The sequence below is a fragment of the Ovis canadensis genome, chromosome 4 (assembly GCF_042477335.2).
Source record: "Ovis canadensis isolate MfBH-ARS-UI-01 breed Bighorn chromosome 4, ARS-UI_OviCan_v2, whole genome shotgun sequence".
Classification (NCBI taxonomy): Eukaryota; Metazoa; Chordata; class Mammalia; order Artiodactyla; family Bovidae; genus Ovis; species Ovis canadensis.
This window is the reverse complement of record NC_091248.1, coordinates 85,535,929-85,680,107: the sequence shown is the minus strand read 5'-3', so window position 1 is coordinate 85,680,107 and position 144,179 is coordinate 85,535,929. Positions and strand designations below refer to the sequence as shown.

Below are 144,179 nucleotides of genomic sequence, written 5' to 3'. Positions count from 1 at the left end.
ACCATCACCATTCGACTTTCTGTTTCTATGAACCTCAGTACTTTAGAACCTTGTGTAAGTAGAATCATATAATATTTGTCTTTCTGTGACCAGATTATTTCACATAGTATCATGTCCTCAAGGCTCATCTGTGTTGTAGCATGTGACAGATTTTCTTTTCAAGGCATAATATCACACATGAAGGAACAATGTTCTACTGTATGTATATATATTTTCTTTTTCCATTTTTCTGTCAATGGACCCTGGGGTTGCCTCCACCTCTTGGCTATTGTGAATAATGCTACTATTAACACGGGTGTACAGATTTCTCCTGTGACCCTATTTTCAATTCTTTTGGACAAATACCCAGAAGTGGGCTTGTTGATCACATGGTAGTTCCATTTTTATTTTTTTGAGGAATCCCAATGCTATTTTCCCTGATTAAATTCCTGATTCCTCTCTTTCCCTTATTTCCATTTCCCATCAGTCACCCAGTGTTGTGAATTTTATTGCTTATTATTATCAGAAAAGTGATGCTTTTATGCCAGGGTGACATGCTCTGTCTTTCACACACGCTAATGGACAAAGTTTAGATGGAACCAGGTTTGGGGCTGAGGCGAGGTGAGCAAAGAACTCAGATGCAAAAATTTTAAGAGAGTGGTCAGAAAACTCAGTCATTAGGACAAATAAAACTTCAGTAATACTTTTTTTAAAAAATCAAATTCATTGCCAAAAAATCCATTATGAACAAATGCCAAAATTTCAGATAAAGAAGTACCTTGCAGAGTCATACTGGGGCTTGAGGCAAAAGGAAAACCCTGTAACATTGATCCTATCTTTGCTTGAAATTTTGTGTTAAAATATTGTCTATCTTTGTAGCCAAGACAAGTTCCTCACTTCCTTCACCCTAGTCCTGGCCCTGACTGGGATGCTTGTCAATTGTTTTGGATAATTATCCCAGACTTGCTTTTACGTTTAGAAAATGCTGAGGACAGTGAGCTGTGTTTTGTTTATCACACCACCTTTGCCACTTTTCATGCTCCTCTTTTAAGTACGACTGAAGTATGCTTCAGTCGTACTTAACCATTGGGAGCTCCCTAAATATTCTTTGTTTTTCATAGCTCTATCTTGCACATACATTAAGCCTGCTGGTTGGAATGCCCTTCTCCCACGTAATAAATTCCTAGTCATTCATCTGAGCCAGCTGAACAATCACCTCCTCTGTGAGCCATCTTTCACATCCCCAGTTTGAATTTGCTAATGACTTCCTCCTTCTGCTTATATTACAGCACCAAGCACATTCCACTGTTACTATTTATTTATTGGTGCTTAAGGAGAACAAATGTTTGTTTTCAGTTGATTCCAGGATACCATTAGGGAGAGAATTGTCGTTACATCTTCTTTGAGGACACAAGCCATTTTTACTCAGATATTAAAGGCAGGGTGGCTCCATGATGTTGGAGGATTTGGGGGTAGACACGTTTTTTGTCCCAGTGGACTGTGAGTTCCCTGAGGGCAGAGACCATGCCTTTTTCACCCTCAGTACTGAGTAGGCATCTGGTGGGCTTTCAATAGCATTTGAATGGAACTGGCACTCAGTGTGCTAACACTGTTTATATCAGCCTAACCCTGCTGGTTGGTGGTGGTAGATGTTGGTCAATGGAACAAAAGGAATAAAACATTGCTATTAAGAGCTGTTTGAAAGGTAAATCCTTAAAACACAATAAAAACCTAAGAACTATGTGGAAAAATAGCCAAATGTAAGCTTAGTGATAGAAATAGTTAGTGGTGAGATATATGAACTCTGCAGCAGAGAAACTGGTCTGAAAGCCAAAGAGCTAAGAGGCTGGTTAAGGAGAAGCTGCCAGTCTGCGCTGGCTCCCCCGATAGGAGCAGAGTTCACTTGAGGTGAAAGGCTTTGAGGGCATAGGAAAGTAACCTCCAGACTGTTACTGCCCTGCTTTCAGTGGAATTCTTAGGATCAGAACCTATTCCTTGGAGGAAAAAAAGAAGTTAGAAGGGCTATTTCCCCTCTTTTCCTGAGAAGCCACCGACAAGAAAAACAGGAAGGAGGGAATGGAATGAGGGGGGAAGGACCGGAGGGAGAAAAAAGTTAGTTAGCTGATTAAAGCTCCTTGCAAATATGCTAATGATAGACCTCCTGGAGGGAAACTAATGGGTACTTCCTTCTAAGAGTTTTTATCTATGAAAAACTTTTTAGAAGGATATACCTGGTCAGTCTAGGATGGCTTGTGATAAGCACAGCTGGAGCCTATGGATTTATGGGCTCCTTGGAAAGTGACATGCAAACTATGTAACTATATGAGTAGAAGACTGAGATGTTTCATAAGCCAAGCTGTTTCTGTTTTAGTGATGACAGCATGCATTGCTTAAAGGCATCATATGTTAAATCTGGGCCAGAGAAAAACTTAACTTGGCAAAAAAAGACCCAGAGAGCAGCTTTCATAGACCACGATCTCTAGGATTTATCTGTATTTCAAAATTATCTGTATTCTTGAAATTATTAGTAACTCTTTTTACTGGGCAAGATCTCTAACTCCTATGAATCTGATTTGATAAGCTGACCCTTTGTGTTATTTCATCTTAAATGTCTAACTCATACACAGTTTATATTTTCTTTATTCCTGTTGTTTTTTAGAAATATTGCTTTAAGTGAGATGATATTTATAAAGTCCTTAGTGCCTGATATGTAGTAGAGCACTCAGTAGCTATTAGTTTATCCTTTTCATTCTCCAGAAGTCTGAGCTTGTCTTATTATGCTGATGGCATTTAGGGTAGAATGGAAAGATGGGACAAATATTAAAGCTCAAGATGAAAGGCCTGTTGAATATTTCTGCAGCCTTCCTTCCCTTTTTGGAGGCTTTTCCTTCAGGAGCTCGTCTCTGGTCCAGATGGGAGACGATGGAGCTTAGGGTGAAAGCCATGGTGAAAACAGAACAATTCATAAAACATTTTGAGGGTGCTGCTCTTGGGGATCCTTAACTGTAAAATAAAGGAAAGAATCACAGATGCCTCCTGGGTGTGTATAGTCAGAAAAAACTATTCATGATTTGATACTTTAGGTATCTGATTGCATTTGCCTGCTGAATGCTTCTCTATTCCTAACTCCTAGACTGGAGGGATGACCTGGACTCTCTTCCTGCTCCCGGCACAGTAGGGGTGGGGCACTGCCAATGCTGTCTTTTGACCCTCTTTTACTATGCATCCATTCAGTTCATTCAGCCAATATTGATTAAGCACTTTCTCCATAGATAACACTGTCTTAGGTCCTGGAACTATAGCAGCGGGGGAATAACAGCATCAAATATTCAATCTGCTGGGAAAGTCTCTGCTCTGTGGAGTCATTCCGCATGCTTCCCCTCTCCCCCACCTTAGGCTCTCCAACCTCCCATCTCTGCTGTAAAGGTACCTTTGTGTCATCTGTCTACCCATCCACCTTCCCACCCAATGGCCCCCACCCCCACCCCTCCTCAATCCTCACTCCACATGGTGCAGAGCCTTGGCAATGCTTACACAAGCACTCGCTGCGATTCCTCCCCCACCTCCAGCTGTGGACACTGGGCTCTGCTGAGTCTTCCCAATCAGGCCTGGCAAACCAAAGGTCAGTCTCCCTGCAGATGAGGTGGGGTTGGGCTTTCTTCAGTCACAAACTAGGGATGGGCTGAGAGACTGCCAGATGCATGATACTGGATGCTTGGGACTGGTGCAATGAGACGACCCAGAGGGATGGTATGGGGAGGGAGGAGGGAGAGGGGTTCAGGATGGGGAATGCATGTATAACTGTGGCGGATTCATGTTGATGTATGGCAAAACCAATACAAGATTGTAAAATAATTAACCTCCAATTAAAATAAATAAATTTATACTAAAAAAAAAAAAGAATCACCATGAGTCTACTGCAACCAGTGGTATGTTTCTAAAATGCCTTTATACCCGAGTCCTTAAGAAACCGTCCTCCTCATTATCTCCTGCATCGCATCAGAGCAGTGATTGGTACTGATCAGACCTCAACAGTTGTCTGTCCCCTCCCAGACACTTGCTCCTCTCCTCTCCTCATTCTCAGTATGAACAAACCACTTATACTTGCACAAGACTTTACAAGTGAAAATGTGCTTTACCTATGTGACAAGATCTCCTTTCAATTTTAACCAACCCTGGGGAAACAGGCAGCACAGATGTCACTGTGCCATCTGAACAGGTCAGTGGCGTGTCTCAGGCCACAGAGCCTATCAGGCTGGTGCTATTTTGACTGTGTCACACTACCCTTTTGCCCAAAGCTTTTTTTTTTCTTTACCCTTTTGCCCAAAGCTTTTGGTTCTGTCAATTTTTGTTTTATATATTTCAATGCCAAGTTATCAAGTGCATATAAACATAGGGTTATTTTTTTAATATTCATATATTTTCAGTATGATGGTACATATCAAATTACTATAGTAAGTATATTCTATGAATTACCTTATTAAAGTGATGTAACATTTTAATTTTAAAATTCTAATATTTTACAATATGCTAAAAAATTACACTCTTTGCCTCTCCTTGAACTTCCAATGAGGGATTATATATCAATCTAAAATATTTCATTACCAATAACTAAAGCTCTTCTTTTTTTTCTGAGTATCATTCTATTCACAGTGAGGGAAGAAGAGACTGGGATAAACTGAGAGAATTGCATGGAAATATATACATTACTGGGCTTCCCTGGTAGCTCAGCTGGTAAAGAATCCACCTGCAGTGCAGGAGACACCAGTTTGATTCCTGGGTCAGAAGGTTCCCCTGGAGAAGGGAGAGGCTACCAACTCCAGTATTCTTGAGCTTCTCTTGAGTGGCTGAGACAGTAAAGAATCCGCCTGCAACTTGGGAGACCTGGGTTCAATCCCTGGGTTGGGAAGATCCCCTGGAGAAGGGAATGGCTACCCACTCCAGTATTCTTGCCTGGAGAATCCCAAAGGCTACCCCATGTAAGCTGGTGGGTTACAGTCACTGGGGTCGCAAAAAGTCGGACACAACTTTTTGACTAAGCACAGCCCAGCACATATGCATTACCATATGTAAAATAGCAACTGAGAATTTGCTGTGTGACTCAGGCAGCTCAACCCAGTGCTCTGTGACAACCTAGGGGTGGGTTAGGGGCAGGAGATGGGAGGGGGCTCAGGAGGGAAGGGACATATGTATACCTGTGGCTGATTTGTGGTGATGTGTGGCAGAGGCCAACATCTTTGATAATTATTAGTTGCTCAAAAACTTTTTAAAGAGCATGTTCTTAGTAATCCCCATGTCTCTATTAATATACACATATATGCTGTATGAATATGGAAAATGCCCATAATCTAAATGTAGGTGGTCCACACTTGCTTTTCTCAAAGATATGCTCCTAGAAACTGATAAAGTGGATTCAAGTTTCCCTTAGCAAAATGTCATCTCTCAGAATCATGCTAACTGATGAACCGGAATGAAAAGAATCACAGATTATAATCAGAGTGTGTTGGAAAAGCAGTGCTCTGTCAACTAGAATCTTCTAAAGAAGTTTGACTTACCATTTGAAATGGTAAAAACATGGACTTTTAGAATTAGAAGGAAAATGTGAGGTCATTTAATGCAGCTCATTTACTTTGCAGAGGATGATTTGAGACTCAGGGAGCGGGAGTGAATTCCACAAGGTGATATGGATGAGTCTAGGAAGGGACTAGACCAGAAAGAAGCTTCTGGTTCCTGCCTGGTGCTCTTTCCACCCACTCTACTCACCTCCCTTTTAAGAACCCTAATTCCCCCTGGAGAAGGAAATGGCAACCCACTCCAGTACTCTTGCCTAGAAAATCCCATGAACGGAAGAGCCTGGTAGGCTGTAGTCCATGGGGTTCTTAAAAAAAAAAAGAACCCTAATTCCATGCACAAGGAGTATTCCAAGAACCCCAGTGTGTGAGAAGAGGAGTCTTTTTTCTCTCATTTCAACTCCTGTTTTTTTTTCAAAACTTGAGACATAAATTATGTACAGAGGTTGTAAGTGAACAGCTTGAGTTTTGATAAATGTATATACCTTTAAAAACATATCTAGGAGTGGAACTGATGAATAATAGGATAAATGTATATTTATTTTCATAAAAAGCAGCCAAACAGGTTTTCAGAGTGGCTGTACTATATAACATCCTACAAGGAGTTTATGAGGGTCTCAGTTTGTCCATATCCTCAGCAACACTTGTATGCTCAGTCTCAAATTTTAACAGTTCTAGTGGATGTGAGGTACTGTCTCATTATGGTTTTAATTTATATTTCCCCGATGATTAATGATGTTGTGCATTTTTTATGACCAATGTATTACTAAGGGAACCTGTGCTGTGATTAGCTGTTCATTCGTGTTTGAATCTTTGTGACCGCATGGACTGTGGCCCACCAGGCTGCTCTATCCACGGAGATTCTCCAGGCAAGAATACTAGTGTGGGCTGCCATTCCCTTCTCCAAGCGATCTTCCCCACCCAGGGATTGAACCAGGGTCTCCTGCATTGCAGGTAGATTCTTTACCATTTGCACCACCAGGGAAGCCCAAGGGTACCTAGGATACATTACAAATTCAACCAAGTGAATAAACAAGCTAAAGAGTGATGCTTTTGTTAATTTTCTTAAAGTTAAGTATTTCTGCAGGAGAATTCAGATATTCTGGTTTTCTTTCATGAATCTCCAGGCAAGGTTTAACTGATAATTTATTTTCTTTCGATGAATCTACTGTCTTAGTTTTTTAGTGCCCTAACAAATTGCTACAAACTTGGTGGCTTTACACAGATTTACTTTATAATTCTGGAGGTTAAAAGTCCAGAATGGGTCTCACTAGGCTAAAATCAAGACCGCAGCAGGGCTACATTCCTGCAGGTTTCCAGAGGTTGCCCGCATTCCTTGGCTGGTGGCCCCTCCCACCTTCAAAGCAGCAATGGCAGGCTGAGCCTCTCCCACCTCACATCATTCTGCTCTGCTCCAACGGTCCCATCTCCTTCTCTGACCCTGACCCTGCCACTTCCCAATTTTATTAATAAGGGTCTCGTGCTGACATTGGGCCCACCTGGGTAATCCAGGAGCTCTTCTCACTCAACGTCCTTAACTCCGTCACCTCTGCAGAGTCCCTCTCATCATGTAAGGTGACATATTTATGGTTTCTGAGGATTAGGATACAGACAATTTGGGGGGGGGGCCATTATTATTCTGTGAACTGCACTTACTTGGCAAGGTTGTTGGGAGAATTAAAAATAAAGATATATAAATTATAGGGGTCATGGAGACTGTTCAGTGATGAAAGCTGACGTTAAAAGACACGCAAACAGGAAAAGATGCTCAGTATCACTAATTATTTGAGAAATGCAAATCAAAACTACAATGAGTCATGTGGATATATGGCAAAACCAATACAATATTGTAAAGTAATCAGCCTCCAATTAAAATAAATAAATTTATATTAAAAAATAAAAATAGAAAAAAAACCTCCAATGAGGTATTACCTTACACCAGTCAGAATGGCCATCATTAAGTCTACAAATAATAAATGCTGGAGAGGGTGCAGAGAAAAGGGATCCCTTTTATACACTGTTGGTAGGAATATAAATTAGTGTAGCCGCAGTATGGAAGCTCCTTAAAAAACTAAACCTAGAATTACCATATGATCCAGCAATCCCACTCCTGGGATTCAGAGAAAACTCTAATATATTATTAGAAAACTCTCATATATTCAGAGAAAACTCTAATTCAAAAGGAGATATGCACCCCAGTGTTCATAGCAGCACTGTTTACCACAGTCAAGAAACGGGAGCAGCCTAAATGTCCACTGACAGATGAATGGGTAAAAAAGCTGTGGTATATATATACTATAGAATATTACTCTGCCATAAAAAAGAATGAAATAATGCCATTTGCAGCAACATGGATGAACCAAGAGACTAGCATATTAAGTGAAGTAAGTCAAAGAAAAACAAATATCATATGATATTACTTAAATGTGAAGTCTTAAAAAATGATACAAATGAGCTTATTTACAAAACACAAATAGACATAGAAAACAAACTTATGTTACCAAAGAGCATACAGGGAGTGGGGTGATAAATTAGGTGTTTGAGATTTACATATACACACTACTATACATAAAATAGATAACCAATGAAGATACCTGGTAATATTCAATATCTTGTAATAACCCATAATGGAAAAGAATCTGAAAAAGAATATACATATATATTTATAACTGAATCACTTTGCTATACTCCTGAAGCTAATACAACATTGTAAATTATACTTAAATTTAAAAAAAATTATTTGAAAAAAAGAAAAAAGTTATAATTTTAAATTTAAAAAATACAAGTCTAGCACACAAGGTCTAAAGTTCAACAGTTTCTGTGCTCTTTCAGTTTCTCCTTGGAAGGATTTAGAGAAGAGTGGTCTCTTGAATCTTATTCTTTTGCCAGTCTATTCTCTACTCTGTTTACGGCAGTAAGGTAACCTTGGCCAGAGAAAAGAGGTACAGATGGGTGGTTAGCAGTGGTCTAGAGGAAGGAGAGAAAAATGATGAAACTAGTTTACTTTGGGGATGATAAAGAGCATTCAAGGATATGACAAGCATTCATGGTTTACAAAGTGTTTTCCCAGGTCAGAGTCCTGGGAGCAGAATTGACCATGATGATAGCAACAAAACAGCATTCCTCTGGCTTAAACTTAGCCTGCAGCATTGCAGGACCCCTAACACTCACCCCCGGCCCCGAAAGAACCTTCTGGTTCCAGCCGAGACCCAGGGCAACATACCCCTGCTGCAGATGGGTTCCTAATCGCTGCTCCCCAGCAGTGGACCCCACCTCTGCTCCCCAACACATGGAACCTTCCTTCCCCCTCTGCTGATGTGCTGGCAGCCTCAGAGAAGCCTGGGACACTAGGGCCAAGTCCAGAGCCAGGCCACTGTCAGGCCCATGCACAGCTAAACTCCAGACTGCCACGTCTATCTGTTCCGGGTCTCAGGACTGGAGTACACTTTTACTGCCACCACCCACATGCCAGTTCTGCAGGACTGTGTGGTTTTGTTTTCCACTGAAGTCACCACGCCTCACTATGGTCCCTTCCTCCACTTCCTCCCACCACACTGTGAGAGGCTCAAGGACACTGTTCTGGTCCTTGTTTACGTGCACGTCTATTGCAACAGCATTCCAGCAGATGGCAGTCTAGAGACTGGAGGAAGGGGTGCCTTTGCTGCTGGAGCTGCTAAGTCACTTCAGTCGTGTCTGACTCTGTGCGACCCCATAAACGGCAGCCCACTAGGCTCCTCTGTCCCTGGGATTCTCCAGGCAAGAACACTGGAGTGGGTTGCCATTTCCTTCTCCAAGTAATTCACAAAAAGCTGCCCTAAAGACTAGCATTGAGGTTCAAGAGGGAGGGGACATATGTACACCTATGGCTAATTCATGCTGATGTATGGCAGAAATCAAACCAATGTTGTAAAGCAATCATCAGTCAATTTAAATAAATATATATATATAAGAGACCAGCAGCAGCATCCCTGCCATGGTGGGACCTTGAGACTTTAGTATCCCTCTCCTGGTACACGTGAGGTGGATTCAATCCTGTGCTCTCAACTGCTGATACCATCCTCAACACAAAGGAAAGAGAGAGTAAGTGCTAGCCTTGATCAGCACAGAGACACTCAGTATGACCCCCACCCAGGCAAAAGCAGAGAAGTGCCCCTGTTGAGCTGCCCAGCAGGGGTGGAGAGATGGGGGGTTTGGGTAGTACCATCCCATCCCTCCTTTCGATCCCTGGCACCTTTCCTGGAGAAAGTGTCTCTCCCTGGAACGCAGGAAGGATGAAGACTCCCACTCTCCCTTTCTGCCCCACCCCCAGCTGCTCCCCTTCAGAAGGTCCCAGGTTGGTTTCATTTTCCCAGGTAGTAGATGTTTCTCCTTTTCTGGCTCAATGACTCCTTGAGGCATTGCAAACAAGGGGGTGCCTATACAGTCCTTGATGAGTGACATGCAAGTTTCCACCGGTGGCCTTGAATGCGCTCAAACTAGAACGGTGAGGCATGAGCAAGCTCAGGCTGCCTGTTCTTATAAAATGAGCCACATCGAGAAGAGAGTGTGAAATATTCAACAGCACAGCCTGGAACACTCTGATGGTTTACATACCAGTCCCTCCCTGCCCCGGGAAGCAGGGGATGCGCAGTATGGTATGGCTGGAAGTCACAGACCCTCGGGCATCGAGGGAAGAGCCAGGGTGTCGCTACAGAGAACAAGCTGTCAGTCACCTATTACATTAATTAGTAACTTTACGGATCAGTGGAAGGGGTGACGCTAGAGAAAGAGATGGTTTCTGTGAAGGACCAGTCTGTGTAGGGAATGAGCTAGTTAGTGACTGACAAAGAAGTTAATGGTGAAATTAGTGGTAAAACTAATGAGAAACTGGCCATGAGCGGGAACTCCGCAGCATCAGCAAAGGGATCCCTGCAATGGAAAATCCTTCCAGACCTTTGACCTTTCTTCCCAGGGCTGTGAGGAGATGACGTGTGCACTTCTGCACACACGGGCATGCATACACATGCTCAGCGGAAGTGGGGCTCTTAGGAGATTCTGTACATCATTGTCAGAGAGCAGTTTCAGGAAGATGCCTGTGTTGTCTATTTCTTAACTTTTTCTCTGAAATGGAGCAAGTCTCGGTTATCCCATTGCTTTCCAACCTCTGCTTTCTGGAAAGATTAACAGTGTTATAGAGAAGAATCTGTTTGTCATTAAGTCATGTCCAACTCTTACAACCCTATGGATGGTAGCCTGCCAGGCTCCTCTGTCCATGGGATTCTCCAAGAAAGAATACTGGAGTGAGTTGCCATTTCCTTCTTCAGGGGATCTTCCCAACCCAGGAATCGAAGCCGGGTCTCCTGCATTACAGGCAGGCAGATACTTTACCAACTGAGATACGAGGGAAGCCCACAGGGGAGAGTAGAAGTATTTAATTATTTACAGAGTTCTTTGCCTTCACTTTCATTTGTTTTTCTCCACAGCACCCTGGTACTGACGGCTTCAGATGGGATAATGTATAGGAAAGAGTTGAAAGTAAGAAAGTCGGAGGATATTATTATAATGATTATCATATAATTATCATAATGATATAACGATAAACTTTGACTTTCTGTACTTTAAACTCTTTCCTATACATTATCCCATCTGAAGCCATCAGTACCAGGGTGCTGTGGAGAAAAACAAATGAAAGCGACGGCAAAGAACTCTGTAAATAATTAAATACCAATCATTCATCCTGGCAGTGTGCTAAAGGAAAATAGCCTTGGGCAATTTTCAGGGCTTTCTCCATAAATAAGCCACTATAAAATCTATTAACATCAGTCCTGTTTTTAAATTGTTGTTCTGTCTTTTAAAAATGTTGCTGTGCTAAACTGTAAGGAGCAGAGCCAAGGTTTCAAAACAAGTGGCTAGAGAGGGCTTAGAACAGTCTCCTTAGGCAGGAACAAAGAGTACAGCAATCACATTTAATTGCACCAACCCCTCACAAAGTCAGTGTATGACACTGGCTTTTTCCCTGACCTTTTAGTCAGTATGCAGAGTCATGCTTCTCCTGGGGAGACCTTCCTCCCGCCCTGCCAACCTCATGCCATCTCACGCTCCCTGGCAGGAAACTATACCCAAGAGATTTTTTCCCTATCCTTTTTAACAGCAGGGATAATTAGCACATAATCTAAAACATAAAAAGGCACCTACGTTTTGACTTGTTTTCCAAAAGAAAGAAGCTAGGTATAGCAGTTAATTTTGTTGCTTGCCTTCTGTCTATGAGCTAATAGTACCTTACAAATTTGCAGGTTAGTGGTAGTAGATTGCACTTTTTATCACTTTGATGTCTAGCTTATTTAATCATGCTTTAAAAAAAACAACTAATGATTCTGTCTCCACCCTCAAGAAATGTCAAATCTTTTGGTAGGAAATGGGCCAAGTCTTGAGTCTGAGCTGAAAGAAAAAGATTCCCTCTATGTCAACTCCAAGACCCATAGATCAGGGTGGAGGGATGATTCCTCAAGACATCTGGGGATAAAGCCACCTTGGCTCTAAGGGGTATCTTGGGGAAAATTACTTCCTTTCTGCATGCTTACACCCAAAGAGCTATGCCACCAAAGGGTTATAGTGCTGGCCCGGGACCTCTAGAGTGAGCCAACGGACAGAGATTTCCTTCTTGGAGTGACTCAGGACCCAAGGCATGATGGCAAACCAGTGATGGAGAGTATATCACTGACTTCAAGTCATCAAAACCTCTTACTTGGGTGGCCAGAGGTCCTGTCAGATGTGAATGGGTGCTATAAAGAGAATTAAAGCAGGGGGTGGATAGGGGGAAATGCCATCTTAAATACGTGAGCCAGGCCATGAAGGGAGAAGAGAATTCTCAGCAGAAGGGGTGACTAGTGAAAGTCTCCATGATGGTTCCTGGAACTGTTAGGAAACCACTCTGACTAGAGTGAGGTGAGTGGATTAGAGAGTCATGGAGGATAAAGTAGGAGAAATAACCAGAAGCCAGGCAGGTAAGATCTAGACTAGCCATGGTAAGACATTTGGAGGTCATTTTCAGTGAAATAGAAGCCATTGAAGTGTTTTGAGCAGGGGAGCAACCTGATCTGATTAATTTTGTTAAAAGTTCCCTCTGCCAGCCACGGATTGTATGTGAAGAATGGATTATGCGTGGAGTTGAGAGAGTCAATTCCTAGGCAGGCTGATTAGAAGTCTGGGGTCCCCAAGGAGAAGAAAGGGGTCGGGGGCTCTCAAAGCAGAGATAGGGGTCTGGAATTCTCAAGGAGCAGAAAAGGACAAATATCTTTATTTTTCTCTACATTCCTTAGTCTTAGTCACATAAAACATTTTTTTCTTTAAGCCCGGAACTGATGATCACACAACAAACAACTCAGTTTAAACTCTGTACTAAGGATTATATAACAGCAAGGTATCTTGCTTAAGGACAGTTTCTCCTTCCTGAAAACCTTCTGGCTAATCCTATTATCTTAAAATGTAATTTATGGGAGTGGGTCTAGTAAGATATTCACAACCTTGAGATATTCTTTTGATTTATTGTAATAACTAATTTAAAAAGTATATATCTCCCTTGCTTAGACTACCAAGGGGGGCACTCTCCATCCCCCTTCTGATGTCTATGTCAGGAACTTTCTATCCCTTTTCATACTTTAATAAAGTTCTGCTACACAAAAGCTCTTGAATGATCAAGCATGGTCCCTGGTTCCTGGTCCTGAAGCTAAGTCTTCTTCTTCAGAGATCACGAATCTGACACCGTTCACCGTAAGCTACTGGTGTGCTGAGCAAGGTCAGAGCAGGGGGGTCAGTATCATCAATGAAATGGTAGTGATGTGAATTGTAGAAGTGTGATCGTGAAGATGGTGAGAAAGGATCTGTTCAAATACATTTTGAAGGCAAAGCCAAAAGAAGTTGTTGGATTGGATTTGACGATGAAATCTGGGAGAGGAGAGTCTAGGATTTCTCTAGTATTTGGCTTGAGTGACTGGCCAGCAAAGACACTGGATGAAATGGGTCAGACTGGAGAAACAGGTTTTGGAGGGAAAGTAAAAGTTAGGTTGTTGGTATGTCAAGCTTGAGACACTTGTCAGACGATGAAGAGGAGGTGTCAAACAGGAGCTGGACAAGGAGGCTGGAGTTGAGGGGAGAGGTCAGGGAGTCGATGCTAATCTGAGAGTCATAGTGTAGAGATGGTATCCAAAGCCACAGGGCTGGAATGAGATCCCCAAGGGAGTGGGCATAACCAAAGGAGACGTCCAAACCCAGCCCTGGAGAATAATCCAGTGACAGACCCTGGGGTGAGGATTCGGCAGGGAGGTGGGAGGTAAGTCAGAAGAGAGCACCGAGACGAGAGGGTTTCAGCTGAACTAGGTTGAATCAACCGAGGCAATGACAGTCAAGATGGATGAAGACGGCGAACCAACTGGCCATTAAAACTGGCGACATGGAAAAAAGAATGTTTGTCAGGGGACAGGGTGGGAATAAAAGACTGATGAGAAAGGAAACAGGAGAGGTAGAGACGGTGAGTACAGTCAACTCATGAATTTTTCTGTGAATGGGAATAGAGAAATCAGGCAGAAACTGGAGGTGATGTAGGGTCCAAGGAGGATTTTTTTTTAAATGGGAGCTATTGAAGCATGTTTATTTGTTAGTGGCAATGGTTCAGTAGAAAAGAAAGAAAAACGCACAGAGGTCCAAACTAATCCCCGCACCCCCCCCCCCCCGCAAATAGTCTAGTTTCTCAAAGCTCTTATATTCCAGACGTGTGCTCCCCATTCTTGCCCACCTGCTTCGCCAAAGTCTGTAATATAAACCGGTAAGGGTCCCAGCTTCGCAGCACGTAGATGAAACAGCAAGCCCTATATGTACTAACATATCCAAGTTTCTCTTGTAAATTATGACCTTATTATATCATGATGTTTTGCAACAGTATTTTACATTTAAGTTTTGTGTACGTTCTTATTAAAAAACGAAAACAACAGGAAAATGACAAAGCCATGGGATCTTAAGAGTAGGACACAACTGACTGCACGAACTGGTGGGTGACTTGGATTTCAATAGCGACACCTAGTGGCGATAAGTAGCACTAGCTGAAAAGAATTTAATTCCTGCCTGAGCCAATTTTCCGTTCTTTTCTTCCTCAGGCGACAGCAGCTAGATTGACATTTTCTATTGAACAAACATCCCTAAAAGGCCTTCGAGTCATCTGAGGGTGGGAGTTCCCAGAGAAGGCAAAAAGTCATTTTCCTGTTGGGCAGGATGGGGGCTCAGAGTCATAATCTAATTTTAGTAAAAGGGATACATTATTTATTCATCCTCTGAGCATTAATCCTCTTTGGGTAATTTAGGGTGCTGGGTTCTCCCCTGACTTGAATTTTCTGAAGGGCAGCTTGAGCAGTTGCAAACAATTCTCTTGCTATGTAAACTGGGAGGAGGACCAGAAGGAACTCTGGCCAACAGAGGGTCTCTCACCTTACGACTTTGAACTACAGAATAAAGGCCATAGTAGGTGTTCACATCCGATGAATGTTAGTTAATTCTTAACGTATAACCTCTCCCAAGACCCCTAATGGAGCACAACACTCAATTTTAAATATAACTTTGAAATTTCATCTTTTCTGCCAATAGCTGATACTACAAAAGCTCCTCAAGAATCTGCGATTCTCCAGATGGGACAACTCATGCAGGCCCATCAGCGTCACAATCCATCATATTCTCAGTCCCTATTTTAAATAATGAAAAGGGTAAACCGTGCAAATAGATGGAAACAAAAAGATAAAGAGAGAAAGGCACACAACTGAAAAAAATGTTCCTACACTGAAGTATTAACCATAATAATATCATGAAAGGTTATCACACATAATGGAAATATTACAGGGATTAGAAGACAACTAAAATTCATGGGCTGGACTTGCAAATCAACATCCCAGTTGCATTCTGAGGCAAATAAAACATGAAGCACAGTGCTGGTAACCCTCTAAAGTGGCAGTACTTTGGTTTTCAACTTCTTTGTGAAAACTGAATTCTTCCCATCTTATTCTAAGCTGGTGCGTATTTTGGTATTAGCTTTACTCTTGCCTTTGTTTAGTGTCTAGGGGAAATTTTATGCTTGGTTGGAAACTGTGCATTGTTTATACTCTAGAGGATGCCCCTCTGGGGGTTACCAGATTCTGATTCTATGGGAGTTGTTTTGTTACTCTGTAAATTGTAGGTTATTGATGGCAATGCAAGATAATTCCTGTCTGAAGGAAAGTGAAAGCATTAGTCGCTCAGTCATGTTCAGCTCTTTACTACTCCACGGACTCCTCTGTCCGTGGAATTCTCCAGGCAAGAATACTAGAGTGGGTAGCCATTCCTGCCTCCAGGGGATCTTCCCAACCAAGGGATAGAAACTGTCTCCTGCATTGCAGGTGGATTCTTTACCGTCTGAGCCATCAGGGAAGCCCAATTATTGTCTATAGACATGCAAATTCTGTCCTGTCTGGTGGAGGTTTAAGTGACCACCTTCTCCCTCCACGATACAGGCCGATGTTGCCTCTGTTTTGTACATTCATTTCAACATTCCTGATCTAGAAATATATTTTCAACGTCTCCCTTAAACTGTCAGCTCCTTACCAGTTTCCTCATTAGGAAAATCTTTAGTACATTTTCACTTTTATTTTTGTATGTATGTCATACTTTGATCATGACTCTTGCTCATGAATTATACTCCGCAAATATATAATAGGGATTGCAAGTTCTATAAAGGCTATGTAATAGTATAGGAAAATGTTTATGATAATGAAATAAGAGGATGGGTGCTTTTCTTTTCAAAATTCTCTTTCCCAGTTAAACCCCCCAAAATGAGAAAGATTAAAATTTGCAACAAGTAAGTGAGTGCTTCATAACATCTTTTCAGCTTAAGTTCTTTAGAACTCTTCTTTTCCCTGTGAGATATTATATACCAAAGAATGAACTTAAAAATTAAGGAGTATGCACTTACTCTATGCTTTACACCGTCCTTGGTGCAATGATGAATGCATAAGATGGGGTCCTTGGCCCAAATAAGTTTAATATGGAAACCTATTAGCTCAAAGGTGGCTTCTCCAAGTTTGAGTAACAAGGAATGATTTCCATGTGGAGAAAAGGTGTCAGAATTTCAGAGCCCCCACTTCGCCCATCTACTTCCTGATTCATCCTCCCCTACCAGAGATTCCTAGCTTCACCCCACACTGACTTGAGGAAGGGGACCTCCCTGATCTGTCTCTAATACTCTGTCACAATCATGGATGTGATTTGTCCCTTAATTCCTGATAAGCCTAGTGAGATCTAGCCGTAGCAAACACAGACACAAATATACAACTAGATTGGACATAAAAGTATAAGGTAGCAAAGAGGACACAATACCGCTGTTATCTCTTAAAACAATTGCAAGTCTGGGGGCTCCCAAGACTACCGTCAGTTCCACCAGGATTTATAGAACTCACCAAACACTGTGATAGTCACTGTGATAGTTTGTTTGTTTGTTTTTTAAAATTAAAAAAAAAAGGATAGAGATTTAAATCAGCAAAGAAAAGAGACAGGTGGCAGAGGCCAGAAAAATTGTTCTCTCTCAGCGGAGCTGTGGATGGTGCTAACTTTCCTGGCAACGATGTGTGACAATATGCATGGAGGGTGGACAATACGCCAACCAGGGCAGCTCACGGTTATTACTAGGACGCAGTCACATGAATGTAGCTGACTGCCCAAGTGGCTGACCTTTAGTCTCCAGCCCCTCTGGAGGTGTAACAGACACTGCATGGCCTGGAGCCCTCACCAGAAATCACAGTGTTAAGACTATCTGATGTGATCCAAGACTCTCAGGGAAACAGAAACCCTCTCATCAAGCAGCATATTCCCAGAACCTAGAAATCAGGAGCTCAGGGCAAAGGCCAGACCTCTGTGGGTCAGGTTAGCTCTGTCCATGTACACAGGCAGAGAAGCTCATCGTCCTTCACCGAGCAGGAACTCTTCTGAGCTGTTAATAGGAAAATGAGTCCAGACAGAGACACAAATCCCCTTCTATCACCATGAAAGCTTGACTTGTCCTTCTAGGCAGGAGCCTAAAGTTCTACCTCCTTCCGAGAAGGCCCATCCCCCTGTAGTGGAAACTTGATTCACTGCCTTGAATGCACTACTCTAAGAATTCAGCAGAACAGTGCATATGACATTGCTCCCATGTTCACTGAAAGAATTCATGCACATGAGAAGAAAACACATTTTGTTCAGCGTATGATGGGAACCAAGAGTACCTGTGACTGTGGGTCCGTGGCTCCCAGCCCTAAAGAAACCCTTTCTCTGCTTCTGTTCACTCCACCTTGTCCTAGCTCCCATCCCTCTGTTTGTTGGGCTTACAAATGTTCAGGCTGTTGAACAGCATTTCCACAGATAATGAATGGCCTGAGCTGAGTCACTGCAGTGGACTCAGTGCCCAGGGTGACTCTGGCATGGAAAATACAGGCCAAGAAATGACCGGCGTTTTCTTTGGTGTGAGGCCTGAGGCCCTGCACTTGTGACCCCAAGAACTGTTATAACCTTTCTGATGTTACCAGGATCTTAGAGAATCTGCCTACTATCTCTTTATTATTCATCACCTTTTTCATGGGGGCCTTGCTTGTACAGTCCATCAAGACTTAAAAATTTTTTTAATATTTAAAAAATTACTAAATAGTAATTATAATTAAAGGTAACAGCTAATTAATAATTTATAGTTAAATACAAAATTTTAAAGTTAAATTGATTATAAAAGATAAGATTTGCTCATTTTAAGTGAAACAACCCAAATATATAAAAACATATATTAATCTCCAGTTTTTCTCCATTTTTACACCTGAGGTAATCAGAGGTAATAGTTGATATATATATGAATATGTGCAAATATGTATAGGTTATTTTGTGGTTTGATATTTACAAATGTAGGCTCATAGCATACATGCTGCTCAGCAATTTGCTTTTTTCACATAATAATATATATCTCCAGGTCAATGGGTATATTTGTTAGGATATAAGCTTGGCTGCTATATGGAAGATTCATAAAATACTGAAACTTAAGTGAGACAGAAGTTTCTATATCAGGAATGGTTATTTTTACGTTTCAGCTTGACTGGGCCAAGGGATACCCAGATAGCTGGTAAAACATTATTTCTGGACATGTCTCTGTGAGTATTTCCAGGAAAGATTAGCGCCGCCAAAGGGTGAACTGAGTGAAATAGATGGCCACCCCCAGTGTGGGTGGGCGTCGCCCCATCTGTTGGAGCCCAGATGCTCACAGTCCCCACTCCTGCTGGCCTGCCTGCCCTCTCCCAGCCTGCACCTACAGCCCCATGGGGAGTTCTCTAGGATAAACTGACAGAGAAGGAGAAAACTTAGGCCTGGCTTACAGCTCTGTGCCTGATATGCAGGTACACCCCAGAGTGAATGGCCTTTCTGGGACGTCCCCGAGGGAGAGTGATGAGGGAAAGTGCTCTCAGTGTGCAGAATTTCAGACAGGGCACCTAGCTGTTCACTTCACTTAGAAGGAAAAATGGCCAGACGTGTGATCATACACCAGTTTATGGGCTGTGGCCAATGGCTCGGCAGGATGGTCACGGACTAGTCAACTTGAAGATATAGCAACAGGTATTATCTAGAGCAGAGGGAAAGGACTTAAAAAAACACCCACACCCCCCAAACAGAGACTCAGGAACCTGTGAGGCGCCATCAAAAGGTTGGATGTACATGCAATTGGAAATCCAAGAGAAGAGGAGGAGAAAACAGCACAGAAAAAAACTTAGAAAAGTAAATGGCTAAAAACTTCATAGACTTGGTGAAAGACATAAATTTAGAGATTCATTCAATAACCTTAGCCAACCCAAAACAGGATAAAAATTTTAAAGCTGCCTAAACACTTCATAATCAAATTGCCAAAAAGAGGAAGGAGAAAGTGAGGAAGAGGGAGGGGGCAGGGGATGAGAAGAGGAAGAAGGAGGAGGGGAAGGAGGAGGAGAAAGGGAGGGAAATCAAGATCGAAATTTTTAAAGCAGTTATAGATAAATGGCACATGACATCGTGGGAATCATCATGAAATTCTCGTTAGAAACCACAAAGATATTCTCATCAGAAAACATAGACAATGAAACAATATATTCAAAATGATGAAAGAAAAAAAACCTGACTACCTAGAATTTTATATCCTGAAAAAAAGTCCAGAATGAAAGTGAAATAAAAAACATTCTCAGAGGAAAAAAACTAATGGAATTTGTCTCCTGCAAGCCTGCTCTGAAAGAAATATCAAAGGAAGTCCTTCAGGCTGAAGGGGAAATATACCAGAAGGAAATCTGTGTCTGTGGAGTGAAGGAAAAGCAATAGGCGGTAACTGTTAATATAAAATATATGTAAATATGAAATATTTTTCCCTCCTGAGTTCTTTAAAACACTAAATAAACTAATAAATCCATTTTAAATATGAATACATACACAAGTTAAAAGCAAAGGATGGATGAAAAGCACTGTAGATTTCAGAACAAGGAATACTACCAAGAACAGAAATGATATTACATAATGCTGAAAGGTTAATTGACAGAATTGTAATTGTGTGTGTACCTAATAAAAGAGCTTCAAATTGTGTGAAGCAAAGACCGCTGGAATTGCGAGAAGAAAGAGACAAATCCACAACTATAATTGATTTCAACACTCCTTTCAATAACTGATAGAATAAGTAGACAGAAGCTAATAAAAAAATGGAAGACCTAAAAGACACTATCAGCCAGCTGAACCTAACTTTCATTTGTAGAACTCTACCCCAACCCCAGCGGTACACGCACATGAAACATTCACCAAGGTAAAACACTTTCTGAGCCCTCAAACAAGTATTAACACAATTGAAAGAACTGGAATCGTACAAAGTATGCTCCCAAACCATAATGGAACTAAACTAAAAATCAGTAACAGAAAGCTAGGTTGAAATCCTAGCTTTCTGTTGATAGGTTGATTATGCCAAAGCCTTTGACTGTGTGGATCACAAGAAACTGTGGAAAATTCTTCAAGAGGTGGGAATACCAGACCACCTGACCTGCCTCCTGAGAAATTTGTTTTCAGGTCAAGAAGCAACAGTTAGAACCAGACATGGAACAACAGACTGGTTCCAAATCAGGTAAGGAGTACGTCAAGGCTGTATATTGTCACCCTGCTTATTTAACTCATATGCAGAGTACATCATGAGAAGTGCTGGGCTGGATGAAGCACAAGCTGGAATCAAGATTGCCAGGAGAACTATCAATAACCTCAGATATGCAGATGACACCACCCTTATGGCAGACAGTGAAGAAGAACTAAAGAGCCTTTTGCTGCAAGTTAAAGAGGAGAGTGAAAAAGCTGGCTTAAAACTCAACATTCAAAAAACGAAGATCATGGCATCTGGTTCCATCACTTCATGGCAAATAGATGGGGAAACAGCAGAAACAGTGACAGACTTTATTTTGGGGGCTCCAAAATCACTGCAGGTGGTAACTGCAGCCATGAAATTAAAAGACGCTTACTCCTTGGAAGAAAAGCTATGACCAACCTAGACAGCATATTAAAAAGCAGAGACATTACTTTGCAAACAAAGGTCCATCTAGTCAAAGCTATGGTTTTTCCAGTAGTCATATGGATGTGTGAGATGGACCACAGAGAAAGTTGAGTGCCGAAGAATTGATGCTTTTCAACTGTGGTGTTGGAGAAGACTCTTGAGAGTCCCATAAACAGCAAGGAGATCCAACCAGTCCATCCTAAAGGAGATCAGTCCTGAATATTCATTGGAGGGACTGATGCTGAAGCTGAAAGTCCAATACGCTGGCCACCTGATGTGAAAAACTGACTCCTTGGAAAAGACCCTGATGCTGAGAAAGATTGAACGCAGGAAGAGAAGGGGATGACAGAGGATGAGATGGTTGGATGGCATCACCTACTTGATGAACATGAGTCTGAGCAAGCTCCAGGAGCTGGTGATGGACAGGAAAGCCTGGCATGCTGCAGTCCATGGAGTTGCAAAGAGTCAGACATGACTGAGTGACTAAACTGAACTGAGGTTGAAATCCAAATATTTGTTAATTCAAATTTAATAAGTATTGCCTGAGTGTTTCCCAAAAGATTTTAGCAAAGCAAAGTCCCATATATAAGAGTGTTTCCTGGAGACAACTTCTTTCTTCAGAGGTGGTCTGGAGGACAAATGAGATTCATGAATGATCTCTTTGGTACAAAGACCTTAGAAAGGAAGTATTAATATGTATACACAATAGAAACAGCAGGGGAATTGGAGCTAACCAGTTGTGTGACATTAAGGAAAACACTCAGCCTCTGTTAAGTTTCACTACCCCTTACCTGTAGCCAAAAGTCACTCCTAAAGTCTCCAGAGTCTGACTATTGGGCTTCTAATCTAGCCACCATCACTGACTAATAGGTGATCTTGGGCAAATTAACTAACCTCCTTGTGCTTCAGTTTCATCACCTGTATAGTAACAGCAACGATGATTTAGGTCCTAGTTTTCCTGGGACAGCCCTAGCTCATGTTTGTTGTTCTGCTATAATTATTAACAGTGTCCTAGTTTGGGTGATAAATTATATGCCCACCCTGATAAATAGTGCTAAATATCTTTGAAAGTTGTTGAGAGGATTAAGTCAGTTCATATGTATAAAGCTCTAGAATGGCGCTAGGCAGTCAGGCTCATATCTATCCTTTCAGTATGTCTGAGTGCTTGCTACAGTCCAGATGTTTTCCTAGGTGCTAGGGTTTGATGGGGAACAGAACAAAAACACACTCGGAGTCTGACATAGTGGTTAAGTGCATGGGCTCCGATGCTAGACTCCTAGAACATGAACCCTGGCTCTAGTCTCTATTAGCTGTGTGATCCTGAGCAAGCAATTTTAGTCCACACCTGTCAAATGAGTTGTTAGGAAGAGTGAATAGGTTAATATTTGCAGAACAGTGTAGACCAATAGCATTCATAGTAAATGCTATATGAATATTTGTTAGATAAATAAAGACAACTAACGTTCCAGATGTTAGGAATGTTAAGTACTTTGGTATATGAGATACGTATATGCACTTAAACTGGAGACTTACCTTTTTGAACTAAAGTTGTTCATTCACTGGTTTAAAAAAAAAAAAAAAAAGCAAGACTTCTCCAAGGGTGAATCAATGGTTCCTTCGTTTCTAGAGACAGAGACTTCCAGGAACTTTTAGGTTACAATTTTTTCTAACTTAAAAAAATACATGTATAGTCCCATCACATTCTCACAACAATCACAGAAAGTAGATATTATTAATAGGATTTGTATAGGGAAACTGAGATTCAAAGACTTGCCAAGGTCCCAAAGCTTTGTGTCTTTTTGATCAAGTCTCTAGCAAAGTTTTAAGGGGAATTTAAGTGTTTGCTCAAGGATAGTGATCATGCTTCATTTGCTAGATCAGGCCAGAACCAGTTCAAATAACACATTGTCAAAGCCAATATTCCATTATCGGAGACAGAACAAGGTTTTACTGTAGAGGTAAAACCTTGATGCGAACACAGGCAGTTGAGCTCCAGAGACCAGTGACAGGAAGAGAAGAGACCCTGAAATCAATGGATGCTGTGCCTACAGCAGTCAGCTCTTACCTTCCCTGGCATGGGATGGTGCACTCTCCCTAGGATGTCACCTGCAGCCTAGCTGTATCTAATACTGTGTTTAAAGACCCTCCCACCCACAACTCCCAGGCTTCAAACCATTTGATTCCACCCATCACTGTTTCCAACATTTGTAAACACAGCAGCACTTTGTTTTCTATCTAGAGACTCCAAACATTTCCAACAGTTAATGCATGTGGGTCTAATTCAGGCTTTGCCAAACAAAACCCGATGATCAAAAAAAAAAAACCCAATGATCATGACAAGTTTTATATGGCATAATATATGTGCACCGATGCACTTCCCAGTGCTTCTTGCCTTGCCCTCAACCTCTTGAAGTGTGCAAAGTGTGCCTGTTAAAGATCATAATACGAGCACCTTTTACTCTGAGTGCCTTTTCCCCTGGAGCCTTGAAAGTGCTCTCTACTAATGGCCTATATAAGGATCTTCTTGAGACTGGAGATAGCCACTTGGGCTTTAAATCTACTGGCATCAGATTTAAACATTTTTGTCCGTTTTTAACATTCCTAATGTCTTCAGAAAGTGAAAGTGAAAGTGAAGTCGTGTCCGACTCTTTGCGACTGCATGGACTGTAGCCCAGCAGGCTCCTCCGTCCATGGGATTCTCCAGGCAAGAGTACTGGAAAGGGACCCTGAAAAATGTGGAAGCAGCACTTTGCAGGAAACCACCCTCAGTAGGAAACCCCTTGTTACCTTAGCAACTAAATTAACTAATTTCTAAACAAGGCACCGCCAGGCTCTACTCATCTCTGGTCCAAGCACACACACAATGCCTTGCCTAACTTGTTGGTTCTTTCCATAGATCAACGAAGTAGAGATGAAGAATAAGTAACTAACAGATGATCAGACCTCTTCTCTCGCTTCCCCTTCGGTAATCTCATGAACAAACTGTGTGACCAAACTATGAACAAACTGTGTGACCAAACTATGAACAAGAGAGAACTTAGAGCAAGGACACAAAAAGTCGATGAGCCTGCATGCAGTGGAGGATGGTGGTGACACTGAGCCCCCATTTCGACGATTAACTTGAGTTACTTCCCTTCTTCCCTTTAAAGCTTTCATGACCGAGCAGAATCTTAGAAGGAGGTGTTGGGGGAACACTGAGTGCCCCAGCTCCCCAGATTGCCAGCATTCTGTTTAAAGGCACCTTTCCTTTCTGTCAACATCTGTGAATATTGATTTTGTAAGTGGTGAGTTGATTCATTCTATAACAAATGGACCACTTTTACCCTTTCTTCTGTGCCCTAGGGAAGTCCTGATTTAGAAGATGCCCCTCTAACTCCAGCTTAAGCGGCAATTGTTGATGACATAACTGACTGCGGGCTGATATTTAATATCCTGAAGCAGGCCACAAGACTTTGACCCATCTCAGTCTCCCCTGGATGAATGCGTTCTTTCACAGACCCAAAAGAAGAAGAGTAAAGAGAGGAGATTGAAGACCTCAGAATTGTAAAAGGGAAGAAGAATCATGGATTCTTTTCTCTTTAAACATTAATCATTTAAAATGTGCAATTTTAAGGCTGCATTGATCTTCTTGACAGTCCTAGGAAAACTTTCGTTCCATTCTTAATTCTGTTTCTGGACTTCCTTCCAGCTATCAGCTAAAGCCAGAGCTGAAATCCCACTGAGAATTTTGTGCACTGCTAGAAATCCTATGCTTCACTCAGTGGACAGTTCTGAATTAATTGTTAATCTGCTGGTGGCTGTTACTTTTTTTTTTTTAACAGATTGTGACTTTATAACGCTTGAAAAGCCAGGCAAAACCACTTATGAGAGAAGGAGAAGAATAAGAAAACAAAAAATCTGAGAAAATGTGATTTCTCCCTTGAAGCCCTTCTGTCTTTATGCCATGGAGAATAGTTGAACCATCAAAAAATCCATTTATAATTAGTGTTAGTGAAACAAGGAGCTTGGGGGAATAAACTGAACAAAGGCAAGAATGGCAAATCTTGATACATTTTGCAAAAGGGAAGACTCAGGATTTTTAAAAGTTTAAATACAACTTGTCATTTATATGCTGCTGTACTCATGTGGTTCTATCTAAGGTAATTTTTAAAACAAATATTACAAGGATAAAATCCTTTTAAAAAAGAAAAATATATATATATTTTTAGGAATGCCCTTTTTTTCTGGAAATCGACTACATGTCACTAGTCTTTATCATGCTGATTAATGTCTGATCAGTGAGACAAATTCAAGGGTGAGATATTCAGTGTTGTCAGTCAACTGGCCACAATAGTATTTTCCAGGAGATTCAGTTCTTACTGTCCCCTGATGTTGCTGCCAAGGAGAAAATCCTACTATCTCTGTGCTTTGCCAGGAGCAGAGAGAGCCCACGAAGAGTATTAGCAGAGCAGAGACTGGAGTTATATGCATGGAAGAGGTTTGATGGAGAGGTGGGAGCTCCTAACCTCACGGAAACCTCCTCTGACTAGAGTTGTCTTCCTCCTCTAGCTTCAGAACACCAGAGATGCAATTTGGTTTTCCCTTTTGCAGTAAGACCCATCCAATCGGCCACAAGGTACTTGTTCTGCATCTATTGGTCAAATGCAGGGCAATTAGTCCATTTAGTGGTTCTAAAAATACTGTCATCTAAGGCTGTGTTAATAGAATATGTAAGACAGCAAGATACATAGGACAGGTGGAAGCTTCTAGGGCTTCTTGGCATTTAGGAGCAGAGGAATAAGTCAGGCAATCCTTAATAATCAGGTTTTCATTGTATCACTCTGTACTATTTACAACATTATTTGTGTGTGTGTGTGTGTGTGTGTGTGTGTGTGTGTGTGTGCTGGCTTGCTGTGGCAGTACATATATGAAATAACTTACCAGTATCGTATTAATTGGGAGGCAGGCTTGTCTGGTGGAGAAAACATAGCTTTGGAGTAAAGCAGCGCTGTGTTTTAACTCTGGTGCTTCTACTCAGCAACTCTGGAGTCTAGGGAGCTGAATGAACACTCTGCCCCTGTAACCCCCATCCTGCACTGGTAAGTAGGGGTGATATCCAGCTATGAACAGTGAAAGGGATACCATATTCAAGTTCCTAATAGAGTAGGTCGTGTGAGGAACATACTTTGAGAACCAGAGACCTATTGACTATTACCATCTTTCTATAGTTATTCTTCTTAACACAATCTTCTTTTGACATAAACTTTCCATGCATACGTTTTGGTCTTATTTATCTATCTTTACCAGGATTTTAAAATTACTTCCTAGACAAAATCTCCTGTCTTGAGTTATTAATGCTTTATTTTTTCTGAGTCTAATTTTTAGTCATTGTAAAGTTAACTTGGTGTAGCAATGCAATTGATCTTTGTAGATTTCTCTTATATTCTGCAGTCAACTGGCAGATTACTTTTTTTTGGATTACTTTATTTTGCCATTTTATTTGTTGACTTTCCTGAATATATGAATAACAGTGTAATGAATACGTTAGCCAAAAAGCAAGTACAATCAGAATACAACTCTATTCTTTCCCTCCACTACTTGCAAAAATTCCTTGCCCCTGAACAAAATCTTACAGTGTGTCTCATAATGTCTCTGGTCAGTATTCAGTTCAGTTCAGTTGCTCAGTCGTGTCCGACTCTGCGACCCCATGAATCGCAGCACGCCAGGCCTCCCTGTCCATCACTAACTCCCGGAGTTCACTCAGACTCACGTCCATCGAGTCGGTGATGCCATCCAGCCATCTCATCCTCTGTCGTCCCCTTCTCCTCCTGCCCCCAATCCCTCCCAGCATCAGAGTCTTTTCCAATGAGTCAACTCTTCATATGAGGTGGCCAAAGTACTGGAGTTTCAGCTTTAGCATCATTCCCTCTAAAGAAATCCCAGGGCTGATCTCCTTCAGAATGGACTGGTTGGATCTCCTTCAGAATGGACTGGTTGGATCTCCTTGCAGTCCAAGGGACTCTCAAGAGTCTTCTCCAACACCACAGTTCAAAAGCATCAATTCTTCAACGCTCAGCTTTCTTCACAGTCCAACTCTCACATCTATACATGACCACAGGAAAAACAATAGCCTTGAGTAGACGGACCTTAGTCAGCAAAGTAATGTCTCTGCTTTTGAATATGTTATCTAGGTTGGTCATAACTTTTCTTCCAAGGAGTAAGCGTCTTTTAATTTCATGGCTGCAGTCACCATCTGCAGTGATTTTGGAGCCCCCCAAAATAAAGTCTAACACTGTTTCTACTGTTTCCCCATCTATTTCCCATGAAGTGATGGGACCAGGTGCCTTGATCTTTGTTTTCTGAATGTTGAGCTTTAAGCCAGCTTTTTTACTCTCCACTTTCACTTCCATCAAGAAGCTTTTTAGTTCCTCTTCACTTTCTGCCATAAGGGTGGTGTCATTTATCTGGTCAGTCGTAGGTGGGTGTTTATTAAAAATCCTTAACAACTGTTCTGATTGGGCCCAAAACCGATCAGATCTCATTCTGACCCAGTAACTGAAGCGGGCTCCTGGAAAAGACCTGCTGGGATAAATGTTACCTCTTCCGTTTCTGCTTCTTGGACCATAGAGCTCAGAAGTAGGGTCAAGGCAGCTGAGTGTATGTGTGTGTTTGTGTGTGTGTGAGAGAGAGAGATGGCTCAGGCTGGGGCATTTATCATCTGGTACAGAGAAGAAGGCGGTGCTAGTGGTAAAGAATGTCCCTGCCAATGCAGGAGGCGTAAGAGATGAGGGTTGGGAAGATCCCCTGGAGGAGGGCACGGCAACCCACTTTAGTCTTCTTGCCTGGAGAATCCCATGGACAGAGGAGCCTTGTGGGCTACAGTCCATGGCTCAAAGAGCAGGACACGACTGAAGCGACTTAGGACGCACCCACGCACAGAAGTAATACGTATAGGACGCACCCACGCACAGAAGTAGTACTATGTATTTGGATGATTGCACTGGCTCATGATCAACCTTGTTCTTAGGTAAAATAAAAAAATCTTGCCGTGTCTAGTGCCAAGTCACTCATTAAAATTTTGTCATATATTACTCAAAATGTTAAAGCTTATTTAATATTAAGCTTTAATTTAATATTAAGCTTATTTAATATAAAGTCTTTTCTCTACCCCAGACTGTGGAAGGAAGGGCAGATGAGCTTCTCTTTCCTTGTCTGTACTTTCTGTCCCTCCCTCCCTGTCACCAGGATGGCCCTGGCAACTTCATAGTTCACAGGGTAGGGGGTCAGGAAGGCGACTGATGACAGCCAGGATAGGTGGGACTTCACAGGCACAGATATAACCTGCAACTGGTATCTTTAATGGTGGCGGTATGTCATAAATGTAGACAGCTACTGCATTACACTTTTAAGACTGTTAATCAGCCTGCATGTTAACTGGGGCTCTGGTTCTAAGGATTTAGTAGGCTGGATCAAATGTCGATACTGCCATCACGTGGCCACAGAATGTAATGCAACGCTTTACTTGGGCGAGCTGGGTAATAGTCTAAGTTCTTAAAAAAAAAAAAAAAAAAAAAGCCCTTGAAAAAGATGGTTGAGGCAGCACACATATAACTTTTAAAAATAGTTTGGTTTAAAAAAAATAAAGAGAGAAATAGGAGTATCTAAAATGTGTGTGTATTTAAAATGATTTTCAATGATCAAACCACATCACCAAGAAATATAAAGCATTATAGTAAAAAAGAAGAAAACAGAATCCCTCCACCCAAAAACAAATATGGTTAAAACATTGGTTAAAAATTTTCTTCTAGCATTTCTCCCATAACAACCATAATAATTACTAGGTGCCATTTAGTTAGCTCATATGCCAAACTCTTTTCTAAATGCTTTAAAAAATGTTCTTTCAATAGATGAAGGAATAAAGAAAATGTGGTATATACTACATACAATGGAATATTATCCAGCCTCAACAAGGTAAGAAATTCTGACGTAAGTGACAGCTATATGAACTTTGGAAACATTATGCTAAGTGAAATCAACCAGACAAAACAGTCCAAATGTTGAATGATTCCGCTTACATGAGATACCTGGAACAGGCCAATTCACAGAAACAGAAAGTAGAGCAGAGCGGCTGCTGCCAGGGGCCAGGAAAAGGGGAGAACGGGGTGTTATTGCTTAATAAGGGTTTTGTTTGGAATAATTTAAAACTTTAGGAAATGGACGGTAGCGTCGACTGCACAATATTGGGAATGTACATAAAGCCACTCAATTGTACATTTAAAAACAGTTAAAGTAGTACATTTTATGTTGTGTGTATTTTACCACAAGAACCTATTCTCATTCAATTCTGCTTTGATTCTGTAAGATGCGTTACACAAATAGTAGATGAATTTGAACCCAGGAAATCTGATTTTAGGACCTACGTTCTTTGCCCATATTCTTAAAAAGAAAGAGAACAGTATAATGAACTTTCACATCTGAACCCTGTTTCAACAGTTATCTGCTTATGGCCAACCTCGTTTCATCTGTTCCCTCACCTCCTCCCTGCCTAGCTCTAGGATATTTTGATGCAACTCTTAGATATCATGTCATTTAATCTGTAAATACTTCAGTATATAGCTCTAAAGGGAAAGGAAGAGTAGTTCAGTTGTGTTCAACTCTTTGCGACCCCTGGACTATACAGTCCATGGAATTCTCCAGGCCAGAATACTAAAGTGGGTAGCCTTTCCCTTCTCCAGGGGATCTTTCCAACCCACAGATCGAACCCACGTCTCCCGCACGGCTCTAAAAGGATAAGTTTTAAAAATACTGTAACACTTTAAAAAATCTAATGTTTTCTTAAATCATCAAGTATTCTGTTACTAATCACCCTTCCCCAGTTGTCTTATAAATTATATTTGAATTAGGACCCCAATAAAAAACCTACAAGCTGCAAGAGGTTGACGTTTCTGTCTTCCAACAAAAAGCTCCCCCTCCATCTTTAGCTGTTGTTCTCAGAGGTTTTTTTGTTTTGTTTTGTTTTATGATGTGTATCATATGTTCTACGGACTTTCGCAAAGTTCAGATTTTGCTCATTGCCTCTTTTGGAATGTTTCTTTGTCCTGTGTATTTCCTATAGACTGGTGGAACCCGGAGGCTTCACTAGTTTCAGGATCTGCTGTTTTGGTAAGAAATCAAAGGTGGTGCTCTGTCCTCTCCTTAGGAGGCACAGAGTACCCAGATGTCTGTGGCATTTTCTGTGATGTTAACCATCATCGGTAATTATTGATGGGTCTCCCAGGTCCATTAATTCAGCAAGGATTGGGAAATGATGACATCCCCTCTTCATGTATTAGCTGGAATGCTTGTACAAAGAAAAGCTTTCCTTCAGTTTTTTTTGTTTGTTTGTTTTGTTATCAAGGTACATACAGTGTATACAGGAAGGGCTGGATAGAATATTTGGTAATTTCTCTTTATTTACCATTTTTCAAAATTCTGTGTCAGTTTCCTAACAGTGGGGCTTCCCTGGTGGCTCAGATGGTAAAGAATCTGCCTTCTATGTGGGAGACCTGGGTTCAGTCCCTGGGTTGGGAGGATCCCCTGGAGGAGGGCATGGCAACCCACACCAGTATTCTTGTCTGGAGAATTCTGTGTTCAGAGGAGCCTGGCTGGGTGCAATCCATGGGGTCACAAAGAGTTGGAGATGACTTTCATATTTCATATTTCCTAGCAGTGAGTATTGTTTGTCTTAATATCATTTTGAACTCATGATTTAAGCAAATTATTGTGTTTCAGGGAATTCCCTGGTGGTCCAGTGGCTGAGAATCCGCTCTCCTGATGCAGGGGGCTGGGGTTCAATCCCTGGTCAGGGAACTATATCCCACATGGCACAACTAAAGATCCCTCATGCTGCAACTAAGACTCAGCACAGCCAAATAAATAAACATTAAAAAAAAACCCCATATTTGATATGTTTCAACTGTTCTAGTTACTATAATAAGCAGAATAATGCTTCCCAAAGTTGCTCACGTCCTAATACCAGGAATCTGTGAGCATTTTACATACATGGCAAAGAGGAATTAAGGCAGCAAATGGAATCAAGTTCACTAACCCATTGACCTTAAAATAGGGAGATATCCTGGATGACCTGGGTGGCCCCAGGTCCTCCCCCGGGTCCCTACAATTAGAAGAGGGAGGCAAAAAGAAAAGGTCATAGAGATGAGATGTGAAAACTCTACCATTGCTGGATCTGAAGACAGAGGGACAAGGTCATGAGCCAAGGAAGGCAGGCAGTCTCCAGAAACTGGAAAGGCAAGGAAACAGATTTTCCCCTAGAGCTTCCAGAAAGGAATGCCTTCCTGCTGACATCCCGGTTTTGGCTCAGCGAGCCCAGTGTGGGCTTTTAACCTACATAACTGCATCTTCCGTTGGTGTTAAGCTGCTCACTTGTGGTAATTTGTTAAGCAACAACAGAGAACTAACACAGTTCTTATCCTTATTGAAACCCATATTGATCCATCTGTGGCTGGTGTTATCCTTTGCAAATTGGCTTCTGACTCCTTGAATCTTCTTGCTTTCTGGTGTGATAAGATGTCACAGGCCCCCCTACTCGTAGAATTTGGCTTCTACCTCAACTTCTCTTGTTCTCTTTACTGTAATTTCTGAGTGTAAATAGGAAAATCCAGCACTTAACATTTTTTTCTTCTCTGCACACTTTACTCCTTTCTCTTCAAAAATGCGTTCCCTATGATATCACTACAGAATCCTGTTCCATTTCCTGCTGGAGTCTTCCTTCCTAACCCCCTAAAGCTGTCCTCAGGCCTCATTTCTTCTTTCTCCACAGTCCTCCACAGTATTCTACCTATGCAATAATTGCCCCATGCCAAGGGCTCCGAAAGATGTATTTCTCTCCCTTATATCTGCTGGTACCAGTACAGGACTTCATCTCTAAGTGCTTGTTAACTTTTATTCCCACTGTCTCAAAACTCTTACTGATAATGACTATTTCTGTTAAATAGTCTACTTAGATTCAAACTCTGGGGGCTATTTAAAAATCTTCTCTGTCCTGTGACCCTCCTAAAATAAGAAATATAACCAATATTATATTGGTGGCAGTTTACTATTTTTACTTTTGTTTTGCTATAATAAATTTTTAAAGTTGGTTTTGCCCTTAAGTGTGCCTCCGTGGACACAGAGCCCCGTGAGAAGCCAAGTAATCATCAGAGGTTATTTGTGAGCACAGAGCTAGAGCTCGGGGGTAACGTGATTTGAAGAGTTAATGTCCCCAACTAAGATGCTGTGATGCACGGGCCTTCTCATGGGACTGCAATTCCTGAAGTCTTTGTTAAGGCTCCCTCTTTCCTGAGGAAGCTTAGGTGGTCCCTGCCAACCTTATTTCTATGCCCCTGTACCTGAAAACAGTCTTTTGATTTCTTTAGAAATATTGCTATCTTAAAACTGATGGCAGATAATCTTATAGGTACATAAAGTCACAAAATTAAATGAGATAGGTATCTCTATCTCTCTAGAGTTAGAGTTACCCAGGAGAGTAGCTATGTCTCTGCTTTAACATTTTGTATGAGTAATATTTAAGAAATTTTAAGAAATATTACTTGAGAACAATTTGTGTGCATGCTGTGATGCCAGATGTGGGCCTGAGTGGCCTGTGTGTCACTGTGGAGCTTAGCGCCCTCTTGTGTTCACAACAAAGCCAAGCATAGCTGGCTCTATGGTTTTTCAAGTTTATTTTTAACTGCATCTTGATGTCTGAATTTGGCTCCCAGTTTCAAAAAGTATCTGGCATCCTGAGAATCATATTACAGAGAGCCAGCTCTAGGAAAAACCAAGAACATAAAATTCTTTATATCCCTTACTTTCTCTTTCTTTTCATCTCTTTTATTTTCTCTTTCATTAGATTCCCTACTCTATCCAACACTTTCTTTTCCCCCATTTTTTTCTCTCTAGAGCTCCTTGATCGTATCTGAGACTATAACTTACTATTAAATAATCTAAATTTAAATTTGTGTAATTTTTATGATTCCAAGAAATATTTTAATACATTAGACATCAAAATATGTTGCTTAGATGGATAGATGGAACCAAACAGAACTCAATTACACCAGAGAAATGAAAATAAAAACCACAATGAGATATCATTTCACAGGAGTCCAAATGGCTATCAACAAAAAGTCTACAAAAAAAAAAATGCTGGAGCGGGTATGGAGAAAAGGGAACAGTAAATTGGTGCAGCCACTATGGAAAACAGTATGGGGACTCCTAAGAAAACTAAAAACAGAGTTGCCATATGACCCAGCAACCCCACTCCTGTGTATATATTCACTCAAGATTATAATCTGAAAAAGATAGCAGCACTGTTTATAATAGCCAAGACATGGAAACAACCTCAATGTCCATTGACAGATGAATAGACAAAGATGTATACACACACACACACACACACACACACACACGATGGAATATTACTCAGCCACAAGAAAACAAGGAAATAATGCTATTTGTAGCAACATGGATGGACCTAGAGATTATCATATTAACTAAAGTAACTGAAGACAGAGAAAAGACAAATATGACATTATATGACTAATTGGTGGAATCTTAAAAAAAGATATGAATGAACTTATTTACAAAACAGAAATAGATTTACAGACATAGAAAATAATCTTACGGTTACCAAGGGGAAGAGGGAGAGGATAAATTTGGAGTTCGGGATTAAAAGATACACACTTAAAAAAAAACAACAAGGATAAAAGATACACTCTACTATGTATAAAATAGATAAACAAGTAATAGACAAAAAAAAATAGACAACAAACAACAATAGCTACACTATAGCACAAGTCAGTATCTTGTAATAACCTCTAATGGAGAAGAATCTGAAAAAGAATATATTGTATATATTATAGAATGTATTATATATGATCACATTGCTGTATACCTGAAACTAACACAACATTGTAAGTCAACTGTACTTCAATTAAAACATTCTTTTAAGGTGTCAAAGCTCTAGACTCCATTGGGAAAAATGTTTTCCCTCAGAAATGAGTTAGGTTTTTAATAAAAGGAATGAAACTGATTGTGGAGAGAGAGACAGACTCAGACTCTTCCAGAATCTCAAAACGGCAATGATAGCTACAAATCGAAGAATAGGACGTATATAGCCGAGCTCAATGTTAAGACCCTAACAGTTATCCAGGATACACTAAACAAGACGATCATTTGTTTTGAACGTTAAGGCTCTTTACAGACATGCCAGTTACAGGGTCTGTCAGGCCAATTAACTATTTCCAAGGCCAAGTACCTTCCTGAGATACCCAAGCTCACTGAAATGGGCCATCTGTCGGTTGTTTTTGTACTAAGAGAAGGCCTCTGATTAGGACAGAGGTGGGCAACTGGAAACCTCTGAAGTGGCTTAGTTTACAAAGCTCTGTCTATCAGGGACAAGTAATAGAGCCAGTTGGATTTTCTCCCTCAGGTGTTGAATGGGAAAGAGTTAGTTGGTTGATGACAGGTGTAGACAAGACATTAAAAAGAAGCAAAGTCCAAAAGAGGAGTTATATGAATAACAGCATATTAGTTAAAGATCCATCAGCTTCTGCTGAAAAAACAAATGTTAATCTGGTCCCTAAAGTTGGTTTAGATTGTGAAAGGAGCTACTCTCGGAAGCGAAAGTAATACCAGCCTCCCTCTTTGCAATGAATTTTTTTCCAATAAACCCCCATTATCTGATAGGGTGTGAGATCTCTGGTTCACGCAATAAAAGGAAATTAGCAGCAGTGTGGGGAATAAGTTAAAGGAGAAAGTCTCTGCTATCGTAGAACCTGAATGGTAGTTGGGAAGATCATGTATATTAATACATAGACTATTGATTAGTTTTTTACTACTGTGCTCAATCACTCAGTTGTGTCTGACTCTTTGCAAGCCCATGGACTCTGGCCTGCCAGGTTCCTCTGTCCATGGGATTTCCCAGACAAGAATACTGGAGTGGGTTGCCATTTCCTATCTTACTGCTGAGTAGTGTAGTAAGGTACCAGGGATGCTGCTGCTGCTGCTAAGTCGCTTCAGTCGTGTCCGACCCTGTGCGACCCCATAGACGGCAGCCCACCAGGCTCCCCCGTCCCTGGGATTCTCCAGGCAAAAATACTGGAGTGGGTTGCCATTTCCTTTTTCAATGCATGAAAGTGAAAAGTGAAAGTGAAGTTGCTCAGTCGTGTCCATCTCAGCGACCCCATGGCCTACCTCCTACCAGGCTCCTCCGCCCATGGGATTCTCCAGGCAACAGTATTGGAGTGGGTTGCCAGTAAATAAAACATAGACCCTGTCCTCCAGGGGCTGAGAGACTCCAGTGGGAAATGGACTGTGCAAAGGGGATGTCCAACATGCAAAGGGAATGGGGAAGGAGTTGAAGATGCTTCTAAAGTCCACTTACTGCTTTCTATTAGAAAAGAATATTGTACAATGTTTCTGTTTATGTAGAGAAAGCTCAGTTAATATAACTCATGGCCTCTCTCAATTCCCTTACCCCTTCTTCTGGGGAAGTTTAATCTTAAGAAGAATTAAAATGGGCATGTGTGGAATAAATCTTTTCTTCTTCCCTTTGGGATCTAGAAGCCCCAAAACAGACACTCTAACTCTGCCTACAAGTGGTACTTAAGTGCCTAACTTTGAGGTTCAGTGAGTAGGTCCACTTGGCTCTTAATCTAAGCTTCCCAATTTCATTTTATCAGCAAATACGGTGATATTTGATTTCCCATCCACCTTGTTCTTTTGTGTTTCATTTTGTTCAGTTCCTGTGTGGGGAAGAGAAATTACTATTTGCAGCTTCCTGGAGGCAACAATGCTCACATGGAGGTCTTTAGGACCTCATAAAGTCCTGCAACCGCTGTTATTTAGAGTATTGGTGGAACTGGACCGAGGTCAAAACTGGTCAGAAGTGTGGCTGAAGGTCTGGAATGAAAAAAAATGAGCTGGGCCAATTGTATTATGTAATGAAAGCAAAAAAAAAAAAAAAATTTCCAGGTGGTAGCAGGACAGAAGGACATGCGGAGGAGAGCTGAAGCCCAATAATGGTAGTGCCTTAGCATCATGAATCCCAAAGCTCAAACATCTTTTAGCTCAAGTCACAGTGAATCTCAGCCTCATTCTTAGACTTTCCTGAAGTTCTTTGGGGATTTTGGGAGACAGTTCTCCATGGGTCTCTCATGTTTTTACTTATTCTGTGATCCAAAGCAATGTTCTAGGGGACAGACAGCCTTGGAAGACACTGTGCCCCTCTGAAGCAAACGGCAGGTTTGTTACTGACCAGTAAAATAAAGACAGTATCTCCCAAGGGGGCAAAGGTTAGGCAGCTTTGGCTCATAATAAAAGATTTGGGTTCCCTGTGTCCTGGCTCCTCCATGCAATGTAACCCACTGCCTGTGAAGGTATTATCCAACCCTCTTGGGGATGCCCTGTGGGAACCGGGGATTCGGCAACTGACACAACAATGCTGAGTCTCCAGCTTCTGCTACTGCAATTAATAAACTATGTTTTGCCTCTAATCTGGAGGTCTAATGTCTTTTTCCAGCATCCATGAAATAGCAGTAGGCTGACCTGTTAGCTTGCAAGTAGGGTAAAATCTCTGACTCTTCACTATTGACAGTATTTTCTTATAAAAAGAAAATAAGCCTTCGAAAATTCCCTTTTCTGAGATATCTTGATAAAGTCTCCTTTCCTTGCCAGGAGCCCTGACTAGAACATGTTTAAAGCAAATCATTCTAGCAAACTGAATGGGAAAAATACTTTCAAAGGAGATAATATCCAAAATATATTAAAAAAAAAACAAAACAACCCTGGAGAAGGAAATGGCAACCCACTCCATGGGATTCCATGGAGAATCCCATGGACAGAGGAGCCTGGCAGGCTACAGTCCATGGGGTTACAAGAGTCAGACGCAATTTAAGAGATTAAACCACCAGAGAAAAACTACCCTCAATTTGGCAGCAAGTGACAACTGTCCTTAAGATTTCTTTTTTTTCCCCCTGATAGAAAAAGAAAATACTTGGAAAATGAAAGTAATAAATTTTCTATTCAAATGTTAAAAAAAAAAAAACCCACACAACTCAATAGCTAAAAAATACACAGTCCATATACAGTTGACCCTTGCATATTATGGATTTGAACTACAGGGATTCACTGATATGTGTTTCTTAATAGTATTTTTTAATAGCAAATACTACAGTACTACTCAATCCATAGTAGGTTGATTCCAGGATTGCAAAACTGTGGATACGGAAGAACCGTGACTAAGAGAGCAAACTAGAAGCGACACGCAGATTTTGAGAAGCTTGGAGGGCCAGCGCCCCTAACTGCTACTTTGTTCAAAGGTCAACTGTAGTTTTCTTTTTAGAGACCACAAGGTATGTTAGAGCCTCCAAGCTTCATTGGGTGTTCTCAGTCACTAACTAGCTCTTAGGTATAGTATTCTTATATTATGAGACTCTAAAAATCTCTTGTGTTTCATTGCATTTTAACTGCTGTCAAGGTGATGGCCTATCCAGAACTGTCCACACTTTAACCAGGGGCCCACAGGTGCTTACAATGATTAGGTGGGATTGAGGTTAGAAATTGTTTGTGGAAAAAGACATACAGATGGCCAAGAGTCACAGGAAAAGATGGATGACTGCGTGAGTGAGAAAATCAAACAAGCAGTGAAGCTGAGTGAGAGTAAAGAAATCATGAGATAGATGGTGGAGAAGAGTCATGACTATTGTGATCACAATACCCATCACAGAAATGAGGACTTGGTATCTTCACATTGTTTCTTCCTCTGCGTGCCCTGTGTGTATTTGTATATCGGACTAATTTTCTTCTTTCATGTCCTTTCCCCCTCTGTTACATACTGGATGTGTTCATGATGACACATTGTTCACATTAGTCCACAGGTTACAGAATAACCAGAGAGGATTTTCAGTTTCTAGAGAAGGAATAGGGTCCATCCAGGAATTCTGTCTTATAGATGGATGAGTTTTTTGACACTTCTGGAGAAGTCAGTGTATTTGAGTTGTGCATTGTGGTAGAAAAGAGCTTTTAAAAGGGGAGGAGTTGTTAAAGTTGCAAAAAGGAAATATGTTTTTCAACCCACATCTGAATATTCCCTCTCTGTTTGGGTCTCCGTCTTCATCAGAGGCTAGAATGTCCTCAGCATTGCTTGCAGCAGGGGCATAGGCTTGTGACCCAAGCTCTGTCATTTAGATGCTTTTGTGCCAGAATTCGGCACAAGGACCAGTGACAGCAGCGGGAGGAATCACCTTAATTAAATGCGATCAGGCTGGTACTCGATGAAGGAGCAAGTCTAGTTTCTAGAATCGGTAGTGATAACTGCCCAAGGAGTACATGCAGCACACTTTACACTGCCCAGGCTCAGGAATGACTTTGGGGTGGTGTCCTCATGGAACCAGGTTTGTAGAATAACTTTTGACCATTTTGCATGACCCTGGTCAACTCCCAGCCTGATTCTCAGAGACTGTGTAAGCTATTTTGCACCCCTTAATAAATGTATTTTCTGCTTAAAAAAAAAAAAAAAGAAAGAAAGAAAAGAAACTTGTTTGTGGCATCAGACCCTGATAGTTACAGGTCAGGAGGTAGAGCTGTATGACAAAGAGTAAGGGCTTTGGAGTCAGAGATCTGTTTTTGAATCTTAGTTCTATTGCTCACTGATGAGGAATTCAATGTCCCTCAACTTCTTTCCTAATAAACACAATGTAGTCAACAATTACCACTCTCCCCTCCAGCTGCCCATCCCCCGCCCTCCCTTGCAAAAGATTGTTGTGTTAATTAAATGAGACCAGGCATAGAACATCATTGAGCGACTGAACTGAACTGAGGCATAGAAAATGCGTTTTTCATGAGCTTCAGAGCTATAAAAAGCTACCATTATTGTTTTTTTAATAAGGATCTTTGACCCTGCTTATCAAAGTTGACACAAAATAACTCATTTAGAATTCAGAGGAGAGAATACAACCTACAAGAGTGCTTTCCAGGCTTGTATTTGGGGGATAAATTGAAAAACAGAACGCAATATACCTGGGAATGTAAAAATGAGCCTTCTTTCATGACTGACTTGGAGCTGGCATAACACTTACTCCAGAATTATCAAAAAGGAGCAAGGAGCTAGCCACAAAATAGAATCATAGAATTTAGAAAGCAGGCAATCCTGACTTTCAGAAAAACTAAGAAAGCCCAAGTATTATTCACTCTGACCTGGGATGCAGAATGAGTCTAGTTTGAGGGTTAGGACATAAACAGGACCAAGATGCTGTTTAGCTTGTGAGGAAAGAAAGAAAGTCATCCCTCTAGTATTAAAGCAGAGCTCAGATACCAGGCAGGGCTTCCCAGGTAGCATTAGTGGTAAAAAACCTGCCTGCCCAGGCAGGAGACATAAGAGATGTGTATTCAATCCCTGGGTCGGGAAGATCCCTTGGAGGAGGAAATGGCTATCCACTCTGGTATTTTCTCTGCCTGTAGAATCCCAGAGGAGCCTGGTGGATTACAGTCCATAGGGTCACAAAGAGTCAGACATGACTGAAGCGACTTAGCATGCATGCAGATACCAAGCAATTGCTTTGCTTGCAGGTCCAGGGTAAAAAAGGTGAGGGGAGCAGTCCAGGAGCCCTGATATCCACCTGTCTCTTGTGTGGGGGCCTAAGATGAAGTTGCCTGCAACTCCTCTTGGAAGATAATGTAGAAGAAATTAGAAGTTGATAAGACAAAATCTTGGAGAAGAGAGAACTGCAGGGAGAGGTGACCAGCTCTGTTAGCTGCACAGAGCTAACCGTGTGCAAAAGCCTAAGAACCAAAAGGGCTTGGAGGACCTCTGCTCAAAGGCAGAGAAAAGTCTCAGGGAGGAATAAATGAAAAGTAGAAGCTTGAAAGGTGAAGGTCTCAGTTAGGAGGAAGGGGCAAAGTCTGTGCCCAACACCTAGCCCTTAAGGCATCTACCAAGTTTTCAAGTTGAACAAGGCAGGAGTCTAGGAAAGCTAAGCAGAAAGACTCTGAAGAACAGACTCAAGTTTGCATCTGTCTTGCACTGCTGAGGAGACCAGGGTAGAAGTCAAGATTCACCTTGGGATGAGTCCAGTCAACTCCCCAGGCACTGCTGAGAGATATGATTTTACATATGTTAGGTCTGAAGGGCCTGTATGGGTTTCCCATTGTCATTGCCACAAAGTGTATTGTCTTGCAGTTCTGGGCCATCAAAAGTCTGAAATGGGTCTCAGTGGGCTAAAATCAAGGTGTTGGAAGGGCTAGTTCCTTCTAGAGATTCAAAAGGGGAGTCCTGTCCTTGTCTCTTCTGTCTTCCAGAGGCTACTGGCAGTCTTGGTTGCGCCCACATCACTCCACTCTCTGCTTCCAAGGCCACATTGCCTCCTTTGATGCATCAAGTCTACCTGAACAATCCAGGATAAACTCTCCATTTCAACATCCTTAACTTCATCATATTTTAAAACTCGCTTTTGTCGTAGGTATGAGGGATCGGCTCATGGACATGTTAGGCAGTTAGAACAGGGAAAAGGAGTCCAAAATGGCGGTGGGTAAAGACAAGGAAGGGAAAAACCCATGAAAATAGAACAGAAGAAGGTCAAAGGAAGGTCCGAGGACTAGAGTGAGGACTTCAGGTAGAACAGCACTTCTGGCTAAGCCCAAGTTGCATAGGGCAGGCCCAGGGGGAAGAAAAAAACATAAAAAGAGGAGCCAAAGGGCCTCCCTCTCTCTCCCGCCACCACCCCGCGCGCTGAGGCGTTCTTCTCTTCGTGTCTTTGGATCCTTCTCTTCGTGTCTTTGGATTGACGGGCCCTCACACCTTGAAGATGGATTTTCCTGCTATCTTCTAAATAAAATAGAGCTGTCACGCTGATTTGTCTAACAGCTATAACACGGTCTGTTCAAGACCTGAGAGCTATAACACAGTCTGTCCAAGACCCGAGAGCTGTGACATGCCGAGGGGGCTTTAATGTCCATCACTCCAATTCTGGAAATAAAAGCAAAAATAAACAAATGGGATCTAATTAAAATTAAAAGCTTCTGCACAACAAAGGAAAATATAAGCAAGGTGAAAAGACAGCCTTCTAAATGGGAGAAAATAATAGCAAATGAAACAACTGACAAACAACTAATCTCTAAGGTCCGTCACTCCAAATCTTTGTTGTGATGAGGCAGAAACCGAGGCGCACACACTCGCCTGACGTCTATGGTGCCGTGACTCGGGTTTAACCTGGCTGAAACAAACTCCGAGCGGAAGAGGCCGAGCACAGCGGGAGCCCAACTCAGCGAAGCTCCCGCGGTAGAAGCTGAACGCAAAGAAAACCCAGCTCAGGGGAAGGCCCATCATGCTGGAAACCGGGACAGCGAAAAAACGAATTGAACAGAAAGCTCACGCGGCTCAGTCTCAGATTCCAGACCTCCGGTTAAGGTAGGAGGTCCTCGCTCCTATGGCTGGAGGGACATGCCTAACAAAATCTTAATTCCTTTACAATCTCTCGTTTCTTGTTTCCTTGAACCCCACCCCCCACTCTCCGTGAACAGGCGGGCGGCAGTGGATGCAACTGAGGGACTCTGGAGAGGCTACTCTTTGGTACGTCCCAAAGGCACTATCTGGAGAAGGCAATGGCACCCCACTCCAGTACTCTTGCCTGGAAAATCCCATGGACAGAGGAACCTGGTAGGCTGCAGTCCATGCGGTAGCTTAGAGTCGGACACGACTGAGTGACTTCACTTTCACGCATTGGAGAAGGAAATGGCAACCCACTCCAGTGTTCTTGCCTGGAGAATCCCAGGGACAGGGGAGCCTGCTGGGCTGCCATCTATGGGGTTGCACAGAGTCAGATACGACTGATGCGACTTAGCAGCAGCAGCAAAGGCACTATCTGCTGGGCCCCAGTAGCTGTTATCCAAGCTGGTGGGGGTTCTTCTGTCCTTACGCTTCTTCTGTCCTTAGCACAGGTCAGAAATTTAGCAGGTTTTCCAGCAGGCTATGAAGGGGGTTCCATGGCATGTTTTTCCCACTGCTTTTTCCTCCTGTCCTTCAGCTCTATCCCGGGCCTCCAGCCCGGCCAAAAAGTAAGAGGTGAATTTGTTAAGATTCAGAGAGAAGCCATGCTTCAGGGTGTGGGCCATTGCCGAGGGCAAGGGCTGGGGCCATGGAATTAGGCCCGGCTAGGTTTTGCAAGTGGGGTTAATTCATATGCTAATGAGTGGGAGGATCATCCCAGCCATAGGGGAACCACCCACTCCTCCCTCTTTTGACAGTGCCCTAGAGCTGCTGGCACCTCTGGGTGTGTCTGTTGGTTTAGAGATTGGGGATTAAGGTTTACTTGAATTTGGCTTGTCATCTTGGACCCAATTAATTTTAGTTGGTTTACTTTATGCCCTTGTGCTATGTCATTCTTTCAAAGGTTGTGCTCTGCTCCATTCCCTCCTGTTTCATGCTCCTTTCCTCAGCCCCATCTGGGCCCACAATGTTGCCTCTACAATCTTTTGGAGAGACAACCAGAAAATAGCTGGCCTTGGGAGGAAAATACTATATAATATCCAACCCCCTAATCCTATCTAGCACTGGTCATGTTGGAGATCTTGGGGATGCCCAAACTCCAATCTGGGGGTCCCAGGAGGTCAACCTGCCTAGGGATCTGGTCCTCGAAAGGTTGTCACGCCTCAACCTGCTCGGGGATCCGCCAGTCCCAGGGGTCCCAGGAGGTTGTCACACCTCGACCTGCCCAGGGACCCAATTCTCGGGAGGCCCGTCATGCCTCAACCTGCCTGGGGATTCGATCTCCTAGAGGCTGTCACGCCTCAGCCTGCCTGGGGATCTGCACCCTGACCTGGGGACACCTGGCTCTCAGGTTGCAACAGTTCTGGGTAGGATAAGCTTCAGAAAGACTCACCCCTAAGGAAGTCCACCCATGGAAACAGAAGGAAGCCTATTACTTGTGCGACTGTGCCCAGTCTCAACAATAACTCAGGAGCCCAATGACAACCCCATTGCCTTTCTGGAAAGGCTAAAAGAGGCCCTCCAAAAGTTTACCAATCTGGACTTAGACTCTTATGAGGGACAGGTGATTTTAAAGGACAAATTCTTGTCCCAATGTGCATCAGATATCAGAATTAAGTTACAACAGCTACAGCAGCAGTACTCTGCTGCCTTTTTAGATGAGATGATCCAGACAGCCACCAATTCCTTTTATAACAGAACAGGAGAAGGAGGCCAAGGCCCAAGAGAGGGAGAGAAAAAAAGAGACAAGCCATGCCTAGATGCTGGCCGCCCTCCAGAGAAGCCCTATGGCAAACCCCCAAGTCCTTGAAGGACAAGGCAAATGCCTAATCTGTAGACAGGCGGGGCATTGGGCCAAAGAGTGTCCAAACTGTGACAAGTCTCCTAGTCTCTTGCCACAAATGCCATCAACTGGGACACTGGGCGGCACTCTGCCCTTGGGACCCAAGAGTCTCAAGGTCAAATGCTAAGCCTTCCCTAACGATGGTTCAAGAGGACTGAAGATGGTTCAAGAGGCCCACTCCAGCCAGTCTGCCGGTCACAGATAACCATCACGGGGCTGGAGCCAAGGGTGCAACTGGATGTGGCAGGTAGGTCCGAGAATTTCTTGGTTGACACATGGGCTACCTACTCTGTCTTGATCTCCTACTCTGGAGCCGTCTCTTCCCAAACCTGTACTATTTTGGGTGCTACAGGAAAAGCAACTACTAAAAGATTCACCCAAGCACTTCTTTGTTGCTGGGATGGACAAATATTTTCCCACCAGTTTCTGGTGGTCCCTGAGGGTCCGACTCCCTTATCGGGAAGAGATATACTCACTAAATTGGGGGCCACCCTTGTGATGGGAAGTTTTTCAGCCCCTAGAGCTCTACAGCTCCTGGTTACTACTGAAGAACCCATTATACCTTCTCCAATAGAGAGGGACCAAAAACTATGGGAAGACAAAATTAACCCCTGGGACCTGGGAATTCCTGGACAAGCCCACCAAGCTGAACTGGTCATCATTGTCCTCTGAGATCCCACTCGGTTTCCTAACCGGAAACAATATCCCCTCAAAAGAGAGGCTCAGGAGGGACTACAGCCTTTAATAAATAAATTCCTTGTTTGTTGGCTATTGGTCCCCACCAATTCGCCATGTAACACCCCAATCCTCTCAGTAAAGAAAAAGGATGGAACCCGGCAATGGTTCAAGATCTCCAGATCATAAAGGAAGCGGTGGTCCCCCTCCAACGCACAGTACCCAATCCCTAAGTAATCTTGGGAGAAATCTCACCCAGTGCCATGTGGTTTAGTCTCAAAGATGCATTTTTTTTGCATGCCAGTGGCTAAAGAATCCCAATATCTTTTTGCCTTTGAGTGGGAGGCCCCAGGAGAAAAACACCAACAGATGACTTGGACAGTATTACCTCAGGGGTTCAGAGATAGCCCCCACCTGTTTGGACAGGCCCTTAGCCAGGATCTCCTAGATCTGGACCTGGGACCTAATGGGAAAATATTACAATATGTAGATGACCTACTAATCTGCTCTCCAGATGAGGAAAATGCCCAACAACATGCAATTCAGGTTCTAAAGTTTTTGGCATATAGGGGATATAAATTCTCCCGTGCTAAGGCACAGATGGTTGAGACAAAAGTCACTTAACCTGGGAGTTCAGATTACACACGAGTCTAGGAGGCTGTCCTCTGATCGGTACAAGGAATCTTCCAGTTGCCCTCCCCCATGACTCGAAAACAATTGAGAGCTTTCCTGGAGCTAACTGGGTATTGTAGAATCTGGATACCCAGCTATGGTCTAATTGCCCAGCCCTTATATGAAAGCTTAAAGGGACGAGATGATTCAATCCCACTGATGTGGGGAACTCCTCAAAAGAAGGCAGAGGCTACACTAAAACAGGCCTTAACTCAGCCACTTGCCTTGGGTTGCCAGACCCAGAAAAAGCGTTCCAACTTTATGTCCGTGAAAGAGAGGGAATAGCCTTGGAAGTGTTAACTCAAAGGTTGGGATCTGAGCCCCAGCCTGTAGCTTACTTATCCAAGAGTAAGATCCAACCTCTCAAGGCTGGCCCCCCCTACCTTCGAAATCTTGCAGCTATTGCAATCATGATAGAAGATGCTTTAAAACTCTCCTTTGGAGGCAAACTAACTATTTTTACCAGCTGCCAAGAAAAACAACTCCTAAATGGGAGAGGCCATTTATGGATGTCGATCAAAGAATCCTCAGATATCAAGTAATGCTGATGGAAAATCCAGGCCTCACTATATCCCCCTTTGAGGTTCTTAACCCAGCCAACCTTCCTGCCTACCCCCGAGGACACTGTCCACTTTCATTGTTGTCTAGAAACCTTGGACCACTGGACAAAACCCCGAGAGGGATTGTCAGAAGATCCTCTGACCAATCCTGAGGAAATCTGGTACACTGATGGAAGCAGCTTTGTCTTGGATGGAAAAAGAAGAGCCAGGTATGCAGTAGTCTCCAATTTTGAGACCATAGAGGCTAAGCCTCTGCCACCAGGTACTTCAGCCCAATTAGCTGAGCTCATAGCCCTGGCTCGAGCTTTAGAGCTGGGAAAAGGAAAAAGAGTAGCCATTTACACTGACTCCAAGTATGCCTTTCTGGTGCTACATGCACATGCTGCTGTTTGGAAAGAAAGAGGCCACTTGACCACCCGAGGGTCCCCAATCAAATATGGTGATCAAATTCTTCGACTCTTGGAGGCAGTCCATCTGCCCACTGAGGTTTCAGTCTCCCACTGTAAAGGACACCAAAAAAGGAGCACAGAAGTGGCACAAGGAAACCAAGCAGCTGATCAGGCAGCTAAGAGAGCAGCATTACAGAACCATGCATGACCTAATAGGGGTTGCCACCTTAGTTCCACAAACTAATTTGCCAGAAACTCCTTCATATACTGAAGGTGAGACTCTTAAAGCTAAGAGTGAGGGCTTTCAAGAAGATCATATGGGGTGGTTCCAAAAGGAGGGACTCCTTTTTCTGCCTGGGAACCTCCAATGGAAGTTGGTTAACTCCTTACATGCCACCACTCATTTAGAGGAAAAGGCCCTCCAAAGATTACTAGAAAGGTCCTTTGGAAGAACAGGCCTCCAAACAACTGTAAGGCAAGTGGTCTCCTCTTGTCCCACTTGCCAGTTAAACAACCCCCAGGGAGCTCGAAGACCCCAGCTGGCCCAGCCTGTCCAATGACGTGGGACCAACCCAGGAGAGGACTGGCAGATGGACTTCACCCAGATGTCAGTTTCTCAAGGGTATAAATACCTATTAGTCATGATAGATACATTCACAGGATGGATTGAAGGCTTTCCCACCAGGACTGAGAAGGCTGAGGAGGTGGTAAAAAACTGCTCCATGAAATCATTCCAAGATTTGGTCTGCCCAGGTCATTACAAAGTGACAATGGGACATCATTTACTTTTAAGGTCACAGCTGAGCAACTGAACTGAACTGAACTGAAGGGGTCTCTAAAGCACTGGGCATTACTTATTATCTCCATTGTGCCTGGAGGCCTCAATCTTTGAGAAAAGTAGAAAGGGCCAATCAATTCTTAAAATCAGCGATAAAAAAGATAACCCAGGAGACCTCCCTGGTATGGAAGGAGGCTTTACCGACAGCTCTCCTCCGCACCCGCATTGCCCCTAAGGAACAGGTTGGTCTTAGTCCTTATGAGATGCTCTATGGGAGACCTTTTGTTTATGTCAATGACCTCTTCCTAGATCCAGAGGCTCAGACCCTCCAGTCTTGTGCCATGGCCGTTGGGCAATTCCAACAGGATATACGCTTGCGGGGTATGAACCAGGACCCAAAAGATTCTAAGGAGTCACCACTATATGCTCCAGGGACTCAAGTCCTAATTAAAGTCTGGAAAGATGGGTCCCCAAAAGCTCAACTCCAGCGCACATGGAAGGGCCCCTACCCTGTAATACTTTCTATCCCCCCGGCAGTCAAGGTACCAGGACATGACTCCTGGATTCACTGCTCATGAGTCAAGCCATGGAAGAAAACAGGACACTCAATACACCTGTGAGTCCCCGGGAGATCTCAACTACCTATTCAGGACTACCAACGAGTGCCATTCTAATGAACACTCCCAAAATCTGGTTTCTGGGGATAAGATTTCTCTGGATAGCTCTAAAGAGCCAACAGCTTGGCAGAGATTGTACTCCAAAACAGGCAAGAGATAGATACTCTGATCCCTGAATAAGGAGGGACTTGAGCCATCCTGGCGATGTGAATTTGGAATTGGCTAAAGCGCCTACTAGTCCTTGTTATGCCATTTTGGGCTGCTTATGATTGCTCCATGTATTATCAATTGTCTAACCTGTTTTGTCTCTGACCAGGTCAACAATTATAACATGCAGCGCCAGTTCAACAAAGGTATTACAGCCGACCACAGAAGATATCACTCACCCTTAGATGGACATGGCTCTAAGGACTCTGAGGCTTGAGACTAGCAAGAGGGGGAGGCCCAATACCGCTCACTGTCCCAGTTCAGCAGAAAGTAGCCAGAAAGACCTCGCGCAGAATCGGGCCTCCCGTCTCTTGAGCGGGGTATGTTAGGTAGTTAGAATAGGGAAAAGGAGTCTAAGATGGCGGTGGCTAAAAGGAAAGGAAGGGAAAAGCCCACGAAAATAGAACAGAGGAAGGTCAAAGGAAGGTCTGAGGACCGCAGTGAGGACTTCAGGTAGAACAGCACTCCTGACTAAGCCCAATTTGCATAGGGCAGGCCCAGGGGGAAGAAAAAACATAAAAAGAGGAGCCAAAGGGCCCCCCCTCTGCCCCCGCTGCCGCACAATGGGGCGCTCTTCTCTTCGTGTCCTCGCGTGCCCTCACATCTCAAAGATGGATTTTCCTGCTATCCTCTAAGTAAAATAGAGCTGTAACACTGATTTGTCTAAGAGCTATAACACGGTCTGTCTGATACCCGAGAGCTGTGACACGCCGAGGGGCTTTAATGTCCGTCACTCCAAACCTTTGTTGTGACGAGACAAAAACCGAGGCGCACACGCTCGCCTGACAGACACATTTGGAGGAGGCCCTTATTCACCATGTGTGTGGGCAGGGGGACAGAACCCAGATAAAGATAAAAAGCAGTTGAGTGTGTAACTTTTGAGCTCAAGAGGTATTTGGATTATAGTTATAGTTGTGAAGTCACTGGCATAACTGTGCTAAATTGAGTCACCTCCTATAGATATCTCTGATATATGTGTCCCTATAGTAATGGTTAAAGGATTTCCCTGGTGGCTCAGACGGTAAAGCGTCTGTCTACAATGCGGGAGACCTGGGTTCCATCCCTGGGTCGGGAAGATCCCCTGGAGAAGGAAATGGCAATCCACTCCAGTACTATTGCCTGGAAAATCCCATGGACAGAAAGAGCCTACCAGGCTCCTGCAGTCCATGGGGTCGCAAAGAGTCGGACACAACTGAGCCACTTCACTTATAGTAATGGTTGCTCTAATTGTTTTTCAGGAACATGGAGCTGGTCTTACCCAAATTAAACCAGTCAAGACCATGGATTGAGTGACTGTTCGATAGATGAACTTTTGACATCAGAGGGCCAAAAACGTCACCCTCAGATCATGTTGCTGCTGCTGCTGCTGCTGCTGCTGCTGCTGCTAAGTCGCTTCAGTCGTGTTCGACTCTGTGCGACCCCAGAGACGGCAGCCACTAGGCTCCTCCGTCCCTGGGATTCTCCAGGCAAGAATACTGGAGTGGGTTGCCATTTCCTTCTCCAATGCATGAAAGTGAAAAGTGAAAGTGAAGTCGTCTAGTCGTGTCCGACTCCTAGTGACCCCATGGACTGCAGCCTACCAGGCTCCTCCGTCCATGGGGTTTTCCAGGCAAGAGTACTGGAGTGGGGTGCCATTGCCTTCTCTGCAGATCAGGTTAATGACACCATTTTCTGAACATACATCCCATGAAGCAGCATGTAACTCAGATACATCTGTGCAGAACCCCAATTACTTTACCTTTTTCTTCAGTCATCTTTCCCTACACCTCAGACCACCCTGCTTCCTTATCCCACAAGTATCTTGAGCCCCTCACCTTCATGAAAGTGGATTTAAGACTTGTTCTCTTGTCTCTGTGCTTGGCTGCCTTGTGTATAAACCCTTTCTCTGCTGCATACCTTGGCGTCTCAGGATTTGGCTTACTGTGAGTCAGGCAAATGAACCTGGTATGGTAATATAAGGGATGGACGTATCAGCTAGGATTAGAATCAGCTGCATGTAACAAAAACTGAAACAACAGTGGCTTAAATAAGAAGTTTATTAAATTGTTCAAGAAGTCTGAATTAGTGTGACAGCTTCACCAGTACTCTAGAACTTCCAGCTGTCTTTCTGCTCTGCCATCCTCAGGAGCATGGCTCCATCCTCAATGATGCAAGCCTGAGATGGCTGCCAGCAGTTGTGCAATCCCATCCAGGTTCCAGGCAGGAAGAAGGGACAAAAGGGGAAGTTCTAGCTGAGTCAGCTCTTCCCAGAAGTCCCACTCAACTCACTTTTACTTGATCCACTGACCACACCTAGGCAAGTGGGACAGTGTAGCCTTTTATAGGTCCATTACCACTCTAAAAAATAAGGTTCTGTTACTAACAGTGAAGAGGAAAATGTGTATCAAGTAGGCAAACCGTAGTTTCTTCCAGAGTGGACAAAAAGAAACCTACAAATGAAGTTAAGAAAGAATGGTCAGTGTAATAGGAGAGGAACCAAAAGTAGGGAGCCTGTGGCTGTGGCCTGACTCAGTTTCATTACTGGTAATTGGTCTGCTCATATTTTCTATCCATATTTCCTCTTGACTCAGTCTTGGAAATTTGTGTGTTTCTAGCAGTTTATCCATTTCTTCTCCATTGTCCATTTTGTTGGTGTATAGTTCACAGTAATCTCTTAACGATCCTTTGTATTTCTGTGCTGTCAGTTGAAAGAGGCTTCATCTTTCATTCTTGATGTTATTTGGGCCCTCTCTTTTACTTGATGAGTCTGGCTACAGGTTTATCGAGTTTGCTTATCTTTTCAAAGGACCAACTCTTAGTTTCATTTCTTTCTTTTTAAAAATTTTTTTGACTGCGCTGGGTTCTGGTTGTTGCATGTGGGCTTTCTCTAGTTGCAGCCAGCCAGGCTACTTTTTCTTGCGGTGCTTGGGCTTCTTATCGCAGGGACTTCTCTCATTGTGGCACACAGGCTTAGTTGCTCCGTGGCATGTGGAATCTTCTTGGACCAGGTAATCAAACCTGTGTCCCCTGCATTGGCACGTGGATTCTTATCCACTGTACCACCAGGGAGGTCCTCTTTTCTTTCCTTTAGTCTCTATTTCATTATTTCTGCTCTGATCTTAGTATTCTTTCCTTCTACTAACTTTGTGTGTGCTTAATCATGTCTCTTTGCAACTCTTTGGACTGTAGCCCGCGAGGCTCTTCTGTCCATGGGGTTTTTCAGGCAAGAATATTGCAGTGGGTTGCCATTCCTTCTCCAGGGGATCTTCCTGACCCAGGGATCGAAACTTTGTCTCCTGTGTCTCCTGCATTGCAGGAGGATTTTTTACCTGATGAGCCATGAGAGAAGCCCAGTTTTGGGTCTTGTTTGTTTTCCTTTCTCTAGTTCCTTTTGGTGTAAATTTAGGTTATTTGTAAGCATTGGTTCTTTAACTATTTTTCCTCCCTTAATATTATTATGTGCATACCGAAAAATTTAGTCTCTTAACCTTGTCTGATTTAGAAAGTTAAAAATCTATCTGATAGATCCCTTCTCAGTCTCTAACCTGTGTACATAGCACACAGTGTTTGCATGTGTTTGTTTGACTAGCATGCTGATATTAAAAAAATTATTTATGTACTTTATTCATTTATTTTTGGCTACATTGGGTCTTTTTTGCTGCACATGGGCTTTTCTTTAGTTGTGCTGGTGGGGGCTACTCTCAAGTTGCTGGCTTAGTGCAGTGGTTTCTCTTGTTGCAGAGCTGGTTATGTTATGTGGGCTCACTGTTTGCAGAGCACAGGCTCAGCAGTTGTGATGCGTGGGCGCAGCTGCCCATGGCATGTGGGATCCTCATGGACCAGGGATCGAACCTGTGTCCTCTGCATTGGCAGGCGGACTCTCAACTACTGGATCACCAGGAAAGTCCATATTTTCTTATATCACACATGCTCCATCCAAGAATTATATGAGGTGCTGGTTTCCAGAACCTATATTCAATAGCCATGTAAATACTGAATATTGCTTAAGACAAGTTAGCAACCATTGTGAGGCAAGAACCTTGCAGACGGACCCTGCTGTCACCTGGATTAAGTCTCCAGATAAATCTTTCTGGAACAGGGAACAGTGGTGGGCTGGGGCCAGCCTCCTACACACTTTCTACTCTAACTGCCTCTAATGCATGCTATGTCCATACTGATTTGTCTCCTTTTTTGTTGAGATTACCCTCAAAGGTTCAGGAGAAGTTGGCGAGGGCTGGCATAATCCTTGTATTAAAAACTATGTTTTTGTTAGGTTACTGTAAAAGTTAGACATACTTAGACAATGAATGTATGAAAATTAGGTGCCCATTTAACCTTCTGACCAAATGTCTCAGACCCCCCTCAAAATAGCTGCCAAGGTAAATAGCTCTCCATTTACTTTGGGGGTTGTACTTCACTGATTCTTGGTCCTGGCCACTAATAGAGAATGAGACATCACCTAATGAGTGAGTTATTGGAATTTTGGGCCTGAATCACAGATATAAATCACTAATTCCCAGTACTTCTCTCCCACTAAATCACTTCAGTTAAAAAGGTCATCCCAATGTGTCCTATCCCTTCCATGCAATCTGCCCAACTGCTAATTTGACAAATTGCCCTATCCAGCCAGTTCAAAATTAGTTAACTTTAAGGGTTTACTGAATGCATGGCAACACACCAGTGTTCTCTTGTTTATTCCTCACAACAACCCTAAGGATTAATATAATTAATGTCAGTTCACAGTTGAGGAAATTAAAGGCACAGAAGAGTTAATGTGTCTTAAGATTCTGCTAGGAAGCATTATCAGAGAAATCAGAACTCTTGGGCTGTCTTCTTCCACCATTCATCAATAAAAGTAAGAAATTCTTGTCTTACTGACAAAATGGTATGCCCCAATTTATACCATAGGCAGGTGACTTAAAAGAAAATTAATTTTGCCTGTCATCCCCAAACTGGAAAGACTTGTTATCTCTTGGTCCAGATTTATGACCCCTGTCCAATTCAGGTAGGGATAGCCACAATTTCATTAAACTTACAAACTGAGTAAGAAAAGCCATAATTTCCAGAACTTGGGCAATCTTTTTTCTGTTGGAGTGTGGCTCCCAATGCAAAGTTCCTGCACCTCAATGAAAATCAGTGTTTCTTTTACTTTCTATGGGAGAGGACAAAGGGGCTGGGAATGGGTGTTAGATCAACCATGCTAGAGCATCTGTAGTATCTGGAATTGTTTTGATGTAATTGAACATTCCAAATCATAGCTGAATTAAGAACAACATTGTTGAAGACAGGGATGGGGGGTGACCAAACCCTTCCTTGTATTCAAGAAGTAAATTCCTATCTGAAATAGGAGGCAAGGTCATCTGCTGTGAGAGCAGGGAGCTGGGTGAGATAAGAAGCCTGAGGACCTTCTAAATTAACAAGATGCAGAGAGAACAGATATAGGGTTTCTGATGGTTTAGTTGAATCAGATATGTTTACAGGTGTATTGAGCCACAGAACTGTGTGATTTTCTCAACCAGTACTCAGATGCATGTGGAAACTAGGGACAGTGTGGAAGAACAAGGAGACTCCACTTGTTGAGGACTGCAGAAGCACGGAGACAGAGAAAGCTGTCTTTAATAACAAAAGGAAGTGTGGGAGTTCCATAAAGAGGCTGATAGAGATGACTAAACGACATTTTCGAAGGCATCATGAGAAGGCAGTGTCAGTACATGTGATACTACCAAGGTAATGTACCCGGGTCTCTGACCTTTGGAAGTAACAACCTGTTTACTTAGCTATAACATAGGGACAATTCTCCCGATGAGTTAGTGAGGATGAATACACCCTAACTATAAAGCAATTTGGTGATAGTTGGATGAGCATTTAGGCAATGTCACGCTGACGTGGGTTACTAACAGACGGTTACAGCTTTATGAGCATAAAGATTTTAGGATGCCTAAATATTTTGTTCCATGAATATGTGAAATTTGAATGAGGGAGGTAAAAAAAGTAAGAGCAGTCAAGGGTTATCAAATTCCTAGAGTTGTCAGGACCACTTGAGAACAGAAAGCTAGGAACGACAATTAGGTAATTACTAACCTTGGAAGCAGTAATTTTCCAATAGGTGACTTTGAGGGAATTTGATGAAGATATAGTTTTTCAATGCTTACCAGTTAAAGAGTTTTCACAGATGCCACTCAGTGAATGGTTATAGCAAGGCTTATGAAGTAGAGATTAGTCCTTCTCCAGATGGCAAAAGAATGCAGTTATGCAAAGCTCTAAACCAGAGGCCGAGAACTTTCCTGTGAAGCATGTCAGTATTTTGGGCTTTGTGGGCCATTCGGTCTCTCTTGCAACTACTCAACTCTGATGTTGCAGCACAAAAGCAGCCCTAGATAAGACAAGTGAATACAGTGGCCATGTGCCAATAGTTTTATTTACAAAAAGCTTCGGGACTGCTTACTAACTCCCACTCTGAACACAATTTTTCCACTCCCAAAACCCACCATTCTTCATTACAACACAAATAAAATGAACTAGTCCAACGGTTGTTCTTCAGAGGATGCTGTTCAAGCTACACACACATATTTAGTGGTATCAATGTGGAACACAGGCACAACTCTAATGAGTAAAGAAAAAGAAAACTGGAAGCAGCTCATTAATATTTCTGGTAAAATGGAGTTAGACTAAGGCCAAACTATGGTCAGAATAGCTTGGTTGTGGTTTCAGCTGTCACTCATCTAGATTTTTTTTTCCATTATAGACAATATTTACTGGCAGATGTTGAGTACAAGAAAAATGGTAACAAATCCAGAGGGGCTACAAAAGAAGGCAAGGCGTTCTCCCCTCCCCTAATTAGGAGGACTCTGTAATCAGGTCAGTGGGGCAAGAGCATGTGATTTTGGCCACTCTGGGCCCAGCACTCCTCAAAGCTCCCAGGCAGGACAACTCCTTTCAACATGTGGAAAGAAAGCAACACTCTAGAAATGGTATGGGCTGTGTCCCAGTCCAGATACTTGCCCCTGCCCACAGCATACCTCAAAAACCTTCACAGCTCAGTGTAGGGGTGTTAAAGAACTGGGCCAAGTCTACCCCTCTCCAAACACAGGTATCTGCCATATGCCTCAGTTCCCTTCCTCTCAGTGACCTGCAAGGTTGGACTACTAGGTCCTGCTAGGGGCCCAGCTCAACCAAGTGAGTAGTTTCCATAGTTCCCTGAGCCTAGTTAATCTCACCTCTCATCTGTTCAGTTGGAATCAAAGAATCTCTGAGATCTCTTCCAGTTCCAATACTGAGACCTCTACTATGACTAAAATAGCCAACTTAACCAAAGCTTGAGCAAGTCAATCTCTTGCTGTTTTGAAAAACTGTCAATGATGTATCACTTACCACACATTGGCCTCATCATTATGTATGTGTTATAACAAGACTACTAGTCAAGTTTCTAAAATCCTGGACATGTTTACCTTTTGAGAAGAAATAGAATGTACCTGTTTAGCTTTCTGAATGAACCAAGAAAGCCTGGGGTTACGACCAGTTTCCAAATAACTCAATCTCCAAATAAGATAACCTGGAATCCAAGTGTTACTAAACAAATGAAAATCTAACGTTTTGTATTATACTTCTGAGTATGTGAACACCATGACAATGGTCTGGGGAACAAAAAGAAATGCAGCCAAAGAAGATCAGTGTGTATTTCTGCACTGAAAAGTGTTAGTTGCTCAGTCATGTCTGACTCTTTGACACCCCATGGACTGCCAGGCTCCTCTGTTCATGGAATTCTTCAGGCAAAAATATGGCAATGGGCTACCATTTCCTTCTCCAGGGGATCTTCCCGACCCAGGGATTGAATCCGGGTCTCCTGCGTTGCAGGCAGATGCTTTACCGTCTGAGCCACCAGGGAAGCCCTGAATTAACTATAGGAACTTATAACTAGAGGCCCTTATTGAATAGAACTGGCCTAGAACACAATTCTCTGCCAACGCCGGCCTTAGTTGACTTAGGAAGCATAGAAATCAGCCAATTTCCTGGTCTCCATGTGTTCCCACACTGGTGCAGAACTCTTTTAGAAGCTAACTGCTACATTGACCTGGATACCACCTGAATTATAGCAGGCTTCTGCTTCCCAAATTGTTTTTGCCCATGTTTTCAGACTATCTTCTTCGCTTTTTCACATTTCTCCAAAGACTGAAAATAAGATTCACAAGTTACACAGTGCTCTATCAGGCCTTACAGACCTAAACAAACATCCCCATCACTTTTGACAAGGCCTTCTCCCAGTTCCCTTACTGTCACAGAAATGGCTCTCACCACTGGTACAGACTTACTTCCCCCACTGAGAATTTCTCTCAGTATTCTTTATGGCTTAGTTCAAGTTCACCATTCCATTAAATTTCTAGGGACTACACTAAACATGTATGGCACAAACTGTGTATGAATAATTTAGCACAGAAACTATAACCATACACTGTATATACCCTAACACTATGATCAGAAAGTCTTTCTGCATTTGGCATAAATGTTGTAGTGCTCATTCTGGCCAGAGAAACTGAGTGGATGACTGAGGTGGTGTGCTAGGGCAGGCTGTCCTAGAAGACCAAGTAGACACAATCTACTACTATGACTAGTAACAATGCTGCCTGTTTGGGCTACTGTATTTTTCAACCATTTTGGTATGCCATTAAATCAAGTTTAAAAAATCATGATCTGTGACTTTGTTTTTTAATTCTTAAGCCTTATATCAGACAGTTTACAAATTTGAGCTAATGATATAGCCCCTCTAATCCTGCTGAGTTGGCAAAAGCACAATTACCAATCACCATATACAAGTAGTTCTACAGTTGTGTTTCTGAATTCCTGTTTAGGACAACCCTGAATTATAACTTAGTCTGACTTTGTGAAGAATTAACAAGCAAAGTTTGTTAACATATCTTGTCACAGGGAATTTAAAAAGCATCTGATCTTAAAGATCATCTACAAAATGTGAGGTGCTAAATACTCTTTATTTGATGCTATACATAAACCACACTAAAATGCCTTTCATTAAGTAAAAGGCTAAATTTTAGATAGAGAATTTTAATTAAATTGGCATAGTTTATAAAACCAAACAGATAAAGTGGACTTTGTCAGTGTATTTTCAATCCTTGCCTTAACAGGCTAATGAACACAACTTGAAACACGTGTGAATCCTCCTCTGTTCTGTGAGACAGTGAAGGGACCTTTTCAGTATTTAAATATATTAATATAACCAGTTATAGAAATCTAAATATAAAACAGATCTCTTATAGGTTTTGAGAAGGAATGCACCAGCTCCCTAAAAAGTTTCATATTCCTTATTCAAGTTCAATCATCTCTTTAGAATGGGAAAAGTGATAGTACTTGTTGAACCGGAATTACTATCAAAATTAAAAAAGCTGACCATATTTGTTTAGCCACAGACCAATCTTATTTAAATCAGGACTGTCCAACAGAATTATTCCATCAGCCATTCATGATCTGAATTCTAGTGTATGAGATCAATTTAAATATGGTACACATAAAAAGTCATGAGACACTTCTGTTTCATAATAAATAAGGCAGTGGCCAACTATTACTCATTGGTAGCTTTTTTGAGATAAGCTATCAAGTCCTCCCTCTCTCCCTTCTTCTTAATGCCAGCAAAGATCATCTTGGTTCCAGGGATGTACTTCTTGGGATTCTCCAAGTACTCCATCAGCGTCTCCTCTCCCCAGGTGATACCTAAACAAGGAAGGATATATTGTTGAGCATGTCATACTCCTGAAACAGTGTTTACCATAGGTTACATTCATACAGTTTGTGCTTGGGTTAGTTCACAATTCCCCCCTTACCTTTGTTTTTGTTGGCATCTGTGTAAGAGAATCCAGGAGCCTGACCTGTCTTTCGTCCAAACAGACCATGGAGGTTTGGCCCAGTCTTGTGCTTCCCTCCCTTTTCCACAGTATGGCACTGGGCACACTTCTGAACAAAAATCTTCTTGCCTTTCTCAACATCACCCATTTTTAAATCTAAAAATGAAAGATTCAGATTAGTAATATTTTCTCCAAGTAAAAGTACAGTAGATTCCAATCATCAACCCCAGTCTCTGACACCAAACTTAAATAACAGGTTGAATTTTGTCTTACTTAGTTCACTTGCAACAGATTCTTTAATATCAAAAACACTATCTGTAAGAACTTCCTTGAAAAACACACTTCTGAATATCTCTGCATGCTCAGTCACTAAGTGTGTCTGATTCTTCATGACCCCATGGACTGTAGCCCACCAGGCTCCTCTAGCCATGGGGTTTTTCCAGGCAAGAATACTAGAGTGGGTTTTTTCCTCCTCCAGGGGAGCTTTCTGATTTAGGGATTGAACCCACCTCTCCGGTGTCTCCTGCACTGGCAGGCAGATTCTTTACCACTGAACCACCTGGGAAGCCCCTCTGTGTGTATACGTACCAACTAAAACTTGGCACTTGCCATCAGCCTATACAAGGATTAAGGCACAAGCCGCTGCAGTCACTGACCCTCAACACATTCTGAAAGGATTTCAGGGTGGAGCAGGAATGAGGCACTCTGGGCTCTGAGTAAACTGGCAAAACTGGCCTTCAGATAGATCTTTTCAGGTTAAGATTTTATGAGCCCAATTCTTCCATCTCTTTATTTCTAGAAAAGCACTACAATCCTTAACGGTGGTACCTGTTCCTGCTGACTAGCAGCAAACCTCTGGTAAAAGTCGGTTTGACTGCATAGTACTCCCATTCATGAAAATCATATACGATACTGACATTCCCCCCCTACCTCTTCAGAGCAGTTTCTCATCTTCTAGGACATACTCTTCGTTTTGCCCCAAAGAAAACTTAACTCACAACTCTCATGTTGTGCATTTTTTTTTCCAGTTGACATTAAGTGATGAAAGGTTAGAGGTCAGGAAAGCAAAGCGGGAATCTAATTCAAAGCCATTTCAAAAGATGAGACCAAGGTCACGCAAAGTCACAAATCCAATTAAGTTGAACTGCGATATTAAATCCAAGCGACCAAAATTCCAACTTTTAAGGCCTCATTATTCGTTCATATAATTTAAAGCCACTGCTCTCTGAAGAGAAGACAAAATACACTTTTACAAAAAGAGAAATCTTTCTTGATTCAGTCCGTTCAGGTCACTCTAAATTGCTCTGCTGTTGGGTAGGAGGTCAGCAGCCGGCTTTGCGGTCACCCAGGGACCCCCATCATCCAGCTCTGGGATCCCCGGAAGTGACCACGAGGTCATCCATCCAGGCTTGTTTCAAGGAGACCGTGATGAAACCTACCCCCTCGGACGTTCCTCAGCAGGTTAAGGAGGGAAGCGACAGGTGGTCAAGAAATGACTTATTGGAGGAGCAATCGTTTCTGCTCCTTTGGAAGGAGGACGTGAAGCGCTGCGCTCCATCCCCGCACTCCCGCCCTACCTCGGAGGAAGTCTTGTCTACCATTGCCCCAGCTCAGCAGTCCCTATAACTGAGAACCGGCGTCTTGGTAAGAATCGCTACCAAGCCGCCTCCGAGTTTTCAGAACCTTGACAGACCCTACTACCTAGTTGGGGTCTCAAGCCGTAGCCCACCCGGTTCTGGCCCGGCGCAGTCTAGCTGGTCACCACTCCCTGCCAGCTCCCTCGCCCCCGCGCGTGGGCCTCAGTCCACCCACGCGGCCCCCATGCAGGCGCACGCATTCATGGCTCAGTGTCCCGCCTGCTGCGGCCTCCGCGCCCGGCGCTCACCGTTCTTTTTCTGTGCGCGACCGAGAAGTTCCCGCTCAGAAGCCGAACGTCCCGCTTTCTAAGCCCAAGGACACGCCGGTACGTGCCTAAGTACCGGTGTTGGTGCAACCAAACTGGCTCCGCCCTCCGGTCCCCTGACGTGCGTCCCGGCGACCGGATACGCAGTGACGAAGCCGCGCCTCATTGGCTCGGGTCTCCAGGGCTGAGTCCAGACTCTGGGCGCGCGCATGCCGACTAGCGTGCTTGGGGGGGGGTACCGTGTTGAGTGCCCTTCCTCTCCCGGCCTTTCCTTCCTGGCAATTACGACAGGCCGTTAAGAGGTACGACACCGAGATTGTGCCGGAAGGGGCTGTCAGAAGTCCTGGCCTTGGTGTGCTTGCGTGTGCCGGGGAGGGTGGAGCGGAGTCGAGCGGCGGATCGATAGCGTTATCTTCTTGTAAGGTAACCAGTCTCGTGCTGGTTGACGTAATGCTCTTTGAGCAGTATGTTTTGTCTGCTCGGAGGGAAACGATCGACTTGGACAGAGCAGAGGTCTCTTGGCTGTCATCCCTTCAGCTGGAGACCTTTACCCAGACTCGGTCGTATTTCCGCCGCTGGCGCCAGCTGCACCCAACAGAAATAGCCCGCAACCAGGAAGAGTCGGACACGAGCTCCTGACCTTGTTCTTGTTTCGCCTACCCACTGTAATTTTAAGTTATCTTGTCCAAATCGCCCCTTGATGGAGCAGCTGCTGCAGTTGAGGCAGAGACTGGGTTATAGTTCTGGCCCCTCACATGCTGGCTTCTTTCTTTACCACGTGCTTTTCTACACGTGCTTCTCGCGTTTGTGTGCAAAAAGAGCAAGGGGTGTGTGCGACCAGCATCCAGAAACATTTTTACATGGCTAGCGAATCTTTAACTCTGTAGAGGATTTCCATTCCATCTAACCTAGGTGAAGCTGATGTGGTTGGAGTCGTTAGAAATGCAAGGGACTTCTGGCGGTCCAGAAGTTGACTCCGCGCTTCCAACGCCGGGAATGAGGTTGGATCCCTGTGGGGAGGACTAAAATCCTACATGCCTGCGCAGCAAAGCCAAAACCAACCAAACAAAAAAACCCCAAGTTTGATCACTACAGCTTCCAGTAATCATACTTTTCCTCCACCGCAAGCTCTCATTCAAGACATGCTCAGTTTTGTCACTGGGAAATTTCTCGACTCCTGTCCTTCAAATTCGGCCCCCAAGTTTGAATTTTTCCTCCTTACCCATATTCTGTCAGACTGTGCTGTATTCATTCAGTCAAGTATTTATTGAATACATACAATTTGCCAGGCACTGTCTAGGACGGTGGAGTAAATCAGTGAGGACTTTTTCTCTGGCGGAGCTAATGTTCTAGCATCCTTCCTCCTCCCTCCAATTAAGCAATAGATTGTTGTTTAGTCGCTCAGGTGCGTGGGACTCTTTTGGGACCACATGGACTGTAGCCTGCCAGGCATCTCTGTCCTTGGGATTTCTCAGGCAAGAATACTGGAGTGGGTTGCCATTTCCTCCTCCAGGGTATCTTCCCCACCCTTTCATTGAAGATTCTCTACCACTGAGCTATCTGGGAAGCCCCAAGGAATAGATAGTAGTAGGTTAACCTACTGAGCCTGAAGTTGCTCAGATGGTAAAGCGTCTGCCTGCAGTGCGGGAGACCCGGGTTCGATCTCTGCGTTGGGAAGATCCCCTGGAGAAGGAGATGGCAATCCACTCCAGCACTCTTGCCTGGAAAATCCCATGGACGGAGGAGCCTGATAGGCTACAGTCCACGGGGTCGCAAAGAGTCAGACACGACTGAGTGGCTTCACTTCACTTCACTTCAGGTTAACCTAGATTATTACCTCAGACCCCTCTTAAACCACTGGTCCTATAATTTCTTCTCCAGATCATCTGTCTCCTTATACGAATAGATTGTTTTCTGTGTCCTGATTTCCCATTTTCCTGTCTCTAATCTCACACAGTGCTGCCACAGAAGTGTGCGTAAAACAGAAGTCACAGCACTTGAATGTTCAAGACCTTTTGTGGCTTTTGGAGTGGACCAAGATAGTGTTTTAACTGTAATACTGAAGTAGGCTCATTTGACTAGCTATCCAAGTTTTTGAAAAACCGAGCTCAGTTAACACCTTGCAAATTCAGTCCATACGTTTGAAGCCAAGTCCTAATGTTGCAACCCATATCTCTTCAAGGAATACTTAGGCCTTAAATAGGTATTTGCCCTAATTCAAATCTGTGTTTGTGGTATCAGAAGTTACTAGTCTTTGTTCAGCTGACTGATGGGGAGTAGCAACAATGTGCTGGTACTGCAGGCCATGCAGAATTAGCAATACATCAAGTGGCCTAGTGAATTGATTGACATTTCAAATTTATTTCTATGAGGGGGAGAATAGAAAATCAGAAATCCTTAACACCTTTCCCTAAGGAAATTGGGGATAAAGACTCTTGTTATTGAAAGTAGTAGGAAAATGAGACAGCAAACAAGAGCAAAAATGAACACTTGGCACATTCCTGTAGTAGATACTATAGCATTTGTGCTTAATATCCATGTATTCAGGTTCTAAAGAGATTCATAGTGCTTACCATGTATTCAAGTTACCAGAGAGAATTAGTTGAGAACAGTACTATTCTACAAGTTGCCCAGTTCCATATTTGTATATCTATCTCCATCTTTTCCTATTGTAGTGGCTGGTAAGGGGTATAACTATTATAAAACAAATGCCTTAGAATTCTCCTTCCAGCAGCACAATGGGTGATATATTTTTTTAAATGTTCATGATAAGAAAAAATCTAGTAAAATACCACCCTGTCAAACCAAAACATCTAATGAGGTTGCAAGAAAATGAGGGAAAAGAAGTCTAGTTGGAAGCAGGGGTGAGGCAGGCAGCAAGAACTGAAAACTGTGATAAGCATACGTTGACTCTAGAGACACCTTGTGGAAGACTGCTGAAGTGAAAGAGCCTTAGGCTTTAGGAACATCTCTGGTGGCTCAGCATCTGGTGGCTCCTTCAATGGAGAAGTTGTGGGTTCGATCCCTGGGTTGGGAAGATCCTCTGGAGAAGGAAGTGGCAACCCACTCCAGTATTGTTGCCTGGGAAATCCCATGGACAGAGGACCCTGGCAGGCTACAGTCCGGGTTGTAAAAGATTTAGACACGACGTACCCACTAAACAACTGCAGAATGGAAGTAAAGCTCATACAAAAGACGAGTAGTGGAGTAGGGAGGGGTCTCAGTTGGCTGAGACCCCTGCATAATGCTGAAGCATTTCAATCTAAAGGATAAAATAGTCTGCTCATTAGCAAAGGGAAGAACCAAATTAATCTTGTCTGGTTTGGTCTTGGGTACTGGATGGGAGGAAAAGTATCCTCTGATAATTCATAACCACAGGTCTGCCCACATGGAGGTTTAAGGTTTGATTTATTTTATTACCTGCACAGTCTAAGGAACCTCTAGCAGAAAAATGAACAAAGTATTTGTAGATAGGTGATGTGTTCTGGTGTCTGGCAAAAACAAACTCAGATCTCCAGAGAAATATCTCAATCAACCCAGGTTCCATGTTTAAGAAATGCTGTGCATGAAGATAATAATGAAAACCAACAAAGAGCAAAATTACAGTCACAAAAGGCCACAGGTGCTGGAATTACTAGATACTGTTGGAGAAGCAAAAACCTTACTGAAAAAGAGAGACCTCACATCACTATGGAAAGAAAGCAAACACATTTATTACTGAATAAGCACAATATAAAATAGCTATATATATGTAATCTAGAAGAAACTACCAAATCAAAATAAGACCTCACACAATTTATACAGCTAAACTAATAATCCTTTTATCTCATGCTGCTTTTAGCTAGCATATAAGATGAGGCTTTAGGATCAGTGAAAGAAAGTGAAGTCGCTCAGTCGTGTCCAACTCTTTGCGACCCCATGGACTGTAGCCTACCAGGCTCCCCTGTCCATGGGATTTTCCAAGCAACAGTACTGGAGTGGATTGCCATTTCCTTCTCCAGGGGATCTTCCCGACCCAGGGATCGAACTCGGGTCTCCCTCATTGTAGACAGACGCTTAACCGTCTGAGCCACCAGGGAAGTCAGTGCCCTATTTTCCATTTGGCAGCACAGTGGTCACTTATTATTTGGATTAACGGTAACCTGTTTTCCGCAGGAGGACTTGACATCACCGTTTGTGGCCAGATCCTTCTTAGTTAAGTTTTTATTTTTTCACATTATTTCACCCTAAGTTCACTTGGGAATTTGTGGTAGTCATTTGTTTAATGAGTTGTCCTCATCCAAAGGAAAAATAAGACTTATTTTCCTGAGAGGTATATGGTTACACCTGCATTGAGCTCCCAAGGTGAAGCTGTATCTACCTAGTTGTTTACCTGTTTTGAGAGACCTATTTACATTCCAAATGGTTAGTGTGAGGGTTTAGGCGGTTTAGATTTTCCTCCTTCCTCTTAGAAGGTTAGTCACTTCAGTCGAGTCTGATTCTTGGCACCCTGGATTGTAGCCTGCCAGGCACAGTCCATGGAATTCTTCAGGCAAGAATACAGAAGTGGGTTGCCATTTCCTTCTCCACTTTTTCCTTTTTAAACAGAGAAATTTTATTTACCTTTAAAATATAAAATGTGAAATGATATTTGAAAACATTTAGATAAAGAAGGAAACAAAAACATGTGAAACAAACAAGGGACTATCAGTAATAATGTGGCAGATTTTAAAACGAGACAAAAATAAATTCTGCAAAAGAAAAAGTCACTGAAATAAACTTCATATATAGGGTAAGCTTTATACAGAATTCAAGGACAAGAAAGACTAAGCCATAGCTAGAACTAAAGGAAAGGATAATGCCTACTGTGATTCTGAGAGGACAGGCTGGGAAATGGAATGAGGAGGAACATAGCATGTGAGTTCTTGGTATTTTAGTGACTGTATTATAGATTAATTGATTTTAAAAAATATATTAAAAAAGTATATGGGCTTCCCCGGTGCCTCAGTGGTAAAGAATCCATCTGCAATGCAGGAGATGCAGGAGACTTGGGTTTGATCCTTGGGTCTGGAAGATCCCCTGGAGGAGGGCATGGCAACCCATTCCAGTATTTGTGCTTGAAAAATCCCATGGACAGCCTGGCAGGCTACAGTCCATGGGGGTTGCAATGAGTCAGACATGACTGAAGCGACTAACCACACACACACACACACACACACACACACACACACACACACACACACACACACACACACACACACACACACACACACACACACACACACACACACACACACACACACACACACACACACACACACACACACTAAGTAAATATGGCCAGTCGTCCTGCATTAAAAACTCAAAAGATGAGCCACAGAGTGCATTTTAAAAGCATGTTTAAAAAAAAAGGTACAAATGAAAGAATTAATGAAATGGAAGGTAGATACAAAGAAATTACTAAATGTAATTTAGAGAACAAATGGTAGAATACATAAAAGGGAAACTAGAGAAGTTAAGACATAAGAAAGATAGTCTAAGGAGGTCTGTTTAGAGTTTCAGAAGACTAAAATACAGAAAATTAGGGAGGCCTGTGTTTGAAAATATAAATCTGAGAATTTTCCAAAACTGATGTAAGACATGAGTCTCAGATTCAGGAAGCACATGAATGCAAACAGGATAAACAAAATCAGCATTAAGACCTGGTGATGGAACATTAGAACCCTCTAGACAAAAAGTATTTAAAATAGATGTAAAAGAGAGATTATCTACTTAAGAAAATTACAAATAGATATATATCACATCTCTCAGTAGCAACAATGGAAACCAGAAGTCAGTAGAGTAACTGAAGAATAAACTCTTTTAGAGTCACTGTCCAATCGCCCCCCCACTCCCGCCCCCACCACCTCGACTTCTTTGCCTTGTTGTTCAGTTGCTAAGTCATGTCTGACTCTTCGTGATCCCATGGACTGTATAGCCCACCAGGCTCCTCAGTCCATGAGATTTACCAGGCAAGAATACTGGAGTGGGGTACCCTTTCCTTCTCCAGGGGATCTTCCCGGATTAGGGATCAAACCTGCATTGGCAAATGGAGTCTTTATCACTGAGCCACCAGGGAAGCCCATCGCCCTCACCTTAGGCATACCCCAATATGTTTACATGTCAGAAGATATGGAGAATCTTGTGATTAAGTCACGTGATTGACTTTCTTGCCCCCAGTTTTCCCCAACGTTATTTTACCATGTGACTTTTTGCTTCCCACAATACCTAATTTAACAAATATAACTAGTACTACAGAATAAAATTTGGAAAAAATTCCATAATTTTAGCCCAGAATAGTTTTTAAAGAGGGTGTAACCAAATGACATATTGGTCATGAAACAAAAACAAACTTAAATCTCAAAAAAAACACTCAGAAATTCCTCATGAACTTTCCATAGTAAACTGTCTAAAACATACCTCTTGGCATATTATCAAAAACTGAGTTGATTCCATTTAGCAGTCATATAAACTCCTGGTGGACACCTTCTAAAAATCATGATATTTGGCTTTAGAATAATAGATAGCAAGCCATCTGCTATGGTCTGAATGTTTATATCCCCCTCCCTGAAAATTTATATACTGAAATTCTAACCCCCAAGATTATTAGGAGGTGGGAGTCTTTGGGATGTGATTAGTTTCTGCCTGCAATACAGGAGACCCCAGTTCGACTCCTGGGTTGGAAAGATCCAATTGAGAAGGGATAGGCTACCCACTCCAGTATTCTTGGTCTTCCCTAGTGGCTCAGCTGGTAAAGAATCTGCCTGCAATACAGGAAACCTGGGTTCAATCCCTGGGTTGGGAAGATCCCCTGGAGAAGGGAAAGGCTACCCATTCCAGTTCTGGCCTGGAGAATTCCACAGACTGTATAGTCCACGGGGTCACAAAGAGTCGGATACGACTCAGTGACTTTCACTTTAGTTCATGAAGGCAGAACCTTCATGAATGGGATTAGTGCCCTTAAAAGAAGCCCAGAGAGATTCCTTGCTGCTTTTATCAAGTGAGGTTGTGGTGAGAAGATGGCAGTCAGTGAGGAAGCAGAGCCTCACCAGACACCAACCTGCCAGTGCCATGACCTGGACTTCCCCACCTAACTGTGAGAATGGTGTTTGTTGTTTACATAAGCCACCTAGTTTGCAGTATTTTGTCATAGTAGCCCAAACAGACTAAGGCACCATTCTTTCTTGCCATAGAGTTCATCAGTTACTAATTAAAACCATTTCTAGATCTTTGCAATAAAATCATTTTTTTCTTCATAAAAGAAATGGTTGTTTCTCTATCAGAAGGTGAAAGGAAAAGAAACATCCAACTTAGAATGTGTGCGCATGCAGGGCATTTTGAGTTTTGTCTTTTCTACTAACTTATTCTGTCTACGTGTTTATATAAAGGAACAGGGCCCACATATTTATTAAGGTAATGTAGTTTGTAGAGCTGTCAGTCCCTCAGTTAACTGGGTTTTTGAATTTTGTCTTTGTACCTAGTGTTATTTTATACAAACATTTACCTATAGGGACAGTGTCCATATATTTATTTTATTAAGGTACTACTATAGTTTGTATAGACATTTGTCGATTATCGGGAATTTGAGTTTTTTTCAAATATTTTTTGTAAAATTTTGTCATACACATTGTTTATCATGATTTTAGAAATATCCCTTGGCATATAATTTGAAAATGAGATTAAAGACTATAAATTTTTCTGGTTCTATTTTATTGCCAAATTGTTCAACTTTTGAGGAAGTCAGAACATCACCTTTTCTGGGTTCTTCTGACCAGACCCTAACTTAAATACCTGAAAACATAAACCTCATCAACAAGCTCATTATGGCTTCTCCAGAAAACAGAATCCAGCAATGAGGAAGAAATTCTGTTATATTTTTTCTTTTCTTGCAAGAAGCTGGGTTTTGAAGGGAAGGATGAATAGCTCAATTATAGAAATAATAGGAATTATAGCCATAGAATTGGTGTTTCTTCCCCAAGTGCTCTTTATCCCTGAGGTCTTTATAGTCTTCTAGAACTGATTTATAGAAACGTTTTTGTGCACCAGTTTTTGAAAAAGTGTTCTTAAGCTCCAGCAGGTCCGTTTGAGGTTTGGCCACTCCAGCTCTAGGAATCCAACCCAGGATAGGTTTTGTTTCTTCATCATCCTCCATATTCAAGGTCAACTGTTCTGGCTTACTTAAAAAGTGTTCAAAATCAAAAGTTTTCAAGTCTGGTTTACTTTGTAAAATACCAGGCTTACTAAGGCTAACAGGATTTTGGTACACATTATACTGACTTAAATGTTCATAGGGAATGTAATGATCTGGGCTACAGTAAGGCATAAGTTGGGGTTTCAGTGACAGCTGTCTCCAGTACAAATCTTCTGTCTTTTTAGTATCTGTGATTTTTGGAAATGGTTTTATGTCGCACGTATTAGCCAGATCTTTTGTTGGGTAACAGGATGGGAGTGCATAGGTAGATAGCAAGCTTTGTTCTTCCTTAATCTTTTCTTCGATCTCCTGGTTTTTAAGTGTCACATCTGCAGTTATGTTATCACTCAGAGCCATCATTTCCGTAGAACTGGGCACAAAGGTATGAAAAGTACACAGAACTCTAGGGGTGCAGTCTGGACAGGAAGATGGTCTTTGCTCAAGAATAGCCTCCAGAGGACGTTGGTTCTGAATCAGTCGGGCAATTCGTCCTTCCAAGGGTCTGGTGGGCTTTAAGGCAGGATGGAATTTTTCTTGCTGTGGTGGTAGGATAAAAAAGAGAAAATCAACTAATTAATAGATCTAGCATTATCAGGATATTGCCACAAATGGCAGGTCAAAATCCATACCCATTTTCACTATCTGAGCAAACACAGGATGGGTTGGAGTAAACACTGCAATGTTTACTGATATTTATTTAAAGACATTGGAATTTGGGTCCTAATAAACACATGTTTTTATAAGGAAAGGGCACATTTTTACTTGGCTATAGAGAAATTTTTCCATGTAGGAACTCTTTGCTTTCAGACTTTCCAAGACATAAAAGAACTTATTGGAATAAAACAGGTCATATTTTATGATGATGTCTGTCACCAACACAGACGATGTTAATTAAAAGTTATGTGCAATTATTTAAATCTCAGCCAAAGCCTTCTTTATTAGACTCAGGCAAGGGTTTTTAAACCTTGGTTGGTTGACTCAGAATCAGCTTTGGAGTTAGCAGAAAATAAGATTCCCAAGCTTGGTCCTCTGAGATTGTGATTCAGAGGGTCTGCAGTAGGGCTTAGGAATCTGCTCTCTTAATGAGCATCTCGAGTGATGCTAAGGCCAGTGATATGCTATGCTTGGAGAAACACTGGTCTGACAGGGGTTTGTCATAGGTGTGCTTCTTTTTTGAGATGTTTGACAGATATTGTGAACTTAATCATGTCTGGTAATTGCAAAAGCAATAAGTGTGTTTAAGGGGTTATTAATAGATATATGACTGGGGGGAGGGTAAGAGGAAGAGAGAGGAGTTGACTTGGAAGAGGCATGAGGGGACTTTCTGGGAGGATGGTAATGTTGAATATATTGATAGAGGTTTGGGTTACAAAGGTGTATGCATTTGTCAAAACTTATGGAATGTACACTTAAGGTTTGTGTAATTGTAATGAATGTATGTGAATTGAAGTGAAAGTCACTGGGTTGTGTCTGACTCTTTGCGACCCCATGGACTATACAGTCCATGGAATTCTCCAGGCCAGAATACTGGAGTGGGTAGCCTATTCCTTCTCCATTGGATCTTCCCAACCCAGGAGTTGAACTGGGGTCTCCTGCATTGCAGGAGGATTCTTTACCAACTGAGCTATCACCTTAAAAGAAAAAACTAATTTAAGTCCAATTAATAGTATGCATTTTTGAGGTTCCCTGTTGGCTCAGCGGTAAAGAATCTGCCTACAGTGCAGGAGGAGACTCGGGTTTGATCCCTGGGTCAAGAAGATCCCCTGCAGAAGGGCATGGCGACCCACTCCAGTGCTCTTGCCTGGAAAAATGCCATGGACAGAGGAGTCTGGCGGGCTACAGTCCATGGGGTCCCCAAAAGTCCACTGAGCACACGTGCACACATACACACACACATGCTGAATGTCTAGGATTAAGTGTAAATCTGTGATTTACACTGAAATGCAGAAAAAATAAAGTGAATTTATCAATGTTTGGAGTGATGGAAAGATAGATGTGTAATAAAATAAGTATAGTAAAATGCTATGGTAAAATCTAAACCATGGGTATACAGGTCTTAACTGTAAAATTACTTAGACTTTTCTTTATGTTAACATTGAATACTTAAACATTTTTATAATCTGTTTAAGAAAGAAAACTAAAAATGAATTTGTGACAATGATGGAATTAATAGCAAAGATAAAAATAAGAATGGTGAAAATATAACTCTAGTTTGGAATTAGGAAAAAAAAAAAGGACTTGGGAACAGCTTTTTGAAACCTAATCTGTTCATAGTTGGAAGAGTTTCCATACTGTTATCAACAAATTTGTTATTTCCTTTAACTAATCAGGTTTGAGTAGATACTATGAAAATAAGAAAAAAAATTCTTTGAAATACAGTTAAATTTATCATGAACAAAAAAGTATATATCTTACTTATATGTAAGATATCCTTATATGTGAGAAACAGCCTTTATACCTTTACTTTATTCTACAACAAAATATTTCATACATATATTTATCACCAGTAAAACAAGCCTTCTCAGACTCCATTATTTATGTTTTAATTAGAAACCAGCAAGATTCACTGAAATTTTTTTTAAACTTCCAACTATTTAAGGCATATTTTATCTTGTTATTAATAAAAAATTTAGGTATTATTTACTTATATGATAATTTTGCATATAATATACTTGATAAACATCCTTTGTATAACTGTACTTGTATTTCCAGGTAAAAATGATAAAGCTGCTTCCAGAGGGACTGGACTCTACAGGCTTAAATCTGTGGAAATCTGGACGGCTGTTGAACACACCTGACAATGTCAGAGTATATGTATAGTCTTCTCTAGCCTTAGAGAATGTTTGTTACAGGTAAAAAATAGAGAAAATTAAAAACCTTTTAGTGAATGATAAAGCACAGTCTGTGGAACTACTTCTAGTGTTATGATTTATTATATCACCCTGAGAAATATTGAAGATATATAAAATAAATTTGTTCATTCAGTCTAAAAAGAGTTCATGTTGAAATACCTTAACATTGTTTTTTAGGTGTCTTTCTACAACCTACATTTTTGGAAATATTAATCTTGTTTAAAAAACTGAGTTTTAGAGGATAAAATTTAGGCCCAAATAAAACAACATAAATGTATCCTACTAGGTCATTTTATTTCACTTGCATAATTAAGCTAAGAGATTATAACTTCTATCACTAAAGGGCTTGATCATTTCTTTTAGGACATTTCACATAATCAATTAAGAAATCTCTTGTTTTTTGCAGAGAATTTATCAGCTTTTGTTTGTAATTCAGCCAACTCTCAGTGATTGTGGATATCAGGAGGAAGCCTTTCTCTCTTCAAAAGCAGCGAAAATGTACAAGATATAAAATATGCAAAGATTCACAGAATTTATTAAGAATCACATTTATTACTAGGTAAATGTTCATAAACCAATTCCTTTGTAAATTTTAGCAACAGTAGCATAGTAGAAAATCTGTAAAACAAAATAAAACAAAAATAACCCAGTACTGTGATGAAGAAAGGACTTGCCAGCTAGCGCTAGTGGTAAGGAACCTGCCTGTCAGTGCAAGAGACATAATGAGACATGGGTTTGATCCCTGGGTCTAGAAGTCCCCTGAAGGAGGGCACGGCAACCCATTCCAGTATTCCTGCCTGGAGAATCCCATAGACAGAAGAGCCTGGCAGGCTGCAGTCCATAGGGCCACAAAAAGTTGGACACAACTGAAGTGATATAGCATGCACCCATGTGATGAAGATAAGAAAACTTGCTTATTCTTCAAAATAGTGGACAAGTTTGAATCAATTCAGAATTAACTTCTGAACTGAGTTACATTTTCCCTTTGCTGGCTTGGTCACTAATGTTCAGGAAGCAAATAAAAAGTGAGTAAAGCAAGAAGGAGCCGAGAACCTAGATGCCTGTGTGCACGCGTGCTCAGTCACTTCAGTCGCGTCTGCCTCTTTGGGACCCTATGGACTGTAGCCGGTCAGGCTCCTCTTTGAATGGGATCCTCCAGGCAAGAATACTGGAGTGCGTTGCCACGCCCTCCTCCAGGGGATCTTCCTAACACAGAGATTGCACCCGCGTCTCCTGCATTGCAGGTGGATTGTTTACCCACTGAGCCACCTGGGAAGCCCCCAAATCTAGACACTTTCCCCCTAAATAACTGAGGGTTGACTGCAATTACTTACAGGCTCTGGGTCAAATCCTATCTGTCCAGTTAACTCTGCTACCTTCTTTTCATGGTAATCATCCAGTTCAAGGGGATTCATGGGCCCCAGACCTTAATGGAAACATCACATCTTATTATTTTGTTAAAGAATGCTGCGTAAATTTAGACCTTTTTATAGAAACACTTACCTATTCCCCTTTGTAATATAATTAGAAATGATAAAAAATGAAAACAAACAACTTTCCCATTACCTCTAAGAGGAACTTACCACCCACCTTATTCCTATTGCTACTTAGATTAAGAAAACAGGGGGAAATATTAGAAGATAGAGCTGTAATAGCACTTGTTCAAATATTCTAAGTTTGTTTTTTTTACTCATTAAAGTGAACTCATACCTGTAAAATCATGCTTATATGAAGTGATCCAGTGGGACTTCTCGAGATTTCTTTGTATGTTGCCTTCTTTTAGAGAAGTAATAGGGTCCCATGAATTTAAAGAAGTGTTAGGAGCAAAGGTTTTAGGTGGTTTTGGGTAGAACACTGGCTTGTTTTTCTCAACACATTTAGGAAGCTAGAATATGAGTATAACAGGTCATTGCTGTTAGAAAAGATCATAATACTTTTCCTTCATTAATTACTAAAATTCTGCAACTGTAACCTAATCTGTATTTGGAGTTAAACACAGTATTTTTATCAAAGGAGGTCTTTCTGAAAATTCCTTTACTTTAGCAGGGTGTCTGAAAGTATACTGTGGAGAAATGCAATGAAATTTTATTAGAGAAATAAAGGACTCTGAGGTACAGCCAAAAATGTGTGCCTCCTACTTCTCGTTCCCTGCCTAAAATGACACCATATGATATCATTTATGAATTTCTGATGAAGGCTAACTCACTGAAATTCAAATAAAAATTTCATTCTGTAGACATAACTGCTTTATAAATTGAGTTTTATATTTTCAAAAGGAGGTATGCAAATAAAAGTGAATGAATGGGTTTCACTGTAGTCTTTTGTTTACTTAGAAATTCACTTTTTCTCAGATTGATGATTCTCAATACATATTTACAGAGCATCTACATGTGTAAGGTAGTGGCAGACACATGGATGGATCAGAAACAAATCTTGTCATTGAGGAGTATATTGGCTAGAAGGGGAGATAAGGCGTGAACATAAATGACTATAAGATGAACAGTAACTCTTTGCTACAGGAGAAGTTAAGACAAAATGATTTGGAAGTTCAGAGGAGGGAGAAACTGATTCCAGCTGAATAGGGAAGTGGTGCTGGAAGCACAGGGTGGGAGGAGACGAGACCATGTTATGTGACACTGCAGAAAGTAGGGCTTGAGTGGCACGCAGAGATGGAGAGGCTAAAGGAACAGCAAGAGCAGAGATGGGGTGGTGGTGAGAAGTATGGAATAAATACTTCTTGGACCTTGTGAACTTGTTCTTACAGCCAGGCCCACCCTTAACACTTGCAGGTCCTGGGATTTTAGTACAATGAGAGCCCACATTCCATTAGTCTAAATAGTTCAATTTGTAAATCAAGCAAATAAACTGTCGGGTAAGTATGTTTCATTCTCCTACCTTGATAAGATACTTTCATAACTACCTGGAAGACCAGTTCAAATTTAGACTTCTTAGACTATTTCAAATCTTCTTAGGCTGTCCCAAGTATTGCACTGGGACATGGTGGCTCAGAAAGAGCCAACTGCTAGCCCCCGGCCCGACTGCTTTCTTACCTCACTTTCTTACCCCCACTTCCATCCAAAACTATGAGGTGCCTTTTATACGAGGGTACCTATCCCTTAAGTTCAAGTTCCATATACCTATTACTGCCCCTTCCAGCACAGAGCCACCTCTTGGCCACCTGTCTTGGCAGCACTGTCAACCCCTGGGAGGATGGACCTGGGGAAGAGACCCCATAAAGGGCCTGAAACTTGGTTCAAAGCCACTTGTCAGGGAATGTGCAGTCCAGCATCAATCTGGGGCAAGAGACTGGGGAGCATGGGTTTAGATGGACACATCCTCTTGTCCCCATAAACTTTCTGCCCCACAAGGAGAGGCACAGTTAGCCAGAGCTGGGCCTTATAAGGCATGGGCATTCTAAAGTTCTGGGCCTAAGGGCTGCTGCTCACTGCGATCCTGTGAAACTGGAGGGAACCCCATTTACATACTTAAAGTAGTCATGATAAAAGTCACTTGGTAAAAATTTGTCTCCAGAAGTATTAAATAACCAGCTCTATAAACGTTTCACGATTATGTGGCCTGCTTATCCAGGTCTAAATAAAACCCTCTTTATTTCTTTATCATGATTTGAAAAGCCAGCTTGTTTCAAATATTGTTCTGAGGGGCAAGATTAATTCTGTGTTTTAATCTGGCCCAAAGAGTTGATGCTTTTGAATTGTGGTGCTGGAGAAGACTCTTGAGATCAACTGCAAGGAGATCAAACCAATGAATCCTAAAGGATATCAACCCCAAACACTAACTGGAAGAACTGATGCTGAAGCTGAAGCTTTAATACTTTGGCCACCTGATGCAAAGAGCCAACTCTTTGGAAAAGACTCTGATGCTGGGAAAGATTGATGGCAGGAGGAGAGGGGGACAACAGAGGATGAGATAGTTGGATGGCATCACTGACTCAATGGACATGAGTTTGCGCATACTCCAAGAGAGAGTGAAGGACAAGGAAGTCTTCAGTTCATGGGGTGCTGCAGTTTATGGGGTCGCAAAGAGTCGGACATGGCTTAGTGAATGAAGAACAACAGTTTGGTCTATCTAACAGCAGGGATCTACTGAAATGCAATCACAGGCACAGAGGAAGAAAACAGGGAATGTAAAATTTCATTGTAGCCTGGGTTATCTTGGGAAGAATTTAAAGGGTCAGGAAACTTTTGAGAGTGGAGAGTTAGCCAGTTTTTAGTGTGTTAGGTAATGTAATACTGCCAGGACAGTGAGAGAGGGATTGCTGGGGATCATTCACTCAATAGGTATTCATTGGTTGAACATGGGGGATTCCCGGTGGCTTACACGGTAAAGAATCTGCCTGCAATGCAGGCAGATCAACCTGCAGACCCAGGTTCAATCCCTGGGTCAAGAAGATCCCATGGAGAAGGGAATGGCTACCCACTCCAGTATTCTTGCCTGGAGAATTCCATGGACAAAGGAGCCTGGCGGGCTGTCACAGAGTTGGATGCTACTGAGTGACTATCACTTTCACTTTAGGTTGAATATACTATTAACAGGTGAAAGTTAGGCTCTAATATGGAAGGTAAGTACAGAGTAGAAAGGAATTCCAACTTCTGAGATGTTAACCTCTCAGCAGACACTCTAAGTCTACAACGGAGTATGTTACTTGTTTCAGTTCAGTTCAGTTCAGTCGCTCAGTTGTGTCTGACTCTTTGCAACCCCATGAACTGCAGCATGCCAGGCCTCCCTGTCCATCACCAACTGCCGGAGTCTATCCAAACCCATGTTCATTGAGTCGGTGATGCCATCCAACCATCTCATCCTCTGTTGTCCCCTTCTCCTCCTGCCCTTGATCTTTCCCAGCATCAGGGTCTTTTCAAATGAGTCAGCTCTTTGCATCAGGTGGCCAAAGTATTGGAGTTTCAGCTTCAACATAAGTCCTTTCAATGAACACCCAGGACTGGTCTCCTTTAGGATGGACTGGTTGGATCTCCTTGCAGTCCAAGGGATTCTCAAGAGTCTTCTCCAACATCACAGTTCAAAAGCATCAATTCTTCGGCACTCAGCTTTCTTTATAGTCCAACTCTCACATCCATACATGACTACTGGAAAAACCATAGCCTTGTTAGTTGTTTAGAATTTGGAATACATTCTCAGAGGAGGAGTGCTATATAAATGGTTGTTACATTCCCAGCAGAGCTGATAAAAATCTATGAAACTTGTAAATTATTTAATAAACATTTACTGAATACCTGATACAAGCAAAACCACGTGCCAGCTTTTAAGTGCCCTGGGCTAGGCACCAAAAACTCCATACATTGCCATAAAATAACAGGAATTAATACAGTCATAACATGTTAAAAAAAAGGACTAAATATAATGTGTTGTTTTAGTCTTGAGTGGTGGGGTTTACTAAGGTTTAATGGAGAGAAGAGGTCTATTATGGAGACCACTTTGCTCTTTGGAGAGACATTAACACTGGGGACACATCGGATCTTTATTGGATCATATTTCATGTCATTGTGTCAGCACTGTTTTTACATTAAGAAGCCGTGATTAGGAACTTTGTCATTTGCATATGAAATGAATAGAGGAGGGAGAGCAAGTAAGAGAGTGGCAGAGATACGTTTCTTTGGTATCTAGTTAGGACTTTGGAATAGAGAAAGCTGAAGGCATAAGAGGATGCAGGTAGGAGGAAGGCTGCCTGGGACAGAATGGAGGAAAAGCAAAGGTGGCAAGAGGGTGAACAGAGAGCATGCCCATTAGAGGACACATGGCAGATACAGCAGGAACTAGAACACAGTTTTCCTAATTTGGTCCACTCTCTGCTATGCAACAGAAACGACGGTTGAGCTGAGCCTTGAAGAAAGAGCAAGTCTGAGATGACAGAGAGGAGAGCATTTCAGGAAGAGGAAGTGGCCATGAACCTGCTCAGGGACCAGTGAACAGAGCCAGGCTGTGAGAAGGAAGAGAGGAGGGAGGCCAGAAGCAAAGGGTCAGTGTAGCTCCGTCAAAGCACCGGAATTCACACGGGGGTAAAGGGGTGCTAATCAAGATCGCCAAGGGGGGTGACACGAGTTACAGCAGTATTTTAACCAGCAGGTAGAAATGAGAGGAACTGGAAGAAAAAGAACTTCTCATATTTCTAGGTTACTTTGATATAGATTTTGCTTGAAAGAATAAAAGTCATCTAGTCAGATAGATGATTATTTGAGGATTTTTCTTGACATATAACTTTACAAAAAACAAACAGATGCTTCATAGATGACTGTATGACATTGCAGTGACCACACTCTGGCCTGCCACAGTAGTCTTTCCCAGAGAAATTCAAATGTTTCTAGGTTTCCATCATTATTTCTTGCCTCCTTCACAGACTATTAGATGCAAGGGCATAATATATGGAAAACACTTGGTATTGCCTCTCACAAACTAACTGGCCAGTGAATGTCAGCTATTATTATTTTTAAATATATATTTTCCTTCAAGATTTAAAAGTGTTCTCTTTGTATTATGTGGAGTCCTGGTAGAGAGGTTAAGAACAGAGACTGGAGTCTCATGAGCCTGAGTTTTATGATTGTGAGATAGTTACCAACTCCCTGAGCCTCAGTTTCCTCATTTATAAAATGGGAATGATCATACTGACTTTTTGAGTGTATTGTAAGGGCCAAATGACACTCTATATATAAAGAAGTTAGGGTGTAGTAATTTCTTAATAAATGGTGGCTACTGTTTTATTTTTGATTCTGCACAAAGATACTACTGTAATTGGCACATTAAATTGCAAATCTTTCTGTAAACCTCCCATTTACTCTATGTATATTCGAAGTTACTTGATATATTATGAATTATAAGAACAGAGTTGTAGAGACAGTGAATGATCTACAGTCATCATTTACTTCATTTTGTGGGGAACTTTTTGTAAATATGGAAATATTACATAAAATCACTTAAGAAAACAAACAAAAAATGTGAATCATGGTCAAAATCTCAATGTTTCCATCCATATAAAAGATAAAAGTAATCTATCTTTTGGATTTTTATAAACATAGAATGCAAAAGCATCTTTTACTTTGTTTTAAACACACATTTAGAAAGATACTTACATCAAAATACACACGCTGACCCGGCCAAACCAATGCTTTCTTCTTGGAATCCATTGGAAAATCAAGCAGTTCATATCTGTAAGGGTTACCTGAAATTTTCCAGAAAAGCAGCCCTTTAATTAATAGGATTTATGGGTGCAATAAATACAAACAAGATAATAGGAGGTAGAGAGGAATTCGGGTGCACATTTGAGCTTTATAGTTATAGCTCTGTTTGAACTCTTGCCCTTAGTAAACAGCATGTGGGCCACACAGAGCAAGAATGAGTCTCTAAGCCTGATGCCTTCAGCAGATTGAGGGGGCAGCAGTACTGCTCCTTTCTTTGTTTTTTTAAAAAGGTGATTTAAGTAAATCATAGGTAAAGGGATTCTTAGGTAAATCATAAATCTCTTCCTAGATACTCTTTTTGGTCTCTGAAGGCTCAGCAAATACATTTCTATGCCACCTGTTTTAGGTTTTCTCTGTTTAAATATCAAGAAATGGAGTTAGTATGTGCTTACCAAAAGAAGTATTTAAATAGAACATTTAAGGAATACAGCTTTTTAGGTATTGGTGGTAGCTGGAGAAGCTTTACCAAATACAGCCTGGCTTCCTCTGGTCCCATGATAAACTCCACATTAAAGCATGCTCTGAACACCCATCGCCATATGTAATAAGGACAAAGGCTGGCATTTATTGAACATTTATTATAATGTTAGTATTATACTGCTAGTATTGTACTGAGTGCTATGAGGAAGGTACTATTATTTCTACTTTAACAAATGAGGAAATTGAGGCACAAGGAAAATAAGCAATTTTCTCAAGGTCACACAATGAATAAGTGCAACAATTCAAATTTAGGCAATCTGGTTCTAGAGCTTCTCTTAACCAAGATTCTACTTATTTCTAAAAAAGAAGAGTTAAAATAAGTGGAAGAGTAGAAAACCCAAGGTAGTACTAGTTCCTGGGAAGGTTTACTTTATTAGGGTTATTAGAATATATTCATCTTTTTAAAATCCCCCAAAGATGACTAACTGGTCAAGGACAGGTAGATGCTTGAAACAGAAGATTAAGGTGGTAACTTATTTCTTCAATCCCTGGTCTACAACTGCACTGAAAAGTTTTTATAAATTCAACACGTTTGTGTGATTTCTTCCTAATTGTATGCACTTCACGTAATTTCAGAATTAACTAATTTCAGTTCAGTTCAGTTGCTCAGTCGTGTCTGACTCTTTGTGACCCCATGAACTGCAGCATGCCAGGTCTCCCTGTCTATCACCAACTCCCTGAGTTTACCCAAACTCATGTCCATTGAGTCGGTGATTCCATCCAACCATCTCATCCTCTGTCGTCCCCTTCTCCTCCTGCCCTCAATCTTTCCCAACATCAGGGTCTTTTCAAATGAGTCAACTCTTTGCATCAAGTGGCCACTTCAACATCAGTCCTTCCAATGTACACCCAGGACTGATCTCCTTTAGGATGGACTGGCTGGGTCTCCTTGCAGTCCAGGGGACTCTCAAGAGGCTTCTCCAACACCATGGTTCAAAATCATCAATTGTTCGGTGCTCAGCTTTCTTTATAGTCCAACTCTCACATTCATACATGACTACTGGAAAAACCATAGCCTTGACCAGATGGACCTTTGTTGACAAAGTAATGTCTCTGCTTTTTAATATGCTGTCTAGGTTGGTCATAACCTTTCTTCCAAGGAGTAAGAGTCTTTTAATTTCATGGCTGCAATCACCATCTGCAGTGATTTTGGAGCCCCCCAAAATAAAGTCAGCTACTGTTTCCACTGTTGCTCCATCTATTTGACATGAAGTGATAGGACCAGATGTCATGATCTTAGTTTTCTGAATGTTGAGCTTTAAGCCAACTTTTCACTCTCCTCTTTCACTTTCATCAAGAGGCTCTTTAGTTCTTCTTAACTTTCTGCCATAAAGGTGGTGTCATATGCATATCTGAGGTTATTGATATTTCTCCCTGTAATCTTGATTCCAGCTTGTGCTTCATCCAGCCGAGCGTTTCTCATGATGTACTCTGCAGAGAAGTTAAATAAGCAGGGTGACAAAATACAGCCTTGACATACTCCCTTTCCTACTTGGAACCAGTTGTCCCAAGTCCAGTTCTAACTGTTGCTTCCTGAAATCCATACAGATTTCTCAAGAGGCAGGTCTAGTGGTCTGTTATTCCCATCTCTTTCAGAATTTCCCATAGTTTATTGTGATCCACATAGTCGAAGGCTTTGGCATAGTCAATCAAGCAGAAATAGATGTTTTTCTGGAACTCTCTTGCTTTTTCCATGATCCAGCAGATGTTGACAATTTGATCTCTGGTTCCTCTGCCTTTTCTAAAACCAGCTTGAACATCAGGGAGTTCACAGTTCATGCATTGCTGAAGCCTGGCTTGGAGAATTTTGAGCATTACTTTACTAGCGTGTGAGATGAGTGCAATTGTGCGGTAGTTTGAGCATTCTTTGGCATTGCCTTTCTTTGGGATTGGACTTTTCCAGTTCTGTGGCCACTGTTGAGTTTTCCAAATTTGCTGGCATACTGAGTGAAGCACTTTTACAACATCATCATTTAGGATTTGAAACAGCTCAACTGGAATTCCATCACCTCCACTAGCTTTGTTTGTAATGATGCTTCCTAAGGCCCACTTGACTTCACATTCCAGGATGTCTGGCTCTAGGTGAGTGATCACACTATTGTGATTATCTGGGTCGTGATGATCTTTTTTCTTCAGAATGGATCTTCAGTTCTTCTGTGTACTCTTGCCACCTCTTCTTAGTATCTTCTGCTTCTGTTAGGTCCTGTATGGAGCCCATCTTTGATCCCTGCATTGAGCCCATCTTTGCATGAAATGTAGGGATTGAAAAAAATTAATTTACTTTGATGATTTACCTAATGGGATCATAAAAATTTCAACTGCTTAGATATCCTATACATATATACATCAGTTCAGTTCAGTCACTCAGTTGTGTCCGACTCTTTGCGACCCCATTAATAGCAGCACGCCAGGCCTCCCTGTCCATCACCAACTCCAGGAGTTCACTCAGACTCACGTCCATCGAGTCAGTGATGCCATCCAGCCATCTCATCCTCTGTCGTCCCCTTCTCCTCCTGCCCCCAATCCCTCTCAGCATCAGAGTCTTTTCCAATGAGTCAACTCTTTGCATGAGGTGGCCAAAGTACTGGAGTTTTAGCTTCAGCATCATTCCCTCCAAAGAAATCCCAGGGCTGATCTCCTTCAGAATGGACTTGTTGGATACATGTGTGTATATATATGTACATAGATAAATATCTCTATATATATTTGATATAGCTTTCACTACCTTTTATGGAATGATTCAGCATGCTATACACATACTAAAATCATTATATATAGCAAAGTATGTAATAAAAATAGTAGCTGCTAACACAATCTCTATTATCTATGAAGTAAGCATGACTATTCCATTTTACAGATTGTGAAGTGGAGGCAGAGAAGTTAAGAAACTTTCCCATGGCCCGTGGTGAGTAAATGGCAGAGCCAGAATGCTATCCATGCAGTTGGACTCCCTAGTCCATGCTCTTAAACATTCCACCATATCTTTCAAAATTTACTGCCTCCTAATAACGATGCCAAGGTTGATATTGATCATGGCAGTATTTTCTTCTTAGAGTGGGTCCAAATATTCATGTAGAGGAACTGCATTATAGTGTAGTTCTTGGGTCTTACCAAAGTTCATTCAACAAATATTTACCTCTGTCTGCCATGTACCTCTTTTGTCATCTTCAGTTACTGGCCCTCTAGTATCTTGTCTTTCTCCATAGATTTATTCTGTTTTGAGGCGTCTAGTATGGGATAGAATTGATGGCTGGTGTATGAGCTTACTATCCTCTTTAGTGAAATATATCTGGGAAGACCCCAAGGTTTGCATCTGCGAAAAGACCCTCCAGAGTGTTCAAAGGAATTGATTAAATTGATCTTATTACTTCCTGAGTCTTATTCCAATGATGATCTTTTCAATTTTATCACAACAGCTACACACATGTCTAGACTGAACCTCTGAGCCAGATGTTGTCCTTTGTGCTGATCACTTGAGCTAGAATGAAATTTATCAAAGCTAAACCATAGAGAGAATGGGAAGGAAATAAACATTGAAAATACAAGTAGAATACAAGCAACTAATTCTACATTTGGTTTCTGGTTATATCATAGGAAGCTCTGTAAAGAAAAGTAAAGAGCATCTGCAGAGAATTTAATTTAGTCTGTAATGGGGTCCTTTGTTTAATTTTGAATAAACTTCAAATATAAAAAGAATGAATACTGTTCTGATTTGAAATCATGTTACCTCTTGTCTTCAAAACTGTTGTATCATAAGGCTTTGTTGGCACCGTGGGAGGGAACGGCTGTTGGGTTCGGGCTTTAATGCCAGTGTAGAGATCCTTGGGTGATGTAAAAGTCGGGAACATGGCTCCACGGGAGATGTGTGTATGGTAGGGGTGTTCAATTGGATACGGGGAGCAGATTTCCCTGAGATTTAGTTGAGAAAACAAAACAGAATAGAAAGAAGTGCAGTGGAAAACACTTAATCATCCAGTATTTATTGGGCCTCTCCTTGTGGCAGTACTGTTCTAATCCCTGGTGTATGACAGTGACCCAAAGTCCCTATCCTCATGAGTTAGCATTCTGGTGGAATAGATATCACAAAACATATGAAATTTTCTTAATTTTGCTAAATGAATAAAACAACATTATTTTAAGAATTAATTTCAAAAATATACAAGCAACTCCTGCAGCTCAATTCCAGAAAAATAAACAACTGAATCAAAAAATGGGCCAAAGAACTAAACAGACATTTCTCCAAAGAAGACATACAGATGGCTAACAAACACATGAAAAGATGCTCAACCTCACTCATTATCAGAGAAATGCAAATCAAAACCACAATGAGGTACCATTTCACACCAGTCAGATTGGCTGCGATCCAAAAGTCTACAAACAATAAATGCTGGAGAGGGTGTGGAGAAAACAGAACCCTCTTACACTGTTGGTGGGAATGCAAACTAGTACAGCCACTATGGAGAACAGTGTGGAGATTCCTTAAAAAACTGGAAATAGAAGTGCCATATGACCCAGCAATCCCACTGCTGGGCATACACACTGAGGAAACCAGAATTGAAAGAGACATGTGTACCCCAATGTTCATCGCAACACTGTTTATAATAGCCAGGACATGGAAGCAACCTAGAGGTCCATCAGCAGACGAATGGATAAAAAAGCTGTGGTACATATACACAATGGAATATTCAGTTCAGTTCAGTCGCTCAGTCATGTCCGACTCTTTGCTACCCCATCAATCGCAGCACGCCAGGCCTCCCTGTCCATCACCAACTCCCGGAGTTTATTCAGAATCATGTCCATCGAGTAGGTGATGCCATCCAGCCATCTCATCCTCTGTCGTTCCCTTCTCCTCCTGCCCCCAATTCTTCCCAGTATCAGAGTCTTTCCCAATGAGTCAACTCTTTGCCTGAGGTGGCCAAAGTATTGGAGTTACTCAGCCATTAAAAAGAATACATTTGAACCAGTTCTAATGAGGTGGATGAAACTGGAGCCTATTATACAGAGGGAAATAAGCCAGAAAGAAAAACACCAATATATATACTAACGCATATATATGGAATTTAGAAAGATGGTAATGATAACCCTATATGCAAGACAGCAAAAGAGACACAGATGTATAGAACAGTCTTTTGGACTCTGTGGGAGAGGGCGAGGGCAGGATGATTTGGGAGGATGGCATTGAAACATGTATATTATCATATGTGAAACAAATCACCAGTCCAGGTTCAATGCATGAGATGGGGTGCTCGGGGCTGGTGCACTGGGATGACCCAGAGGGATGGGATGGGGAGGGAGGTGGGAGGGGTGTTCAGGATGGGGAACACATGTACACCTGCAGCAGATTCATGGCAATGTATGGCAAAACCACTACAATATTGTAAAGTAATTAGCCTCCAATTAAAATAAATAAATTTATATTAAAAAATAAAAAATAAACTGTAGTGAATTCTTTATCAGTACATATATTTTGCTACTGATATAAAAATATGAAGTGGAAGATATATGAATTTTGTAGTTTTTGGAACACTACAGGAAGAATTTCTAGTTGCTTTCCATTTCTGCATCTTATTTTTAAAGAATCTCCGTACTTCATTTTATGGAATCCTTTTAGGCATTCAATTTCAACAGGCAAAATGATCCCTTACCATCTTGGACTCAACCAGGCCATCTGTTTCTTTAAGCAATCAATCAACAAAATATACTGCCTGTTTATCTACACAGTGTACACAGTACTGTTTAGAGATCAAAGAGCCAAAAATAGCTAGTATACTGAATGAAAAAAAACCCCAACAATTTAAAAAGACAACAGGAATACAATTTTCTTCTCATTTGAAGAACAAGCAGAGTTCTTAAAAAGAACTAGCAGAGGTTTAAAAAAAACTGTTGAGAGTTATCTAAATTAGAGGAGAATCAAAATTAGGAAGTCCAAGAAACAGAGAAGTGTTATATATAAGTAGAAAATACAGTTTTAAAACACGCTGAAATCTTGATCTCGAATTTCTAGTCTTTAGAACTGTGAGACCATAAATTTGTTTGTTTGTTTCTTCCCCAGAAAATATAACCAGATAATTCAGACCTCCAATAGAGCGTATGCAAACTGAATAGCAAACACGCTCCAGGAGTACAGGTGTTCTGGGCTTTCATGGGAGAAGAGCTAGGGAAAGGGTTTGAAAGTTGAACTGCATTTCTAGTGCTCACAGTGAGAACTCACAGAAATTATGGGAAGGCTGTGTGATGTCTGTATTTACCAGGCTGAAATAAATGTATAGGTTATGCCACAAATGTTTATGTGAAAGTCTTGTTACTGAAATTTTTCTATCACTATTTTCCATCTAAATATTGGCAGGATTTATATAATAGCTCTTGCAAGTTCCTATGGATGGCGTGACTGTGAAAGAATGAGAATAATTTCTATAAGAAACATTTTAAAATGTCTCATTGCTTTTGCATCATAGGACATTTTTCAATAGCAGCCATTTTTGGTTAGTTTGGCCATCTGTTCTCATCACCCTGATGCAAACCTGTACTGAATTCAGCAGCCCTGGCATCTTGGTGGGCTCTCTGAAATACCTCATAGCTTAAGATTCTTAACAAGTTCCTGGTTTCTTACAGACACCACAAGAAGTTAAGATTGATTTGTAAGAGAAAAAGCCTGGACTTCAGGCATAAATCATTTCTGAGGCCAGTCAGCTATTTTTGTTTTTGTGTAAAGTGATCTGGTTTTCTTGCCCTTGTGGCAGGCTCTCCCACTTGAACACACTTTTGAATTTGGTATAGCATTATTTTATTGCTAGCCACTAAACCTTTTTCCAGTTTATAAGTGCCACATCATCTACTGGACAGCTTGGAACAAGGTATAACATCATCAACTCTATGATGACATGAGAACACAGAATCAGGACATTCCTGGATTCCAGCTAACTGATGTCCCTGGGAGTCATGAAGACACAGAAGTAGTGACTGCTCTTTCACTGTAGCAATACTGGTTGTACTTCATTTTATATGCTATGCAATGATTGTCATTTCTTCTAGATAAATATTTCCAGTGCCTGCTTCAATGGTTCTTTAGTGAACTGTGTCCCCTTTGTAAGAGGAATTAATTTCTCACCATTAAGCTTGAAAATAAGTGAGCATTTAAAGTTTGAGCAAATAAATCGGGAACAAACATGTTTGTGCTCATGGAGAGTGTCCAGTCTGCTTGAGTCAGGTAAGGCTGGAGTTTCCTGTAGGCTAGTAAAACCTACATTCTAAGGGAGCATTTTGTTCAAGGCACATGCAAAGCCTTGAGGGCTTGGCTCATTTACCTTCATGTAGAGCACTCAGGAAGCTGGGGACCTGGATGAGAAACAAAGAGATCCTAGGGAAAGTATGGAATGAATGAGAAAGGCTGGGCTTCTAATATTGTCCAACAGCCAGGAGACCTGAGTCATAAAACATACTGGTAAGAATGGTTAATGGAGTAAATTGAATGCAGTAATTGTCTTAGAGCTAATTAACTTTTCATGTATGCAACTTTTCTGGGTAGAAAATTCATTTTGATTCTCCTGGGTTCTTTCTAGGATGTGCCAGGTTGAGAGCTAAGGTGTAAAAACCAGTGGGAATGTGGAATTAGTGGGATTAAATTTGGAACTTCTGTTACCATTTCCCATGGACTTGATGTGGTTTAAGGAAATGTGGTTATGAATATTTCAATAAATGGTCCTATCTGCTCCCTGTTCCTAGAAAATATCCCAGTAAGCAATTTTGGAAGGTCCTCAGACATTGTAACTGCTACATGAGTAGGAATTACGCTCAGAGAACTTTGCCTTTAAATGTTAACTACAATGACAATAAAACACATGCCAGGCCCTCTGCTAACTGCTTTATCTACATTCTTTCTGAGAGAATAATCTGCTGATAAGTATTTAGCTCCAGGTCAGAGGCCAGGGCAAGGTGACCCCATGTTTTACTAATTTGATATTGGTAAGAACTTCCTGAACAAAAATCATTACATTTCTTTTCATTATATCTTGTTTTTGTCACAGAGACACCAGAAAGCAGAGATTAACTTGTTAATTTAGCAAATAAATTCTAAAGGCCAAGAGTTTGCTGTTGTGCTCTGTGTGTGTATTCAGTTGTGTCCAATTCTTTGCAACCCTATGGACTGTAAATCACAAAAAAGAATCACAAGAATTCGATAAGCTTTTTCTTTCTGAGATTGGTCCTCTTAATAGAAAGTAAAATTGCAGAATGTGTATCTGTAGTTCTTAGGATCTTCTGGTTTTGGGTGTGGCCTGGATTCTGGCTTTGTGTAGAAGGGGTAAAAGTAGGACTAGGAAGGCAGCGAGGGGCCCCCATTAATTATCATCACTTAGGATTAAGCAAAACTTTTTTCCCTTCAGATTCTAGTAATATATATTTTCTAGCAAACAGTATTAAGTTATATCTGGTAATGATTTAAGAAAATGTTTTTTACTTTTAAGACCTGAAAGCTGTGGACTCTGTGTTTCTTGAGTCGAGGTATATTATGGAATTTCATTTAATATCTTGTATATATGTTATTTTTGTTAGTTAAAAAATTGCAAATTATACCCTCAACTAAATTTTCAAGTTGTAACCCATTCAAGTTTTGAGTACCAATGACCAGAATGTTTATTTATTCCTTTAAACTAAGACTGTGTAGAAAATAATTATATTCCTGTTACATTAAATGATTTATAAATATTACTTTTCATTTTGTGTCCATAAATAGAGAAGAAATAATAAGGAAAAGGCAGAATATCAAACACTCACTTAACTACATACACATTTAAATAAAGGGATTCAGTTTCTCTTTGACTAATTCAGTTAGAGGCATGAGCTATCTCTGGACTCTGCCCTACTGAGCAGGTCTACCAAGATTTTTATCAAAACACTACACAGCTCTTCCAAGGAGATGTTTGAGGAGTTGAGGTCAAAGGAAGAAGAGACTTTGGAACTTATTGGGCTATAAGGTCATATGGCAGAAAGTGAAGAGGAACTAAAAAGCCTCTTGATGAAAGTGAAAGTGGAGAGTGAAAAAGTTGGCTTAAAGCTCAACATTCAGAAAACAAAGATCATGGCATCTGGTCCCATCACTTCATGGGAAATAGATGGGGAAACAGTGGAAACAGTGGCAGGCTTTATTTTTTGGGGCTCCAAAATCACTGCAGATGGTGACTGCAGCCATGAAATTAAAAGATGCTTACTCCTTGGAAGAAAAGATATGACCAACCTAGATAGCATATTGAAAAGCAGAGACATTACTTTGCCAACAAAGGTCCATCTAGTCCTGGCTATGGTTTTTCCAGTGGTCATTTATGGATGTGAGAGTTGGACTGTGAAGAAAGCTGAGCACTGAAGAATTGATGCTTTTGAACTGTGGTGTTGGAGAAGACTCTTGAGAGTCCCTTGGCCTGCAAGGAGATCCAACCAGTCCATTCTGAAGGAGATCAGCCCTGGGATTTCTTTGGAGGGAATGATGCTGAAGCTGAAACTCCAGTACTTTGGCCACCTCATGTGAAGAGTTGACTCATTGGAAAAGACTCTGATGCTGAGAAGGATTGGGGGCAGGAGGAGAAGGGGACGACAGAGGATGAGATGGCTGGATGGCATCACTGACTCGATGGATGAGAGTCCGAGTGAACTTCGGGAGTTGGTGATGGACAGGGAGGCCTGGCGTGCTGCGATTCATGGGGTCGCAAAGAGTCGGACACGACTGAGCGACTGAACTGAACTGCAGGTCATGAGGAAAAAAATAAAACCAACAAAAATGGACTACTTTTTATTTTTCATGTTGTCACAAAGAGAATTTGAAAAGTCCAAAACAGAGGTCTTCATATAGTTGTTTTTTGAAAAAGAAAACACCAAAGAGCCTAGACTTCACTTTTAATAGCCTTTTGAGCAGATCTTTGCTTTAACTGGAATGTAGTTTTTAAATGCCAGCTTAGTATTTCCAGTTAACATTGATAGGAACTCTAACAGCATCAAGGACACCGAGCACTCAGATAGTGGATTCTAATACCATTCTCCAGTGGAAGGAGCTGGGGCTCCTTGGAGAAATGGCTGCTTCTAGACCTGGGGCAGGACATAAACAGGATGAGCCTGGAGCATCTTGTACTCCAGAAGCATCTTGGAGCATCTTGTACTGCCAGAAAGTAAGGAAATGCTAAAAGAAAAAGCCCCACAGTGATAAGTGATGAACTACTTAAAAACAAAGAAACAAACAGAAAAATAAACCAAAAACCCTCATACACAATGCCCCCAGTGATAGGGGTATAGGCATAGAAGCCAACTGAAAGAGCTCTTGTGGCCAATTTGAATGACAAAATAAAGTAGTACAGTATTGCTACTCAAGTATTGAGTACACAGTAAAATCCATGAGTCTATACTGGTTAAATAAGTGATTAAATAAATGAGGAGGAACAGACACATTTCCCTTACAAAACAATACCAAATAATTTATGCAGATACCCTGCCTTCAAGGAGGTGGAGTTTAATTCCAGACTTTTAAGTGTGGGCTGCATATAGTGATTTTCTTCTAAAGAGTATAGGATGGGAAAAGGAGAAAAAAGGGTTAACTGCACTGGGGGAACCTCATAAATACCACATCAGCTAGGTAATCAAGGTTACCATCAACAGTGATAAGTTACGCACTGGATAGGATATGATGAAAATGGCAGTTTACCCCTGTGGGCCTCCTCCCTAAGACATACTACTGCAGTCTAATCATGAGGAAGACACCAGACAAGTCCTGACTGGGGGACATTCTACAAAATAGCTGACAGATACTCATCAAAACTAGAGGTCATTTATAGTACTCATTTTTATTTGCCTGTGCCAGGTCTTAGTTGCAGCACATGGGATCTAGTTTTCTGGTCCAGGGATTGAACCCTTTGCACTGGGGGCACCAAGTCTTAGCCACTGGACCGCTAAGAAAGTCCCCTGAGGTAATTTTAAAAAAAAAAAGGGAAGTCTGAGGAACTGTCAAAGCCAAAAGAAGCCTATGGAGACATGACTACTAAAGGCACTGTGGTGTCCTGGACAGGATCCCAGAATAGCAAAAGGACATTAGGGGAAAACTGAGGAAATCTACATAGTACTAATGCACCACTATTGGCTCATTAAAAGGACAAAGGTACCATACTAATATAAGGTATTATAATAGGGGAAACTGGGACTGAGGTAAATAGGAAATCTCTGTACTATTTTCCCAATAATTTTGTAAGTATAAAATAGTACTAAATTTAAAAGTTTACTTTAAAAAATCAGTCAGGAATGTAATTGGGGGAAATCAGTAATGCTGTTATTTTGGACTTGTATCAGCCTCTTCTCTTGCCTGATTAAGAAAAAAAAAAAAACTATGAAAAATATAACTTGTCCTTACACTGTCTAAGACATATAGATGGCCAATATTTTTTTCTTGATTATAACAGGGAAGGAAAATATAGTTGTCTACTTACCCTACTGTTGAATCAGGTGGTTTGGGCAGCCTAGAATAAAACCAGGAAACAGATTCTAATTTATATTAAGGACTTCTAAAAGCTCACATTTCTATTAGCAACTTGCTTAAGAATAAAGAAGTATCCCATTTGCAAACTACAGAGTCTCTATGATACTGACTGACTTTCTGGAACACTGAGTATTAACCAGACAGATATGATATTATCATATCTCAGTTGTCTGTTGGTCAAGTTTTTCCATTACGCTTATCCTAACTTCAGCCCCACTCACCACTTGTTCTGCATTTCTAACTTATTCTAATGATAATAGAGCTTTAGTTCTTACTGACTTCACGCTCATAGGCAGAGCACTGAAGTGCTCTGAGGTAGCCTGACACCATGCATGTGGTGCAATTACATGACCTAAAGTGACCTGAGTGTGGCCTGGTTGGAGAAAACATATAAGTACAGTGTGTGCTTTGCCCCTTTGCCCAGAATTGCTCACCTCTCATGAGAGTGAATGTTGCCCAGTTGCAGAGAGGCTAGAACAAAACTGAACAAGTTCTCAGGGGCATGCCTTTTCTGAATCACTTCACTATTAGAAGGTTGTATGTTTACTAATTGCTCTGAGCTCTACGTGCCAAGAAATAACACTACAGCCCAGGGACAAAGTCTACACTAGAGAAGGACTGTCATCAACTTTCATTGGATTTCAGCAATTAGTTTCGGCCTATACAAATATTTCTTAAATATTTCAATTATGAAAAATGAACAGAATGATATCAGTCAGTAGTAAAGGCAGTAAAATTGAATATACTGTTTGCTTTTTTATATGTTCCTCTATTTAGAAAGTGGTACACAAGCCATCTAATTTTATTAGTCTATAATGTATTGTAAACACACCATCCACATGCACTTTAAAAGGTTTATATCTTTATTTGGACTCTAACTTTGTTGGAACTAAAAAAAAAAAAGCATGTCTTCCAGTTAAATTTCTGGTTGAGTAGGGAATGGAAAGCAATGAGTATAAGAATCTATGAGATTGAGCGCTACCACACTGACTATTATATATGAAACATTAAATCAGCATTTAAGAGTTTTCTCATTTAGCTGATTTTGACAAGTACTTACCTAAAATTAATTCGATTCAACATGGAAAAAATTGTGTGTGTTTATATGTATAACTGAAATCACTTTGCTATACACTTGAAACTAATACAACATGGTAAATGAACTATACTTCAATTAAAAAAACAAAATGGAAAAATAAGAATAAAAATTTTTAAAGAAAAGCTTTTTTAAAAATTCAAAGTTTGAAAGGATAAAGTGAAAATAAAAAATGCTCAGAGACGCGAATTCCTTGACCTGAACCTATCCATGATTTTACTGCCACTCTCTCCTTTTCAGTTTATTAATCCCAAAGGGAAAAAGGCCTAGCAACCACAAATTTCATAGCTTTTTGGCTCCCTCTTGTGGCTGAACTCTGTATTAATTTATGACCTATAAACAGAACTAATAGTATTTTCATTTTTACATCAGTGCTCTCAGTATTTTCTCTGAAAATTACAAAGTAGGCCTTTGTAATATATACAACAAACTATTTCAATGAGCAAAAAATAATACACTAGAAAATCATTCCTCTACAAAAAGAGTGAATTAAGTATTCTTTATCTAAAAGAGAAACTTACAGAGTAATTTTATTAAGAGTTATTTGTAGATTGTCATAACAAACCACTTTCATAAAATTCTGATTAAAATTTTTATTGAGGGCACTGGGGCTTTTTCTATGACCCTCTTAAGAAATGTAACAGATTCTTATTAGATTGAATAACAAAGTCAAAGGTAGGGAAATGGGTCAAGAGGACCTGTATGAATCTTTCTGAACATTACTACTCGATCTTTCCAATTTTTTTTTTTGTTTAAATGCAAAAAACTATTAGTAGGTTTTAGTCTATTTATTTTATTTTTGTTCTTTTGGTCTTGGTTTCTATAGTCAATGATCTCTATTTAAAAAAAGGAAGACTTTTGTTTTCTAGAAGTTCCCTAGACTTGAGGAAAATTTGGGGACTATTAAAATTTTGCATATGACTCATTTCCACTTAAAAATGTTATTTGATTTCACCTAAGAAAAAGAAACCTCAAACTTACAAAGAATCATTTCCGTAGAGGTCACTTTTTTTGTTCTGTGACAAATAATAAAATTGTTCAACAGGAAGCTTTCTGAAAAGAAAGAAAAGATTAAATTGAACATCTTTTTAACAGCAGTGTAATGTGAGATAGTAAAAGAATAATAGATGAATACAACCATGTATACATTAATTCAGTATATGAAAAGATGGCATTTTAAATCAGTGGGAAAAGGCTTATTTTTTAATAAACAACACAGGAAAAATTCACTAGCCATTTGGAAAAAAAAGACTTCAACTTCATACTATTCAAAGAGATAATTTCAGATGGATTAAAAATCTAAGAAATTGGTGAAAAGCATACAAATATTACAAAAATATATGAATATGGTTTTTTCTTGGTGGTAGGGAAAACATTTTACATAAGATTTTTAAAAACTCAAAAATCAAAAGGAAATTTGAGAACATCAAATGAAAAATTTTTGAAAAGGGCTTCCCTGGTGGCTCAGTGGTAAAGAATCCGTCTGTCAATGCAGGTGACATGGGTTCGAGTCCTGATCTGGAAGATCCCACATGCTGAGGAGCAACTAGGCCCATGCACCCCGACTAGTGTGCCTGTGCTGCAGAGCCTAGGAGTCGCAACTACTGAGCCCGTATACTGCAACTACTGCAGCCTGCGCGCCCTAGAGCCTGCGCTCCACAACAAGAGTGTGCACGTGTTAGTTGCTCAGTTGTGTCCAACTCTTTGTGACCCCATGGACTGTAGCACACCAGGCTCTTTTGTCCATGGGATTCTTTGCAACAAGAGAAGCCACCGCAATGAGAAGCCCATGCACCACAACTAGAAAGTAGTGCCCACTTGCCCAAAGCAGAAAAAAGCCTGTGCAGCACAGCCAGCACAGCCCAAAATAAACAAATAGAAAAAATTGTTTTTTACGATAAGGGGAATTTATTAAAAATTTAAGACAAGACAGTATAAAAAAGCTCAATAAAACAAAGATTAGAAAAAATATTTATAATAGATACATATAGAGATAATATTCCAGAATATAAAGACCCAGTAAGAATCTATAGCTAAAAGACAAGCAGTAAAAATGAGCAAAGAATAAGAACAGAAAGGAAATATAAATAGTCAAAAATAAGAAAACAAATGTAAGAAAAAAGTACTCAGTCTAATCAGAGAAATGCATTCTGATAATCAAGATAAACTTTTTATTCTTTAGATAGGCAAAAATTATACGTTTGATAATGTTACTACAGTTGGCTAAGAATATGGCAAAATGGATACTTTTAGATACTACTCTGGGAATATAAAGCATTTGGGGGCTAAAATTAAAAATAATTCACATATTACGATCCATAACTTTACTTAGAATTTTCCCTGGAGAAACATTTGTGTACTGAGTTCAAGGAAGCCTGTATAAAGATATTCATACACTTAGTTAATACAAAAGAAGAAAAAGAAAATACAAGAATGGCTAAATAATTTAATACATCCATACCGTGGAACACTATGAGAAATTTAAAGAATCAGATTATATCCATATTTACAATCTTTAGATTGCAGTTTTAGTTTCATGGCAAGGTTGAGAGATTTGAAGGTAGAGAGATTATCAAATACCCTTTAACTCACACATGCTTCAGTTCAGTTCAGTTCAGTTGCTCAGTCGTGTCCGACTCTTTGTGACCCCATGAGTCGCAGCACGCCAGGCCTCCCTGTCCATCACCAACTCCTGGAGTTCACTCAAACTCACGTCCATTGAGTCGGTGATGCCATCCAGCCATCTCATCCTCTGTCGTCCCCTTCTCCTCCTGCCCCCAATCCCTCCCAGCATCAGGGTCTTTTCCAATGAGTCAACTCTTCGCATGGGGTGGCCAAAGTACTGGAGTTTCAGCTTTAGCATCAGTCCTTCCAGTGAACACCCAGGACTGATCTCCTTTAGGATGGACTGGTTGGATCTTAGCCTCCCCCATTATCAACATCTCTCACAAGAGTGGTACATTTGCTGGGATTGATGAACTTCCACTGACACATCATTATCACCTGAAGTCCATAGTTACTGCAGCCTTCATTCTTGGCACTTGTGATATTTTAATATATACTGTACTGCTGAACTCAGTTTCTTTTGAACACCCATCCTACATCTCATCTACCCAATGTAGACTCCAAAATACTCGCTTTCTCAGTCTTTGAGATTGGTCCTAGAGTGTGAGGGTTATTCTTACCCCACAAGAATGCTCACCAACAGAATCTCACAACTGAGGATGTTCTCAATTAGGTAGATACTCTGTGGGCATCCGTCAGGCTTTCTCCAGTCACCCGGTGCTTTCTCAGTGGCTTCATAAACTAAATTATTACAGGGGCAGGAACAGAAGTTCTCATGTATGAACTCAGCAACACGAAACTCCCCTTCATCAAAACTGGCCTGGCTACATTTGAATTTACCAGAAGTTACCAATCCTAAGTAATTCATAGAGAAAAATCTCCCTGGGTGTACTAGTCACCCACCTGGTAGGTGGTTGACTACATTAGACCCCTGCATCATGAAAGATGACTTATCCTCATAGGAACCTCTAACTAAGGATTTCCCTTTCCTCCTCACTACATTGCTGCCAGTTACATCATCAATGGAATGTAACTGAAGGCCTTATTCACTACATGATATCTTAAACAGTATTACTCTTGACTAAGGGTATATTGCTACTGCTACTGCTAAGTCACTTCCATCGTGTCCAACTCTGTGCGACCCCATAGACGGCAGCCCACCAGGCTCCCCCGTCCCTGGGATTCTCCAGGCAAGAACACTGGAGTGGGTTGCCATTTCCTTCTCCAATGCATGAAAGTGAAAGGGCAGTCGCTCAATCGTGTCCGACTCTTCACGACCCCATGGGCTGCAGCCTACCAGGCTCCTCCATCTGCGGGATTTTCCAGGCGAGAGTACTATTAGTCAAGGGTTATTTAGTTTATGAAGCCGCCGGGTGACTGGAGAAAGCCTGATGGATGCCCACAGAGTATCTACCTAATTGAGAACATCCTCAGTTGTGAGATTCTGTTGGTGAGCGTTCTTGTGGGGTAAGAATAACCCTCACTAAGTAATACTCTTGACAATTTACCACAAAAAGAAATAAGGCACTGGTTGAATTGAAAAGATTCACTGGCCTTGTCATATTTACAGAATGCTGGAATAGCCTATTGATGACTCAGCTATGGCTCAGTGTTGTCCTGAAGAGTGTGGCACATGTTCTGAACTGGTGACCAATAAATACTTTCCTCTGTAACCAGAATGCATGGTCTAAAAAGTATGGGGGGAAATGGGAGTGATGCCCCTCACTGTTTTTATTACACTCGAGGAAATTTTTACTTCCTCCCCAGCCACCTTGAGCTTTGCTCATTTAGAGGTTAAGGGAGAAATGCTGCCACCAGATGACAAAACAATGGTCCCACTGAACTGGAAGCTGAACTGATGATGTAATCTGGGGCTCCTTATGACTCTGGAAAAAACAGGCAAGGAAGAACTATTCCAAGTAGGCTGGGATTATAGATCCTAAATGTGAAAGGCAACAGGACTGCCGCTATACCATGCTGGGGAAAAGGAGTATTTCTAGAACTGGGAGTATCTTTTAGACACCTCCTAACATAGCTCCCTGGAGAAGGCAATGGCACCCTACTCCAGTTCTCTTGCCTGGAAAATCCCATGGACGGAAGAGCCTGGTAGGCTGCAGCCCATGGGGTCACAAAGAGTCGTACACGACTAAGCGACTTCACTTTCACTTTTCATTTTCATGTATTGGAGAAGTGCCGGGGTCCACCTGGGTCCAGCCCTGGTGGATCCAGGGAATTTGAAGTGTGGACGGCATTGGCGTGAGAGAAACTTATTTATTGATTGATATAAGATTAGATTAAGAAACAAGTGTGTAGTAGGAAAATTAATTGGAGGAAGAAGGCTGAATACCTTGGATTACGCGGAAGACCAATAAAATTCCAGACAAGGAATTTGCACCATCTACGTTGGGCCACCGGCATTCGCTTGAATATCTAAGGGTGCCTTGCCTTAGGCTCCCTTTTGCACGGGTCTTAATAGCCAGGGCAAGTAAGTAGACTTGGTGAGCCTCCGTGCCCCAGATGGAAATTCAGCCTGAAATTAGAGTAGAGGGCAGAGGGAGGAAAAGGGAGAAAAGGAGAGAGAGAGAGGCACGGGGGGAGCCAGATTCCCAAGAAACCAGGCCGAGAGACTAGTCCAAGAAACTGGTCCAATCCTTTATTGTTCAGAAGGCTTTTTATATTTTGGATAAAACATGGGGATCAATGGGTAACACAAAGTTGTGCAGCGTTAGCAGTCCAGACTCTTATCAAAACAAGGCTTCTCTCTCTGCATACCTAATTGTACACACAAGTCTTAGGTGATTTACATCATCCTCTGGCTAAGAAGGGCCAATTAGCATTTTACAGCCTTTTTTCTGATAAGGGTTTGTTAACTAGAAGACTTATTTGTTTTGATCTTCCTAAAGTCTGGTGCAAATCTCAGAAAGCACTAAATAAAGTTACATTCTTATATAGCAAAGATATAGCAGTTTATAACAAGTGAAAGGAGTACAGTGATTTATAACAAAGGAAAAGCAATGAACTCAAAAGTCTAGTGTTGCTAACATCAAAACTACTATATTCCTTTTTTTATATCCCAATTTCAATTGATTACTATCCTTCAGGTGTTAAACGATAAAGAATATGGAGGCCTGGCAGCAGTCATTGAGTCAACAGTGAAAACCCTCTACCAATATAATTTTTAACTCTTTAGAAAAGGCTCTGTATCTTTAAGATGCTTTTAAGCTTTGTGTCTCTTGAGGTTGGAGGGTTGTAAGCAATTCACAAGCTGTAAGAGGTCTGGGGAATCTGTTGGGCAAGCTAGAGAGCTATCAGAGGGAGTTTAACTGAAACATCCCTTTCGAATGCAGAAGACTAAAGCCCTGAATTGACTTTTTTCCAAAGAATATCAGAAAAGTGGAAAAGCAGAGCACAAAAGCCGGCAGATTTTTGTTGGGGTACATGCTTAGGAATTTCCAGAGGGGGCCAATGAAGTCTGATCACGCCTTGCGTATGTCAGCTTCCTTCCTCATGACCTTGTCAAGGGTGGGATTCCTCACACTGGCTTCCGGCAGAGAAGGAAATGGCAACCCACTCCAGTGTTCTTGCCTGGAGAATCCCAGGGATGGGGGAGCCTGGTGGGCTGAAGTCTCTGGGGTCGCACAAAGTCGGACACGACTGAAGCGACTTAGCAGTAGCAGCAGCAGCAACATAGCTCCCAGTGGCATAAAATTCATAGAATAGAGTAGTAGCTGAGCAAGGCAGAATCGCTAACAGCTTAGTTTTTTGTTTTATTTTTTAAGATTTACTTATTTATTTCACTGTGATGGGTCTTTGTTGTGCGGGGCTACTCTCTGGTTGTGGTGTGCGGGCTTCTCATTGCAGTCGCTTTTCTTGCCTCACAGCACAGACTCTCGGGTGTGCGGGCTTCAGTACTTGGGGCTCCCAGGTTCTAGAGCACAGGCTCAGTTGTTGTGGCCCATGGGCTTAGTTCCTCCTTGTCACATGAGTCGCTTGTCACTAAGAGACTTCCCTTTCAATTTTCACTTTCATGCATTGGAGAAGGAAATGGCAACCCACTCCAGTGTTCTTGCCTGGAGAATCCCAGCGGCGGGGGAGCCTGGTGGGCTGCCTTAGTTCCTTCTCTGATCAGGGATCAAACTTGTGTCTCCTGCACTGGCAGGCAGATTCTTTACCACTGAGCCACCAGGGAAGCCCCAAGGGAAGCTTAGAAATCTTTCAGGAACAAAATTTGGGTTTGCCCCACCAGGTAAAGGCTTCCCTCGTGGCTCAGACAGTGAAAGAATCTGTCTGTAATACAAGAGACCTGGGTTTGATCCCTGGGTCAGGAAGATCCCCTGGAAAGGGAATGGCAACTCACTCCAGTATTCTGGCCTGGAGAAGTCCATGGACACAGGAGCCTGGTGGGCTACAGTCCATGGGATCACAAAGAGTCAGACACGGTTGAGCGACTAACACACACAGACACACACACCCACACACACACACACACACACACACCAGGTAATAAATTCCTGGGGGCTGAGGGCAAGGGAACTTGAAATATTTTAAAGAGATAAATATGATAATGATAACATTTAAATGATAAAAATGATAACGTTTAACACAAAAGGGTGTGACAAGAACCAAATATATTAACCTGCATTTCTGAGTCAGGGGTGATTGACATTCTAATTGGAACAAATATTTCCTTTCCCAAGTATCCTAGGGCTGCATTCTGTAAGACTCTAAGACTTCTTTCTCATAAGAAGCTAGTCTTTTGCTTTCTTTTCACACACTATAATTCTGAATATACTTCTAAGTCTTTCAGAATATTGTACATTTTTTAATATACAAATTCTGGGGACCAGAACTATAAACTCCATGAGGAGCTATACCTTAATCTCAACAATGCTTGCTATATTCAAATGACTGAATAAATGAATGGCTGGAATGAGTGAATGAATGAACTAATGAAAAGAATGTGGACTATGGAGTTAAATAAACCCAGATTCAAATCCCCATTCTGAAACTTCATATTGTCTGACCCAAGGAAAGGTACTGAGCCTCTTGGGTCTCTATTATAAAACCAGGATAACAATTTCCACTTTACTAAGATACTAAAAATCTATATTATATTTAAAGTAAGTTCCACGAGAGTAGGGGCTTAAACAAATCTGTTGAATGAATTGATGAACTTGAGGTCCTGTCTTCATTGTGTCAATATTTGCATCTTTCCAATTGGACTTTTCATTTGTCTGCTTTTTATTACTTTACTGAGGCTTTCATAAGGCTACCACATGTCCCTATTGGTATTGTCTTCCTCTTTAGCTGTGGCCTGTTTATTTAACTGCTTTAGAATAAAAAACTAGTTAGCTAGATTGTTAGTAAACTAGGTAGCCAGGATTGTTAGATAAAATAGGAGTAAGCGGGCTCTGTGTAGAGAAGCTTCAGTGGATTTTGTTTTGAATAAATTTCATACTTAGCAGTTAATGTTGTGACATTTAATTTACTGCTCAGATTTTGTATGTGTATGCTTTATCTTCAGGTTTAACTGGCCTTTGAATAAATTTGCTGAAAGGGTAACTTTAAGACATAAATGATGATTGAAATATTTTAATACTTGAAAACAATGCCCATTAGATTCTAATGACTATAGATGGTTTTTAAAAAAATAGAATTCAAAAGTCAACAACATTTGTAGAAATTAGGCCATCTATTTGCTCAAGCCAAAAAAATTAATCTCTCTCAGGAATGTTACTTAGTTTTAGATAAAATATGATTAGTAAGGGAATTAGGTTAATCAAATTTTTTGATCACATAAACATCTCTAAGGAGAGCAAAGATATTTATATTTTTTTACTGACTTCACAATTAGAAATTATATAATTAGTGTTCCCATCTGTATCTTTTCATAAATAATAAGTTTAGAAGCAGATTTAAGTTAACAAAGGACTCACAATAGAAATACAGAAAACTGAATAACAATGACCTCTATGTGAGGGACTGAAAGTTTATTTACCTTGGCCAGATTTCTCCACCAAATCCATAATGCTGATGTCCTTTGCCCATGACTCTAGGAGGTTCACATTTCGGCCTGTGTTCCTCAGGGAGCGAAATGGGTATCATCCCTCCATATTCCCTTTCAGCGCCCCATGGAAGCCTACATCGTTGGAGTGACTGTCTTAATGTCTGATACCTGCATAAAAAGAGATTTTTGAAATGTTAATGGGTTCAGAGTGGAATGCTATGGTCTGAATGTTTGTGTCCTTCCTGCCCCCAAATTTATGTATTTAAATCCTAATGTCCAATGTGAAGATATACAAAGGTGGGATCTTCAGGAAGTGACTAGGTCAGGAGGAGCAGTCATGAATGGGACTAATACTCTTGTAAGAGAGATTCCAGAGAGCTTGTTAGCACTTCTACAATGTGGAAGTGAGCTAGAGTGAGAAGGACCTTGTTAGAAATAAAAATTCTCTGGTTCCATCCAGGAATTCTCTGGTTCAGATCCAGGAATCAGAATTAGTGGGTGCAGTGAGGTGTTGAGCCCTATAATCTGTTTTTCTTTAATTTATTTTTTAATTGGAGGAAAATTGCTTTGCCATGCTGCATTGGTTTCTGCCATATAACAGTGTGAATCAGTCACAATTATATATATATATATATATATATATATATCCCCTCCCTCCTGAGCCTCCCTTTCCTCTCCCCATCCCACCTCTTTAAGCTGTAATCTGTTTTAAACAAGCCCTCCAGATGATTCCTTTGCATGCTAAACTTTAGAAGTACTGCCCTATTCAACAAATTACCTTCCATAGAAAATAGTTCTCCAATTGTTCCACCCTTTACAACTATACCATTCAGTAGGCTGAAGACACGGAAATTTCCTAAATTGGCTGGTAGGGCTAGTCTCATCTTAAAAACTGGTAGTTCAGATGACTTTCTCTGCTCTTTCTCAACAAGGGAGTGAAAGGCCAGGACACATATTCACTGTTGTAAAAATGCTTCACGGGAAGTACTCAAGGGATGTCTGTGAAATGAATTGCATGCCTGAGCGAATGAAAAAGGCCAAAGAGACTGATTTGTTTCCTGGACTGCTACTTATTACACAATATGAAAACTTTAGGCTAGGGAGAAGCCCTCACAAAACTCTTAATCTGGCTAAAGACCTGCATCCTAATGAGGAAGGATTTTAGGTCTTCCAGTTTCCACTAATGGCAGTCAATTATTTAGACTAACCATCCCACTAAAAATAAATTAAAATGCTGGAAAAAGAGCTTTGGGGTTGGTGACCATGTGGAGGTGGCAGTGGGGGGAGGGTGGGGCCCTCAGACTTCATGGAAGTTCAGTGCCCCAATCCACATACCTTGCCCTATGTACCTTGCCCTCTTCTACCTGGCTGTTCTTAAGTTACATCCTCTTAAAATAAAGCAGTAATCTGTCACCAAGAAATGAACAGCACAATGTTCTAGAGAACAAAGAACAATGATTCATCAGTTTCCACAGCACAACAAAGAGGACAGGTCATTGCAGACAAGACTCTGGCACACTCACCATGGAATCCCCAGGATATGGCACTGTGCCTTGCAAATACATGCTCAATAAATACTTACTGACTAGTTGGTTTTCCTTGAGAGCAGACAATAACCTGATAATTTTAGAAAGGGGACCCATTGAACTTTGAGTCAAATTTTCTTGGAGAAGTTGAATTCTATTTTTATTAGACTGCTTCGATTTTCCTTGAGCAAACCACAAAATGTTGAAAAGAAAAGCATCTTCTTAAAAGCAACTCATTGTTAACAAGACAGAAAGAGATACTAGGGTTTCCTAAGAGGGGAAATAGGAATCTGGAAAGGTAAACAAGCACAGAAGCCACTTTTGCCCTTAAGGCAGTGCTAATTCTGGCAGATTTCGTTTTTGCTTTAAGGACACTGTAGGCGGAGAAGCGCAGAAATCAGCCAGGTAAGGAATCTAAAGGAAGCCATCCCTACCGTAAACTGGGACCCTAAAAGACTGCCCTCTCATGTTACAGGTGAGTCAGGAAAAACCAGCTCTCTCATTTTCTCCCCAAATTTGCACTTGCCCATGACTTGAACTTGAATTTAAGTGGTCAGAGATAGATAGCATACCCCCTATTCATAAATATGCAAGACCAACAGGATTCCCTTCTGGAGGTAGGATTCTTGGGTGAATCACTGTCTAGGATGAGTTCTAAAGGATGAGTAGGACTTTTCTGGGTGCAAGAGAGGGAGGACTCTAAGCAGGGGCAATATCATGGAAGAAGGCCTCGAGGGTTGAAAGATTATGGAACTGAAAATTCCTGACAGTGTTGGCTCCAGAATCCTTCTTGGGCAAGACTTGCTTGTTTGATCAACTATTTTGTTAGGCCTCTTGGAGAAGAGACAGAGACTCTGCAGGTACAGGTGTTGATAAGGACTCAAGCAACCCAAGATTTATTAAGCTGCTCAGCAATGGAAAGGATTTGGTGTTTCACTCTTGAGAGAGGAAGATGAGGGGAAAGGGAAGTAGGGGGAGAGGAAGAAAATAGACCAGCAGGATGCTCAGAGATCACAGTGAGTGAAAGCCATTGGGGGAACTCTGATGGTAGCTGGGATAAAGAACTTTTAAATACAGACGTTATGGCTTACAAGGAACTTTTAGTTATATATTATACGGTATGATGTGCTTCTTCCTTCAGACCCTTACCTGATCAGTGACATTTACCAGGCCCACAAATGCTCTGTGTGGATGAGGTCTTCGGAGGAAACTAAAAAATGACTGTGTCACATCTGGGTCAAAATGTTGTTGAACAGAAGCAGAATACATGGAGCCAGGTACCCAAAGTCAGTTACGGTCATCCCCACCCCATCCTGGGAATTTCGGTACATTTTGAGGAAGGCTTTGGGTTACCAGAATGTATGGAATAAAGATTTGAGTGGAATTTAGCTGAATCTTAAGGGCTGAAAAGACAGCTGAATTTTGGGCTATATGAGAAGAGCTGATACAGAATATTGAGATTTGAGGCACAGTAGAGAAGAGCTGCTTGAGAGGGGAAGCAAGTAAGGAAGACAAGGGTAACACCCTGCATGATCTCATGGGCCCTTTGGATGATACCTTCTGAGCAATGTGGACCCAGTTAGAAACACGGGAAGGGAACTCAGAGATACAGGTGTGGACAGTGGAGCCACTTTCTTATCTGCACCCATGCACTGGTTTAGTGTCAACCTCCCGCACAAATTTGCTGAAAGAAGAACTAACACTTGGGACTGTCATACATGGAATGTATTATCTCAAAGTCACTACATAGGGGTTGGCAAACTATGACCCACAGGCCGAATCCAACCTACTGCTGTTTTCGTAAGTAAAATTTTATTGGAATACAGCCATGACCATTCATTTGTATACTGGCTATTGTCTATGGCTGTTTTTCTGCTACAACAGCAGAGCTGAGTAGTTTGACAGAGACTGAAAGTGAAAAAAGTAAAAGTGTTAGTTGCTCAGTCGTGTCTGACTCTTTGCAACCCCATGGACTGTAGCCTGCCAGGCTCCTCTGTCCATGGAATTCTCTAGGCCAGCCAGGGTCTCCCGCATTGTAGGCAGATTCCTTACCATCTGAGCCACCAGAGAAGCCCTTGACAGAGACTATAGAGCCTTAAGTATTTACTATCTGGTCCTTTAAGGAAGAAGTCTGCCACCCCCTGCACCAGCTAGTCAAGGAGAATCTGGTGTCCGCTGATTTGGGGTACTGGAAAAGGGATGAAGGTATTCCGTTCTTAGACCTCTGAGCTATGATCTATGACTATAATCAATAGACACAGGGTGGGGGCATGACAAGTGAAAAATATTTAAATACATTTGATTAATGGCAACCTAAGCTTTAATATCTAAGTTTTTAAAAGTTACATTTAAATTAGATGAGTCAATTTCTCAGCATCTGACCCTCATATATTACACTAGCCTAGGAAGATGAGCCAGTAGAATATGTTAATCAATCATTTGGGTTGGCATTCATCTAAAACCAGTAAGTTGTAGGAAACCATTTAAAATAAAAGGCAAAGTGTAAAGAAGTCATATTTCTCTTTCATTGTAGGGTCTCATATCCCTACCCCTTAGCTTTAATATTAACAGAATTTATAGAAGGAACTAATTAAATGAAATATTAAAGTTTCACTTTTAAATAATTTTATAGCTTAAATAATACATGTCTCCTAAGCAAATAACAACAAATTATTAGTGCTGAAATCTGAAGCCACATAAAATTAATGTTTACTTATTTAAGAGAAAGATATATTCCCTGTAGATAAACCAATATCTTTCTTTGGAGTCACCTTACAGGATTTTGATTTGGGGGACTGAATTTAGCCAATAATGATTGGAAGGCATGATTAAAGGAAAGGCTAGAACAAACATATGCTTATTTTTTGACAGGAAGCTAACGGTTAAACACAAAACAACAAACAAACCCCCAAACCTCAGGAATCAGAAAGCAATGAGACAAACAGAAATAAAATGGAACTTGTAATTAAATCTTAAGCAATTCTCAAGACACTTCCTTAATTGATATTTATCTTCCTAATAGACTAGGAAGGAGATGTCAGCTGAATGGAAAAAGGAGGTAGGCATCTGTGATTTTGAGTATCTGTACCTGCCAGTGTTAAATTTTCAGTGGAAAAAACACAAAAGAATGCCACTTACTTATTAATATTTTTTTAAGGAGATCAAGTAATCATACATAATAGTGACTAATATAATTGTCCCACAACATACCAGTGAAGAAAGTAACTGATGTACAAAGATTAACTTGCCCTTGGTCACTGGGTAAGCCAGACCACAATCCTGGTTTTCATGTTGTGTTTCAGTGCTTTCTGCTAGGCCAGTGATTCTCAAAACAAGTTGAAAAACGACTAAAAATGCAGATCCCCTAGATCTAACCCAGTGAGTCAGTCTCTACAAATAGAGCTTGAGTGCAGGCTAAGACACTTTAGTGGCGTCTGACTCCTTGCGACACTTTGGACTGCAGCTTTCTGGGCTCCTCTGTCCACGAGATTCTCTGGACAAGACTACCGGAGTGGGTTGCTGGGTTGCCATTTCCTTCTCCAGGGGATCTTCCTGACTCAGGGATCAAACCCTTGTCTACTGCCTCTCCTGCATTGCAGGTGGATTCTTTACCGCTGACCCACTGGGGAAGCCCAAAGACAGAGCTTGGGAATCTGTATTTTCAGAACACTTGTCATGTTATTTTGATGTGCCCAGTTACCAGACTAGTGGTGGGTAACAGATGAGTTAGACTGTGCTGCCTATTCTGGAAAGAAAAAAAAAAGAAAGGTGGATGAGAGGAAACAATTTTTCATCCCTGTTTAAATTGCCGAGTTAATTCAAAATACATTATAATATTTAAAAAGCCACTCCTTTAAGTACAGCCACACTTAGAACATTAAGCTGCTGAGAGCTAATACATTACGACTTGTATTCATCCTTACCATTATGAAGAGTAATCCCTAAAAGCCAGCAGATTTTTGTTCTTCATTGTTTTGTTCTGTTTTTGAGATACCTTGAGGTTTGAGTTGGGAGCCATATACCCTGAACCTGGTTTGGAAGAAGTAAGCCTCAGTGTGGATAGGGTAGAGTTACCAATGTTGCCCTGATGATACCTTCTAGAGAAGCTGAGGAATACTACTGAGAGAAAAGAGAACTTCTATTTCTGTAAGCTGCCCAGGTACTATTTAAAAGGGAGTTAAATGAGAGGGGAGGTTCTGAGAATATATGATCATCCTGGTTTTCCCATTTAGGGACTAAGAAAGGAAAAACTTCACATGGAATAAAGTGAAAAGCAAATTTTATTTATTAGGAACTAGGAACATGGTTGTACCTAGATACTGCTTCAAATAATACCTCATTATATTTATAGGTAATTGAGTATATGCTGTGTTTAATTTTGTAGTCAGTTAAATATTAATGACCCAGATAAACTCGATGGTGTGATTGCTCACCTAAAGCCAGACATCCTGGAGTGTGAAGTCAAGTGGGCCTTAGGAAGCATCACTTCGAACAAAGCTAGTAGAGGTGATGGAATTCCAGCTGAGCTATTTCAAATCCTAAAAGATGAGGCTGTGAAAGTGCTGCACTCAATATGCCAGCAAATTCGGAAAACAGCCATGGCCACAGGACTGGAAAAGGTCAGTTTTCATTCCAGTCCCGAAGAAGGGCATTGTGAAAGAATGTTCAAGCTGCTGCACTACTGCACGTATTTCACATGCTAGCAAGGTAATGCTCAAAATTCTCCAATAGTACATGACCTGAGAACTCCCAGATGTTCAAGCTGGATTTAGAAAAGTCAGAAGAACCAGAGATCAAATTGCCAACATCCACTGGATCATAGAAAAATCAAGAGAATTCCAGAAAAAGATGTACTTCTGCTTCATTGACTATGCTAAAGCCTTTGACTGTGTGGATCACAATAAACTGTGGAAAATTCTTAAAAAGATGGCAAAAGAAGACCAACTTAGCAGCCTCCTGTGAAACCAGTATGCAGGTCAAGAAGCAACAGTTAGAATCAGACATGGAACAATGGACTGGTTCCAAACTGGGAAAGGAGTACATCAAGGCTGTATATTTTCACCTTGTTATATGTAGAGTACATCATGAGAAATGCTGGACTGGATGAAGCACAAGCTGGAATCAAGATTGCTGGGAGAAATATCAATAACCTCAGATATGCAGATAACACGACCCTTGTGGCAGAAAGCGAAGAGGAACTAAAGAGACTCTCAATAACGGTGAAAGAGGAAAATGAAAAAGCTGGCTTAAAACTCAACGTTCAGAAAACTAAGGTCATGGCATCTGGCCCCATCACTTCATGGCAAACAGATGGGGAAACAATGGAAACAGTGACAGACTTTGTTTTCTTGGGCTCCAAAATCACTGCAGATGGTGACTGCAGCCATGAAATTAAGATGCTTGCTCCTTGGAAGAAAAGTTATGACCAACATAGACAGCATATTAAAAAGCAGAGACATTACTTTGCCAACAAAGGTCCATGTAGGCAAAGCTATGGCTTTTCCAGTAGTCACATATGGATGTAAGTGTTGGACCATCAGAAGGCTGAACCTTGAAGAACTGATGCTTTTGAACTGTGGTGTTAGAGAAGACTCTTGAGAGTCCCATGGACTGCAAGATCAAACCAGTCAATCCTAAAGGAAATCAACACTGAATATTCATTGGAAGGACTGATGCTGAAGGTGAAGCTCCAATACTTTGGTCACCTGATGCAAAGAGCCTACTCATAGGAAAAAACCCTGATGCTGGCAAAGACTGAAGGCAGGAGGAGAAGGGGACAATAGAGGATGAGATGGTTGGTTGGCATCACTGACTCAATGGATATGAGTCTAAGCAAGCTCCAGGAGATTGTGAAGGACAGGGAAGCCTGGTGTGCTGTAGTCCATGGGGGTCTCAAGAGTCAGACACAAATGAGTGACTGAAAACAGCAATGAAAAGCAATATTTTCTCTGACATTTCTCTTAGATTTCAAGTCTGTTTAAGGGTTTTGGAGCCAATTACTAACCAAACCATAGGACCATTTAGGTAGAGGGTATCAACATTTCAGTTAAATGCCTCTGTGAGTGCTTTTGCGGGCACAGTGAGTTCCATCAGATACAGCAGCGTTAAATTCCTACTCAGATCCCTTTTGGCCAAACATAAAACAAATTGGAATAGATCTGTGGAATTCTGATCAAGACAGTGAAACTCTAGACACAGGAAGAAAGAAGAGTAAAGTCTGTTGAAAACGAGTGTTCATCTGGCAAAAAGAACTCAGATAGTCAAAAGAATCTTCAAACTCTTGAGGGGTTGCTATTATAAAGATAACGTGTGTGCGTGCTCAGTCATTTCTGTCATGTCTAACTCTTTTGACTACCTTCTTACATGAGAAAGACTTCTTAAATGAGAGATTTGACAACGTGAAATTATAAAACAAACAAGCAAAAGCAAGAAAACCATTACACAGGTTATTTCTCACCCATGATTTTGAGTTTTTTTTTTCTTTCCTAAAAATGATTCAAATAAATACTGATACAATACAGTAAAGCTGGCACTAGTATCTTGGAAAATTACTTCTTTGTACTCTGTTCCTTCATACATAAAATGGGGATAATAATAGTACTTATCTCATAGGGCTGCTGTAAGGATTAAAGAATTACCACATTAGTAAAACATTTGATACAGTGCCAACACATAGTAATCACTCATATATGTTAAATCGTCATGGTGGCTCAGAGGTTAAAGCCTCTGCTTCCAGTGTGGGAGACCCGGGTTCGATCCCTGGGTCGGGAAGATCCCCTGGAGAAGGAAATGGTAATCCACTCCAGTATTCTTGCCTAGAGAATCCTGTGGAGAGAGAAGCCTGGTAGGCTACAGTCCACAGGGTCGCAAAGAGTCGGACACGACTGAGCGACTTCATTTCACTTTCTTTCATATATGTTAGATGACATTTTAAACATAATCTGCATTGCATTACAGAAAACTTGGTAGAGCATAAATAAAGTCTGAATAGCAGATTCTGGGAGTATTTTTGAGCAGATGGTGTTAGAGAATTATAAGGTCCCATTATGCTACTCTTTGGGCTTCTCTGGTGGCTCAGATGGTAAAGAATCTGCCTGCAGTGCAGGAGACCCGGGTTCAATCCCTACGTCAGGAGGATGCCCTGGAGAAGGGAATGGCAATCACTCCAGTATTCTTGCCTGGAGAATTCCATAGACAGAGGAGCCTGGCAAGCTACAGTTCATAGGGTTGCAAAGAGTTGGACATGACTGAGCAACTAACACACATACCACTCTTTATAAAGTTCGATTCAAATATTAATTCACAGGGCTTCCCTGGTGGTTCAGTGGTAAAGCATCTGCCTGCCAATTCAGAAGACACAGGTTTAATCTCTGGTCCAGGAAGATCCCACATGCTGAGAAGCAACTAAGCCTGTTCGCCACAACTACTGAGCCGGTACTCTATAGAGTCCAAGAGCCACAGCTGCTGAGCCCTCCCACTCTAGAGGCCATGCTCTGCAACAAAAGAAGCCACTGCAATGAGAAGCCTCAGCATCGCAACTAGAGGGTAGCCCCTATTCTCTGCAATTAGAGAAAAGCCCACACATAATGAAGCCTCAGCACAGCCAAAAACAAAGAAACAAAATTAATTCAAAATGAAGGAACAGATCATTCTAGAGTTCTAGAATGCAGTAGATGAATTTGATGTTTGCCTTTTAAAAATATACACTAACTTTTTACTTCTTGCCAAGTTACTAATAGATATGGGCACTTCAAAGTTTAGTTCATTGTCATATTATGCCTTCCCGGTGCTGTGATACACAGAAGAGGCCCATAACCTTAAATGCTTTTTCTCACAAAACAAAAATACAGTAATATATTAAAACCTTTTATAATTGTTTGCATTACATTATCCAGTCTTTGTTTTACCTGTCCTCTGAGGCAGTTGGGCGAGTAGCCGTTTGTAGTGGAGTGTGCAATTCATTAGAGTAAAAGGTGTCTGACAGTATGTCAGCTCCTTCAAGCTCCTTACAGTAGTAGGGCTGGCCATGAATTACCTCCATGCTTTTTGGCTAAAACGGCACAACCTGGAAAAAGAAAAGGAGGGCACACTTGGTTAAAGAGTCACTGAGTTAGTTTCTGTCACACTGACCCTCCCTCAGGGCAAGCAGGAAACTTGCTTTGTACTGCTCGGTAGTTCAACCCAAGTCTGCTTAGAAATCATGGGCTCCTATCCTTCGGGTGAGCCCTATCTGTGGGACCTCAGGTAACAGATAGCAACTTAAGTTCTATGGAAACGAATTTCAACTGAAACAAACCCACAGAGTGGAAGAGGTTCTAAAGTAGAGTGTGAATGATAAATGGATGACTTGTGGACTCATTTAAGGCATCTACCTCGCGGGCATTGACTGACCTTCGATTCTTGCCTCAATTTTAACCGTAATTATTCAAAAAAACTCAGCTGATTCCCCCTGCCCTGGTCTTTTTTTTTTTTTTTTTTTTTTTAAGCAGGGCGACTCAGTATTCAACAGAATTAACACCTGTGCTTCTAAAAGTCTTCAGGGATTCTAGGCGAGAGGTTCTTTGCAGAGAGGTGGAGAATCAGCGGTGCAGCACAAGCGAGACCCCAAAGTGAGAATTCCACCCCTCCTTAGGACTTGATGAGGGAAGCAAAAGACGCGCCTTGGCCACGACCGGCCTAAGCCTAACCTCCATGGCCATCAACGCCCTGCCAATCGGTGCCTCGGGGTTCCCACGCACCTTGGGACATCAGCCTGGAGGCCTTAGGCGGCAGAGCTCCCTTTCCCCTCTCTAGGGCTGGAGGGCCTCTGCGGGGCGTGGAATTCCGCCGTCGTCCGCACCTGCGGCCCGGGGGAGCTTGCGTGCAGGTGCGGGTGAAGGAGAGAGAGGGCCGGCGGGCAGGCCAGGGGTGGGGTTGAGGGTGCCTGTGACGGCGACCGTGACCGTGGCAATAGGTAATGCATGCTTGCGGGGCGGCCGGCATCTGGGAGGTGAGCAGGGGCGGCGGTGGGCTCATACAAGTTTCGGAAGAAGCCAGCCCACGAACTCTTGGAACCCGTAAGAATCGGAAGCCGGAAGCAAAGTGAGGAACTCCCCGTACACGCGAGAAAGTTCTTCCGGCACCCCAGTCCCTCGGCCGCGCCACTTTATTCGCCCCTCCCTTCGCCCCTGGCCCCGCCCCCTGGCGCCCTCTGCGGGCCGTATCACAGACTCCTTCTAGGGCTGCTTGGTCCAGGCGGCTCCTGGCCCTGGGGCCGGCGCGTTCTCTGCTGTGCGCTGGGCGGTGGAGGAGTGCGGTGCCAGGGAGACTCTGATGAGGTGGGAGCCTCCAACACATCCATGTTTCTTACACTCAGTGGAGAACAATGCGGCCTTGTCTAGGGTGGCTTCCGCAGGACTCAGCACGTGCAGTTCAGTTCAGTCGCTCATTCGTGTCCGACTCTTTGCGACCCCATGAATAGCAGCACGCCAGGCCTCCCTGTCCATCACCAACTCCCGGAGTTCACTCAGACTCTCGTCCATCCAGTCAGTGATGCCATCCAGCGATCTCATCCTCTGTCGTCCCCTTCTCCTCCTGTCCCCAATCGCTCCCAGCATCAGAGTCTTTTCCAATGAGTCAACTCTTCACATGAGGTGGCCAAAGTACTGGAGTTTCAGCTTCAGCATCATTCCCTCCAAAGAAATCCCAGGGCTGATCTCCTTCAGAATGGACTTGGTTGGATCTCCTTGCAGGCCAAGGGACTCTCAAGAGTCTTCTCCAACAGCACAGCTCAAAAGCATCAATTCTTCGGTGCTCAGCTTTCTTCACAGTCCAACTCTCACATCCATACATGACCACTGGAAAAAACATAGCCTTGACTAGATGGACCTTAGTCGGCAAAGTAATATCTCTGCTTTTGAATATACTATCTAGGTTGGTCATAACTTTTCTTCCAAGGAGTAAGCATCTTTTAATATCATGACTGCAGTCACCACCTGCAGTGATTTTGGAGCCCCCCAAAATGAAGTCTGACACTGTTTCCACTGTTTCCCCATCTGTTTCCCATGAAGTGATGGGACCAGATGCCTTCATCTTCGTTTTCTGAATGTTGAGCTTTAAGCCAACTTTTTCACTCTCCACTTTCACTTTCATCAAGAGGCTTTTTAGTTCCTCTTCACTTTCTGCTGTAAGGGTGGTGTCATCTGCATATCTGAGGTTATTGATATTTCTCCCGGCAATCTTGATTCCAGCTGTGCTTCTTCCAGCCCAGCGTTTCTCATGATGTACTCTGCATATAAGTTAAATAAGCAGGGTGACAATATACAGCCTTGCTGCCGCCGCCGCCGCCGCTGCTGCTGCTAAGTCGCTTCAGTCGTGTCCGACTCTGTGCGACCCCATAGACGGCAGCCCACCAGGCTCCGCCATCCTTGGGATTCTCCAGGCAAGAACACTGGAGTGGGTTGCCATTTCCTTCTCCAATGCATGAAAGTGAAAAGTGAAAGTGAAGTCGCTCAGTCATGTCTGACTCTTAGCGATCCCATGGACTGCAGCCTACCAGGCTCCTCCATCCATGGGATTTTCCAGGCAAGAGTACTGGATTGGGGTGCCATTGCCTTCTCCAATACAGCCTTGATGTACTCCTTTTCCTATTTGGAACCAGTCTGTTGTTCCATGTCCAGTTCTAACTTTTGCTTCCTGACCTGCATATAGGTTTCTCAAGAGGCAGGTCAGATGCTCTGGTATTCCCATCTCTTTCAGAATTTTCCACAGTTTCTTGTGATCCACACAGTCACAGGCTTTGGCATAGTCAATCAAGCAGAAATAGATGTTTTTCTGGAACTCTCTTGCTTTTTCCATGATCCAGCAGATGTTGGCAATTTGATCTTTGGTTCCTCTGCCTTTTCTAAAACCAGCTTGAACATCTGGAAGTTCACAGTTTACGTACTGCTGAAGCCTAGCTTGGAGAATTTTGAGCATTACTTTACTAGCATGTGAGATGAGTGCAATTGTGCAGTAGTTTGAGCATTCTTTGGCCTTGCCTTTCTTTGGGATTGGAATGAAAACTGACCTTTTCCAGTTCTGTGGCCACTGCTGAGTTTTCCAAATTTGCTGGCATATTGAGTGCAGCACTTTCACAGCATCATCTTTCAGGATTTGAAACAGCTCTACTGGAATTCCATCACCTCCACTAGCTTTGTTTGTAGTGATGCTTTCTAAGGCCTACTTGACTTCACATTCCAGGATGTCTGGCTCTAGGTGAGTGATCACACCATCATGATTATCTTGGTCATGAAGCTCTTTTTTGTACAGTTCTTCTGTGTATTCTTGTCACCTCTTCTTAATATCTTCTGCTTCTGTTAGGTCCATACCATTTCTGTCCTTTATTGAGCCCATCTTTGCATGAAATGTTCCCTTGGTGTCTCTAATTTTCTTGAAGAGATCTCTAGTCTTTCCCATTCTGTTCTTTTCCTCTATTTCTTTGCACTGATCGCTGAAGAAGGCTTTCTTATCTCTTCTTGCTATTCTTTGGAACTCTGCATTCAGATGCTTGTATCTTTCCTTTTCTCCTTTACTTTTCACTTCTCTTCTTTTCACAGCTATTTGTAAGGCCTCCTCAGACAGTCATTTTGCCTTTTTGCATTTCTTTTCCATGGGGATGGTCTTGATCCCTGTCTCTTGTACAATGTCACGAACCTCCATCCATAGTTCATCAGGCACTCTATCTATTAGATCTAGTCCCTTAAATCTATTTCTCACTTCCACTGTATAATCATAAGGGATTTAATTTAGGTCATACCTGAATGGCTAGTGATTTTCCCTACTTTCTTCAATTTCAGTCTGAATTTGGCAATAAGGAGTTCATGATCTGAGCCACAGTCATCTCCTGGTCTTATTTTTGTTGACTGTATAGAGCTTCTCCACCTTTGGCTGCAAAGAATATAATCAATTTGATTTCGGTGTTGACCATCTGGTGATGTCCATGTGTAGAGTCTTCTCTTGTGTTGTTGGAAGAGGGTGTTTGCTAAGACCAGTGCATTTTCTTGGCAAAACTCTATTAGTCTTTGCCCTGCTTCATTCCATATTGCAAGGCCAAATTTGCCTGTTACTCCAGGTGTTTCATGACTTCCTAGTTTTGCATTCCAGTCCCCTATAATGAAAAGGACATCTTTTTTGGGTGTTAGTTCTAAAAGGTCTTGTAGGTCTTCACAGAACCATTCAGCTTCAGCTTCTTCAGTGTTACTGGTCAGGGCATAGACTTGGATTACCATGATATCGAATGGTTTGCCTTGGAAACGAACAGAGGTCATTCTGTTGTTTTTGAGATTGCATCCAAGTACTGTATTTCGGACTCTTTTGTTGACCATGATGGCTACTCCATTTCTTCTAAGGGATTCCTACCCACAGTAGTAGATATAATGGTCGTCTGAGTTAAATTCACCCATTCCAGTCCATTTTAATTCTCTGATTTCTAGAATGTTGACGTTCACTTTGCCATCTCCTGTTTGACCACTTCCAATTTGCCTTGATTCATGGACCTGACATCCAGGTTCCTCTGCAATATTGCTCTTTACAGCATCGGACCTTGCTTCCATCACTAATCACATCCACAACTGGGTAATGTTTTTGCTTTGGCTCCATCCCTTCATTCTTTCTGGAGTTAGTTCTCCACTGATCTCCAGTAGCATATTGGGCACCTAGGGAGTTCCTCTTTCAGTATCCTATCATTGTACCTTTTCATACTGTTCATGGGGTTCTCAAGGCAAGAATCCTGAAGTGGTTTGCCATTCTCTTCTCCAGTGGACCACATTGTGTCAGAACTCTCCACCATGCCTGCCCGTTTTGGGTGGCCCCACAGGGCATGGCTTAGTTTCATTGAGATAGACAAGCTGTGGTCCTACTGTGAGTAGATTGACTATAATCACAGAAAACTAGTAAATCTAGTCAATCAGCACGTGCAGCCCCTACATTATGCCAGGCCGAGGCTCTTCCTCTTCTAGGTAGGTGTGGGCAGGGCAAACAGGCAGTGTGCCTGCAGTGGTCTACCCGATCAGCAAAGACCTCGCCCCGCTTCCATTACCTTTGTTACCACACCCTGCCCCCCCACTTCCCCACCCCCAGGCCTCCCTGAAGAAACGAATGTGAACCACAATTCTGCACCTACAGGACCACGAGTTTCTGTGATGCCTGAGGAAAGAACCGCTGAGAAGGACCCTTGCCGGGGTCCAGCCCCGGTGGATCCAGGGTGATTCGAAGGTGGGGACGGAGTCGGCATCTTTGGAAAAATACATATTTAATCACAGATATAGAGAGATTAGAAATGGATAGTGTAGTAGGAAGATCAGTGGAGAAAAAGAGGCTGAATAACTTGGATTACGTGGAATAGCATCCATGCTCCAGATGGGAATTCAGCCAGAAAAACGGGAGCAAGAAAGAAGCGACATGGGGGAATCAGTCTTTCCGGAAACTGATCCGATTTCTTTATTTTTGGGTTTGCTTATATACCTTTTGTTACACATAGGGATGAATACAGAGTCACGTGGGGGTTAGCAGTCCTGACCTTTGTCAAAATCAGGTGCTTCACATAAATGTATATAAAAAAAAGGTCTTAGGGATATTACATCATCTTCTGGCCATGAGTGAGACCTGCTTACATTTTATGATCCTTTCTTTCTGATAACCAAAAAAACTTATTTCTTCCAAGGGTGTTTTTTCTTAAACCAGGCACCACCCTCCAAATAAAGTTACATTCCTATAGGGTGAGGGTGTAGTGAGTCACAATCAAGAAAGGAATTTATTTAACCCAAGGTTACCATGATTAGTCTTAAAGGTTAATACTTATTTCTCCTATATGCTTAAAGGTTAATACTTATTTCTTCCTATATGCTAGTTATATTCATTATAAGAGTAGGGAACATGGAGATTTAGCAGCAAACATCAGCCCAACAAATGAAAATCCTTTCACCAATGCTCCCCTTAAGATCTATTTAGTCTTAAGATATGATAAAGTTACATTCTTACACAGCAAGGACACAGTGATATATAACAAAGTACAGTGATCTATTACAAAAGAGAAAATCCATTAACTCAAAAAGTCTAGTATTGCTAACATCAAAAACTACCATATTTCCTTTGCTATATTCCAAATACATTGATTAATATATTCCCAAGTGCCTAAGGATATGGAGGCCTGGCGGCAATCATTGACTCAACAAGAAGAAAAAGTCCTATGCTAATTAAGACTCTCAAAATACTCCAAAACTCTCTGTGCTGTTTATGGTTGAGAGGTAGTAAACAATCATGTGCCTAGTGGCAGCAGTAAGGATAATCCTGTCACACAAGCTAGTCTGTCAGCAGAGAGGTTTGACCTGAGACATCTTTGTCCCACCCAGAGCAGGGAATTAGCAGCAACTATTGACACAACAAATGAAGAGACCCTTCACCAATATAATTCCTAACCAACTATACTAATAATTTTAACTCCCCAAAATAATTTGCCTTTAGTAAGTCTAAAACATCTCGTGCCTCTCAGGTTGGGAAGCTGCAAGCAATCACATGTGGCCGGACAAACCTATACAGGTGGGCTAGATAACCTTCAGAGGAGTCCGTAAGCTGAAACACTCTTGTCACACCCAGGAATTTTTATTGCCTTGGAGCTGCACGTTTACTCCTTCTCAGAGAGAAACGGTTATGGGGGAGAGCCCCCCGTAAAGTCAGAGGTGTAGGTGAGAGCATAAAACAGACTCTGGTTTTGGGGTTAGATGCTCGGGAACAGGGGGTTTCCTGAGGCTTGATCACGCCTTTGCGTATGCCAAGCCTCCTTCCTCATGACCTTTGCCATGGGCGGAATTCCTCACGCTGGCCCCCGGCAGACCCTGATGTGGGAAGGTTGGTTACTTTTGCGGGGAGAGGCTGGAACTGAGCCCACAGGAAGACAGGGGAAGGTGGGGGCAAGAACGACCACCTCTCAGAAGGGAGGTGTAACAGAGATGTTCTTTGCCTGTTTCCCAACTTTTTAATCAACCCACTAGTGGGTATTCATTTTGTGCTGTGCTTTCCAGGTGAGTGTTAGCTGGTGTGAAGGAAAGAAAGCTGCATTAGAGCAGACCAGGTGGTAATTTTGTAATCCTGGTCTGTTTCTTTATCCCTGCACCTTTCTCAGAGTCCAGTAGTTACCAGCCACTAAACCAGGAAACAGAGATTTTTCAGGAGGCAGAGTTGTGAATTAGGTGAAGTTCGACTTTCTTTTTGACCCTGTTAACATTTTTTTACCCAAAAAATTTCTCATAGAAGTGCACCTCAGCCTTTTCGCTGCTTTGTCTGTGCAGGATACCCATGACACTATCTTGTCAGCCCAGCCTGTTTTATGTGCCTGGCCTCCCAGGGCTTTATATATGTCATCTTTTCCCATGCTTGACCTTTGTCCAAATTTCCTCATGGCTTGATTCTTCCTGGGAGGTAATAACTGAGTGTCATAGGTTTAATCAGTGACATCTGATGAAGCTGTTTCACTAGCCACATATTAGTATGTAATGGGTGTTTGTGATACCAGGAAAGTTGGGGAAGCTGTAAGTTGATTGACCAGGCTATGTGGTGATATCTTCCTGGTGGGTTTGAAATTTTATTTTGGTCAAATGACTTTTGTTGTTTAGTCACTCTTTGAACTCTTTGCGACCCCATGGACTATAGCCTGCCAGTCCTCTGTCCACAGATTGTCCAGGCAAGAATATTGGACTGTGTTACCATGCCCTCCTCCAGGGGATATTCCCAACCCAGGACCTAACTCATGTCTCCTAATGTCTCCTTCATTGGCAAGTTGGTTCTTTACCACTAGCACCACCTGGGAGGCCAGCGTGTAAAAGTTAGGAAATTTTAATTATTTTTGCCTTTGTTATTTTCAAATAAAATTTACAGGCAAGAATAAGGGTTTTTTTTGCCAGATCTTTTAAAAACAGTTGTTGTCTTTGGAAATGTTTTTACATCTGCAAGATTCTAAAGGATGTCAGAATTGGGTCTATTATTTGACCAACACTTTTTAATCTAGGGGCTTCCCTGGTGGCTCAGAGGTTAAAGCATCTGCCTGCAATGGGGGAGATCTGGGTTCGATCCCTGGGTGGGGAAGTTCCCCTGGAGAAGGAAATGACAACCCATTCCAGTATTCTTGCCTGGAGAATCCCAAGGACGGAGGAGCCTTGTGGGCTACAGTTCATGGGGTTGTAAAGAGTCAGATATGACTGAGTGACTTCACTTTCACTTTAATCTAGGCTTTTATGATTTAATTCACACCGTCTTAGCCATCTGGTGATATGTATGTGACCCCCAACGATACATGTCATAATTGTTGTTTAGTCCCTAAGTCGTAACCGACTCTTTTACAACTGCATGGACTGTAGCCCACCAGGATCCTCTGTTCATGGAATCTCCTGGGCCAAGAATACCGGAGTGGGTTGCTGTTTCCTTCTCCAGGGGATCCTCCCAACCCAGAGATCAAACCCAGGTCTCCTGCATTGCAGGCAGATTCTTTACCATCTGGGCCACGAGGGAAGCTCCTTTACTGCCCTAGAGTGGGTCAAAGATATTTATTACCATAACGAAAAAATCTCTGGATCAAATTCTGTGTGGATTTTCCCTATAGACTGTATGGAAATCCCTGTTGACTGGAGTGGGTTGCCATTTCCTTCTCCAGGAGATCTTCCTGACCCAGGGATTGAACCTGCACTCCCTGCATTGCAAGCAGGTTCTTTACTGCTGAGCCAGCAGTAGCCTCCTATCTAGATGTGTGCAGCATGATTGAGCAAATCCCCTTTGGGCCTGCCATATTGACTTCTCTTTCACTACCTCATTTCCCTTAATGTATTTTGTTTACCTTTTGTATCACTCATAATTCTTCCAGCAGGGAAGGTGAAATTTGAAATGAAAAAAAAATGTATGCATAGAATATTGCATCTGAGTTGATGGAAATTCCAAACTACTAAAACTAGACCTTTAACTGTCAAGAAAAGAATATGTAGGAAATATATAATAATGTAAAGCATGGATTATATTCTATAATCTTTTTAAAGGATGTTATAGAGACTTTTAACCCAGTGGCATTTGATAATGAATAAAACTTTAAGAGACTTAGTACTCCTTGGCAGATATGAATATTTTTATTTTGATCATTTTTCCAGTTTTATTAATATAACTGACATACAGCACTATATAAACTGAGGTTTCCTTGATGGTTCACATGGTAAAGAATCTGTCTGCAATGCAGGAGATGCGGGTTCAATCCCTGTATCAGGAAGATCCTTTGGAGAAGGGAATGGCAACCCACTTAAAAATTCTTGCCTGGGAAATCCCATGGACAGAGGAGCCTGGTAGGCTACAGTCCATGGGGTTGCAAAAAGTTGGACACGACTGAGCAACTAATACTAACTGTATAAACTGGGAATCCCTGGTGGCTCAGTGGTAAAGAATCTGCCCACCAATGCAGGAGACTTGGGTTCAATTATGGGTTGGGAAGATCCTGTAGAGAAGGAAATGGGAACCTATTCCATTATTTTTGCCTGGGAAATCCTGGCAAAAAGGATTCAGGAGAGGAGCCTGGTGGGCCACAGTCCATAGGGTCACAAGAGTTGGACATGACTTAAACCACTACCACCACCACCGTATAAATTTAAGGTGTACAGCATAATGACATGATATGTTTTATGAAAATGGGGGACTTCCCTGGTGGTCCAGAGGCTAACACATCAAGCTTCCAATGCAGGGCACCTGGGTTTGATCCCTGGTTTGGGAACTAGATCTTGCATGCAGCAACTAAGACTGGCACAGCCAAATATTCAATTAATAATAGATAATAGATAAATACTTTAAAAAAGAAGATGAATAAAGGAAAGCCTCATTCAAAATGGAGTTGGGAAGACCGAAGTGGGAGCTTTCATACACATACCAATCATCACAGTTTACACATTCCAGCCAGAAGAAGCTTAATTTACAGCAGGAAGAAGGAAGATTTTCTTCTTGCCTGGAAATAATCCAGCCAATGAGAAACTGTTACAACCCTGAAATCTTCTCCAGTGAACTTTTAAACAAACAGCGCCTCCCACCTTCCACTTTTCCACTATTCTTCTGTAAAAGAATACTCCTCCTTTTGGTCTCCAAACTATGGGATTCACTGGTGGCTCAGACGGTAAAGAATGCCTGCAATGGGTCAGGAAGATGCCTTGGAAAAGGAAATGGCAACTCACTCCAGTATTCTTGCCTGGAAAATACCATGGACAGAGGAGCCTGGTGGGCTACAGTCCATGGGATCACAGAGTTGAACATGACTGAGCAATTTCACCTTTCACCTTTGGTCTCCAGACTATGGTTTGCCATAGTTTCCATGGCCCAAAGGGCAATTCATGTGGTATTCCCTAATAAACAGGATTGTGCTGGCTAAACTGTTACCATTTTCTTTTAAAGGTTCACATTACTTGGTGTCAAAAGGGGTATTCGAAGGAGTTGAATCCCTAAAGAACTAACGATCCTGGGAATCATGCCTGGTACCCACTTGATCCCCTTGTGTTCTCCACTCTTTTGGTCTGATAAGTCTCCTCTCAGATTCAAGCTCATTCCTTTTGATTGAGCTCTCCAGCTTTTTAGGGGGATCTGTTTTTGTTTTCGTGACACTATTGCCCTCTGTGTGAACACTCATTTGTTTTCTGAACCTCTGGTTTTGACATATGGGATCCCAATTCTCTAAATTCTCTCAGGAGAGTCCTCCTTCTGGGACCACGGCTTACTTTGGGTTCAAAAACTGTGGTCCCTTCTTTTGCATATTTTCAGCTAAATGGACCAACTTAGTAAAAGATAGTTTAGAACTCCAGTGGTTACTATGGGGAACTTTCAAGTTCTTCATTACTGATAACTGTACATGTATTAAACCACTGGTCTGTGGATAAAATAATAATGTTTATGAATCAATACTGGTGAGGAAATATTAATAAGGCCTCATGAAGTGCCTACTTTGCTTATCCCACCTGTGCATACTCCTGGGAAACTGTCTGCACTGCCCTTGAACACTTTATTAAAAAAATTTTTTAACATTAAAACATTTTTAATTTTATATTGGAGTATAGTTGATTTACAGTATTGTGTTAGTTTCAGGTGTATAGCAAAGTGATTCAGATATACATGTATCTATTCAAATTCTTTTTTCTGAACATATATGAAATGATATTTATTATATGAAATTGGCTTAAGCAATATGGTGGCTAGTAAGTGCAAATCTGCTGCCCTTTGTAAACAAGCCTCATAAGCAGACTCCAGCCACCCCTCAATCACTTAAAATTGCTCAACTGACCATTCAAATTTTTCGCAAAAAATTTTATACAACTCCCCCTGTGTCATGGATATATAATAAATATATTTTTGTCAGATATTTATAATGTCTATTTTTGTTATATTTTATATTGGACTCTTAATTCAGTGATACAATAAAGGAAGGGTATGAGGAAATAGACTCTTCTATTTTTTTCAGTTCAGTTCAGTCACTCAGTCATGTCCGACTCTTTGTGACCCCATGAATTGCAGCATGCCAGGCCTCCCTGTTCATCACCATCTCCCGGAGTTCACTCAGACTCACATCCATCGAGTCCGTGATGTCATCCAACCGTCTCATCCTCGGTCGTCCCCTTCTCCTCCTGCCCCCAATCCCTCCCAGCATCAAAGTCTTTTCCAGTGAGTCAGCTCTTCGCATGAGGTGGCCAAAGTACTAGAGCTTCAGCTTTAGCATCATTCCTTCCAAAGAAATCCCAGGGCTGATCTCCTTCAGAATGGACTGGTTGGATCTCCTTGCAGGCCAAGGGACTCTCGAGTCTTCTCCAATACCACAGCTCAAAAGCATCAATTCTTCGGCACTCAGCCTTCTTCACAGTCCAACTCTCACATCCATACATGACCACAGGAAAAACACATAGCCTTGACTAGACGGACCTTAGTCGGCAAAGTAATGTCTCTGCTTTTGAATATACTATCTAGGTTGGTCATAATTTTCTTCCAAGGAGTAAGCGTCTTTTAATTTCATGGCTGCAATCACCATCTACAGTAATTTTGGAGCCCCAAAAGATAAAGTCTGACACTGTTTCCACTGTTTCCCCATCTATTTCCCATGAAGTGATGGGACCGGATGCCATGATCTTAGTTTTCTGAATGTTGAGTTTTAAGCCAACTTTTTCGCTCTCCTCTTTCACTTTCATCAAGAGGCTTTTTAGCTCCTCTTCACTCTCTGCCATAAGGGCGGTGTCATCTGCATATCTGAGGTTATTGATATTTCTCCCGGCAATCTTGATTCCAGCTTGTGTTTCTTCCAGTCCAGCCTTTCTCATGATGTACTCTGCATAGAAGGTAAATAAGCAGGGTGACAATATACAGCCTTGACATACTCCTTTTCCTATTTGGAACCAGTCTGTTGTTCCATGTCCAGTTCTAACTGTTGCTTCCTGACCTGCATATAGGTTTCTCAAGAGGCAGGTTAGGTGGTCTGGTATTCCCATCTCTTTCAGAATTTTCCACAGTTTCTTGTGATCCACATAGTCAAAGGCTTTGGCATAGTCAATCAAGCAGAAATATATGTTTTTCTGGAACTCTCTTGCTTTTTACATGATCGAGCAGATGTTGGCAATTTGATCTCTGGTTCCTCTGCCTTTTCTAAAACCAGCTTGAACATCAGGGAGTTCACAGTTCATGCATTGCTGAAGCCTGGCTTGGAGAATTTTGAGCATTACTTTACTAGCGTGTGAGATGAGTGCAATTGTGCAGTAGTTTGAGCATTCTTTGGCATTGCCTTTCTTTGGAATTGGAATGGAAACTGACCTTTTCCAGTTCTGTGGCCACTGCTGAGTTTTCCAAATTTGCTGGCATATTGAGTGCAGCACTTTCACAGCATCATCTTTCAGGATTTGAAACAGCTCCACTGGAATTCCATCACCTCCACTAGCTCTGTTTGTAGTGATGCTTTCTAAGGCCCACTTGACTTCAAATTCCAAGATGTCTGGCTCTAGATTAGTGATCACATCATCATGATTATCTGGGTCGTGAAGATCTTTTTTGTACAGTTCTTCCATGTATTCTTGCCACCTCTTCTTAAGGGAGTACAAATTGGTATGATAGAAAAGGAAGGCAATTTACCAGCATCTGTTAAAGTTATAACTGTAGCATGGACACAACTGAAGCGACTGAGCATGCATGCATGGCATTTTGGCCTAGGAACCCCTCTTCTAGGAATTTTCCTACATGCATGCACACATAGGGTTTGAAAACATGCATAACAGGTCTCTAATGCACACAGAGATTATTCAGTGTAACACTGTGCATAATAGGAAAAGATTTGACATAATTGTTTGCCACATAAATTGTTATTTCCATGCAATGGGATACTAGGCAGCTATTAAAAAGAATGATGATATGTTTTACATATTGTCTAGTAACAACCTCTGAGATATATTTTAATGGAAAGAAGTCAAAGTACTGAAGAATTGTGGAGTATGTGCTCTTTGTATAGCAAATGAAATTATATGTTTTCTTATAAATTATGTATTTAAGAGTGTGTGTGTATATATTTATATAAACATTTCTTATATATGCATACTATTCCTAGAAATATGCACAAGAACCTGCCACATTAGTTGCCTCTGAGAAGGGGAACTGATAGCTGGACCTCAGTAGTGAGAGGAAGGTATTTGACCATACTTCTATTTTGCACTTTTTGAATTTGAACCATAGTACCTATTTGTTGCAGATTGCATTTTCTGGAAGCAGATGCTGAGTCGGAGTTTGGGGTCTAAGCTGTTTATTAAAAACCAACACCTGTGAAAGGAAGAAAAGGAAGCAAGATTGGGTAGAGGGACAAGTCCATCAGTGATATGAGCCTGACAAAACCTTGGCTAACCTTCCGTGGAGCTCTGGAGCACTGATGGCATCTCAGAGCAGCCCTAGGTTGGGTGTGAAAAATTGTTTTCACCCCTGACTCAGTCAGGCATTGACTGCTTCCGATTTGGGAGGGGTATTCTGGTGGGGCCAGATAGCTAGCTCTCTGCAGCTGAGTCAGCCCCCGTCAGGGTTGACAGCTTGAGTGGCAGGTCTTATTCTGAAGGGAGATCTAGGTAGTGTGTCTCAGCAATGACATTACATTTCCTATCCCTATGCTTTGTGAAAATTTGAATGGATATAAAATCCCAGCGTGTAAAGGAGGAAGTCATTTTCAGATGAATAACTCTTCAAACAATATAGCTTCCAGGCAACTCTTTCTATCTGTTTAAGTCAATGACTCCCCGCCACATGCCCCCCCCCCCGCACCCCCCCCCCCCCCCCCCGCCAACCTGGCCTTTGCATTCTAAGGCACTGATGCAAGTAGTATTTTCATGTTTTGTTTGTTTAGAAATTTGAATCCATATAGAAAAATTTCTAAGCATATTGAAATTAATTGCTTCTGGGGAATAGAAATTGGGGGTGGATGTGGTTGGGGCTTGGGACATTAGGTTTTCATCCAACTGGGACAATTTGGAGAGTAAAAGGGAGGGCTATTAATACTTCACACTGGGGTAACAGTCATAAATCTGAACTGTCCCTGGGAAATTGGAAGTTTTTGCAGTCACCCTAACTAAAAGCCTTGCAGAATTCTTTTGACTTTTTAAACTTGTGCAGGTATCTCTTTGCTAAACATAAAGTAAATCTTAAAAGAACATTGATAAGGTTTTGGAAGTTAATTAGTGCAAATTCACACAAGCAGAAGTGACATCTGTGATATTCGTTTTTGATACCCCTATTTGATGAAAGCCATCCAGTCTCTGCTTAAACACCTTTCCATGACTCATGTCAGTCAGATCTATTACTGGGTAGTCAGCCATTGTTAGAACCTTTTGTAACTTTATACCGATAGTCATAGCACAGAAGCCGTTCCCTTTGACTAGCCCTGGTTTTACGTGTGCGTCGCTTTCGTTAGTCCAAGAGAAGTGACGCCTCTTGCTGTCCCTCCTTAGCTTTTCTACACCACTGTGCTGTGTTTATTGGTATTAGAGTAAACAGTGCCCGCAGACTTGAAAAGTGGGGGCAGCAGGTTTGCTTAGGCTAAGAAACAAGACAGCAGAAATGATTTAGTGTCTTGGGTAAGGCCAGCAATAACCCTACAAGGTAAAAGCCTTGTCAGGTTTGACTGGCAAGTGAAAGGCTCATGCATCAGAGAAGTCGCTGACTCCAGTGATATAACCCCTGGCTTCATTCCTGTTCTCTTCTTCTGTTGGGCTGCCACCGTTGCCCTCTCTCTGTCCTGTGATGTAGGACACGACCAGGATTGACAGAGAGAGAAGGCAGAGGGGGCGGTTGTTAAAATGTTACCCAGACAGATTGAAATCCAAATGCCTTAATTCACCATGATATGTTTTGATTAATGAGAGTGAGAAAGTGAAGAGGCTGTGATTTCTAATCAAAGAAAGTAATGCCTTAGTTACTGAAATGCAAATGCCTTAATTGGGAGGGACAAAAATTAATAGAAATAATTAACAAAAATTAATGAGGTCAAAAAGATACATTAGGAGGAAACTTAAAGCATCTTTGTCACAATTAGAAATACATTTGGTTTGTGGTAAAAGAAAGTATGTAGAGAAATTAGAGTCAAATGTAAATATTTCAGTGTTTGATCAATTTATAACTTCAGTTACTATTTTAATTTTATGATAAACAACCTTTCCATTCCGTTGTAGGTGTTTTAATGTAGAAAGAATCTTGCTGATTCTTAATGGGTACTGCCTGTTTTGTTAAGTATTCTGAATTTCCTTAAAGATGTGCTGATTCCTTAATGCTAATAAGCCTTAACTCACAGCTAGCCTCCGGCTGTAAAAATGTTTACTTTTGTCTACTATAAACTGTTGAATTGAAGTGATTGTGCATTAGTTTAAAATTCTAGTTATTAAGTGAGCCTTTCATGCGCAATATATTGTACAATATAAAGCAAGAGGATCTTAAAGATTTTCTGTTGTGGTGGGGTGGTGATTATTGTTTTTGGTTTAAGATTTTAAAATCAGTTATGTACAAATGTGGAACATTTTCTGCCCTCTAGTGGTTAAAAGTAACTTTGCAATATCAGTTACAATTCAGTGCTTTAAATTACAAGGGAAAAGCTGTGTGACATTTTTTTTTTAATTTATTTATTTTTTTAATTTTAAAATCTTTAATTCTTACATGCGTTCCCAAACATGACCCCCCCTCCCACCTCCCTCCCCACAACATCTCTCTGGGTCATCCCCATGCACCAGCCCCAAGCATGCTGCATCCTGCATCAGACATGGACTGGCGATTCAATTCTTACATGATAGTATACATGTTAGAATTCTCATTCTCCCAAATCATCCCACCCTCTCCCTCTCCCTCTGAGTCCAAAAGTCCGTTATACACATCTGTGTCTTTTTTCCTGTCTTGCATACAGGGTCATCATTGCCATCTTCCTAAATTCCATATATATGTGTTAGTTGTGTGACATTTTAAAAGCAGGTTAAAAATTATGTAGGTATATTGCCATAGCTAATTAGTATTGCTACATATTTTAAGAAAGTGAAACAATAGTTTTATGTTTTATTAATAACTATACTAATGCCTGGAAATGGGCAAGAGATAAAATAAATTTTGAGATAATTTTTCTTCAGGATTAAAATAATATTTCTCCATCTCTACAAAGAGACTATTAATTCCACATTAATCTTATTAAAGTATTACTCTACTGCTCATTCTAATAGTGATTTTCCAGTTCAACTCCTTTCATACTTCAGTTCCTACATTTACGAAGAGAATAACGGGGGATAATACTTCTCATTTCCTAACCTACACATAGGATAGTACACATTGCCTTTGTGTTATGTTCTTTTTTTTTTTTTTTTTGCCTTTTCGAATGAAGGTTTTTTTTTTTTTTTAATTTTTAGTTTTTTATTTTTTAAATTTTAAAATCTTTAATTCTTACATGCATTCCCAAACATGAAAAAAATATGGAACGCTTCACGAATTTGCGTGTCATCCTTGCGCAGGGGCCATGCTAATCTTCTCTGTATCGTTCCAATTTTAGTATATGTGCTGCCGAAGCGAGCACTGTGTTATGTTCTAAGAGGGAAATTTCATGATATAGGGAAAAACAAAAATGGGCTATTAGAAAGAATGTGATCGTGCCCTGAAGTTCAAAGAGAAGTGCTAGAACATAGTATGCGTATGACTGTTGTCCATTATCCATTTCCCTGGGAAATTAAACTAATCAAATGCTTCATCTTCATTACTGTTCTGAAATAAATGTGTTCTCATATCTGACTGATAACAGAAGCTTTTGCTGTTCCAGATATTTCTAAAGAAGCACTAACTTCTGCCCCAGGTGAATACAAAGCCATATAAACTAGTGAGATGATAAAACAGTTTGGCGAAAAAAAAGATTAGCAACAATTACTTCCTTTCAAAATAAGCTTCCAGGGAATATAGGAAAAATTTAATGTTCTGGTGAAAAATCTAATATTCCTAAATAAGCTTGTTAGAATCAGAGTGTTTCTAAAAAGCGTCAACTTTATTGTTGTCAGAGGCGTTTTTTTCTTGTAGGCAACATAATGTTAAAGCTTTGAGTATGGTTATTTAACTATTAATAGTGTGAGTATAATTAGAGAATAGTACTAGACCTTGTAAAAAGGCAAGTGAAATGGACTTAATGCCACTGAACTGTACACTTAAAAACAGTTAAAACGGTAAATATTATGTTATGTGTATTTTACCACAGCAGAATAGAATACATAAACAAGGCAAATGAAATCTCCCTAGTTGTTTTCATACTTCTAACAGCAAATAAAATATACAACATCTAATAAATGTTTTAGGAACTCAAGGCCACTTAATAACTAGTAAGTTAAAATAAACATTGGGTATTATGTTCACCAGATAATATTTTCCTAATTCAATTTGACTCCAAGCAGCAATGTGATATTTTCCACAGGGCATTTAGTAAAAACATCAATCTGTGAAAGGCAGGGAAAGGCTGTAGTAGTCCAGCACTCCCGCAATTCATATTGGTGGACTGGACAGGCTTACTTTGGATTTACTTTAATTCCTTTATTGCTTTGTCCCACTTCATTAATGGGGTTGGTAAGAGACTGCAAATAACCCAGGGAGTGAGAGACGTATCCAGGCAGAGGCGTACTTACTGATACCTTTCCCAGCTCCACTGGCCAATGACTGCATATTTCAAAGCCTCTCTTGACCAGTTCGGTTCTCCCACTGAAGCAGAAACTGATAGTTGATGAAATTGATAATTGATGATACTTGAGTTTCATCACCAACTATAGCACTTTCTTTGCTATAGAAAAAAAAATCATTAGTTGCTTCTTTAGAGTCTAAGTTAAAAATGGTAGAGCATTTCTTCTGTGAAGTTTTAAATCTTTATGGTCATTCATTACTAAGGTGGACACTTCCTTACTTCCTCTTAAGGTAAATACCTTAACAAATGGCTAGGTTAAAGCTGTCCAGGCATCTAAGTCTTTTTTTTTTTTTTTCCTCTTTCTTCCTCCTTTCCTCCTTCCTTCCTTCTTTCTAAAAATCTGTGCATGATGTTTAAAGCATTGAGGCTTTCTTCCTGGATTCCAGTGTGCTCATGTTTTCTTTTGAGAGCTTCATTCAACAACTGTTTCCTGACTGTTCACTATGTTTGCGGGCTGGATGGGAGGTGATTGACGGGGTGGTGGACAGGACAGTGGATGAAGGAGGAAAAGCACAAACTTTGAAATGAAACAGACCTTGGTCGAGTCCATCTGTTAGTTCTCATTTCTTCAGAATGTTCTTTGCGAGCTCAGTTCTCATGTGTAAAAACGAACATAACAAGAATGCTTAAAACAGTATTAAATTGAAACAGAGTTATCATAGCAATCAACAGTCACTATTATTATTAAGCTGGGGATGGGATACAAAGAAGAACAAGCTAGTGCAGTGGTTCCTAATTAAGGATGATTTTGCCTGCGAGGGAACACCTGGCACTATTTGGAGACGTTTTTAGTTGTCTTATTTATCGGGTGGTGCTACTGGCATCTAGTGGGTAGAGGCTACTGGTGTTGATAAACATCCTATGATGTGCAGGGCAGACTCCATAGCAAAGAATTATCCAGCCCACAATGTCAATAAGTGTTGACCTTGGTTGAGTAAAGGAAAAACATTAAAATATGCTATATATTTCAGTAATATAAATATATATTTATGTGATATATATTTCATGTATATTTCAAGGAAGTGAGCTTGAGGAGAGGCTGGGCAGATCTGTCTGATTGCCTGTCCAATATCCATGCTTTTTTTTTCTGTCCTAATGTCATTAATGCAGTGTACCCAAAGGATAAACTACATTTCCCAGCTTCCCTTGCAGATTGGACCAACCAATGACATAAAGAGGAAGTTGTTGGATGGGGTCCTTTAGAAAAAGAGCATCCCTATGCTTTGCCCCCTTTTTTAGCTGTGAAATGGCCTCATGGGAGTTGAGATGGCCTGGTGGGAGTCATGTGATTGGAATGATGGGTCCTTGACCATGGAATTCCCACACCAGCCTAGAACTTCTTCCTTCCAAACATTGTTATATGTGTGGGGGGAAAAAAGTGTCTCTTGGTTAAAAGTATGTTGTTTAGGTTTTCTTTTATATACAGTTGCATCCAAATTTGACCAGGATTGGGCCTTGGAGGATTTTGATAAGTGTTAAAGGGGCCTCTGAGCTGAAGGAATCAGTACAAATGAAGGCACAGGAATGTGCATATTTTCGTGAACATGCGTATTTCTAGGGCATAACATGTAGTTTGATATGGTCATTAAATAACATGATAAGTTACATTGGAAGAATGTAGAGTAATGTTTGCAGGAAGGTCTTTAGAGAAAATAAAATGAAAGAGAGAAGACTCACCTGAAGAAAGTAGAGGCTGGCACTCTCCCCTTTCTTGGCTATTTAATTTTGTTGATCACACCTAGATGAACACCGACCTTTCATTTTTCTCACTGAGAAACTGGCCCCAGAGTCAATACTTTATTTCCCTTTTCTATTTCTCAAGGTCATTGTCCTAGTATGATGTATGAGATGTGGACCTGAGATCTCATGGAAGTTGCCTTCCCTGAAAATCATTGACATATAGCATGTGTCATCCCAAACTTTCCCTGGAAACCCCACACTCCCCTTGCCTTTACAGGCTGGCTAAGGTTTATATTAGGGTGAATCCAAATGGAATTTCTTTGAGGAAGTGAAGTGTAGGAAGAGAGGAGGCAGGGTAGAGAATGGAATATTTGAGGGGATGTGCCTGGTAAAGCACAGGAGAAGAGCTGAGGAGAAGAGCACACTTAACCACCTTGCTTCTATTGTCTGCTGTTCTAAAAAGCCAATATTTGGAGGAAGATCAGGCTAAACCACTTGAGTGATTCTGATTGAGTGGGTGTTATGGTCTCAGCACTTAAGTAACCAATCAGATAATAATATTCCTTAACAAACTGACTTAGATATTAATTTAAGGTAATTCTAGAAATAAACATCATCTGTGGCAGTAAATCTTAAACTTTATGGCATCACAAGGTCTACTGAGAATTTACCCAAGAACTCTGAAGTCTCTCCCCAGAAAAATGCACATATATATGTAATGATGCACAATGTCATTTTTAACAGCTGTGAGCATACCTTACAAGTAGAACTCCATCTTTGTTGCAAAAGTGAAGTTTTAATCAAAATGCCAAAATCTGATAGATTGGAAAATTACAAAGCCAGATCACTATATGCAGACTTAATGAAGGAAGTGCTTGTTAAGTGGTTCTACTAAGTCCTCAATTTTCTCACCCACTTGGAGACCATGAAAGGATAAGATCTGAATTTGTGAAGAGATTTCTTTGGAGAGCATTGTTACCCTGCTGTGAATGCCCCCTACCGATGCCCATGTGCTAGGGATTACTGAGCCCATTACTCTTCAGCAGGGAGAGGCTTCCATATGATGAGGAAATGTGCTCCATGTGGTTAAGAGAAATGAAAAATTGGTGCTCAACTCCAGGCCCCACAGCTGAAGAGTCTGGGGGCAGCAAGATAGAAGAGGTGTGTTGGGATCACAGCCAGTGTGGAGAATGAGCTGTGGATAACCAGATATGAGCTGCGGGAAAGAGAGGTTTGTGGAAGTTGCTTTGAGCCCTACTAAAGAGGACCCCAGGAAGAGAAATGGGCACGAATAGAGTGGGTGCCCGTGTCCCTCAGCGAGGGCTGAGCCCAGCTATGGTGGACGGACCATCCTCTGGGTGCTGGGAGTGAATCCATTCACCCTGGCAAGAACTGTCCTATATTCCTTGCATCTCTTCTCAAATTATCTTCCATCCAAGAAGAGTCCAACAAAGCCAGAGAGTGAGGAAGCAATTGAGGCTGGAAAAGAAAGCAGAAGTCAGTCTCATTCCTGTCGCCCAGCTCGGATCTCACATGGGAAGAGTTGAACATGAATGAATGAATGCAGATTGAATTGTTGATTACAATGGAATTGAGACTGTGCATTTTTGACTTAGGCCAAAGAAACACTTAAGAGCAACAGTGAAGTTCATGGTATCTGCCCAAGTTTCTATCCAGGGCCAGTGAAAGATTTCTGCACAGCCTGTTCCCCATCCTTTACATTTTAAAGGGGGTGGTGGGTAACACACAAAAACTTTTGCATTTTGACGTTTCATGAGTCATGCAGTTATATTATTTTACCTACTGTGGGGTGTAAACAGAACTCTCAGGCCTGTGTGATAAGCTGGCCCTTGAGTTTCATGTAGAAAACAAAAGTGAAAGTGAAAGCCACTCAGTCATATCCGGCTCTTTGTGACACCATGGATTATATAGTCCATGAAATTCTGCAGGTCAAAATATTGGAGTGAGCAGCCTTTCCCTTCTCCAGGGGATCTTCCCAAACCAGGGATTGAACCCAGGCCTCCTGCATTGGGGGTGGATTCTTTACCAGCTGAGCCACCAGGGAAGCCTAAGAATACTGGAGTGGGTAGCCTATCCCTTCTTAATCAGATCTTCCCGACCCAGGAATCAAACTGGAGTCTCCTGCATTGCAGGCAGGTTCTTTACTATCTGAGCTATCAGGAAAGCCCAGAAAACAAAAGCTGTTCTCATAAATAAAGAGGGGAAGGGACTTCCCTGATGGTCCAGTGGCTAAGACTCTGCACACCCAATGCAGGGGGGAACTGGGTCCTACATACCACAACTAAAGTTCCTGCATATCACAGCTAAGACTGGGACAGTCAGATAAACAAACATCAGACAAAACAGAACAGCACTGGACGTCTTGAGAAAAGGCAGAGGTGCCAACAGGGCTGAAATAGGAGGAGCGGGACAGGCTACATAGTTTGCAGGGCCCACTGTAAAATAAAAAATGCAGAACTCCTTGTTCAAATGTATTGAGAATTTCAGGACAGTGACAATAAAACATTTAATCAAATGTGGGGCCCTGTGTACCTGCAGGGGTCACATGGGCATAAAGCTACCCTGGTGAATGTCAGAGGTCAGAAGAGGAGGAGACCCTGCTAGGGTTCCAGTTAAAGAGAGACTTGGGACAGAGGCTTGTCTATTCAAGACTTTTATCAGTGAAATCGCATGCAGTGTGACCTCCTCCTTGAGATCCCTCCAGTCCTCAGAGAGGTTGCAGGCTTCCTTATGTGAATGGGTTTCTTGTAGAAGCTGGTGAAGTGGGTACCAAGAGGCTGAAACAGTAAGCTCTGTGGGTTAGGGGGCAGCTGACAGTTGGTAATTCACTCAATATTTATTTTCAATAAATTTCGAGGGTTTAGGTAAAGAACCCATGTTCTAGGACAAGAAATTTTCTTGTATCATGTAGTATCAAGGGACCAAGTGGCTTTCTGTTGATTTATTTATTAGTGCAGCAGGATGTTTCGTACTTTCACTTTGCTCAGGATGTGCAACTGGGACCAAATCTGGAAGTCCAGAGGTGCTGAATACTTTTATAATGCAAGTCATGAATGGCGGGGCCAGACACCCCTTCAGGGTTTATGAAGAGATGGCAGAGTCTCATCAGCCCCTGCCTTGCCCCATCCCCGTCTCCCACTCCTGCAGTCTCCTGGCGGTGGGCGAGAGGTTGACTGGGAGGGCTGCTACAGCTGTCCCTCACCCTGAAACCAAACAAGAGAGGTTTCTAGAAAGTCAGAGAGTGGGTCATGAAGCGGGTACTGGCCACGCATTTCTGGTAGGTAGTGTGTGTAGGCAGTAGGCTTGCTGGCCTGCCTCTGCCCCAAGTGGGGCAGAGGGGCTTGGAGACAAATGGGGGCAGTGGCGGGGCATCCGAGAAGCAGCTTAAGTCCTGCCTTGGCATGACGAGGACCTCTGCCTTTTCTGTAAATCAAGTGGACACTGAGAAGATAGCTGCCTTGAGTCTTTCTTTCTGGCAATAAGAGTACAGATGAGATGAGGGTGACTGGAAGAGATCAGACAGCATCCAGGTGTCTTAGGTCACTGACCTGGGCAGTGTGACATTCCCTGAGTGCATCCCAAAGTACTCAAAAAGTGGAAAAAGTAACATTATAATGACAAGACCAGACAGGGACTTTTGATTCTCCACCCCTACTCAAAAATACCCATCCCCCTCCCTCACCCACCCAACTTGGAGAAATCAGAAGAGAAGACTGTTTTCCAGAGGCCTACCATTTTTCCCTCCCACCACCCTACCTCAGGGGTGAGAAAGGGGAGGAAAGAGGAAGAGAGAAGGAGCAGCCTTGTCTCTTTTCAGCTTCACGTCCTCCCAGCCCCCAGGCCCCAGCCACGGGGGAGGGGAAACTTTGATTTGGCTATGAGTTGGCCATCTTCAGCTGGAGTTGACTGAGTTTTTTAATATCAAGCAGTGACGAGGAAGCTGAGGAGTGTGGGGTATTATTAAGAGATCTCTGCCCAGCAGGGAAAGGGGATTCAACACAGCCCAGCTGGGGGCAGGATAGGAGACAATTACTGCCACTCCTGGTTTGTACCTTAAGGAATTAAGATTGCTTAATAAATCTGATTAAGGACTTCTTATTCTATGACTAAAGTTGAATCACTGAACATCCGGGTGGTGGTATATTGTGTTCATAAATTGTTAGTTTTAAGAGTAATTAGGTTTTGTCTACAAATCAAAAACTTGAAATAGTAAATGAGGAGGAAAAAAACATACCAGAAGGCAAATTTTCAGTTATGGATAGAAGAGATACTTAAAGAGATGTGTAATAATTGCTTTTTTCTTTTATCTGTTTTTTAAAAAGATTTTCAGTCTATCATGTATTTACTAACAGCTGATACAATGAAAAAGTAGGTGTATAAAAATATTAGGAAATGGTTTATTATTCATGTTCATTTAATTGTCAAACATGTTATTCTGTTAAATTATTTAATATTCATTGTAAAATTTGCCAGGCTGCTCCTCTGTTTAAATTTTTACTTAAGGGTTAACTGTATTCATAAGATGGTGTTGTGGCTTAAGTCAGTCTCTCTCTCCTCTTCTCTTCTCCCCATTACCAAAGGCTTCTTAAGTGTATGCAATGCTCTTTTTATTTAGACAAAATTATTTCATCTTTACATTACAGTGTTTTTTACATTTTTTAACTTTCAAGATATTAGCTGTACTAAGAAGGAGAAATTGCTGTGAATGATAAATTATTACAAGAGAACAGTGACTTCATTCTTTGTCTTCACCATAGATTTCTTTGCAGATTACAGGTTACAGCTTTAAGTCATCTTTAGGGACAGGCTCCAGATTTCTTATTTTTCTTGTTTCAATTCTGCATCATCTATTTTCTGGAATCCCAGTCTCCTAAAATGTAAGCAGTGCAAAATGTTCTCATCCATCACAACAATAGCATGTGAAAACATACAAATGCAGGCCATGATCCTAATTGCCTAATTATACCTGAGTTGAATTGTGCTGCACTTGAAATGAGTGAGACATTGATGGGATCCTGAATTTATAATGGGCACTTAGAATGACAAACTTACCATGGACTTATCTCTCTGCCTCATTGCCACCCTACTCCCGACATCTGATTCATTGCCAAACTCTACTGGTAGAGTCATGTTCTGTTTTATATAAATTTTTTTAAACATTTGCTCTACTAGAAAATAATATGTAGGTAGCTTATTAAAATTTTGAACTTCTTATAGTAGCTTATACTAGGATTTGTACTCGTAGATATTCAATAAATACATATCAATACAGAGAATGATTATAATAACAGGAATTATTTATAACATGAGATTCTGGAAAAAGAACTTTTGATTTAAAGTTGAGGAAGAAGATCTGAATTTGAAACCTGGGTTTTTGAAATAGTGTCCTTTGTACTTGCAGACAACTCCCTCATGGGGAGCTTTCATGTCAGAGAAGTCAAATGTTGGATGATACCTCATAGGCATGAATTCCTCATTCTATCATTGCCGGTTATTTCTTAGAGTGTGGCTGTAGAGAAATGTGAGAGATACCCGTATGTGGTTTAGGGGAAGCTAACTCACGACTTAATATCAGTGTGCGTATGTGTGTGTATGTGTTAGTCTCTTTGTCATGTCCAACTCTTTGTGACCCCATGGACCTTAGCCCTGGGATTCTCCAGGCAAGAATACTGGAGTGGCTTGCCATTTCCTTCTCCTGGGGGTCTTCCTGACCCAGGGATTGAACCCTGGTTTCCTGCATTGCAGGCAGATTCTTTACCATATGAGCTATAGGAACTGACCTCTCAATGTATAGGTGTTCATTTCCTTGTGCCTTTTCCTTCTTACAAACTTAGCTTTTTTCTTTTCTCTCTCTCTCTTTTTAAAACTTTTTAGCTGTGCTGGGTCTTTATTGCAGCATGCAGGCTTTCTCTAGTTGTAGCTCAAGGCAGGGGGAGCACAGGATCTAGAGCGGGCAGGTTCAGTAATTGCGGTGCATGGGTTTACTTGCCTTGCGGCACGTGGGATCTTAGTGAAGATGGGATGGAACCTTCATCCCCTGCATTGGAAGGTGGATTCTTAACCACTGGACTACCAAGGAAGTCCTAAGAAACTGAAAAACTCATAGAAACTTCTTTTGAAAAAATGTAAGCGGTTTAAAAGTTTCTAGACTAGCTCTGCTAACTGCATGTGCATTTAATTGGCATTCAAATATTTACCTTAGGTTCTTTTGACCAGGATTCTGGATTTCTTGGGGCTGGCAGGTCATGGAGTAAAGTAGCCCATTGGTAGATGGTGAATGCATGGACTGCTGGAGCAAATTACTCAGGGTCTTGGTGATGCTTTTGGCTGCTATCGTTCTTCCAAACCTTTGGGGCAGATTTGGGACCCGTCTGGAAAGGCTGTCCTCTCTATTTTTTCCGAGTCTCAGAGGCAGGTGGGCCATCACCCTAGTGCTCCTTTCTTCTTCCGTGTTCCTCCCAAATCTCAGTGGCAGGTTGGCTGCAGAGGGTGGCATTTTGTTGACGGCAGGTGTATTCATCTTAATTTTTGGACCCCAATCTTTTACTTCTTCAAAAGTAAGACTTCTTTCTTTCTCCCAGCCTAGATCTCCTCTAGGCTATAATTAGAAATAACCATTAAATAATTTATTAGTGTTGTAAGCAATAGTTTAAATTATTAAATTATGTTAAATCCAGACTTTAATTCGTAGACATGTTAAAGCTGTGAACAAAGTTTGTGCTTTCATGTACAGAATTTTTAAAATAGATAATTATATAATATTATAATATTAAGCTTCTTAAAGCAATCTAGTTTCTCCATCCCTGGACTATTATAAGACAACTATAAAATATTAATATATATAGTGAATGCAGCAATGTATTCGAGGAGCAGGAACGTAATGAAGTATTGAAATGAAGTGAAAGTTTCTTTTACTGTGGTTATTCTTTTTTTTAAACTTTTTATTTTCTATTGGAGTATAGTTGATCAACAATGTTGTGACAGTTTCAGGTGTACAGCAAAGTGATTCAGCTATACGTTTACATGTATCTGTTCTTTTTCAAATTCTTTTCCCATTTAGATTGTTACATAATATTGAGCTGAGTTCCCTATGCTGTACAGTGGGTCCTTGTTGGTTATCCATTTTAGATATAGCAGTGTGTACATGTCAATCCCAAACTCCCTAACTATCCCTCCTTCAGTTTTTGCTTCATTTTGTTTAAAAAATATTTCATATGTTTTTATATATTGCTTTTAGAGACACTTTCCACTGCCTCTCTGTGTCTCGTTTCCCTCCTCTTTGAAAGTCAAAGTGGTGGGCGAGCATGCTAGCCAAGTTCTGGGGTACAATTGGCAGAGACTTCTATTTTACCGAAAAGCATGTTTCAAGAAACTGATTATATTTTATTAGTATGTAAATTACGTTAGTAAAACACTGATTGGTTTGTGGGTTACTACAGCATGACCATACCCACTTTAAAGGGACCATTTAAAATATAGCAAATATTTAATTAGATTTAGTTTTGCCATGAAAGTCTGTCCGTATGAAGATTTTAAAGTAACTTTTCTTATTGTAGAAAATAATACCTACTTATTTTAGCAAATGTGGGAATTTACATAAAGGCATAGAGAAGAAAATTTAAAAAAGTGGAATTCCACCATCTAGGAGTAAACGTTTTTCTTAGATATAGAAATATAATTTAGATGTTCAGCTGGAATGTAACCAGTACTTATTTCTGCAATTCTTTACTTCAACTGTGCACTTCTGAGTCAATTGACACTTATTAATGCACCTTATCCTTGCTAAGTATCATATTCTGCACTAAAACGGTCATGAGACCAGGCTTTGTGCAGTTTTGCTACAAAATACAAGTTGCATCAATACACTGCCCTGGATGGGCTGAAGTGTGACAAAAAGCAAACCGCAAACTTATTCCTTATTCTTTACAAAAGCACTAGACTCAGAACAAATATTCAATGGTGAATGCTAGTCATTTTAGACAGAGTTAAAAAACTTACCTCGGAATATTTGTCATAATTCTTTTCGCTGTAAAGATTGGGAATCCTTGATTCATCTGTACAGAAGATGTTTGATGTTAACAAGCTTGAAGTGGCTAACATCAATAAAATGAATCGTTTTAGTGAAATAATTTCCATTTTGTCCAAAATCTAGAATTAAGTTTATATGTGCAGCCTGATGTCTATACAAAAGGAAATTGTGGTCTTTTTATACTGTCTAAAAACAAAGTTTGCTTTCATTGGGAAATCAATCCCACGTGTTTTAAGCACAACATTAATTAGTGTTTAACTGAAATATGTATGTAAGGAATGTGGGTAATTCATTCTAGGAAGACAGCAACATTTCTGCTTGCAAATTCATTAACTTTGAAAATAATTTCCTTCATCATGAAGGCGTATTTAATTAGATAAGTTTGGGGCCATCATCATTAAGATTCCAAACAAACTGAATGCTTCATTTCTCTGAGCTCAAAAAAGAAGTATTTTGTCTTTGGTGTTTGCGTCAATTCTTGGGAGAAAGGAAGAGTGTTCAATATGTGTTAACTATTTGAAAAAAATTTTTTATTCACACAAGAGTTAGGCATAGTATTTTCAAAATGTCAGACAAAATTAAGAGTGTCAAAAGAATTCCAAATCACATAAGACTGAAATAAAATGCCATTAATTAACTTTTTGTAAAATGCTGCTTTGTTATTAAAAACCTTCAGGAGTAAATGTCAGCTGGAACCTGAAGGGTGTGCATAAGACCAAGCAATAGGCATTTTGACAAACTGGCTGTCTCGGGAGAGGCTGGAGGCAGTTCAAGGCCTTTTGCATCTGCCCTGAGGGCCTTATTTGGCAAAACTGTGTAAATCACCAGGATTTTATTTCTATGATGATGCCACATCCTACCTTCCCCCTCAAACCCCTTAAAGAATGCTGGCAGAGGACTGGTAAATCACACACATGCTAATTTTGTTGTTCCCCGACCTGTATTGTTTAGGTAATCTTGCCCTGCCACAGGCTCACTGACATCATGGCATAAGAAAAGAATTTACAGAAATAAACGCTTATTTACTGAAATGCCAAAGCAAGTCTTTCGGAACAGCTGACTGGTATGCTTAAAGGTCCGCCTTATCACCGGACTGCCTATATTCCTGCCTAGATTCTAGAGAAATCATTACCTGTTCCCCCTGTCCATTTAGCCCTCTTAGGAGAAAAAGACCTTAAGGGTGATCTATTTCTAACACTCCAGCTACTTCTAAATATAGGCACTTAGAGGTGAATTCCCAAAAAAGCAAGTCATAAAAATGCACCTTTTATGTCAAGAATTGTACTATCTTGGGACTTCCCTGGTGGCACAATGAATGGGAGTCTGCCTGCCAATGCAGGGAACATGGGTTCAATCCCTGGTCTGGGAGGATTCCACATGCTGGGGGTGGGGGGCCGGCCGGGGAAGTAGGGGGCAAATAAGCCTTTGTGCCACAACTACTGAGGCCGTGTGCCACAACGACTGAGCCTGCACACCTAGAGCCTACGTTCCTCGACAAGAGAAGCCACCACGATGAGAAGCCTGTGCAGCGTAATGAAGAGTAGCCCCCACTCTTCAGAGAAGACCCAGTGCAACAAACAAAATACCCCTAGCTTCTCTCGCTCACCTACCATAATCTGAGGTATGAGATGGGCAGAGGTGAAGACCTTTCTCCGTATTAAAAACCACCAGGATAAATCAGAAAGTTGAAAAACAATTCTGTGATGCACTCTTGGGTATCCCAAGATTATACTTTCCTCTGGTCTCTCTTATGGCAGTTGATCATTGGTCTCATTTGTTTCAGACTGTGGGTAGCCAAGAATCCCCACAGTAGGAGGCAATTAATTCAATTCATAGTCTAATGTTAATTTTGTAATGCTGTTATTGGATTATTGGGTTTAATTTCCCTGAGGATTTTATACATTTCTCTTCCAAATTGTTCCTTTGTAAACTGCTGATGTAACTCCCCTCCCCTCCTTTTTTTTTTGTGGTCAGTAGCTCCAAACTTTTAAGTGGGTGAAGCAAGGAACAAGTTGTTGTCGGCTGAGCTCTGACCCTGGAAAAGGCAGAATGAACCAGCCTGGGTCTTTCAAAACATGCTTGTCTGTAGTTGTTTCAGCCTTGAGCAGTTCACCAGTTTTCAGTGCTGCTCTTTGGGGTTTTGGCACATCCACTGATTTTTCTGGCTGAAGTCAGTATCCAAAGTAGCTGATATGATTAATTACCCACTAGCCTCAACCAGATTTTAAACTTCCAAGTTTGGAGTGTAATTAGAGTTCTGATCTTATTAATATAGGGCTTGGCTCTTTTCAACTACATCTTCTGTTAGCTTGGAAAATGTTAACAGATATAAAACAACATTACCTAACATACACAGTACAAAATGACCATAAATCTTTTGATGAAATGTGCTGCCATATACATAGCACAGTTAGGCATTCTTAATGAGACACACAAGCATTACAAAATAAGATCTGTCTCCCTGACATGTGACATTTACACACATGCTTCACTAGCTAAGATTTTAGAGACCTTAAGGCTACTCCCTTCTAAATGTCTCTCTTCATCTTGGACACTTCTCCTAAGCTTTGGAAACCCCAGATACTCAGCTTCCTATCAGACAGTGCTGTTGGGATTCCCACAAGCATCTCAAGTCCAGTATGTCCAAAATGGAATTTATCTGTTCAATAACCTGTCTCTCCTCCTGTTTTCCGTTTCACTGAATAGTTACAGTATTGATCAGGGTCCGATCAGAAGGCAGAAAGCACACAGTAATTTGAATAGTAATTGGTTCATATAAGGAATTATTAACTGTACCAGGAGATTAACTCTAAAGGGGTAAGGAATACATGAGGGCCAAGGGAAAAGATCCAAGGAGAGGACAAACTGAAATTCAGGCTGTGCTGGGAGAAGGTGTGGATGGTGGAGAAGTGTCTGCTGGGTCACCGCGGGCCAGTGGCTATCCATCACAGGTATGAGACACCCTTCTGTGGTGCAGATGGGCCAGTGCTGGGAAGGCAATTTCTGGGACATTTCTGAGACTCACATAGAATCTGCTTCTGCAGTTTGATGGGGGTGAATGCTAATGGATGTCTGTTGCACGGATTTCTGGCACAGTCCATGTGTAGGACCTCAAAGAAGCAAACCAGAACCAGGAAGAGAAATCCTTCCTCCTGCAGTATCTCTTGAGTGCCTTCCACTGGGAAAGCACTGTGCCAGCTGCCAAGGGGAAATGCCGACTGGGTCCGTCTCCATTGTCAGTGAAGAAACAAAGGGTGGATCAAGAGCTGAGAGGCAGTAAATAAATAACGGGTGTAGTCATCCAGCCATTTATCCAAGTCAAAGTCCTTTGTGAGATCCTTGGCTACTTCCTCCTCTTTTCTTCTGCATCATATTCTATAGTTAATGAACAATTGCATTGTTTCTAGTTTTGAGCTATTGCACTCAATAATAATGGTCTATATCTTTGGCCACTTACTAGTCATGTGCCAGGAACTGTCCTATTAAAGTCCAGCACTTTGTGAATTAGTTTGTTTATCCTTCATAGTAACTCCACAAGCAGGTACCATCATTGTTCATCCTCTATGAAAGGGAAGCTAAGATGCAGAAAGAGGAAGTGACTTTCCCTAAAAGTGGAATATCCAGGATTTGAACCCAAGCTGTCTGAACACTTGCTCCCTGTGCTGGTCTACCCAGTCAAGTCTGTTTTCCTCTGACTTCTAAATAGCTCTTACCTCTGTTCACTTCTCTCCATCTGTGTTGCTTTTAACTCAGTTCATTTTCTTTTGTCTAGACCTTTGTCTTGATCCTCTCCAGTTCTTGCTCCACCATACACTCAGAAAATTTTTTTATAAAATACAATATATTTATGATATCTTCCTTAATACCTTTCAGTGGTTTCCCTATCCTTAATACCTTTCAGTGGAATCCCTACGTCCACTTTTTAGGATCTGTTTCCTGCTTATTTCTCCGGCACTATCTCTCATTAAGTTCCTAGCAACTCTGTCTTATGACAGACTTCTTTCTGTTCTTCCAAAGAGATGAGCTGTCTCTTGCCTCCAGGCCTCTGCCCCTGGTTTTCCTGTGCATGGGGTATGCACCCACTTCCCTCTCTCCTTACACTGACTCATGGTTTGGGTTCCAGCTGAGGCATCCTGTGTCACGGGAAGTCCCTTCTGACTTCACACTCCAATCAATGGCTTTCGTTCTTCTATCATGGCTCTTCCCAGTGACTCGTCCTGTTCCCTTGTTTCCTCTTCCACTCCTCTGTCAATCGTGTGAGGGCAGGACCTTGCTTGTATAGATCGTAGGGGTATTTTTGTTTATCTCACAGATGCTCAGGAAATTTTATTTCTAAATAAATGAGTAAATGTTTCATTCGTATTGGAAATAGGAGTTAAAACCGAAGTTGCTTGGTAATTATTTTTTCCAGTTTTGGCCACCGATCAGAATTTTCTCTTTACTGAGACTTACACATTTTTAGACCTTAAATTTGTGTTTATTCTGAAATCATAACATCTTCAACTTGCCTTGTTGAGGATTTACATTGAAGACTTGCGCAGACTGAGACCTTTACATGGATAGTCAGGCATAGGTAGGTTGAATGTGAGTTTAGGTTTATTCTGTTGTAGTGGAGCATTTGGTTTGGTAAGTTAAATATATCCTGATGGATCCTGCCATGTTGATGGGCACCAACACCAGGAAGGGTAGGAAAGGGGACTGCACTGCCCCAAGGAGACCTTCCTGACGATGCTTCAGGGTTTCTTGCTAGGGAGACTTCTTAGGCCCATTGGCTGAGCACAGGAAAGAGGATTCTGATTGCACAGTATTTGTCTATACCCACTAGCTGCATCCTAACCTCTGGACGGCAGTTCGTGCATGTGTGCTGGGGTAGGTTGCCATTCCCTTCTCCAGGGGATCTTCCAGACACAGAGATTGGAACCGCATCTGTCTTCTGCATTTCAGGCAGATTCTCTACAACTGGGCCATCAGGAAAGCCCCTCTGTCAGGCAGCTAAGTGGAGGACAAACCATTTCTGCCAATCAGGAACTGAACCAATTTGATTGGGTTTAGGACTTTGTAAGGCTCTAGTTTATCTGAACCCCAAGTAAAACATTTCAAGTAAGAAGCTGTTTTTGTGCCATGGGCTGTATGTTTTTATTTAAATTTTATATAGACGGTCTCCCTGAGGCCATGGCAAGATCTATCAAAGAGGTGATGAATTTTAACATCCAGAGGAACCTCATTACAGAGCCCTTCTCCTTACCCTCAACCCAGCCATTTACTTCCCAGACACTTGCCTTTTTCCAGTTAATTCCTTCCTTTCTCTCTAAGCATAATCCAGTTGTTATGCTGTGCAGAAGAATTGATGGCCATTATAGTCTTATTTTGCATTTTATGTTTGCAGAGTATTTTGCAACCATTTGTTAACCAATTTCTGGCCCTCTTTAGAGGTAGGTAGTGGTATTTCTGAATAATTTATTCCAGTATTATGTGTGCAAAGAGAAAGAAATACCTGCCTTGGTTCCAAACAAAAATATCCCTATGCAAATTACATAAAATTATTATTTTTTAAAAAATATGTGGTGGTGCCTTTGTTTCAAGATTTATGAGTGGGTGGTTATAATGAGCTTGTCATATTAGCAGGGTTGTATTTACTTCTGTGCTTTTTACTATGACAGATTACAATGTCAGGGCCTTGGAAGGTGCCAATGTGAATGTGAGACGAAGATTATTCCTTTATGTAGCAAAAGCAGTTGAAATTCAATTCTGGTTGAAATAACTTAAAGAGTCAATTTGTACAGTATAAGAATAGATATTAAATATTTATAAAAATTAATTCACATGATTTATTCTAGAAAGTGATTAAATGGCAAGGTCCCTTTATCTGAAGGACATTTTTTAGAACAATATATTGAATAAACTTGAAGTATTAGTATTCGATCTTTCAAATGATATGGTATGGTACTGTTTAAAAAAGAAGTTAAGGCAATTGTGCAAGGCTGATTAGGAAGCAAAATCTCCACAGCAAGGCTTTCCAAGTTGAGCTTTTATGTTTTTTAATGTTTCATTTTTAGTGACATTTTTTCCCTTGCAGGAAAAATGTGTGATTTTTACTAGCCTGGCAGGGGTTTGTGGTACCTCTTGCCAAAGTGTCAAGAAAACTCAGAATTCTCTACATGAGGGACAAAGACCAGATGTTTGGTTAAAACAACACATAGCTTTTATACAAATATAGGTAATGGAAACCAAGACTTTCATGGGGATTTTTTTTTTTTCTCTGTTTTTGGCCGATCTTGTCTTTTGATATTTTTAAAATAAGTTATCAGCCATCTTGTTTTTCCAACCTGAGCAGAAGAATTTAGTTTCTTACAAGATGTGTGCTTCTTCAATATCTTGACTTTGTTTGTTTTATCTTTGTTTTGAAGGATTCTACTCCAAAATGTGGACTGTGTTCTTCAAATTATCATTTGCTTTAAAAAAAGAGAAAGCCTGAGACAGCTTAGGAAGTACTGAGCCTAATCCTGAGGCTAACTTTTCCCACTTTCCTGGCCACACCTTCACTGGGGAGGAAATCTGTTGCTTAAACCTCCACTGATACGGGTTTTGGAGGGTGTTTAAAACACTATTTCTCATCTTAAACAGGGGAATATAAGGACAAAGGGGTAACCAATAAAAACTAGCCTTATTGTTCAAATGGACCCTCTTAGATGCTCTTTTATCTCTGATGGAAAAAAAAAAGAAAAGGAGGTGAATTGAAATATACATATAAATGGGTGGTTTTGTTCACTTGTTTTTTTGTTTTTGCTTTTACTTTCTGATTGGGGATCACTTGGTTTCTGTGCTCCTGAGGTCTGTTGAGAGCTCTCACAGATCTACAGCAGTCATGCGCTTGCCTTGGGTTCTGAGCGGAAGCTAGCCTGGCTCTGACCACACGTATGTTAACACAGGGGCACTTGGACTTTGTTGTTTTCTGTTTCCAGCGCTTTGGCTTTGGCCATACGTTCTGCCTCTCAGCTCTAGATCTGAGCTCATGTGTGTACCTCATAGCAGTGGGTCTTTGGTTTACCCGGCCGGACTTCATCACTGATGAGGGGGTTACACTTCTCTTCAATACTGGTTTTATTGAACCCCCAAAGGGGCATATCCATGACATAGCCAAAGATGACAGCATGGCATCTGGCTAAACTCAGTCAAGTCAATGACATATAAAGCTCAACCGGTTCTGAGCAAGCAAACCGACAAGCCCTCAGCCAAAGACTTGTATTTGGAGAGGCACTTAAAAACATACCTTTAAACCTACAGTGATTTGGGTATAAATTTAATTAAAGGAGAAGATTTTTCTGGTAATCTCCTGATTGTAAAAGGTAGGATCTAGACAGAAAATTCTGTACTAATGGAGGTTAAATGAACTGAGTAAGTATTAATGTAATCCTATTAAATATCTACTAGATTTAATTCTGTACTGGGTTTTGTGCCAGGTGAACTTAACAAATCAGGTATTTCCTCTTTGAGTACCTACAGTAAAGAAAATAGACAAAGCTAGTAAATATTTCAGAACATATTTAGGTGCATAAGCTAGCATATCTCCTCTAGGAACAATATGCTGGTTGTGCTTAGTTGCTCAATTATGTCTGGTTCTTTGTAACCGCATGAACTGTAGCCCATCAGGCTACTCTGTCCGTGGGGATTCTCCAGGCAAGAATACTGGAGTGGGTTGCCATGCC

The 144,179-nt window shown here is 41.4% G+C and overlaps 3 protein-coding genes, 1 long non-coding RNA gene and 1 other non-coding gene across 6 annotated transcripts; 1 reads left to right on the top strand and 4 right to left on the bottom strand.

Annotated features, from left to right (window-relative positions):
* Positions 1–53,718: 53,718 nt before the first annotated feature.
* Positions 53,719–59,198, bottom strand: CYCS (cytochrome c, somatic). Its single transcript, XM_069586793.1, has 3 exons — positions 59,056–59,198; positions 57,150–57,326; positions 53,719–57,039 (listed from the first exon to the last, which is right to left on the bottom strand). The coding sequence occupies exons 2-3, from the start codon at positions 57,316–57,318 to the stop codon at positions 56,891–56,893; spliced, it is 318 nt and encodes a 105-aa protein (XP_069442894.1). The 5' UTR covers positions 57,319–57,326; positions 59,056–59,198; the 3' UTR covers positions 53,719–56,890.
* A 147-nt stretch (positions 59,199–59,345) lies between these two features.
* Positions 59,346–72,441, top strand: LOC138438848 (uncharacterized). Its single transcript, XR_011256482.1, has 3 exons — positions 59,346–59,496; positions 69,995–70,134; positions 70,541–72,441. It is a non-coding gene; the product is annotated as an uncharacterized lncRNA (long non-coding RNA).
* SPMIP4 (sperm microtubule inner protein 4) lies at positions 66,785–109,672 on the bottom strand. Of its 2 annotated transcripts, XM_069586791.1 has the most exons (10): positions 109,264–109,672; positions 108,433–108,590; positions 98,991–99,167; positions 91,409–91,480; positions 89,282–89,311; positions 81,550–81,731; positions 77,235–77,323; positions 71,845–72,019; positions 71,469–71,560; positions 66,785–67,819 (listed from the first exon to the last, which is right to left on the bottom strand). In XM_069586791.1, exons 2-10 carry the CDS (start codon positions 108,564–108,566, stop codon positions 67,016–67,018), a joined length of 1,755 nt encoding a protein of 584 aa, XP_069442892.1. In that variant the 5' UTR covers positions 108,567–108,590; positions 109,264–109,672; the 3' UTR covers positions 66,785–67,015. The 2 variants fall into 2 exon arrangements, with proteins under 2 accessions (XP_069442892.1, XP_069442893.1); XM_069586792.1 differs by lacking the exons at positions 71,469–71,560; positions 71,845–72,019.
* A 15,824-nt stretch (positions 109,673–125,496) lies between these two features.
* Positions 125,497–125,603, bottom strand: LOC138439951 (U6 spliceosomal RNA). Its single transcript, XR_011256889.1, has one exon. It is a non-coding gene; the product is annotated as a U6 spliceosomal RNA (small nuclear RNA).
* A 7,659-nt stretch (positions 125,604–133,262) lies between these two features.
* NPVF (neuropeptide VF precursor) lies at positions 133,263–136,580 on the bottom strand. The gene is made up of 3 exons (XM_069588816.1): positions 136,443–136,580; positions 134,642–135,042; positions 133,263–133,314 (listed from the first exon to the last, which is right to left on the bottom strand). The coding sequence occupies exons 1-3, from the start codon at positions 136,578–136,580 to the stop codon at positions 133,263–133,265; spliced, it is 591 nt and encodes a 196-aa protein (XP_069444917.1).
* Between the last annotated feature and the right edge of the window lie 7,599 nt (positions 136,581–144,179).

What these genes read in the sequence shown, in the direction of transcription:
- CYCS (XM_069586793.1), bottom strand. Translation starts at nt 57,318, where the DNA reads ATGGGTGATGTTGAGAAAGGCAAGAAGATTTTTGTTCAGAAGTGTGCC. An exon ending in AGATGCCAACAAAAACAAAG is followed by an intron (nt 57,040 to 57,149) that starts GTAAGGGGGGAA and finishes TTCCTTGTTTAG; the next exon opens with GTATCACCTGGGGAGAGGAG.
- SPMIP4 (XM_069586791.1), bottom strand. Translation starts at nt 108,566, where the DNA reads ATGGAGGTAATTCATGGCCAGCCCTACTACTGTAAGGAGCTTGAAGGA. An exon ending in CCACCTGATTCAACAGTAGG is followed by an intron (nt 81,732 to 89,281) that starts GTAAGTAGACAA and finishes ACTAAATCTCAG; the next exon opens with GGAAATCTGCTCCCCGTATC. An exon ending in TAGGATTTGACCCAGAGCCT is followed by an intron (nt 67,820 to 71,468) that starts GTAAGTAATTGC and finishes CTACCACCACAG; the next exon opens with CAAGAAAAATTCCATCCTGC.
- NPVF (XM_069588816.1), bottom strand. Translation starts at nt 136,580, where the DNA reads ATGGAAATTATTTCACTAAAACGATTCATTTTATTGATGTTAGCCACT. An exon ending in ATTATGACAAATATTCCGAG is followed by an intron (nt 135,043 to 136,442) that starts GTAAGTTTTTTA and finishes TTCTAATTATAG; the next exon opens with CCTAGAGGAGATCTAGGCTG. An exon ending in CCTGGTCAAAAGAACCTAAG is followed by an intron (nt 133,315 to 134,641) that starts GTAAATATTTGA and finishes CTTACATTTTAG; the next exon opens with GAGACTGGGATTCCAGAAAA.